The sequence below is a fragment of the Ptychodera flava genome, chromosome 22 (genome assembly GCF_041260155.1).
Source record: "Ptychodera flava strain L36383 chromosome 22, AS_Pfla_20210202, whole genome shotgun sequence".
Classification (NCBI taxonomy): domain Eukaryota; kingdom Metazoa; phylum Hemichordata; class Enteropneusta; family Ptychoderidae; genus Ptychodera; species Ptychodera flava.
In genome coordinates this window covers 9,954,735-10,098,913 of record NC_091949.1, presented here as the reverse complement: position 1 = coordinate 10,098,913, position 144,179 = coordinate 9,954,735, and the positions used below count along the sequence as shown (strand labels likewise).

The 144,179-nt window shown below is 37.5% G+C and overlaps 2 protein-coding genes across 7 annotated transcripts in view; one reads left to right on the top strand and one right to left on the bottom strand.

Annotated features, from left to right (window-relative positions):
• Positions 1 to 12,263, top strand: part of LOC139122640 (protein FAM241B-like) — a 22,688-nt gene extending 10,425 nt beyond the window's left edge. Inside the window, exons 2-3 of the mRNA XM_070688222.1 lie at positions 10,638 to 10,747; positions 11,687 to 12,263. Coding sequence (XP_070544323.1) covers positions 10,646 to 10,747; positions 11,687 to 11,947 — 363 coding nt within the window. The 5' untranslated portion in view covers positions 10,638 to 10,645 and the 3' untranslated portion in view covers positions 11,948 to 12,263. The remainder of the gene's footprint in view (positions 1 to 10,637; positions 10,748 to 11,686) is intronic.
• Positions 12,264 to 40,503: 28,240 nt separating this feature from the next.
• Positions 40,504 to 137,372, bottom strand: LOC139122639 (neuropeptide FF receptor 2-like). Of its 6 annotated transcripts, none has more exons than XM_070688220.1 (5): positions 136,443 to 137,372; positions 83,140 to 83,552; positions 76,213 to 76,314; positions 45,182 to 45,468; positions 40,504 to 44,290 (listed from the first exon to the last, which is right to left on the bottom strand). In XM_070688220.1, the coding sequence occupies exons 1-4, from the start codon at positions 136,768 to 136,770 to the stop codon at positions 45,223 to 45,225; spliced, it is 1,089 nt and encodes a 362-aa protein (XP_070544321.1). In that variant the 5' UTR covers positions 136,771 to 137,372; the 3' UTR covers positions 40,504 to 44,290; positions 45,182 to 45,222. The 6 variants fall into 6 exon arrangements, with proteins under 6 accessions (XP_070544321.1, XP_070544322.1, XP_070544320.1 ...); XM_070688221.1 differs by having other exon boundaries at positions 76,213 to 76,305; positions 136,443 to 137,022; XM_070688219.1 differs by having other exon boundaries at positions 45,286 to 45,468; positions 76,213 to 76,305; positions 136,443 to 137,022.
• Positions 137,373 to 144,179: the final 6,807 nt, after the last annotated feature.

The window sequence follows — 144,179 nt, the reverse complement described above, 5'->3', positions numbered from 1 at the left end:
TTGCACTTTTATATGATATCCGATATTTACGGCTACTAGACTCTACAATATCGAACTTAGATTGAACGATGGGGTGGTGAAATCTTTACTTGGCTAGAACGGTGAGGTTGTGAAATCTCCGATATATATCGGATATTTACTTGCGATTTGACAGACTCTAGTATCGTCTAGTATCGATGCTAGAGTCAGTCCCTGGAAGTCGGGTTTGGCCAGAACGGTAGGGTTGTGAAATCTCCGATATATATCGGATATTTACTTGCGATTTGACAGACTCTAGTATCGTCTATTATCGATGCTAGAGTCAGTCCCTGGAAGTCGGGCTTGGCCAGAACTCTGAGGTTGTGAAATCTCCGATATATATCGGATATTTACTTGCGATTTGACGGACTCTATAATCGTGTAGTATCGATGATAGAGTCAGTCCCTGGAAGTCGGGCTTGGCCAGAACGGTGAGGTTGTGAAATCTCCGATATATATCGGATATTTACTTGCGATTTGACGGACTCTAGTATCGTCTAGTATCGATGCCAAAGTCAGTCCTTGGAAGTCGGGCTTGGCCAGAACGGTGAGGTTGTGAAATCTCCGATATATATCGGATATTTACTTGCGATTTGACGGACTCTAGTATCGTCTAGTATCGATGCCAGAGTCAGTCCCTGGAAGTCAGGCTTGGCCAGAACGGTGAGGTTGTGAAATCTCCGATATATATCGGATATTTACTGCGATTTGACAGACTCTAGTATCGTCTAGTATCGATGCTAGAGTCAGTCCCTGGAAGTCGGGCTTGGCCAGAACGGTGAGGTTGTGAAATCTCCGATATATATCGGATATTTACTTGCGATTTGACAGACTCTAGTATCGTCTAGTATCGATGCTAGAGTCAGTCCCTGGAAGTCGGGCTTGGCCAGAACGGTGAGGTTGTGAAATCTCCGATATATATCGGATATTTACTTGCGATTTGACAGACTCTAGTATCGTCTAGTATCGATGCCAGAGTCAGTCCCTGGAAGTCGGGCTTGGCCAGAACGGTGAGGTTGTGAAATCTCCGATATATATCGGATATTTACTTGCGATTTGACAGACTCTAGTATCATCTAGTATCGATGCTAGAGTCAGTCCTGGAAGTCGGGCTTGGCCAGAACTCTGAGGTTGTGAAATCTCCGATATATATCGGATATTTACTTGCGATTTGACAGACTCTAGTATCGTCTAGTATCGATGCTAGAGTCAGTCCCTGGAAGTCGGGCTTGGCCAGAACGGTGAGGTTGTGAAATCTCCGATATATATCGGATATTTACTTGCCATTTGACGGACTCTAGTATCGTCTAGTATCGATGCCAAAGTCAGTCCTTGGAAGTCGGGCTTGGCCAGAACGGTGAGGTTGTGAAATCTCCGATATATATCGGATATTTACTTGCGATTTGACGGACTCTAGTATCGTCTAGTATCGATGCCAGAGTCAGTCCCTGGAAGTCAGGCTTGGCCAGAACGGTGAGGTTGTGAAATCTCCGATATATATCGGATATTTACTGCGATTTGACAGACTCTAGTATCGTCTAGTATCGATGCTAGAGTCAGTCCCTGGAAGTCGGGCTTGGCCAGAACGGTGAGGTTGTGAAATCTCCGATATATATCGGATATTTACTTGCGATTTGACAGACTCTAGTATCGTCTAGTATCGATGCTAGAGTCAGTCCCTGGAAGTCGGGCTTGGCCAGAACTCTGAGGTTGTGAAATCTCCGATATATATCGGATATTTACTTGCGATTTGACAGACTCTAGTATCGTCTAGTATCGATGCTAGAGTCAGTCCTGGAAGTCGGGCTTGGCCAGAACGGTGAGGTTGTGAAATCTCCGATATATATCGGATATTTACTTGCGATTTGACAGACTCTAGTATCGTCTAGTATCGATGCTAGAGTCAGTCCCTGGAAGTCGGGCTTGGCCAGAACTCTGAGGTTGTGAAATCTCCGATATATATCGGATATTTACTTGCGATTTGACAGACTCTAGTATCGTCTAGTATCGATGCTAGAGTCAGTCCCTGGAAGTCGGGCTTGGCCAGAACGGTGAGGTTGTGAAATCTCCGATATATATCGGATATTTACTTGCGATTTGACAGACTCTAGTATCGTCTAGTATCGATGCTAGAGTCAGTCCCTGGAAGTCGGGCTTGGCCAGAACTCTGAGTTTGTGAAATCTCCGATATATATCGGATATTTACTTGCGATTTGACAGACTCTAGTATCGTCTAGTATCGATGCTAGAGTCAGTCCCTGGAAGTCGGGCTTGGCCAGAACGGTGAGGTTGTGAAATCTCCGATATATATCGGATATTTACTTGCGATTTGACAGACTCTAGTATCGTCTAGTATCGATGCCAGAGTCAGTCCCTGGAAGTCGGGCTTGGCCAGAACGGTGAGGTTGTGAAATCTCCGATATATATCGGATATTTACTTGCGATTTGACAGACTCTAGTATCGTCTAGTATCGATGCCAGAGTCAGTCCCTGGAAGTCGGGCTTGGCCAGAACGGTGAGGTTGTGAAATCTCCGATATATATCGGATATTTACTTGCGATTTGACAGACTCTAGTATCGTCTAGTATCGATGCTAGAGTCAGTCCCTGGAAGTCGGGCTTGGCCAGAACTCTGAGGTTGTGAAACCTCCGATATATATCGGATATTTACTTGCCATTTGACAAACTCTAGTATCGTCTAGTATCGATGCTAGAGTCAGACCTCGGAAGTCGGGCTTGGCCAGAACGGTGAGGTTGTGAAATCTCCGATATATATCGGATATTTACTTGCGATTTTACAGACTCAAATATATTGATATATTGATATTAGAGTCTCCATATCGCCGATAAATATCGGGTAAATATCGGAGATTTCACAGATCTGGCGTGCCGAGGTACAAGGCAAGTATTCTAGTATCGTCTAGTATCGATATTAGAGTCCCCAAATCGCCGATAAATATCGGGTAAATATCGGAGATTTCACAGATCCGGCGTGCCGGGGCACGAGGCAAGTCATTCTAGTATCGTCTAGTATCGATATTAGAGTCCCCAAATCGCCGATAAATATCGGGTAAATATCGGAGATTTCACAGATCCGGTGTGCCGAGGTACAAGGCTAGTCATCATAGTATCGTCTAGTATCGTTATTAAAGTCCCCAACGGCTTCCCATGGAACGACGGCATTTCATTCTAGTATCGTCTAGTATCGATACTAGTCCCGAAAACGTCGATATGTCAAACTTCGATACTAGATTGTAAATATCCGATATTTAAAATTGTGCAAAGTCGCGCCTTCGTGAGATTGAAAAGACCAGACAACCCCTCTCTCCACACACACACACACACACACACACCAGCAATAAGAGGGTGTGAATTGCTTGGTTCGAATCGGGGCAGGGGTCGAAGTGACAGAAAGTAGGCGATTGGTCATTACTCCCACGCACACAGGGACTCAGGTTGTCCATTGTAGTATTACTGTACACTGAACTCCCCAAGGGTCTGTGCCCACACAAGGTAAATTACTGCTTTTGTGGGGGTTACCGTGGATTAAGACTATTCTATGCTATGAGGATAACAACTCAACTGCCACTAATATTTGTCCTGCAGTGCTGCGGATAACAGATTGACTGGTGCTGTTCATCCTACAGAAAAAACCCTAGCCTACCATGTGGGTCTCTTCTAACCCTAACTATAGTGTATGCATAAGGGGAGCAGGTCACTTCAAACCCTCTCCATTTTGACACAAGTACTTGAAGTAGTTCACACCATCTTGTCAGTCCCACTTATTACTGCCTGTTGCTGCTCCTCAGAATATTAACCTATCAGTCACTGTAATCAGTCGAAATTTAAATACCACATCGCTCCTTTTTATAACAAAAAAAATATGAGTCAAAGTCTCTAGATGTTCATGATTTGTGAATCAGTCAAGCTGATCAGATGTACCATCACTTCATGTATGCAGTAGTGCTATTATGATAGTGCCATATAGTTGTGATCATGCGCAGTCTCTCCATGCATGCAAAAGGGAAGTGCCTACTCAACTATGGAAACTATGTTCTATCAATTTGTCCTGTCAAATGGTGGAAGGTTGCGACAATGCTCAATGTGCATTTACATTTACCTTCATCCCAACTAACATACATATGGGAAGATAGTTTTGACTGAAAGGTTGAAAACTCTTTTGTTGTCACTGTATATGTATCAATTAATTAAATAATAACACATGAGAGCGAGGGCAAGATCAAGATTTATTGCCTGCCCAAGGGATGGTGGTCATGATCGAAATACTGATGATGCCCGAGCCGTAGGCGAGGGCATCATCAGTATTTCGATCATGACCACCAGCCCGAGGGCAGGCAAAAAATCGTGATCTTGCCCAAGCTCTCATGTGTTATTATTTTTATTACACCGAACAAGCAAACATGCAAAGAAACAAAAACACAAAGACTTCTTCGAGTACAGTTCGCCTTCTGAGTCCGAACCTCAGCGTAAAAGTTTGCCGATCTCCTCGGTGGCGTATCCAAATTTGTTGCTTGTATAGTCGCTGAACACAGAAATTGCATTCCTTGTTGCCATTTTCGTTCGTTTGCTGTTTACCTGCATCAAAATATCGTCTAACTGTGCCGGTGACAGCTCTGCATGACGTTTCGCAGCCATAAGTTGCCAACTGCAAAGTACAACAAGCGAACGACAATTTGTTTTGCGCAGAAAGGATGCGCAGTAAGTAAAATGACGTCATCCATGTAATATCAAATGCAGAGGGCATCATCAAGTTCGCAGAGGGCATCATCACATTCGCAGAGGGCATCATCACGTTCTTTTACATGTCACGTGAGTCGTGTTTAACCAATGGCAGTGCACGTTGAATGAGTGAGGTGTAATAACAAAAAATAAGGGCGTAGATACTTTTGGAATCTGAGATACCTTACAGTTATTTTTCATCAATTTTGTTGGAAAGGTTACACAGAAAAAAATCCTTGTTTGTAACTTGCAAACAGCAGTCAGTGAATTAGTTATCAAACCAAAACATTACTATCCAGGTATGTATTTTATGCACTTGTACAGTAAAGGGGTTGAGATGGCTCCAGTGCCATGCGTTGAAACCATTTTTGCATCAGGGGGTTCTTGTAGTACGGTAAATATTCATTTTGCATTGAATTGATCGTTGTCAAGAGTCAGGAAATATTTTGGGGAATAAGTTAGTGCATAGACCCTCGAGAAACGAGGTCTATGGTTAGTGTCGGTTCTATTATTGGTATTTATCAGAATGATAGGCTGCCCCTTGGCAGTCAATCACTGTCGTAGCCAAGACCACAATATTTGTAACATTGTAATGACATGACTTAAATCCTACATGTATTAGCAAAAAAATCTGGTTTCTATGCGATTTGACTTTTGTATAAGGACTCTTTTTCCCAGCTGTAAGATGCTAGCAGGGAGGGGGCTTTCTCTGAGTCAGAGCTTACATATATATCTGCTTTATCATGATGCTACTCAAAAATATTTTGGTACTCCTTTCCTTTCAGAGAATACAGTGGTTTTTCACAATGGGAGTTTATGTATACCGGTATGTACATGTAATCACACAAATAAAGTCAAATATCTAGTAGTGCTGTGGCATTTCAAATGCAGCGGAAGCGTTGTTTCTACGACAGATACTGCTTTTCACTCACAAGTTATAAGTATTGGGTCTTTTTGAAATACCATGGTTTAAACATCACAACGCACATGTAGGTGAAGAACAGCAGCTTTGTTGTGTATTTACATGTATTTGTTTACTTTCAAGTTTCAAATGTACATATAGTTCAGGAACACTCCAAAACTGATGACTTTTATAATGCATATCTCAACGTTTATAGCTGTATAGTGTATAAAATGGCTACTATTTTAGGGTAAACATCTGTAGGGTGGAGCGATATGAGCATGGGTACAGTATACATACATGATTTAGGAAACATATTTCTTCTTTCATATATGCAATATTTTCATTTGTCATAGTTGCAGCAAGTAGTGATGTACTCATGCATTTGCTTATGACTTTTTCAGTTTGTTAGAGTTATGAATATGCGATGATAATTGTTTCATTAAATTTTGACGATTATTAATTACAAAAATCAAACTTACTTTCTGTGAAAATCAAGCTAACCTGAAGGGGAAAACAAGTTTGTTTTGTGTAAGTTAGGCAAAAGTAATTGCTAGTAGGTAGGCAATACTGTAAATTTCCGAGGGGAGAAAGCAGTGATAGATTGTCAGTGTGATGAGTTTTGTCCCCATTCAAATTTGTAATTGTGGCCCTACATTCTTACCGTCAATGAAAAGTAGCAGTCAACTTAAACACTTTGACCAGGAGTGCTCTGTATACAAAATTTATACATGTACATGTGATACAAGTACATGTATGTGTGTGGCTACAGGAGCAATTAGAGTCATTTAGCCAGAATGGCTGTTCAGGATTTTAATATCTTAAAGTACTTTACACCTTTGTTGCCAGTGTGTTAGTTGTATTTAACACTGATAGTTTGTAAAATGTGTGAAACTAGCAATTAGCAGAAAGTAAAATGACCCCAGTTTCGGATTGTAGGCGAATAAAAAAATCTAGCCCTGCCACTAGGGGGCGCTGTTCTAGATCCTGGCTTTGATTGAAAGTAAAGACTAATTGAAACATTTAACGCTTGCTTTAATTCAGGGGAATTAACGAACAGCCAGAAACTTGGTTTAGTTTCTTTGCTCTATAAAAAGGGAGATAAGGCAGACTTAAACAATTGGAGACCGATAAGTCTCCTCAATGTAGACTATAAGATTCTTGCAAAAGTAATTGCTAATAGGGTGCGGAAGGTAATTGGCAAAATATGTAGCCCAGATCAATGTGGATACATCCCCGGGCGGGAGATAGGTGATAATATTGTCTTTACTAGAGATATTATTGAATACGCTAATTTTACTGATAAACCTCTATTGTCATAAGTCTTGACCAAACAAAAGCTTTTGACAGGTTAAACAGAGACTTCCTTTTTCAAGTCCTTGACAAATTCAACTTTGGCACTGACTTTATCAAGTGGATAAAAATTCTTTATAATAATACTACATGCAAAATTAAGTGTAATGGCTTTCTTTCTCGCAGTATTCAACTTCAGAAGGGTGTGAGACAAGGGTGCCCCTTATCACCGTTACTGTATATCATGGCAGCAGAAGTGCTAGCCGAAAATATTCGTAAAGATGACAGCATATCAGGATTCATACTACCAGACAAACAAGAGGAAAAAATTAAGAGTTTTGCAGATGATACGACTCTTTACTTGTGAAATTTGAAAAGCATTACTCAGTCATTGAAAATGTTTAACAAATATGAAAAAGCAACAGGTGCAAAGCTGAACAAAAAGAAATCCAAAGGTTTATGGGCTGGGAGTTTTAAAAACCGCACTGATTCAGTGGAAGGGATCGATTTCTCAAACAAGGTTTTACAGATCTTGGGAGTGGGTTTGGAAACAGTAACACATCTAGAGAAAACTGGAAAACAGTGATGGAAAAATTTACGAATTGCCTTAAGATCTGGAATACTAGAAATCTGTCGTTTAAAGGCAGAGCAATAGTAGCTAATATGCTGGCTGCATCAAAATTATGGTACCTGGCATCATTTGATCACGTACCTAAGGAAATTATTAATGAAGCAAATAGTAAATTATGGAAATTTATTTGGAGAGGTAAACGAGAAGTTATAAAAAGGGGTATTTTCATTCAAAGATATGATGACTGTGGCAAAAAAGTTGTCGACATTGAAGAAAAAATTAATGCACTCCAATTAAAGTGGCTTATGAAACTATTTGAGAAAAATCCAGATAAGGGGACCCCTAAATGGGCCAGCTTATCAAAATATTTCATAGCGAGTTATGACAATAAACTTAATAGTGATTATCACTACCTGCATCTCAATTTCAAAGTCAACAACAAACGAACCCCAATGGTGTATGGGGATATGTTAAATACCTGGAAGTCACTTAGACTTACAAGAGTGAATCTGCCAACATCAAAACAGAATCTTCTTAGAGAAGTTCTGTGGTATAACGACAATATTAAGAATGAAGGAAGTGTCCTCTTTTATGACAAATGGTCAAAGAGTGGAATTTTAAGGCTTAGGGACATCTGGAATGATGACAGAAATGACTGGCTTCAACAATGGGAAATAATTGCAAAAATTAGAGGAGGTACAAATAGACATGTGCAAGAGGAAATCAAAACAGAGTATGAAACACTCCTCAATGCTATTCCAGATTCCTGGAAACAAATCATTTCTTCAAACATCCAAATGAAGAAAACTATGATATCTTAGACTTAGAGAATTATGGTCTGACAAAAAGTGAGGTCAAAACCAAGTCACTTTATTGGAAATTAGTTGATAAGAAATGGCATGCAGTCAGAGGTCAGATTGGTCAAAAATGGGCTGAGAATCTAAGTCTTACTGACAGTTACAAAGCTACTCTATTCAGCCGTCTTAATTCAACAGAATTGTCAGCAATTCAGTAAATGATTTAAATTGGAAGATTTTCCATCGAGGCCTAGTCACAGGAAGCTTGGCCAAAACTTTCAATTTAAGTGATGGGAAATGCCATATTTGTGGCCAAGAAGAAACACTGGAACACATCTTATTTGAGTGTAAATATGTTAAAGAAATCTGGCAGAAATGTATTTCTTTCTTTGTCAGAAACCACAACTTTGATAATAATATCAATATCAAAAGATTAGCAATTGCAGGAATCGAAAATGATAATAATGCAACATCTGACATTATTTACTGTATTACTTCCTTTGTAAAATATACAGTTTGGAATATTCGAAATTCGGTTACTCTTGATGGGATTAAAGTTTCCCTTCAATCCTATGTCATGCAATTGAAATGTCATCTCTCCTCATGGATGAATACATTGTATTTCATTTATAAGATGATGAACAAAACTGAGGATTTATCACAAAGTTTTCAAGCCTTGTAAGACTGGAAGGAGAAGAATGCATCCTGATGCATTCATATGATGATCTTTGTAATCAAACAGCTAATTATTTTGTTTTTCACACAAGACGCATTGTAATTTTAACGCATTCACAGTTATGTAGATTTGTTTTATTTGTGACTATGTTGAAAAAATTTATCTTTTTCAAAAAAAAAAAAAAAGAAGTAAAGACTCTTGCTATACTGAAGAGAGAGTATGACAAGGTGCCACCATATGCAGCCATTGCCAATCATCCCTTTTGTTCACCTATTACCTATTAATTTATGTTCATCATTCTTAGAAAAATGCCAAATTTATCATCATTTGGTCACAAGTACCTAATTCAAAGTATTGTGAGAAAGCTTGAAAGCTTTGCCTTGGAACATGGATTTCTTTTATGCTTGAAATACATGTATATTGTCTAGCCATTATGTCTTGTCAAGAAGTAATACACATGTGATCAAATACCACTTGAGATTAATATTGTAATCTTCTCAGTCTTCTAGAGTTTGATCCAGTCACTTTGGTAATGGCACTACAGAACAGCTCATTTTATTCACTTTCAACAACTACATGTAATGACAAAAGCATGTGGTAAATTGATGAACTACATGTGTTACATTTTGAGTTTTGTCATTGCATTTCTGCCATGGTCAGTGTTATTCTCAGAAAGCTTCACTAATGCTACTTTTTTTTGTTTCAGAAGATTTTCCTCCCTCTCAATATGTTCTCAATCAATTTTCCTAATGGCTGCACATCAAGCACTTCCATTACCCATATGGGGAAAATCTAGTCCTCATTAATCTAGAGTTTATGTTGTCCAAGGCATTTTTTTTTTAAAACCAACACGAAATACTCCTTCCTCCACACATATTTTTCAAATTTCATTGACAGGGGTCTATGGAGTACTGCATTCAGATTTTCCAAGTGATGGTAACAGTAGCTTTATTTATACAGTACGTTATGATGTATGTATAATTTAGGACCCAGTTTAACATGATCAAATATTGGCAGTTTTCATTTTGCAATTTGATAAGGTCATTAAATACTTTTTAAAGTATACACATACAGTATATTTTATAACTCCATTCCTTATACATGTAACACTTCTTTTTTACAGCCAAAATTCAAAATTCTGAATAAATTGAATAATATGTGGAAATATTATGAAAACTGATTTTAGATACATGAGTAAAAGATTATAGAATCAGCTAGATTGCAAGCAGTCAATTTATCTTTTCCTGTGCTGTTTTCTATCTTGCATATTAATTATGTAACAATCTGATAGATACATGTACAGTGTTTGTATGTGTATTAGGACAATGTTATACCACGGACAGTGAACTGGAAAGTCTTTTGCTCCACTGGTGATGTTTACAGTATAGAGAGCAATCTGATTGATCTACATGTATAATGGTATTGTTACAATAGCAAGCTGATCGATTTCTACATGTGTGTATTAGGACAATGCTATATGATGCATTCATGTGCATTAGAGCCTGACACACCCTGCTCCACTGAATATCCACCATACATCTTCAAACAATTATGGCATACATGATAAATTTATCAGACTGTTTGGATCAGTAAAGGTTGCCATATTGCATAATGCTTTATGATGTATCTCTTTTGTACTCAGCTTAAACAATGGTGAAGATTCTGGCTAATGGAGAGATAGTGCCCGACGATGACCCGAGGGTGCGTCAATCATCCAGCAGACGGCCAGACACAGCTGGCAGACCACGCCAGGTAATCAGTAACATGCGTTCTATGTTAACACGTACATGTAGCTCCTGGACAATGAATATTTGGTCATGGAGTAGGCACTACACTAGGATTACCGGTAGTAGGGATTCATATAGTGAAACAATGAAATGTCTATAGTTTTATTTCTCTTATGTAAAGAGACAAGTAAACCCCCTCATTACTTTCTCTGTTGAATACAAACACATGGCAGCTGATGGTTTCGTACGGGTGGGTAAGGAAATCCACTGATTCACTCAGATGATTAAATTTTATTTGTTCAGCTTACATGTATGTATACAACAATTTGAGATTTCTGTCACTCATTGTGAATTCTGACATACATGCATAATAGAGCAACTGATGGGAAATTAAGATCATAGAAAGATAGCTATGTCTATTTGTTCTTTCCTCAAAGCTTTAGATTATAGGTTTACAATCACAAGTCTTCTTCAATACATCTGTGCATAACACAGCAGAAGCAAAAAAAGTAAAAAGGATTTGACGGGATGAATGCTTATTACTGTAACAAGGCAGAACTAATAACATTCTTCTTTTAGTATCCCTGCATGCATAGATTTTCAAGGTTTTCATAAAGAGCATGCGTATTTGAATAGAACTTCACCACATAGCCTTTCTGCCTTTAAATTGTGGTTTAGAAAAGTTGTAAAATGTACTGAAAATGCCTGCATGTTTGCGAAATACACATTGTTGAATGGGCACTCTCACATGTATGTACTACATGGAAAAATTCAAGTAAACAGAACTTGCTGTTCTTGTATAAAAATTTTGTGTGTGTTTTTTTTCTACTGCTAATGGGCTCATACCTTTCAAAATTCTGAGTGCACACAAAACGATAGCAGTATTATTAATTCTTTTCTCATATTTTAATGTGCCCCAGCGCTCATATTTGAGTCACCTCAGTCACCTCCATTCTCTCCGTAGGGATTTGTGCAGCACGAAAACTACAATCAGCAATATGCCGGAGGACAAATGCAACAAGTCTCCATATTTGACAATCTCAACCAAAGACTCTTAGACGCAGGTGTACCCAGATGGAATCTCGGGTCTTATGTTGTAGAGCCTATAGCAAGCGTTGGAATGCTTTTAGCTCTTTTGTTCTTTGGTCTGCAAGGATTGCTGTTTGCTGGACTGATATTCTTTGTTGTCAAATGGAGTCAACAAAACCAAGGACAGAGACAATGAAAACAGAGTAATTGGTTGAATAAATGTTCTGTATCGTGGTTAGAATACTACTATATGTACGATATTATGTCAATATGATAATATTTCTGAAGTCACACTCACAAAAATACAATTAAATTATACGTACATTCTAACTGATAATTCTTTTTCAACAAGCAGGAAACATACAACTGATATTTTCCTTTCAATACTTTTTCCTAAATTTTCCTACTACTACTAGTACAAGATAATGTAATTCATACAAAGGTAAACAATTTTCAGGATTCACCGTGGTCTGTGGCATTATGATAATTAAAAAAATATATATAAGACTTCATGTATGTGTGAATGAGGTTTATTTCACTTTCAAGATTTCTAGATTTCCATTACATTGAGACAAACAGATACTTTGATATTTGGTACAAGTATTTCCAGGTGTGCTTTAATTCAGATTTATGCAAATTTGCATAAAATTTGCATATAGTTTCTTCAAAACCATTCTTCTTGGAAATTCCTCCTTTATCTTCAAATTATCTTATTTAGTTTCGAATGATTGAAACATTTGCATATTTGCATTTCATACATCTTCTGTAAATTATTAGATAACAGAAATTTGGGTGATTTTCATTTTTTGCTTTTCTGTGACACATCACAGCAGAGCTATATTGATGGCCAGATTGCATTGTTTTAGCAATCATCATGAAGTGATTTGGTGCAAGGTCCATATGTCAGGTATTAGATCAAATAGATTATGAAACTTGCAAAACACATGCCCAGTGTAGGACATTTTAACAGATTGGGCCATTAACACACACGGCATAATTGTCATCGCTGAGACATGCATTAATCATGGACCCTGGAGCTCTTGGGTCTATGCATAAAACATCAGTGATTTTCACTGAAGTCACAGTATATGTGCCTCAGTGAACTCCGTTGCACCTTGATTTTGACCAGCCTTACCTGAAAGAAGGTTCAAATATATAGTATCAATTATTCCTATGTATCTTTTTTCTGTCTCTGGACATGTACCTGGCAAGCTGTAATCTACTGTCTTCGTAGAATTATGCCCTGTCAATCAATAACAGCTCATCCCTGATTCGAGGGCTTATGACAGCATTATCACACTGATACAACAATCTCTCTTCTCATTAAAATGGAAGGTTTTAACGAGTGATAATTCCTTGATAATATTGGCCATGCCAGTGACTAAATGTTATTTATTGCTGTATATGTCGGTAATATGTAGACAGTTGGCTACAGGTTGCAAAGTGCAGGCGCAAATTTATGCATCATCAGGTCTGAACAGCTTGGCTAGATCAGCATGTTATAGCCTCCCGGGAGAGTTCATGCCCAGAGGAACATCCCTTGGCTAGTCAGAACAATCTGTGTTTATCAATGAAATACATTTGGTCTGATTTTTCCTTTTTCAAAAGACAATACATTCAGTGGTGCGGAACATGAATTGAATGAATGCGTGACATTTCGTAGAGGTTTCAGGGCTTCACCATTGGCATAATCTGGAAACAGAAGCTGAAAGTGATTCCGTTTGTTTGCAACCTTTCACATGGCTCTATTGATATTAAAAATCAAATGTCGGAGAGTTTGCATGGTATGTCCTTCCATGAGTGACTGTCAATCATTTCAGGGAAATATTCTGCTCTGCCGTGCATTTGTTTGTATTAGAGAACGAGTGATGATTGAGATCGCTTATCTTGTGCGTGGTTTTCAAAGTTCTACATACTCCTATTACACATGTGACATATCGCCTTGCCAAGGCCACAGTCCCTCCATCAATACCTTATCCAAAGTGCTGATCTCTTCCCAGATAAAACCAAAAGAAATAGCTTGTTACTGTAGTGGATATTAAAGCGTTGAATTACTAGCTTGTAAGGAAACTTTGCCTTCCCCGGTGTGTTAAAACTTTCATAAGCTTGATTGTAAGCTTGACTGTGTTATCAGTAAGCAACGCGATGAGAGAGCACGATCACACCGTAACCTATAAAGACGCCACCAATGGTGGAACAGTGAAATGTTTCATAGTACAAGTACAGAACATCTGAAGTGCGGCATTTGTACAATACTCACAAGTTAAGCCGTCCCTTATTAACCGGAGGCATGTTTGGCGAAAGGACAACACTTTCGGTGTGTGTAATAATATTTCTTTTGAAAGAAGATTTGAAAATCAAATTTTACCCGCGATGCAATCCGTATGTCTACGCCTAACCTCTAGCTATTACAGTGAGCGCATAAATGTGAATTTGAGTTAAGTGGAGAGTCTGGGCTCCGTAGAGCCCTTTAATTGCCCTTCAAGACCCTGCCTGCAGCCAAATTTAGATTAGTATGATGAATATCGTTTGGGAACATTTTATCCGATGTGGTGCTATGTTTCTGTCCATGGAAATATGATGTTCTCCTGTGCACATGCGCGATGGTGGTCTTTCTGTGGCAAATAAATTGAATTTTCTTGGCTGCCAATATTTTCTTTGCTGCTAATATCACAATGTATAGCTTGCTTTGCCTCATATATCATGGCTTCTCATGAACCTTATAATACAAATGCTTTTGAGTTTTGGAAGGAATATTATAACGATTACCGCAGATATGTTTGTTTTCCGAATAACAGACGACATGTTTTAACGGCTGTGTTGAGAATGACATTTCTCTTTCATTGCTTTGAAAAAAAAAGAATGCAAATTCTTGTCACACTACTGTCACAGTGCCAGTTCGTTTCGGTATTCTTTCTTTCTCTCCTGTCGGTGTCATTTCGCTTAAAGTTGTCGTAACTTATATCTGGACGCTGTTTAAATTTGTGCGCCTGAAGCTGTTCTATCGGTCAGAAGAAAAGTACACCGTCCAATTCCCCATACCTCCGAAACAAACATGGCAGTGTTTGCACCGCCGATTCGATCCCACACAACGATTATTACTCAAACCGGTTACTATGGCACCTGACAATTGATGACGTCAAGTACCCTCTGCATCGTGAGTACAGCCAACTAATCTTTATTTATTATCCAGGTACCGGCTTAATGTCCAAACTTAGCCGTAATTCAATAATTGTTGAAGTACATTTCACTCGGCTGATTACCATGGCCTGGTGGAACGAACCAATAGGTCGTTAAATTTCATATTATTTAAAGCTATTTGTCCGCGTGGCATAATTTCCACGTGGCCTACCTTGTAAATAACATATCTTATTTTTTTGGAGTGTGCTAAAGGTTAGGGACCTTGCGACCAAGTTATCGAATACATTTTATCTACCTTCTGGGTTTTGCTAAAGACTGTACACGACACGAATAGTTCATTTCACAGTAAGGAGGCTGGGTAACTCATCAGAACTAGGCAAGCCCTGAGATTTTAACATGGAAGTCGTTTTAAAAGTATGATCCTATTTTATTGGTCGATGGCTTGCAGACATCACAGACAGACGTGAACTGCCTCCTTCTGTGGACTGAAAACCTATTTTGTGATAGTTTTATGTCCCAATACAAAGCAAATTCACACAGTTTTCTGGCGCATACATTTATTTTATAAAGATCATTTTTGAATCGCCGAAAGGTGTGCTATTCTCACGGTTTCATTTGATTTTTTTACAGATCAAGTATATGACTACATAGAGGCCCCATAAAGTACGGACTCGGACAAAATGTAACTTTAAAGGAACCAGTAGCTGTAATGTTGCTGATTTTCCCCCTATTTTTGTTTTGTATGCCAACAACAGTCTCTTGTTCTACTCCCTAAATATGTTGAGATAATACAGTATCTAGCTTTTCCACTCAACCTCTACACGTATAGTCTGCAGTGTTATTGTTTACAAGTGATTTCCAGTCCGGACTAAAATTCAAATGTGCACTTTACATGTATACTCGCTGTGTTGACAAGCTGACTAGTTGGCGTTTCAACATGCTTGTAGGAATAGAAAGAGAACTCGCTGATGACATAACAAAAATCGCCGGTGAAAAATTATCAAAAAGAAACTGTCCTTTTGAAATGTCAAGAAAACATATCATGTCCCGAAAGTCTTTCATAAAATGATATTATTGATAATAAAAACTTGCCAGACCAATTAGAGAAGGTTCCTTATAATATATCATTGGAAAAACACAGTTTGCTTCATGGCAGGCAATTTTGTCCATAGAATACAGCAACACTCTCTTAAACAGTCCTGTACCACATAAAATGTCTACCGTAATTTTGCTGTACATACACTGGTGATTGCTAGGTGAGCAAATCGAAAATGTCAACGAACTTGTGATTGTCAGACCTGTGGTGTGAACTGACCTTTCTTTTGCATGGTAATCATGGTAAAATTTGATAAAATAGATACCGCCAGATCCCCACTGCTATCATATATTTGCCATTTCATCAAGTGTAAAATATTCGTAAAACTACATGGCACCTCGTATAGTCCATTATTTTCATTCGCTTTCGCCGTAAAAGAAATTAAAAAAGGGTTCGGAATTACAGACGTCTGGGGTTATTTGCAGTCTTTCTTGGAGCGACGTTAATCGCACCTTCACGCACAGTTTGCCATTGTTATGGGAGAACATGTCGGGCGCTGTACAGACAGTTGAGTCATCTTAGCATGGCAATTTCTTGCGAGTTCTGAACAGCAGCTAAATATTCCAATAAATGTCGCGCCGTGAATGGGAAACGACAGTTGTGTGACAAAAACCAGCGATAAAGCTGCGTAAATTTGTCATGACACGAAGCGGTAATACGATCTGATCGCCCGCGAGAGGCTGCCCCATCAAATCTCCATAGCACTTTCAATGATCATTTCACACCACTTTCGATGTCACCCTAGCTCTGCATTGAACTTTACAAGTAATTCTATTGACAACATAACTGCTCCTATCAGACACGCGAGAAAATATAAACATTTAATGACGGGCGTGGACAAAGCCAGCCTCAGCAACTCTCACTGAAGGTATATCGGTAACGGTGTTTTTACCATCAATAACCTGAGCTGTCATTTCATTCACCCCACCGTGTGAGAGCCTGGTTGACAGTTTTAGTGAACGCTGACAGATACAAAGGTTTACTCGAGGATAAGACCGACCGCCCGGAAGGATAGCAAAACTATCCTCCCTGGGTTAGGACTGTCTGCTACGGATAGTAAGCACTCTTGTGTGGAAAAGAACTGGGCAACCTGGGGAGCCGAGAAGATCCAAGTAAGGCAAAATCAGTCACGAGAAAGAAAGAAATAAAAAGATACGGAGTTACCTGAAGCGACTCCACATGTAGCTGGTGGTATTTAGCAAGATTCTGAATAACAGTGCCTTAAATTGAATCTACTTTATAAAAAGCAGAGGTTGGAGCCTGAATTATTTACAAAAGAAATCGGCAGGCTTCTTTCACAGTCAATCATAACTTGCAACAGAGCAACGGAGCACTCTGACGTCAGGGATTCTGAAGACAGTGAAACTACACGTATACACTTAAAACACCCCTGAATGTTACCTTTCAACACTGGTTTCATATTCAAGTCAAAAAAGACCTATTGGCTCATGACTCACTCGATCTAGATACCCGACAAAATAATTTTACCGAGATTTGAGAGTTTCTCTATGCAGAGTGCTGAATTCATTGACAGAAATATCGAATTTCCTGAACGACTGGGACCTCATTTGAGAATCCTGGAATCTAATCACCCTCCTATCGCTTGAGACTATCTGAAGACAAATTAACGTCGACAGAAAGTGGAAAAGATGTTGACATGCACAAAACATATGCCATGGCTGTTCGTTTGATCTTTATCGGAGGAAGACCTTTATTCTGAACTCTTCCCTGCAGTGTTTCACATCAAATTCAAATGTCTGGAAAATTAGAATGGAAAAAAAGCAGGCTTTTAGGAGATTGGTTTTAATGGACCAGAGATGATTGTTTGTCTTTGCAACTCTGATTAAAATTTTCTACAATCAGGAATTTTCTTCAAAAAGCGAATCTTTTAACGTGAGAAATCTTAACCGCCGTACACCGTCACGACAAACCTAACTTTAGGGCGTGAGAAAGCATCAGCCTGAAGCAGCGCCACTGTCGGCTTTGCTTTGATACCCAAGATAGCGGTATCAGAGACAGAAGAATGGGCTTTTCTGTGGTCTCTCATCACCTCTTGCCAGATGGCAAGTCTTCATCCTATGTGCATATTCCGTAAAATTCTTGTTACCTCTAGGAATTGAGATATAATAACATAACAAGCCCCAGAGCGCTCTGTTTTGAGAAACCATTTCGTCGAAGACGGTTCTAATATCGATGCCTTTGAAACACTCCAAGCACCGATCGAGCTGTGGATATTTTGGAAACGTGGGCTGGAGTGATTATGTTTTCTTCGTGGTTGAAGAACGGTTATAATAAAAATCGACCGCCTCTTGCGGGTTAGCTGGAAACCAGGACACACCTGCCGTTCCTGAAAAGGAAGTGTAAATATTAAAGTGTTTAACCTCTAGTTTAACGAGTCATGCCTTTGAAAAATGAAAGTAGAAGTGGATGTATTGAAGTGTTTCCTGTCATAAGCACATCAATATCATCCAATGGTTTGAGAGTTTAATCTTGATCAGCTCTCAAGATAACCTTCAACATTCACGTTCAGTGAAGTGGATACATATGTCAGCACTAGAACTATTGTCGACGCGTAAAATGCTATTGATCTCACAATGTATTTAAAAGTTTAAACGAAAGAAAGAGATAAGCGACAAAAATGGACAAAAAGGGGGAGAGGAAAAGACGTACGAATGGTGGCGTCACTGTAAACAAACACACGTACTAAAAGAGTACACTTTGCGTATACATTGAAACTACTGTTTCTCAAAGATGTGGCTTTGCACAAAGAATATACTCGAATTCTTCGCATGTCTTAGTTTGCTAAAGGGACAAAAATTGTTTTACAGATTTATTAGCTGACGATGACTATTCTCATTGCTGATTGATACAAATTCAGGGGTAATTTCTGACAGAACATTGTCAAGATTTTGTTCAGTGCCATTAAGGTAAAACAAAATGATAGCAAGGAAAGACTCAATGAGACATGCATGAAATTGGGAGCCGACGGTGATAAATAACCCAAACAGTAATGTCAAGAAAAACCGGCACACAAGATTTTAGAGCGGATTTGTATGCTGTATCACGGTCATGAAATAAACTGAAGATCGCGAACTTGTAAATATCGAATGATTACTTTACCAGCCATTCATAATTTATCCCATTCACATTGTAAACGCTTGCTTTTAAATGATTCCCATCGGAATACACCATCCCACATCATAATGGCAATCTCGTAATAAAGTTTTACACGCAAATGCTGCTGACGTGTCCTTTGTGGTTTTTTGTGATGAATAATTAAAGAAATGTACCTTATCTGCATGATTTTAGTTCAAAAGACATTTCAATAGCAAAACACGGCAAATGCAAGAAGCTGTTGCTAACGTTAAGGTATAATTTATGTGGCAGAAGTGAAGTATCTTTACACAGCTTAGATGGTACAATATTTTCGTGGTTTACATTACAGCTGAGTTACTTAATTGTCGAGTGTGGCAAGCTGTATTGACATACAACTGCCAATAAAATTTAAGAGGTAACTTAACCTGCAGGTGTTATCCTACATTGCTCTCCATGATTAACTTTCAGTTAACAGTTCAATTGGATAGAGTCTGATACAGCGAGGGATTTTCATGTCGAAGACCAATTACCACTCGACGATATGAAAAGATTGGTAATTATATCGCGGTACGAGGCTGTCTAATTTTGGGTGTGTACGATGGCAAGATGTTCGCTTCGACAAAATGCCGCAAAAATTCAATGAAGTTATGCAGATAGCTCTTTCTCTTTGCGGAAAGGATAACCATTTCTTCTGAAACGCTGCAAGCACGTCATTAATACAGTGTATGCGTTAACATGAATTATTGAACACAGAGATGCTGGAATGAATGAAATATCGACAACCCTGTTATCTATATTTACCCTTAATGCTTGAAATTTCAATATTTACGAGGGCGGTAAACCTGCCTCGTTTTAAAGAAAAAACCGATGATTGTATCAGAATATGGATAGCCGTTGTTGAGATAAATTTAATGTAAAGAATCTTTCTAGAAATCTGTTATTTGACAGTTTGCAAGTTGAGACCAAAATGAGTCGTACCTGACACGAATATGTGGACATGAGAACGATGCTCACCATAGACCCACACTTTTCTTGAGATAAAATGTGTTTTGTTAATATGTCGATGTCATTTTAGGAAAGGGAGTTTTTTTTCTAAATTTATCAATGTAAGACAATTTCTCCCTCTCACAGAACGGCCATTCAGAAACTAATTTTGGAAAAGTTGGACATTCCACAAAACGGTGAGGAGGTGGCACAGACTGTACAAGACGCTATTTGGGATGTTAAAAGTCAGGACAAGACTGGATAGTGAGGAAACTGTGTCTTGGAAACCGTAAAGGCAAATGCTAAAGATAAGCATCTCTAGCAACCAGATTTTGCTTGAACTGTGTCCGTGCCCCTAACCGGGACTTCAACTTGAAGTATTCGTCGACCCTTGTACAACGTATTCATGACGCCAAGGATTAAAGAACCGGATTTATCCATAGCGACGTTCCTTGAGGGATGGATCAACGAAGCTATTCAAGGACAATGGCCTTGGGAAACTCTGTAGCCACAAGCGCACTGGTGTTTACGAAGTGTGTCAACGGAAAAGGTTGGTCTATAAGGGGCTATGTACCATCAGGACAGGACTAGATGTTATCAATACTTTGTCTTGAAAACTAAAGGCGATTGGTGAAGGATTCAGGGAATCGAATGTTCCTTGGCAAATGATGTTCATTCCAATCACTCTAAGGCCGCCAGGCTTGGGATGCCTATATCGCCCCACGCTTCTCGTGCTATTTTTGTGCCGACTAGCAGGCCGGCGAAGCACGCGATATGTTTAACATGGGAATAGTACGGTGTTCATGTCGTAGTGTAGTGGTACGGTATTGTAAACGTGATTTAGCTGTAGAGTATCAAATATACAGCTACGAAAACAAATGACTCACATTCAATATATCATGCAACCACATGTCCTTGTATATTAAAACTTCAGGATATCAATTTAAAATAGAAGTGATCTTCGTCTACTAAACGACGAAATGTAAATGTATGTACATGTGGTTGCCTTGAAACAATCGTGACATATATATATATATATATATATATATATATATATATATATATATAGAATGTATATATATAAATATATATGTATGTTTACACATGAAATAATTTCATGTTATATATATATATATATATATATATATATATATATATATATATATATATATATATATATATATATATATATATATATATATATATATATATATATATAAGTTTACAACATGAAATAATTTCAAGAAGAAATTCCGACTTTCGTGTCAGGCTAAAAAATAAATTGTGCTGTTCCGATAACATGGTTTCAAAAATATGGTAGGTAGGTCAGCACGAATTTTTTGTTCAAAATATTTTTAGTTTTAAATATACAATTTTCAGGGGTACAGGGCGGTCAATCACCGGCCACAACATTTCCAGAAAAAATGTATCGTACATATGAACGGAAAAAAACCCATAAAAGACATTTAAGCAAATGATGCAAACCATCGTTTTCGTTTTTTTTTGTTCGGCAATATATATATATATATATATATATATATATATATATATATATATATATATATATATATATATATATATATATATATATATATATATCTATATAACTATATATCTATATATCTATATATATCTATATAAACTATATATAACTATATATATATATATATATATATATATATATATATTCATTTATTCTTTAGTTTAATGCGACCTTCATATGGACCATCAGGTGAGTATCTGGTTTCCATAGTTACCGAGAAATCACCTTTGAAGTGAAAGTTGACAGGGTAGCTCGCGTGACATATTTGAAATCTCCGAGGTATAATCTTAATTCCCCACACCCCTCCCAAAATCTCACGGACGCTTTTTGATTGTGAAAAAAGTCCAAAGTTTAGAGTTTGTTGATAAAAGGTGCCAGGATGTGGTGTGTTGAGAGTCAGGAGTGGACTTAACATTGAGGGAACTCAGTGATCTTTGAAAACTATTAAGGCAAATGATAAAGGGACTGGATATATGACCAAAAGTCATATTGTCTCTATCATTCTCCCCGGGAGCAACATCCGTTCCGCGTATTAGACTTTAAGTGTTCTCCGAAACACACATCTGCTAAGGATTCAAGGAAACGGGGATTTAATCGTGACAATGTTCCGAGAGATTACTACCTGCTTTAGGGCCGCCGGCTTTGGAATTTCTGTGGCGTCCAACGCATTGTGCAAAGTGACAAATATATTCCAGTACCTTAGGTAATCTTACTGAACACGCGATGTATAACACTGGAATATAATTTTGCTTGTGGAAGTAGTGATGTTGTTAATGTGATTTAGATATAGCGTAGAATAGAAGAAAAAGGGACTACTGTTATTCAGTTTTTCATGCAATCTTGTACCCTCGTCTCTCCATGATCGTTTAGGCTATTCATTTAGAAGTAATCTTTGTCTACAAAAGGACGAAATACACAAACATGTACGCAGTTGCTATCTGCAAATCTGATATGCAATTATACAACATCAAGTAATTTCAGTGAGAAAGTGCGATTTTTGCACCTTTACATTCCTGCTAACTTCATAGTGATCATAGACTGATCATGTACTTTGACATTTTACCGAGGAGACTCTTTCGATATAGGCTGGACCCGTGTAGATTGCATGGCACCTTTGAAATCACACGTGAGCTTTGGTATTTTTCCAAATCTTACGGGATTTCCTTGTTAGCAATGGAAAGTACTTATCTATTGGTTTGATTCGAAATAAAACAGGTCGATCACATGTACTCGTTGGAGTGTCTACGGGTAGGTTTACTGCAAGTAATGCTTTTTTCTTCGGCTTTTGACAGTTGAAATATGGCCGAGTAGTTAGAGAATTAATTTATTTGCTTGGTGATTTCGTATCACACGTCTTGAGTTCTTACCATTCAATTTTAAAAATCTCAACAAGAGATACCGGGTTGCCGAGACAAGTCGACCATGCGTTCTCATAGTGCCATGGAATAATGGAACCAGTGGCATATTAATTAATACCGTTCATTGTTGTGGTACTCGTGGAATCAACTTATCATTAATAGCTGAAGATTTTGAATTCCCCATTGTTTTTACACCTTTCCCATAGAAATTCATAACGAATTCCAAGCAAAAGAATTTTGTGATTATCTAAATATACGCTGTCGTTTACAGCAAGGATTTACGAGTTCCCTAATCTGATTATTTTGCAAGCATTGAGAAAATGACGTAAAACCCATTACAGTATTCCTTGATTGGTCAGAAAAAAGAGCAGAACACGGTTGGAACTAATTCGGGATAACTGCATGGCCTTTTAAATCTGCAAATGTAAGCTCATCTGCTTTTCTTTTTACTTTACACACTTGTTTTTTATGAATAATTTGTAATATTGTGGCATTCAGCCATAGGGCACCTAACATTTTGAGAAATTTGAAAAATATGAAGATCCAATTATCCCACATTTGTTCCAATCGTGTTGCAGTGAATTTAAGAGCTGAAGCACGAAATAATCATGTGAGACAGTAAAGTCATTGTGACAGTAATTTGAAATGAACCTGTGTTTTAATTTCTAAGCATGCTTCATCCGAACCGGAGATTGCGAGTCCTTTCATGTTACATTGTCACTTAAATATGCTACATGCTCATTCTGTGCCACGATTCATCAAAAAGTCACGTGACAAAAAGATAAGTCTCATGCTAACCGGTTAGGAAAAAGATAATGTCAGAGGGTACAGTTCTAATTTTTCAAAGTCTATTTCCTTGGAGAAATAGTTCGCGGGACAATTATCTAGTCACGTGACCACACTCACAGTGTCGTCTGCTGCTTTTTTAAATATGACGGGGGTTAAGTCTTAAAGCGATATGAGCCAAGAGCGTATAACAAAAAAGACCGAATCAGATATTTTGTATTCCCACAGCACAAAAACTTGAAGAGCTCATTGACAACAAACATTTAAGTGGAAACAAGGACGCCTCTCGGAATACTAGGAACGTTTTCCTTTCTATTTTAGTGATCCAGCTGCATGGCACCACTATGGCTGGTAAACTCGCCCCGTAAATTTCAACAATGTACTGTTGCCTGCGTGTATTGCATCACGTCAAATCTATAATACGGGAAAGGGTGAGCATGTGGAGTGTTGCAAAACAACTATTACCTTGTCGGGCTATAAAGTCCATTTTATTACCCCTAGAGGCAGTGTATTAGCAGAAGCAAATTGCCATTTCTCTCGGCTCACGGCCGAAATAGCAATTTTGGTAACGTGCTGGCCCTCAGGTAATAAACAGGCGCTACAGCTGTCATGACCAGGTAATAGGTGTCCAATAGTGTTATGCCTCGGCAAGTATACACACCGTCCTGATTATAGTTTGAACACATCGATGCCCAGGCTGTAGATGCATAACCAATGCTCGAGCCGTCAGAATGTTAAGAAACTGATAAAATTATTTCTAAATCGCTAAATTCGATCTAAAGCACTGCCATAGTATCAATATTTATGGGCAAGTGTGTTTTGTGGGCAAACGGGTTTCGTCAATATATCGAGCGATAACAGGTGGTATTTTCAATGCCGAGGCCACTGAATCCATTTTTGCCGTTTCCATAGTTTACAATCTCTTGAATTAAATATTTTGACGGACATCAATATCGGTAATTGCTATTTTCAAGGTTTTTAAGAGTTTTTAAGTGGGACACAGTTCGGTTGCGATTATAGTCTGCTCACAAAAAGACATTTTGGCGATACCGTCGGGAAAGAGTGGGTCTGATAATACTAAGACACGGTCAATCAGCAATTGTGTATAGTAATAACAGTTGTATGTAACATGACCTCTCATCATATTCAACTCTTATTTATTTGCATAATCGATAAATTGACAAGGCGGTGCAGATGCCAGCGATGTCGTCACGACGGATGGGCAGACAGAAGCCAGCGCGCACACGACTGATGACAAATTGTGTGGAACCAAATCCCTCAAAACTCAATGAATCATTGTCATTGTTGCCAAGCAGCATCTAACAGGACCATACACCTTTTTGTCAGTGTCGTTTACTTTTGCTTGGCTTTAGGAAAGGCACTCTTGACAGTAAATTTTAGTTGTGGTTGTTCGTGTGTCAGCTCGCTCGTCAGAATTAAACCCTGACATCAACAACAACCACTGTCACGCAAAATTGATCCGTGCCACTCCAACCTTATACTCCAGACTCACTCTTGAATAATGGTCCCTTGTCATATATGTGACAATAAGAACAGCGGTCATGATAAATGTGTACATAGAGCATTAACCTGTTTGAAAATCAAGTAATTTGTTCAACAGGTGTCAGCATGACGCCACCAGTCTATGAGAGCACCAGCTCCAGAATTGTGATGTTGTGTACGTATATCATATTCGATTTCTGGAGTAAACCTAAGTTTGACACATGTAAATATCTAATCAGTTTTCGAAAAATTTTACGCCAGATTACTTGTACAGTCATCAATAAGTGATAATATGGAGACAGTTTCTCGATCTCCTTGAGGCAGAATCATCCTCGTGTAGTTGTTTCAGCCATGGTAAGCTTAACTTGGGTATCGCTTCTTATCGCGGTAACAGAACACCACTGTGCTGGCAACAGGATTTTCATGAATTATAAATTTCCTGATGCCATTAATATAATCCGGCAGTCTAGTCTTTGGATCTTAATACCATGTCTCAGTCAGTGGATTGAAGTGTGAGTTTAGTCAACTACGTCAAGGGCCACACCTTGTGGTACACGTATTGCATCATACTGTCTGAGTATCCGCATTACCCATCTTATGAAATTTTAACGAGGGGTGATTCCAAAGTCGAACGTATTTAAAAATATTATTTTAAGGGGAAATAAACGCCATTCATAGTTGCCTTTCAGGCACGATTTTAAAAAATTCCGGCCAATTAGTTTTCCCTTTTATAACTTAGAAAACACCCTTTGCCTATTAGACATGTTCCCGTTTTCATTTCTAGGTCAAATGCTGCCCCCTCTGTCAGCAAACTCCTAAAATGACCTACTAGTACTCCCTGTCCGTCCATGTAGCCCCTTCTTCAGGTTTTCCGTTGAGCAAGGGAATGAAATCTGCCGCTGAATAAAGAAAGTCACTCGCCTGAGGGTTTCCCCACCCAATGATGCGGAGAAAATTGCCCTCTCGCCCACAAAGAAGCTGCTTAGGGTCGGCCTTTAGATATCAATCTTGTTTGCAGCCTCTGAAGAATACAACGGCACGATTACTCGAATATTATATCATACCAGTATATTGATGGCGCAAATACAGCGATCTGATTGGTCGAGACGCGAAAAAGATTGTGGTATATTTGCGATATACCACGGCTGGCATACGCGCGATCTCTCAACTTGAGCAAAAATCGGTTTTTGACGTTCTACGCCAGAATTTCGATATACTGTTATGATATAATAGCAATAAATCATACCCAGCGACCGTATACCACTCGATTTTGACCAGTTCACTTCATATATGCACTCGCTATCGCTCGTGCATATATGTCGTGAACTGGTCAAAATCTCGTATTATACCGTCGCTGGGTGTGCCTTATTGCTTATACATATATATATATATATATATATATATATATATATATATATATATATATATATATATATATATATATATATATAATATATATATATATATATATATATATATATATATCCTCCTTAAAGACTGAGCTATGAAAACATATCATTTATACAACCGAGTTAGACTCGGAGTGAACACCAACTTTCACGTGGATAAGCTTAAAACCAAACTTTTACAGAATAATTTGACCTTCAGTAGAGGTTATCCTTTTAGATTGCACTTTTCCCATTCGACATCATACTAACATGTAAAATGTCTTTGAGACAGTTAGGCGCCTATAATGAAGTACCCAGTACAATGCCTGTTTTCGAGTTCTCGTGGACCAAGGCTGCATCTCACGATTTGAACAGAGATTACAACCTCGTTCAAATCGCTCGAAGGGTAACGATAAAATTTCAATCAGTCAGAAGTACAACGGCATGTTGAATTCCCCATTTAAATGTTGTCTCTTCCCTTCACCATTTGCTGAATTGAGTCCTTAAGCCCAAAGAATGTGGAAATGAACCAATATAGCTTACGGCCATATGCCATATCTGTCCAAGAGTTCCGTATACAATTGTATGTAGGCACTTTTTAATAGCATTCAAATGTAAGAGTTTTCGAGGAATATTTTTGAAACCTTACCTAATCGTTAAAGATTGTTTTTTCTGTATTCGTCTGTAAGATAGAGAATATGTGTAAAATCTTTTACAATATTATTTTACAACTGCTGACCAGTTTCTCTGTTCCCAGAAAGTACAGAGGGTATAAAACGACAGCGTCAAAAGAATTAAAACAAAGAGTAATGCAGAATACGACCAGGCTGTGACATCAGCACCATCATTTATGTTCAGATGAGCTGCATACAATGCTCTATAGTCTGTGATACACTTGCTGCTAAACACTACATGAGAAACTTGTCGGAGACAAATAACATTTTATTTGAATTTATTTGGATATTATGACCATTCGGATCGTCTGTGTGATCAACCAATCGAGCGCTTTAGCTACTTTCTACCTATCACTATGGACTAGAATCACTATAATGTTGTTTCTCGTTTGCGTTTTCTATTACGTTCGTTGCTAGCCCTTTTAAGGCGTGTTTTAATTTGAAGGAGTTGTTGTTCAATTTCTACTTTCTCACTGTTAGAGCTGCAATAAACTTTCTGAGTTCATAGCAAATACATGATTGCTGTAGCTTCTGTGTAAAGTCAAACTTAGGAACTATGGTCATCAAAACCCCATATCAGGACAAAACTCTCTTGCTCGTCATCCACAGATTAATGTTACTATATGTACAATGGATTCAAGCATCTACACACTCACGGTGCTCAACAGCCACAGTATACAAAGGTAACCTTAATATTTGGAAAGCATTTTGGAATAATGTGTTTGCAACATCATTGCATGGAAACATGTAGAGCTCCACAGCAAGTAAACAGGAAATTCTAGCACCATTAATGTATTTGGCGCCAATTAAAAGACGTAAACGTTTTCTCACACTTTCTTTCATGGAAACTTTAAGCCATTCCCTTTCGAAATCAAAAGTAAATATCAGAGGTCACTGTGCAAAATTTAGTACTAGAGGAACAAGTTTTCCTATATTTACTGACACTTGAAATTCAAAATGGTTGCCGTCCCTGAGTTAACTGTATTGGCAAGGAAATATTAAATTTTTAAATTTCTATAAATATAAGCAAGTAAAACTTTATATTACTCCCTGAGCTTCAAAATGAGCCCAAAAGAAGTATACAAAAGTTTTGAAAAGTGAGAATCCCAGTATTTGTCCTGAATCGCTTTTTGCCTTAGGTTACCAAATGGTTTCCATCATTGACAAGATGAAAATAAATCCTTTCTTTGTATTATGCGATTGAATAAGATGTCGCTGTTTTTAATCTGTCTACTTAATAATGTCTTGATAGAAATTCTTGTATATTTGTACGTGATATTATGCACAAGTGGCGACAAAAATAATACTTGCATCGAGCTTCGTCAGACTAATCTTGTTGCTATGGTGAAAGGAAAATTTCAAGTGATTGTAATGCTACATTTCCTGTGCTAAATTATAGCAAGATCGTCTTTATAATGTAGACGACGTTTCGCAGGTGGACAATTATACTTAAATTTTGCATGCACGGAATTATGATAGAAAAAAATCTTTCGCGCTGATGAGGGCTTAAGATACTGTCGAAACTTAATTCATAGGATTACTGCAACAACTGCAAGATCAAAATTGTGTTCTACCATGCACAGCTGAGCTCTGAATTGGTTCCACTATCTGTAAGAATCACTTGAAATAGTCGGAAGGCAGATGGCAATCTCGTCTTCAGCAATCTAAAGTATTGATTCGTCTCAGCATCGACTCGTTTCATCAATTCGAATGAGTCAATCTGATTTCAACGGATTTAAAACTGAACTCACAGCCATGATGGCTGATGAACTCTGATTTGTTCAACAAAGTGGAAAGATTTGACCACCTAAGTGCTTCATTAAATTGCCGATGGTCAGTTAAATCGCTCTTTCTGAAGGAAACTGGCAATTTCAGAAGATTGCATCGTTTGAATCTTGTAAGACCCTGAATGCACGCTTGTTCAGGCATTTGCGAAAACCATGTCGCTGCAATGTTGACAGGTAAAATTATATCATGATTAATGATAATCTGGAAAAAAACATTTAGCACCAATCATAGCTATTTCTTTGGCCGCAAACTATGCTCTGTAATGATTACTGATTTCGAAAGAGCTTTCATAAAGCTGCAAATATAATTCGTTTAGATATGGAACGGCATTTCACAATCACAAGCTATATTTATTGTTAAAAAACTACTTTTTAAATCAATTGACACTACATTCGCGATGTTTGTCGACACTGACTAATCATATCATTTTGGAGCATTGCAATACATCTCGACAACGGTGTTAAAATATGAATTAAGGTAGTTGGTTGTAGGGACAGAAATTCCAAAAAGATACTTCATGATTCGCCGTACTTGCATAAATTACCTTGAAAACAGGTCACTGAAATCTCAGCTATCTCCCCAATCCAAAGGGAAATTCATAGATTTTAACAGTACCATCTTTAAAAGGGCAACGTTGATGAACACGCAATCCAGATTTAAGTTTTGTTACTTGAACTTTTCAGGTAATTTCCCGGATATTTGATGGCAGTATCACATTATGCTCCCTCAGGCAAAATATTCGATTTTGTAACTTTATCTAGTCTAGTCTGCATTACTGCTTATACCATTATCTGGTATGCATGATAGCTATCTCAGCTATAAGTGTGCTGTTGGTGTGTCTATATATTGGACGTCTTGTTGAAAGATGTTAACGTTACATCATGCATACAGGGTGAAACTGACAACACGTTAATGACGGTCGATGTCTCATTTTATTACTCCCGGGATATGAGAGCTATAAACTGAAATGTGCTCCGGTCACACATTGTTAATTTTTTTCGCAATAAAATGTTGATCATTATCGTAACGTATAATCTGGAGACTGCACTTTAGCGCAAGAAGGTCTGACTGGTCTGACGAAAAACCTTGTTTGTTATTTTTATTGTGAAACTAAACTTTATCCTGGATGCTTTCGGAATCACTGACCTATTACGGCAGAGCGCCCGCAGGAGAAATTAAGAATCTTATCAACTATAAACGCGTGTTAGGAGAGATTTGAAGAAGTTTTAACGATTATTGGAAATGAAACGAGCTCTCCAGTCTTCGAGCAAGTTCATTACTCTAGAAAGACTTTGCTCAGATGACGATGATGTTGATAATAGTAAAAAATCATTTTCTGTACAAATCGGTGTTTCAAGCTGTGTATATAAATCGATGACTCAGAATTGGTAAATTCAAAGTTTACAAATCTGTCATGTGTCCATAGTACCTAGATATTGCAAGACTGGTAAAACATCGTCATATTCTAACAGCAACCGAGGTAAGGCTTAAAATGGATACCCATAATTGACAAGATGACAGTTTTTGTAAGGCAAAGGCTCAAAATTGCGGTGTTGCGTGAAACTTTCCTTACTTTGACGCCGTCGGATACTCGTAGTTTTCGTCCACTGTCGAATGACGTCGAGCCTGTTTTACATGTGAAAAGTTTCGTTGTTGGTAATCGCTGCCGATATTACATCTCAGACCGACCCGACTGATAAATTTAACGTTTTTAATTTATCAAACGTTCACATTTCAAACGGTGGGACAAACTAAAACGCCCTCTCACGCTTGAGGATTTCTCGTAGAATTTACAAAGGGAAACCCTAAAATAAAATGAAAAAGTGTACAGGTTACTGGCTGAGAAAGTTTCTGAATCATTGTCAAACTTTAAAGAAAATCTTTCTCAAAATTTTAGTCGATTTGTTGTAAGAAGTTAAAGCGTAAGTTAGTTTGCAACTGGCAAATCAAGCAGACAGACAGCCAGCCATATAGGCATAGATAGATAGATAGATAGATAGATAGATAGATAGATAGATAGATAGATAGATAGATAGATAGATAGATATACATATAAACATACATTCTGTTTTCTACTTTAACAATTTGGCATTATTTGAGTTAGTATCATAAATTCAGTACACTTCAGGTTCTATTGCCTGCTAAATTACAGTTTGTTGTACTCATGTGTATTATTATTGTTGTTATTCAATTAATCGTGCCGTTGTCTTCTTCAAAAGCTGTAAACAAGATTGATATCCAAAAAGCTGACCCTAAGCAGCTTCTTTGCGAGCGAGAGGGCAATTTTCCCCGCATCATGTGGGTGGGGGAACGTCAGGCGAGTGACTTTTCTTAATTAGTGGCAGATTTCATTCCCTTGCTAAACGGGCAACCTGAAGAAGGGGCTACATGGACGGACAGGGAGTACTAGTAGGTCATTTTAGGAGTTTGCTGATAGAGGGGGTCGCATTTGACATAGAAATGAAAACGGGGACTTGTGTAGTGGGCAAAGTGAGTTTTCTAAAGTTGTAAAAGGAGAAAACTAACTGCCAGGAAGTTTTTTAAATCGTATCTGAAAGGCAACTACGAACAGCGTTTAGTTTCCCCTTAAAACTATATTTTTAAATACGTTCGACTTTGGAAACACCCCTCGTTAAAATTTCATAAGGCAAGTAATGCGCAGTCAGAGAGCATGGTGCAACACGTGTACCACAAGGTGTGGCCCTTGTAGTTGACTAAACTCACACTTCAATTCACTGACTGAGACATGGTATTAAGATCCGCAGACTAGACTGCTGGGTTATATTAATGGCATAAGGAAATTTATAATTCATGACAATCCTGTTGCCAGCACTGTGGTGTTCTGTTACCGCGATAAGAAGCGATACCCAAGTTAAGCTTACCATAGCTGACACAACTCCACAGGGATAATTCTGCCTCCAGGAGATCGAGAAACTGTCTCCATATTATCAGATATTGATGACTGTACAGGTAATTGATAGATAGATAGATAGACAGATAGATAGATAGAAAGATAGATAGATAGAAAGATAGATAGAGAGAGATTTACAAATTGATAAAATCATGAACTTAATTTGTCAATGAAACTCTCTGTTGTTAGCATACCCTGGGGGGTTGATTCCTCTGTGATAATTTGTCTGGGAAATTATATTAAATGATAATATGACGTTAATATAGGGCTCAGCCCTTGGTGTCGCGCCAGGGGTTAAGATTGGCAATGTTATTTGTACTGATTCATGATAAACTGTAATTGTTACTTCATAAACGTTTATATGACAACTATGCCCAGTTTCCCTCTGATGAAAGCAGTTCACGTACTTACACGACGTTCAAACCCTGCAGCAGGGCAGGTATAGATTTTCTGTAGCGTGTAAAAATTTTGGACAAAAATTGGCAATTTTTACAATGATAACAGCCTATTGCGTTAAACAAGGGACGTATTATGCAATAATTATCATTGCAATGGTTACCGCACTGCCCACCTTCCACTTGCAAGCTGAAAACTATAGCGTTCCGTCTAAAAACTTGCAATTTTTGAATCTAATTATTGACACAGGGGGCGCTGTTCTATAATTCAATCCCAGCATTCTTTGCGTATGCCCCCGTTCTATGCACGACAGTTTTCTCCGTTTATCTATATCAACGATACTTTGTATCAGCGACAAGGTGCATAATAACATTTACTGGCTAATAAAAGAGGTATATTTTATAAAAGGCATGTTATATCATAGTAATTTGTTTCGTATTTGTTTATTTACGAGTACTCAAAAAAAAACAACAACATGGCGGCGCCCATGAAAGAAGGGTACACTTCCGGTTACTCGCATAGTATATTATGAATAAGCGCATGCGTAGTCAGTAAGCCGCTGGCGCGACTATGAGGTTATTACGAAAATACCGCAAAGGATGCATTCGGACATTGGTGCTTCGCGTCGGGCGATACACTGCGCCAATGTCCTCGTTCATCCTTTGCGGTATTTTCGTAACAACCTTATTATTACACATCTTACATTCGTGACTGCGTATCAAATTGTCAGAGTAATGACCGTTTTCGTGTAATGTCAACAACTTTTTTCCCGATTTATAGCACTGGTGTGGAACCGAACGCTGTCGTGGATGCGCTTCTGCAAGTTCTGGATAGTGTGTGTGCACTGCACACGTACGTACAGAGCGCGCGAGACATGTTCTGGCCTCTCGTCCAATGAGTCCCTTGAAACCGTTCAACAGTGAATGCGCAGATACAGCTGCAGGTGATGGGGCGCCTTGAAACCGTACGTGTTACAGAACAGGCGTTCCGTACGGCTTTTTCAGCACACGCAAAATTCTATTGTTCTCGATGGTAGATGTATAATAATTTCTGTTAAAACACATAAATCTGATATATATCTCCAAAGAATCGCCCTTTATAAAGCCTGTATGATACTTGAAACCTGTAATGCCTTTGGCTATTTTCTAATACAGCAACTTACTCAAGTTGAAGTCCAGTGACTGTGCTTTATCGAGCATTCGGTGACCTCGGCATTAGGGCATCAGGGGTACTGAAAAGAGACAGACAGCCAGCTATACTAACAGATAGGCAGCAAGCAAGTCATTCTGCCAAACAGATAGACAGTCAAGTAGATAATGGGAAACTGCCTGGATATCTTAATCAACCTAGTTAGAAATTTATTGACATATCGAAGTATTGGGCGCCAGTCAACCTAGTGCCGTAACTTGTCCATATAATGGGATGTCACGGACATGTGGGTTAAACATGTCAGTGGCTTTCTGAGTTGGCGATCTTGACAACTCTGTCAAAGATTTTCCTTGAACTGAATACCTCCTATTCAATTTGCATACCTTCTCATAATTAAAGCAGTTGCATTCTTCGATACGACTGAGGATAAATCCGCTATAACTTATTTCTGGATTTATCTTTAATATAGTGGCGATTAGAATACCTGCATGAAATTGGAGTAGTATCTCATTTATCAGCGAATACCCTCGACACTGTCCTTAAGACTATCGCATGTGAGGCCGACACAAGAGATTAATAAAGTAGTCTATAACTTCAGCTGAGGCCAGGTGTTAATTAAATCGAGGTCGATCCCGTTAACTTTCCTTGTTCTTCAAATCTCAAGCCACGTACATTAATCGTGCCCATGCATATCTGACTATCATAATGAGATACGGGAGTCGAAGCCATTAAAATCAATTGGATCTCTAGACGGAGCCAAGTACTTGTATCTATACAATACTGCACGATTCGACATTAAATATAAAATAGTGCACATTCTATCAACCCGTTACCCTTTTAAGGATGTCTCGTAAAAACAGAGTTTTCAGTGCTAATTATTTAGGGTGGTTTTGAAGCAGTTGGAAGGACTAGCATTCGTCAAAGCGTTCTGCTATTTCCTCCACTCGTTGCTACTTGCTGAATTAACTTACATCAGCAGCATCAGATCTAGAATATAGCGTTCATAAACATTTGTAGTTAAAAGATGAACGCAAGTCATAAAATTTTTATTTCATGAATTTCTAAAATAAAACTGACCATTTACGTGCAGTGCTAGATTTTACGAGATCGAGAACGGCTGTCTTGGCTATTAATATGATTAAGACATTGTCTTTCGAAAAGGACACGGACTTAGTGTTAAATACACTAAAATATGTAAGTTTAGTTGACCTAAACAGATACTACTCTATGACGCAAAACCTAGCTTTTCTCAAATGCTTGGCTTTGACTGCTTCTCAGGCTGTGAACACTTCAGAGACATCCCGTAATCAGAGAAATTTGCTGATAAAAGTTATCTCAATCACAAGATACATATGTTTCTGGCTGGAGGTATATTTCGAGACATGTATGTCTACAGACTTGAATTCAAAGTCACGAACAAAATGATTCTTTATAGTACATACTGATTTCTTAATCATTTACATTACGTGCATAGAGTTGTCCATCTGCTTTCGAACTTTTTTGTACAAATTAAGCTTTAGGAATAATATCAAATCGCAAATGATGCCCTAAACGTTTGCCCATGCTTTGCACCAGGAAATTTTGTACCAATTTCCTCGGAAATAGCAAAAGAGACACAAAAACTTGACAATAATGCCTTTTTCAGATTAGAGCACTACCTCGCTGAAACTTGACATGTATTTGATATTTGGCGAACTTTCAAAGTGCTGGAAAATTCAATCGCCGTCAGTTTGAACGAAAACGATAAAGTGACAACCCAATTTTCTTCTCAGCTTTCGCAATTACTTCATACGGATACCTAACGAATGGAAAGCTTTATGAGATTTTTGTGCATGTCCCCGAGGCGAGTTCCGCCTTAGTAGTTGCTTCTTAATTTGACCAGAGAATGTGGTTGAATGCGGCTGCGCTAAATGTTACACCAAATTTGATGTCCTGTCAACGTAATAGAAGTCCCTATTCACGTGGAGCACATTATCCCACGAGTGATGACGTCATGTCGATTCAGTGTCAGTTCGTTCTAACCTGTGTGATTCCTCATGTTGAACCTGTAGGTACGTCTGTTGATTTATCCTCACGTCAACTGTGTGCCTACCCTAAACATATATCTCATCAAGAGCAAATTGTATTCTGACAGTAGTTTTGCCTACAAAATCTGTACAGTAATCGGTTTTCGGCCATGACGGATTTGATATTAGGAGTGCATTGACTGCTTTGAGATAATTTCCATCAAAATATCGCGATTTGTACTTAAGAATCTACGATATTTTTTCGCGTAGTCGACCCTAGTGACTTTTAATTAAATATTCTACATTGTACCAAGATATTTTGATTTAAAGAAAATATTGTTGTCATTAAGGAAGGAAGTATGCAGCTCGAAAGTGTAAGACTTAAAGGCGGAGCCTCCCTTTAAAAGGACGCGAAGCTGAGGCGGCGTTCATTGTGTGAGTGGACACCAAACAGGCAACACGCGGGCACACGCTCAAGAAAATGCCACTTTTTAGTTTTCTCCGGCCGCAAAAACGCAGACAGACTGCCAAGCGGTCAGCGCAAAGCTGCTGCCGATCGAAATCTGCGGTTATATTCAAATTTTACGCGAGTGGAAGACGATTTTTTAGGAAATTTGAGTGTTGATGGTTTGAATCAACGACCGTTGGCGATTTGAGCCGACCGTCAATCAAACGCTTGTATAAACTCTGTTAGCAGGATTAGCAAAAGGTGTTTAAAGGTTGAGATCAGTTTGTGTAATAAATGTTATAGAAATCAAACATCGTACTGGCAAAGTGTTTGACTGGTAGGAGAACTCCTCTGATGCGAGAACCTGGGATTGAAAATTGCGGCTTTAAACATTTGCTCAAACTTTGCCCAGTGAATCCTTCAAGTAGTCTCTTAAGGAGTCGATCATAAAAATCAGGGGTCACCGCGCAAAGTTTGGAACTTGTGAAAAAATTACCTAACATTTACTGATATTTGAAATTCAAAATGGCCACAATTCCTGTGTTAACCTTCCGGGAAAAATGAAATTGCGCGAGGTACCGGGATCGATACCCGGATTCTCCACCGCTTATCACTACTAGTAATATATTCGTCTTACGGGCACGATACCAGAAATCAACCAGAGCAGTGGCTTGTGGATAACAAATAAAAATCTTGATTTTCTTGATGAAGATGCTTACAAATAAAAGATAAAAGCTGTTATACCAAACCTAACATCTAACTATATACATTCTTAACTTAATTACAAATGCAACAGATGGCAACTTTTTCAACTTGATTGTAAATGCATATTCTAACTCATTACAATAATTCAACAACAGATGTTATAAGCGGATGTCTACCCTGAACTTTCAACTTGGTTATGTTGACATCTGCTTATAAGTGCTAAGTTGAACATGTTGACATCAGGTCGATGACTGTGTGGATGTTTGTCACAGTTTCAAATTAACACATAACTGTCCAAATTCATGAAGTTGGCTAACGGAAATGTCTTGAACTTTGTTTTACCGAAAGTTTTCTGGGGAGCAAATTTCCTCCGTAACACCTCTGCAAGTGATAGATCAAAAAAAACTTGTAAAAAACTAAGAGTCCAAATGTCTGTCCCCGAGGCGCATTCTACCATAACATGGTTTGTTTGTATCTTGATTGCTATCATACGTAACCTCGAGCTGTAGCCGTAACTCAAACCCCAAGTCCGACCTAGCCACAACACTGACCTGATACCGAAATAGACCCATCAATTAATGTTATTTTGACTACTGCTTCCCACTCGGTTAACTATTCCTGTACTAGCCAGACATTCCTGTCCCGGGAGCACCACTGTGAAACTACTATAAAACAACAAATTAGGTTTTGGTACTTAGTATATGCCCGTATTGTATATATGTTTTAGCCAATTAAAAAGGAAATCAGCGCCAACGGTTATATTTTAGTGCAAATATCTGACCTTGTATAAACACAGAGCGTTATCAAAGTATTTGATCAACAGTGTGACTGTTTCGTCTTTCAAATAAATAAAACAGACTACACGTATAATATATCCTCTTTATTTCCGGAGAACACCATTCCTTCAGTCATAATTACAACCATACGTTACAATCTTTATATTTATGAGACATACTGATTGCATCCTTACCACGATGGCTGAGGGATATGTTTCACCAAAGTTTAGAGGTATTCAAGTAATTTCTATAATTGTTATATTAATTTAATGAAATGACGTGAACACCAGAGCATGCATCCTATTTACCGTCGATCGACCGATCGGCCGGCAGATTTAATGTCAGGCCAGGAAAAATGACTATATCTTTCTCTTACCAATGAAACTGTAGACACATGGAGTGCCTTAAACCGATGTGTTTCCCTGTGTGCTCGACAAATGCATAGCGCCACTAACGGCCACATCTACGTTAACGTTAATTATTTCAAGATGGCTTCCGTTGCATTGATGTTTCCTTGTCCTTGCCAGTCATTGAAAAGCGAATGAACAAGTGAGAAACGGAAGTGGAGTTATCAAGTTGCGAAAAGTCAGCCGTGAGTAAATATGCGAATTTCCCCAGTTAAATACGGACTCACTATAGTACGGCATGTATGTCGGCGTAGTTGATGCAAACATGGTCGACGGTCAAATAAATTGAATTCACAGTTTAAAGAGACACATCAATACATATCCGTAGCACGCTTGTAGTGGAAAATGTTATTAAAATGCCCATACATTAATTTATATGTATCACCGAAAAACAACATAAAGTCTCCGTTTGAAATCCAAACCAAGCGGCCTTTTGATAGGCCATAACTAAAAACCCCAATTTTATATAAAAAACAGTATCCACATCAAAACCAAATGCCGCAAAATAGTTCACCGAACGAAATGTATGAAGGGTAAAACCCAAGTAATAAAGACTGCAACAGAAAGACAAACAAACGAAAGACTAAACAAAAAGAGTGACAAAAGGAATCATTTTTAATTGAATCTGTTTTGAAACATACCGTGACAGAATCGAAATGCAAGCAAAACTATAGGCTAAGTTGAATTTATATAGTTCAAAAATGCCCAAACAAAAATATCGTGACACTACAGTATGTATGCTATACTATACTCTATGAGGCAATAACTAAGCAAGCATCCATAGTAAGTATGGCAATTGTGATACTACAAACACTGGAAGATAATTATTATTTATATCTTATAAAAGTAGACGTAATGTGTTAAGCTGAAGTTACCTAATGTGCGAAGGGTCTTCTTTATAATTGGGGCTTGAAATACTTTTTCGGCCAACATGTTAGGTTTAAAAAAATAAATGCGCCCTTCTCCCTGTGTGTGCACAGTGACCGGGTTATACCTATCAAATGCCATATTCCAAGAATTTCTCCTTAGCATCACTACAAGTCTCCGATCCTTTGCATGTTTAACCTAAGGGGCTTTATGGTCTGCTAAGTGTTTTATATATTTGCAAAAACGTGCAGCTGCAAGGCTAGAAGCAGCTTCCACGTCCAGATTTTGAGTGCGACTCACAGACTTCATCATGTAATTCTATTCTCATTTTATTTATAACAGAACATTTTAACATCGACAATTTCTCGGTCAAAGTGACCAAAACCAGAATGATTAAGCATATTCAGGTAAAGTCTAGAATATATGCTGTATTATTTTCAACTTGTAATGTGTGCACATTGATCAGGCAGTCTACCTGCTACAAGATAATGGACATACATATTGTAGTGTGCTACCATGCAGGTACAGTATTTAGAGCTCTGATATGACTTCTATACAGATGAGAAAAACAAGAACATGCTACACATATCCGAATGTAAAGACTGTATATGGATAATTAAAAAACGATCACCATGCTATAATTTATCTGGTACTGATAATATGCCATGACTTCGGATCAGAAGAAAAAAACACATTAAATACAACGGCACGTTACCACACACGTTCTTTGTAAAACAAATGATAGGACCTAAATCAAAGAAAAAGGGCTTAACTACTAAGGCGATCTACTGACACTTATTATTTCAGTAAAATTATTATTTGGCCTCAGCCGTCAAAGTTATCTTTTTTACAAAACCTCATTCTTCCGACATAAATAGACATAACCATATCCCGGCATATTTGGAGTCATCTTTATAATCCTGACCAGGTATAGATGAATACCATATGCTATACAAAGACTACTGTGTTATCCTGATCCAATATGAACACATATGTGCACTCTCCTGTCCTAACTGTGATATTATTAAACATTTTATTCCACCATCGAGATCCTAGCCATCTCGACCCAGGGGGCCTGTAGGTAATGAGCACATTACTATTCCAGACATGCTACGCAATTATTGACATCAAGCCTAAAACGAAGCATCGACACCCACTCTACCTCGACTCAACATAAACATTTACACTCACTATCCCGACGTAAGAATCAAACATTCTCTCTATCCTCACTGAACTTGAGCACTTACATTTGTAACACCAACTTATCATTTTTGCAAGAATACAAACATAATGTTGTTTTCTGGTCCCCGTTGAAGAAAATTAAATTCATCTGTGGTATCTAGATTATCTTGTTTTTTCCTAAGTAGTACCAGAACACGGTAGTATCCGTCCGTACTATCTACTTTGAAAGATGAAGCAAACGTTAAATTGCCAGTCTTTAATTACATAACTGCAAGCAGGTCCAATCTGTACAAATCACTGAGGAAAAAGCAACTGAATACATATGACAAAATGTGGAAAAGTGATTCTGACAATGTTCATTGATTTAAAAAATCAATGTGTTTTGTAACCTTTTTATCGCTCCCTGCCGAGTCAAGTGGGTTTCTCAAGGCCCTTTTGAACTTTAAAATTATCGAAGTATAAAGAGAAAGTTGAGTCCCATTCACTGCTTACGTACACCAGATATAAAAGAAATAACATTCAAATAAACGAGTCTCAGATAGGCTTAATTGTTAGCAGAAGTCAAAAACATTTATTTCAAAGCAATAAGACAAACCATTTCTTCCATTTCAGTCAGCTCAGAAAGAACCCTTGCTCAGTCAACTATAAAGATAGTTTTTACATTGCGCAATGATGTCTTCACAAACCTAAGTTTTTTAAAACCCTGAATATAAACTATACTGTATTACATAGCATAAAGTCCGAAGTTGAATATCATGTAAACATTTTTGGTAAACCCATTCTAAATATCAGTGATCAACATGACCCTCTTTATCATGCACTTCATTGTATACATTATTGTACCCTATGACTTTTATTTAACAAATTCATACACCACCTTATAACTTATACCAATCTATTGACAATACTACAAACGATCTCAGAACATTATAAAATTTAGTTTCGATGTGTAGCTGTGATTGTTTTTATCTCAACATTGGTTGTAATGTTTGACGACATCAAACTGAGAAATTTCCAACAGCCAATCCCGTATATCGAACAACAGAACATCGTGTTCTGGAAAGTACCTCATGGGGTTTAAAGTGGTCAGAAAGATCTAATACACAAACAAAACTATTGTACACTGTCTACAAATGCAGTTTAATGTATCACAATTCAGTAATCAGAGAATTAAGAGTATACCTAACAACTTCAGAAATATTTTCTGTTGAATGAATCTGCCATATTGGAGGGTGCTTTTCAGTGTCAAAGGTCACACGAAGAGACGCTTTGAGTATCAGCGTCATTTCCAAATTAGAAACAAATAACCAAGGACCAGTAACGCCGAAAGTAAAAACGTGTATTTCCTGTATCATTCCTCCGACGAAAACAGCAAGTAACTAGTGGTATTTATTTTAATTTTCTTATCTTCGCAAACACCGTTCGTAGTTGGTCTGTAATCCGTTTTGCTGATACAAAGGGAGCGTCCGGGAAGATATTTGTGTTTTTCGTATGGTTCTTCAAAGTCACCCGCTAAAGGGAAAGTCGCACTTTTTAGCTTTCACGATTTCATCGAAATCACTCTTTATTTTTTAATTTTGTGTTAAAATTTCCCAACATCGAAAATGTTTAAAAAAGTGTGAAGTGAGTGAAGGAAAATTGTTCCGGGTCAGTTAAATCAGCCTAATAGTAGGTCCAGTGACTGGAAATACACGTTTTTGTTTTCGGCAAGACAACGGTACAAATTACTATCATTTAAATCCACTGAATACAGGATAATGTGAACTAACGACTACGCTTATAACTATAGTATGAAATATGACAATTAGCACTACTGTAAATGTCATCTGCAATAAGCATTTTTTAATGTTCAAGGCATTTTAACAAATACACTTATAAGAGTAATTTATATGTGGGTATAAGTTTTACACTCATGATTTAATTTCTAGAAATAAGAAGAGACATACTATTACAACTGTGTCGAAAACTATCGGACAACTTTGATGCAAAGTCTTGGATGCAAAGACACTACTCTGCTTTTACTTTGAAACGTTAAGAAGGAAAACACTACGGCATATACGAGAAATTTAACGTCTCTGCATCGTTCCTGAACAATCGGAAGGTAATCATGGCAACGAGAACTGTGTCAGAGCGACTGGGTATCAAAGGTTTAAGATATCAAACATGGCGGGACAGCCTCTATTGTTCACTGCTCAAATATCCACATGTGAACATGCATAAAATGATGCAATTAAATTCTTTGTGTTGTTTGCAACCATTACTCCTGTCGAATTTAACAACGTGTCTGAGAAGCTGTCACATTCTATACGTATATAACATGGTTCTGACATACAAAAAGTCTATAACCACACACAAAGAACGAAGGTAAAGAAGTTTTACATTTATGGGTAAAATCCCAGGCATGGGAAAACCAGATCGACTTTCCAAGCGTAATGGGAAAGGAGTGTCAGCGTTTACGATTTCATTTGTTTTTCGAGTAAACTGTTCAGGCGACAGATTAATCACTCTCAGTTCTGACGGGAGTTGTTCATTTCAAAATCAAATGTGAGCGTTTTTAAACGGCAGATCAAACATATTTCCTAGTAAAAAAATCAGGGGTAATCGTAGAAAGTTCACGAGTTTCGCTGCCGGAAATCGTGCAAATCATAAGTCTTTCAGATTGCATCGATTATTCACTCGCTGGAAAACAACGTTATCATATCTTTTAACTCTTGAAAAGGAACTTTATGAAGAAACATTTTTACGGAGGTTTATGTAGTTTATTAAATCTAGACTATCGAATACGCCTGCTTAGAAAGAACAAAAAAAAAAACAAAACCAAAAAAACCCACGAGAAACAGAAAATTAAAAACTGCAGCCATGTGCTTTATGTTTGCAAATGCATTTGTGGTACAACAGTAACTGTTCCAACCTCTTAAGTCGTATTCCTATATAAGAACCCTTTTATCTTTCTTGAGGAAACATTGATATTAAATATAACTGTAACTAAGATAGATATCACTTATATGAAGATGATACATCTTGACTGTGTAACTGCAAAACGTTTGTTGATGTGACTACAACTAAACCAAAACACTTTCTTTATTTTTCGATCAGAAAAATGCGAAAAATGATCAAAGGATACCAAATATGCCTAAGTTGTTACGTCATACACCGGACGTTTATATGCAGTATGGTTGGGCTAATTTGAAGTAACTATTTCCTTAGTTCCACAAGAACAGTTTTAAAAAAATACTAAATTATCGTGACAGCCCATAAAACAGGAGCACTTGTGTGGCAATGAACTTCATGCAAGCTGGTTAACTTACCTAAGTTAGCATTATGTGATAGACACAGAATACACCAAGAGCTACAGGTCAAAACAGTCCCTTGAATCCAAAATTACTTAAGTCAATAGATTATATCTATTAAAGGATATGAAAATTACCGACTGTCCACTTAGACTACTTCAGTTAAATAAATACAGCGGAACCATCTATTTCATTTTAATTCTTGAAATGTTACCTTTGATTGGTTCATAAACTAACATTGATTTATTCAAAAAAACTATTTGTCAGATAGTTTTGAGGTAAACCTGAACATCTGAAGTTGTATGCATAAAATTGATGAACATACGGATTGATGATCTACTTTTCCGTAATATTGTTATGAAGTATAAATTCCTTACAGTTAATCGAAGATAAAGAATTGTAACGATGCTTGTGACAAGCAAATGCGGCAAATCGTACCCCTTAGTGCTTTAAAAAGAACCCAACCATAATTAATTCCAGGTCTCAAGCAAGAAAGGTTAGTAGAATAAATGATAATCACCCAAAGGGTATCATTGATCTCGTGAGAATAAGCGATCATTTCTACATATAGAACGATCTATTGTCAAAACATTCTGTTCTTTTATACTCTAAAATCAAACACCTAACCATAGAATTATAAACTGCGGTGAATATCACGGTAAATCATAGTGATATTAATGCGGAACGGCTATGGCTATATATGGTAAGGGTACCTGCAATAGCATACAGCAGATATGACAACAGCCAAAAATAGCGGTAACTTGTAGTTTAAATCCTTCTTCAAAATATAACTGCTAAAAAGTATGACAGACTCTTTACATTAGACTATAGATTCTGGAATTTCTTCATATAGATTCGTGTTGCGAGTTAACTCAGTTTCATTTTTTCTGTCCTTCTTGGTAGCATCTTCGGCAAGCAGTTTGTCCGCCTGCCCGAGTCGGATCTCCTCCAGGTTGTGTTCATTTACCGTAGACGCTTTGCTGCCATTTTTGGCCAGCATCTCCGTCTCTGTTTGTCTATTAGCTTCATTTGCCGACTTGGGTTTCTGTGGAGGAATAAGAAGGTACAGTCTGTCTAAAAGTAACTAACTAAAATACTCTTTAAATTAATTTGCTCCCTGACAGGAAATACATAGACGAAAACTCATTTGATCAAAAAATTATATTCTGGACGTGATAAGATTATGCTTGAAGTCATGCGAATTTATGCAGCCACTACATCTTTGGAGTCAGGTAAATTCTAAATGAAACTGAACAGGCGCAATTCAATTCGGCCGTAGCGTAACCTTTTATCATGCATTACAAAGGCCCTTCTGTGGAAAATCCTAAGGAATCTATATTCTAAAAGTTTCTAAGAAATTAACATCTGAGAAATTAATCCATTTCTAGGAAATTCTAAGAATCCTAAGGAATATAGGGGCAATAATTATGAAAATGATTGAATTGGTCAGTATTTTTATTAGAATGCCATCGGAAACACAAACAACTGTTTCTAAATACGCCTAAAATTGACTATCCTTACATCTCATTATACCTCAAGTGACAAGGGGTTTTTTGAGAGCGGGACGTTTGTTTGTATGCCTTCAGGTAGTGATGTTTGATTAACTGTGTGCTGAAGTTTACAAATAACTACTCAGGGAAATGAAACACTTCTATTATTAAAGGCTTTAAAAACTACGGTTTGACGAAACGTATCGTTTCTAGACACCCATTCTCAACGGGGTTTCCAAATCCGCCCTCACATGCTGCGACATTCTAGTGGACGCACACCACACACACAATCAGAAGGTAATAAGTGCAAAGCTGGGTGAAAGCGAGGATAGGTAAAACAAAGATTCACTAAAAGCAATGAAGCATTACTTTAAGCCATAACATATACTTTAACAAGATGCGCACACATCGAAGACGGTGAAAGAGTTTGGAAGCAAAGAACGTACGATAGCCAAAGAGAGGACAGTGCGTATTTGCCGTGGAACTTTCACAGTACCGTCCCCTTCGTAGACCCCGTCGGGTTGGCAAAAGAGGACGGACCTCTATGCACCTTGTCATTGGCGGCATTGTTACCGGTCAGCCATTTTGGACACCATGAAAACGTGAACATCTCGGCGAATCCCTTTCGGAAGTTGTCGTTAAACCCACAGTAGATGATAGGATTCATCGCGCTGTTGGCATAGCCGATCCACAAAGTGAAGAATGCGATGTGTTTCCGAATGCTCAGGTCAATCTAGAGAGAACAGAGAGAAAATGTGGTGTAAATATAACATTTCGTCACATACAATTCAAAGAGAAAGATTAATCATCATTATTTTTCCGACCAAAAGGTTTGGAAGTGAAAATTAAGCACTGAAAACTTAAAAGTTGATCGGCATCATCAATTTGATGGACAATAATGACGGTTAATATAACAGTAGTCAGTAAATTTGAACAATTTCATCCTTTTTGAAATACCCACGACCAAGAAAATTCTCTCGCGACATTAATGATCGCATACATGTATATCCTTTGTATGACAGACATGTCAGTATTACGTATTTTATGGTAGTACACGTACAAGTGTTCGCACTTCATTGACCGTCGAGGATTCTCACCAAGATGCCGTCCCACCACCCGCGTATTATTCCATTAGTTACGTCACTCAAGTGCCACTGTGACACATCACCGTACCTCTGTGATGTATCATACGCCACAGTCCCTCTAGAGGACTGTGTATATGCCATACGGCGGAAAACACTTGAACGGTCTTTCACGCTGAAGTTTAGTAGGAGAAAGTTTCAAAGCAAGCTCCCCGCAGACATTTTTTATGAGTAGCGTACTTGGAGAAAAACAAGAGTTTTTACGGAAAGTGTATTCTACATAGCTATAACTTAGCTCGGTTGTTGAACCACTTTTTCTTAAAGGTATACTGTCACCTGTTCCAATTTTGCCACAGTTACCATGGAAAGAGAAAATCTAACCAATTACAGATTTTACAACGCTTACAGGCAAGCCTTGCCACTTCGATGCCTGGTATGCATGTTTTTTTACACACACTAAACGTTTTCATATCATTAACAGGAAGGAACCTAATGACTGGATTGTTTGTACAGGATAAACAACAGAAAACCTGACACCGAAATATACATGTATCTGACATGTAAGCCTTGAGACAGAGTACTATCACCAGTCTGGGGTGCAAATTAATGTCTTTACGACCAGATGGCTATTGACTCACACACATCCAAATTAAAGTCAGGCACACTATTACGTAACAGAAACATGATATTTATTATTTCCTTGTACTTGGACAAGAATGTTAATGATATGTGTACTGCGGCATTTTGTAATACGACGCATTTTGTAATAACTTACGCAAAATGTAATAAGGGTATCAGCATTTTGTAATAAAATGGTCTACGCATTTTGTAATAAGGGTATCAGCATTTTGTAATAAAATATTGTTTACGCGATTTGTAATAAGGTATCAGCGTTTTGTTATAAAACGCGTTTTGTAACATAAGTTAACGCATTTTGTAATAATTATAAACATCCGCTGATATTGTATGTATTTCAAAATGCTTTGTGGTTTCTGAATACGCAAAAATGTAATAGCATATAATGATGTCGATATTATATCTCACTACCGAGGCTAGGTTATCATAATAACGCCACATTAGGGGGTCTGAGTTGATAGTCAAAATGCAATTGAAGACAGAATGAGATTCATTGTATGCGATTTATAATTGAGAAAACAAACCGAGGAAGTTTTAGTAGGTTTACATACAGTACTGTACTTTGAAAAGACAATATACTGCAAACCGTTCTGCATTTTTTTCTCTTCAATGTTACTGTTGGTGGATGGAAAGAGAAAGGCTTGGAGATGACATGCAGAGCTCAGAATATGATAAAAGACAGCGACATCATCAACATTGACAGTGTTGTGTTCTAAGACCTAATTTTATTATACTAATGATGTACATGCCACAAAACCCACCTTATCCAGAAATGGTTCCCTTGTGACATTTTGAGGGGTTTGGTCTGATTTTTAGGGCGTTGCTACATTATTTTTACTTTTATTTACTAAAGATAAACGATAAATATTGTTTTTTGGTTACAATAAAATTGTGTATTCTTATGTTTTTGCATGTATATTGGATGAAGTTTGCAAAACTCGAATAATCAAATTCTGAGTTTTGCAAAATGATCGTAATGTTAGTGTACACTGTGATTTGAACGAAGCTTTTATTGAGTTCATAAAAATGATGTTACAAACATTTTCCTGGAACCATCAGTTGTAGACAACAGAATCTAATATACATTTAGACATAATTGAGAAATGGGAAGTGATAAATTCTTTAGAATGCTCTCAGAAAGAGAAGCAATTTAGAATACTGGTGGCCATTCTGAATATTTAATGAGGTCGTGTGACCAGTATTTGCATATTTTGGGGGCAATTGTAATACTACAATTCAAAAAATATCTTGTAAATGTGGACAAAGTTTGATAAATTCAATAGTCAGAAGATATAAAATAGGATACCTTGACCTGTCTGACCCCTATTCAAGGGCGCTGTGTGTAATTCTTGACTTATGAGTGAAGACAAGAAAATCTGTGTAAGGTTTATCAAATCTGTGTAAAGTTTATCATAATGTATAAAGTTTACATCAAAGTCCATGGTAATGGGACTCTAAAATGTGATTATGCATTTGAATATGATAAAATATCGATTATCTTTTACTCGAAAATTGGAAAACATGTAAAAATAATGATACATTTATATTGTTGGCGGCCATTTTGAATACCTAATTAGGTCACATGACCAGTTTTAGCATATTTTGGGACAAGTGTGTCATTGTCATTCAAAATATACATACTTACTGTGGGAAATATTTCATAATATTAGGTGCTGGATGTTATGTTACATTATGCTTTGACTGACCTAACACTTATACAGAGCCTTTGTTTACATTACTCTTAGCAGGTCGAAATGATACAAAATATCTGTGTTTTTTCAAAATCTTTGTCACAATTTCATTGCAGTCCATGCTGACGTGATAGAAAACAGGTTTGGTGATGAAAAATGATGAATTAATGAGGAATTCCTATGAAAATAAAGAAATATGTGGAAAAAATACAATATTTTATATATTAGCCGCCATTTTGAATACTTAATGAGGTCATGTAACCATAATTTGCATACTTTTGGCACAAAGTATTGTGTGATGATTCCAAAATTATAATGGTATGGGGACAGTCTTTGTTAATTTAAGAAGTCAGACGTCATGCTAGATGGTACTTCCAAATGTCAACTCCACCCCAGGGCCTTGGTATGGGGTGCAAAGGGTTAAAGTGGAAAATAAACGTACAAAAGGTTGCAATATTCTAAGCAACTTCTACATGTATGATATGTGTTTCTCTAAAGTTGATTGTCGATAATTTATGGTAATAAGATGGGAGGAGCTCGTTAATATGTCAATGCTGACAGCCGATATTTATCAAAATACACTGAAATAAACACTGACGTGAAGCAGTCAATTAAAATACTGAATGATCATTTATTTTAATCATTCCATAGACAAGGACAAAATAAAGCTCTATCGACAGACCAGCCACTTTTCCTTGTATGTAAAAGGTGACAATTCATATCTACTGAGCCATGGTTTTGTTTTCTCAGATCTATTTCTTTCCCGTTGTGTTCCTCCTTTGAATTCACGCTATCGCCCAATGGTAAAATTTGTCTAGCCAACGACCTAGGATAAGCTGCCCTGCAATACTATGATTAAGCTACATTTGGTTCGCTATCCTACTGGTCATACCTGCCAAATATCTGCCATTATTATTAAATGATAACAGCCATAGAAAGATTGATAGACAGACAGACAGACAGACAGACAGACAGACAGACAGACAGACAGACAGATAGATATATAGATATGCATACTCAGGCACTCTTTCCTCCCTCCCTACCCACATAGATGCAGACATACATACATGCATGCATGCATACATACATACATACATACATACATACATACATACATACATACATACATACATACATACATACATACATACATACATACATACATACATACATGCATGCATGCATGCATGCATGCATACATACTCAACAGGTCATATATACTTCCGCTTTAATAGCTGAACAAGTCAAATCACTAAAACATCAGATTATTCTGACTATTTTAGTTTAGTTTAGTTTTAGTTTAGTTTACTTTACATTACTTCAGTATAGTTAAGGTTATTACGAAAATAACGCAAAGAATGTATAAAGACACATACATGTAGTCATTAGCGCGCGTTTAGCGCGTCGGGCGATGCGTTGCACAAATGTCTGAGTGCTTACTTTGCGGTATTTTCGTAGTAATTATTATCGTACATCTCCTTTTTTATCAAGAATATATGCACCCGTCGTTTCCGATGCATTATTCCATACACTTTAGAGGCATATTCTGCATCGCCCTCTTAACTGCGAGCGGGTTAAGGGTAAGCGTCATCTTTGTTTACATCGCGCGCTCATCCAACATTCGATGTACGAGCCGAGCAGCGATGCCGTGCCATATTTGTACTGTGCCGTCTTGGTGAACTTTCGTTATTACCTCATAATATTTTTCACCTCTCAACAATCGTTATACATTTACTTCTGTTTCTTTAACCAGATAGAAGTTATTTTCAAAGTACAGTATGGAGTTTCAATATAGAGCCATTCAATGACGCACTGTTTATCATCAAATATAAAGGGGTTATTGCATGCCCGTTACGTGCCCGTTTTTACCGAAGCTCGATTCTATTGTTTGCGAAGGCAGATGTATAATAATTTATTTTATGTTATTATATTTTATTACACCCCACTCATTCAGCGTGCACTGCCATTGGTTAAACACGACTCACGTGACATATAAAAGAACGTGATGATGCCCCCTGCGAATGTGATGCCCTCTGCATTTGATATTACATGGATGACGTCATTTTACTTACTGCGCATCCTTTCTGTGCAAAACAAATTGTCGTTCGCTTGTTGTACTTTGCAGTCGGCAACTTATGGCTGAAAAATGTCATGCAGAGCTGTCACCGGCACAGTTAGACGATATTCTGATGCAAGTAAACAGCAAACGAACGAAAATGGCAACAAGGAATGCAATTTCTGTATTCAACGACTATGCAAGCAACAAATTTGGATGCGCCACCGAGGAGATCGGCAAACTTTAGTGGCAACCCTAGACTCGGCACTGACAACATTTTACGCTGAGGTCCGGACTCAGAAGGCGAGCTGTACTCGAAGAAGTCTTTGTGTTTTTTGTTTCTTTGCATGTTTGCTTGTTATGTTTAAAAAAAAATAATAACACATGAGAGCCAGGGCAATATTACGATTTTTTTGCCTGAGTATACGATTTTTTTATCTGAGTATCTACCTGTTGATTGCTTGTTGTCTGCAATACATCAGAAAGAATGTCGTTATCCTATATTTAATAAATCAACTGACTGTGTACACCAATGATTCTCTCAAATCGTTACCTGCCTCAGATGATCAGTTGGTAAAAATACTGATTGACAGCTGTCTAAAATTAAGTCTGTCTAATTTCAAGTGGAAGTCAGGGAGCGATCAAATTTTGTACTTACTTAACGAGTAAACACACTCTTTGTAATACCATTCCAAAGTCAATAAAATATCTGTTAATGCTTTAAAACTGGGGAAAGTTTTTAAAATTATTACAAAATGCGTTAACAGTTATTACAAAGTGCGAATTATTACAAAATGCTGATACCCTTGTTACATTTTGCGTAGACAATTTTTTATTACAAAATGCTGATACCCTTGTTACAAAACGCGTAGACTGGTTTATTACAAAATACTGCAGACGTTATTACAAAATGCGTCAGTTATTACAAAATGCTGATACCCCTTATTACATTTTGCGTAAGTTATTACAAAACACGTCAGTATTACAAAATGCCGCAGCACAATATGAAAACGTTTAGTGTGTGTAAAAAAAACATGCATACCAGGCATTGAAGTGCCAAGGCTTGCCTGTGAGCGTTGTAAGCGGGTGGCCGCTTTTTAAAAACAGAGCCCCCACACGGGCATTTTGAATACGCCCCTTAGACCATATATGGGCATATTTAGATTACAGTTGATTGTATACCTTTAAGGGTGGGGATTGGCCGAGCAGTTTTGACTGTGATGTCTTCGCTAGGTGACTGGGTGCCGCACGTTGTGAGTTTGAATCCGATCGAAAATCTACTGAATAACATCTAGATATGCACAGAATGGAGCGAGGCCTCGAAGGACCTGCGCCTTCGTCTTTATAAAACTCTAGAAAACGTGAATGAAAGTTTTTTTTTTAAATGGACAGTAACTGTGATATTTGACAGTCACGATGTTTCGATATTTTTTGTTTTGCATGTCTACTACAGGTTCTTGCCCCTGTACACAGTAACTTGTGAATCGATACACGACGGCGGCCGTTGTATGGTATGTACTTCCTACTTTTTCAATGCATCCATCTTGTATCGATTCGCAAGTGACTGTGCGCTTGTACTACTCCCAAAAGAAAAGTACATGTAAGATACCAATGAATTAGCTAGTCAGCTCGGCCTGTACGCGTGAAGACTGCATTTCTATCGCTGACAAGTGAATTCTGGACCGCACAAGAATTCAAATGGGAACAATTACGGTGCATTCTTCACGTATAAACGCTGTATTGACAAGCTAAATAATAGATGTTTCAACATGACTTGGGGAGTAGAACAAGAACTTGCCATTGACATTCAAAAGAACAATCAAGAACAAGTCACCAAAAGTCACTACTGGCCCTCCAATCACAGGGGACTCGTACTTGTTGTTTATTTGTGTCTGTTTGTTTGTGTGTATGTATTTGTGTTTGTTTATTTGTTATTTTTAATAAAATAACAGCGAAAAGCTGTTTTGTTAATATTTGTCAATAAAGAGCAGTTTATTTATTTGTTTGTTTATTTATTTAGAGGGAGTGAATAAGTCTAACCCTAACCCTAACCCTAACTTAAGCCTAACCCTAACCCTAACCCTAACCCTAACCCTAACTTAAGCCTAACCCTAACCCAAACCATCGGAAATACGTATCAACATACAAACAAATAAATAAATAAATAAATAAATAAATAAACTGCTCTTTATTGACAAATATTAACAAACAGCTTTTCGCTGTAATTATATTACAATAACAAATAAACAAACACAAATACATACACACAAACAAACAGACACAAATAAACAACAAGTACGAGTCCCTGTGCTCCAATGGCAACGCAGCAAAAATATCACCACATACATAAAATACATTGAGATAGCGTGAAACCATGTGAAGCGGAAAATGCATAGGAAATACCAAGCCTTTCCAGTTTATCTTTTGAAGATTTACGATGTAATACATTGACAAGTCACATGATTGATAGACGCTAAGAATTATGTCCAGCTCCACAAATTTTTTCAACAACGGTTGCTTTGTAATTCCGAACAACAAACAATAGGAATAAAATATCCAACCGTCCAGATAAGACGAGCGACGTTTATCAAAAGAGGCGTACTTGTCACTGTGCAATGCAAGCAACTTCAGTTGTGCTCTTTTTTGTCTCTTTGTAACTGTGTTTTGTCAAATAACACGTTTCGTGTTAGCAGACAATCGCTTTTGATGATTAACAGTCACTGTTGAAGAGACATTCAATTGCTTGTTCATTTCTTATCGACGGAGCATGTAATCGATTTATCCTACAGGCGGCTTCCCAGTTTGAAAAGAGCTGTTTTAAATCACGCAATTCTTGCCCGGTTCAAATAGCGCTTCAAATCCGGTAATTGTACTACAATCCTAGCCTGACCTTTAAAATTCATATTCTCCATTCATATTTTTGAAGGGAAACTCAAAGCAGGATGAAATGTCAGTCGTGAAAACGGATATTCAAACTACATTTAATGTACGGCTTCTGTTGAGGAATATTTAATTTCATTCACAGATGCATGCGATGTTTAGTTATACTTGTGTCATAGAATGCCTTGGCTATTGAACCACTTCAATATGCAGTTCTCCATTGGAGTATACAGTTTTGTTGTCTTGGTGTAGCTGTATACAGAGATGTGCGTATGCCATACCATTCTAGTCGAGGGTGACTTCGTCTTTGGCCAAAGACGGAGTCTAGGCATGCATGTAAATGGTAACGACGAGTTGGACTGAATTCATTTCGCTTTGGGATACAAAATATATCATGTCCAGCTTGACACTGTCAGTATGTTTGGAATGCTTTATCAGCAAAGAATAAACTCCGAAAAGCCTCGGGAACAAAACGCGGTTTCAATAAAATAAACACGATGCCAATACAGAATCGAATGACTTCCGTTACAACCTATGGGCCAGTACCAGCATTATGAACAAGATTAGATTCCGTGTTCACATTTGTCCGCTATGGACATTTGTACTAATTTTCTGCTTTCGGCTACCAACCACTTGCCCAAAGGCCAATTCTTCGGTTCTCTTTTGAGACTACAGTCAAAACCTTCATGCCGCACCCGATAGAAGATCGGGTTACGTTTGATTTGTTTTTAATTAATTTGATATATGATACGGCCCAGGAGGTTAATCTCCCGCCGGATATGGATTCCGTTTTAATTAAAACTAATGGCAGGGGATATTTGTTTTGATTTAGAGTAGCCTGGGTATTACGTGATATTTCCCACGTGGAATTCGCTGTAATGAATGGACTGAGATCAATCGCAGAGCTGGCACTTCTAGGGCTTGTGGCAATACCGATAGAAAGTAGATGTACTTTGTCTTCTGTCGTGATTGACTGCTCGACGTTTGACGAACTAAACTTTCCTGGGTTGTCAAATCTTTTGTCAAGACCTTATTTGCTGGCAGTAGTGTAAAACCTTATCGAGTACAAAGACATACCTGATATTCTTCCGGGTTCTTAGCTGATGATGTCAGCCAGACCTGATACATATTTTACTTGAGCACATGTCCTTCAAAACACAGACACGACTAAGGACAAAAAATTGTCCCATTTTAATCTATATATGAGAGTAAAGTCGTAAGTGATGGCTTTCATGACACCCGCTACTCAGTTCTGAACGAGCGAAAACATACTTACACGATACATTTTCCCAACTAGCCCTTTTTACCGTTGTAGTTTACATAGCGGATCTTTATAACAAGCATGTCTCATACAGTTCACAGTACAAAGTAACATAGCGCCAAATTAAAAATTGTTGAGGAGTTTTAATTTGCAGTTTAAGTTGACTCCATCTGTTATGAAAAAGACACACATGGCAAACTCACATTTTTGACAGAAAAAAAATATTGAGTCGATTCCTTTATCAAGCAGGAATTTTATAACTTTCTTATTGATTTCATATTGAATCATAATCATCTATTACATTTTAGCGTATATTCGTACAGACGTGTTCGAGATACAACAAAGCAAAGAGATGTGGATCTCTTCAAAAGAATGGAGACAATACTAGAAAATGGATGACTTTTTAAAATCCCTACACATGCAGACAAATAAAAACAACATATATGTATACGCAAACGTTAATCCTGTCCCGATTAAGATGATTATAGACTCTATTTCGCCTCAGCGTTTGTTTGAGAACATCTGTCACATCGGAGCCCTTTGTTGGCAACTGGTATCTTTATCACATTCTGTCAAATATTGTGTCAGGTTGCACATTCCAAACCTGCTAATTCGTCTGCATTTATTTGGCGGGTCTTCGCCTATGACGTCATCGCTAATATGCGGATATATTGAAGGCTATTTATAGATATATTAACAAATAAGCATGACTGTCTGGGTGTGATTAGCAAGTGCCATGGTGATAATTTTGCCTTTTTTCACAATTGAACAAATAAAACACTTGATGGTGGCTCGAAAAGTGCCATATAATTAGCTTCATCATCACAAATAATTACACTTTGTCAAAGTAGTTGTCCAAATTTTAACCATTTTAAAAAACTATCTTGTAAAGGTAGAACGCGCCTCGGGGACAGAAATTTGGGATTTCAAATTTTATCATTTTTCTTCTGACCTACAACTTGTGGGGCTCAGTTTGATGAAAGAAAACTTTTCACCATCTCAGTTTTCAGAAAATCGAAAATTGTATTTTTTATAGAGTTAACACGGGGATGGAGGCCATTTTGAATTTCAGATATCGGGGAATTTGAGCTAATTTGTCTCGCTAGTACCAAAGTTTGCATGGTGACCCCTAATTTTTTACTCTTGCTTTGGTAAGAGAATGGTCGACAGTTTCTTTGAGGAAAGTTTGAGCAAAAGTTTCAGTCTTTCACTTTCGAGGTGCATATTGCCTTAAATAATAATTTGCGAATTTGATTCAAATTACTTTTGTGAAATATACATGTAAAAAGGCATACTGTAGATGAATCGTTGTAATTCCCTATAGGATTTTACGTGTCATAGTGACTGCTGATGGTATCTCTCTGATGCTCGGATATATTTCTGATGTACATAGTTTCCTTTCTCCATTAAGAATTTGCAAACCCCTGACTTCATGAGAATTTATGTTTTGGATGTACAAGCTTAGAGGAAACCAATTGTTAGTTTTGTCATAAAATTTACGAATGATTCGATGATATTTATGATTTAGTTGTGTTAATTTAATCAACGTAAAAATTTGGCAAAACCATGTTTATGGACGTAATTGAGTCTTGTTGGCAATTTTATAGAGACTAGTTAATTGATATAATAATTATTCATTTATAATTTTTTACAATTTAAACGGTCTGTTTTTCATTCATGTAGTTGTTTAGTAAAAATAAAAAATAATTCATGGGTAACTAATGTGTTAGAACAGTTCAGTTGCATCAACCTGGTGCTGTCGGTATTATTTATTGAAATCTGTGGCTTCATCGTGCACCTGTAGCAGAGGTTATTGACAATTTTATCCGAGGTCTAAATTAATAAGTAGATCTAACTGTTACACTGGGATGGCTACAGATTGAGAACAGCTGTGAAAGATGTTGGCAGTTTAAAGAAATGTCTCAACGCGTTTTCGGTTGACAAAATGGTGAACAGCATTCACAAATATATATATATATATATATATATATATATATATATATATATATATATATATATATATATATTAAAGTTTTCGATAATGTATATTTAGTGTGACTTAATCATCATCAGATGAGTTTGACAAAAATTCTTTTCACAAGGAATTGTCACGCAGTGTATAGAAACATTTTAGTGGCCTTATTCAACAGGTTTGCCTTTTCAATAAAAGGAAAGTCTAATTATGCACCCATATATTTAAATTTCAGTTAAATTAATGTCAATATCAATTTGATATTTACTGTACATCTACTACATCTATTGGGATCGCTTTATTTATGTGCACGCGTGATATAATTCATTCCAACGTTACAATTCGTAGTATAACTTTGAAAAACGTATGCAATGTCATCAGCAAAACACAAGACGCCAATTAGTGATCATAATTCTTCCTACATCCTTTAGTAATCCCCAACTTGCTGATCATTATTTAACATTGTTAACCCGCAGTGGTTTCATTGTTGATGAATGTGTTGCTACAGCGCCATGAGTGACAAGAATTTTCGCTTTAACCCTTTGAGCGCCAAAGTCAATTTATTGCCGCCTTCATAAAATGGTCAAAAATTGTATGAAAACAATTGCCGAAAAATTCACAAATATTGGTTACAAGTTGCACAAATTTTGGTGGGAAAAATTACAGCACTCAAAGGGTTAAAGGCGCAAATATGCGAGTTAAATATACAGTGGTTTCAATTGGTATATGTGTCTTCAAAGTCTAAATATTTTATGTTACCAAGACTTCCCAATCACAAGCAATTAACCTTTTCGTTTCTTCTTCAGACTCTCATCTCAACGTACTTTGATTTATCTTTCGTAAAATGGCAATGTTATACACCCACTTTACAAATATTTGTGTAGGGATGCCGAAAAATGAAAATTCAGACAAAACGGATTAATAAGGCTTACAGTGGCTTGCTTTGAACCGTTGGCAATACTACTAGGCGGCAGTATCAGTCAATAACAAAGAAATTAACGCTTTGAAAGTTTAAACATCGTCTGGAAGGAGGTCACGTATAGTCGAAACAACACATCCACACACATCCCGTCAACTGTCCAGAACGCATCATTTGCAAACGCTGTTTGTGCGTCAGTGGTGTTGTTTTGACTACGTCTGACCTCCTTCCAGACGATGTTTGAATTTTCAGAGAGTTGATTTCTTTGTGATTACCGCGATAGTTCTACCTGGCAGTGTTGGTGACTCCTCACTTTTGACAGTACATCTAGTTTCCGCATTGCGGACGGTTCAACGCAAACTACTGTAGGTCAATCTAATCTTGCATGAGACGTGACAACATTCACAAAGACTTGTTATGAAACCAAGTTTTACAGTGACAGGCAATGGTGATAAAAAATTGCTAACGGAACGAATCCAATGACAGAGCATATAAGGTTTACCATATCACTGAAGGTTGAACGTTTCTACGAAACAATCTTTGCTTCCTTCCGGAGAGCCAACCCAGAAACATCTTCACGGCCAACTGCCTTGTCAATCATTATGGCGAAAGGAAGTGTTCTACCTTCAAGTTGTTAGATCAGCAAATAAGAGTAATAATAGAAATCTTCTCATTTTGTACGTTCGATATTTGAACATTAGAAGGTAACCAATGGCATTCTCAAGACTCATTGAAAATAAAAAAAGAACAGCAAATAATCATTTCACTGAGGGTCATATACTTCCCAGTGGGACGGGCATCCTTTTCTATTCTTCCTGTCTATATATTTGTCTGGTAAGAGATAAGATTAAGAAAAACGTGCTCTTTCCTCTTCAAATGTCACGCATAAGGGCGTACAAAATGTGTCGCCACGAAGCAACGATCGACGGTAGCGCTCAGAAACCTTCATTCCTAGGGCTTCAAAAAGAAAGAGTAATAAATATGAGGGAGAGAAGACTTTGTCGCTCGGAAATTACAATGCCGAGATGACTACGGATGAATTGGGATGAAATCGAATCAGCATAGAACAAGTTAATAAATGATATCCGGTTCGGAAATGGACGATTGTTTGACGACCTGTTGTGTTTTACTGTGAGTGATTGGTAATAAATGTAAGCACTAAGCAACGGTGTGAATCAAGCAATTCAACAAACCCAATAAACGGATTCGAAAGTGTGTCTCTCTCTCACCGAAACTTCGGATTTAATTTTCGGTTTCTTGCCTGGTCGCCAAAAGGTAAAATTCTCAGTAATCAATCAAATTCGGTATTAATTGCTTGCCAGCATGCAGTATAATCACAATGAGTTCTCATTAAGCTGCAAGGGCAGTTCCATCCCACGTTACCGGGTAACAAACCTAAATGGAGGTCAGAGATGACGCAGACATCCCCGCTGGTCGATTTCCAGACATCATTGACACATATAAACTGTGAAATATTGAGTGGGTCGTACGAATGTGTACAGACACCTTTGAAACGTCAATTTCATACCCACATTTTGAACGATTTACAGTTGCTCTGAGGTGTTTGTTAAGAACATATTCTTGTTTATTTGATAACATTCTGTATTTTGCAGTGAATGTGAGATTGGCACCACTACAGTATGTTCTACACTGCTGTTATTTAAGTAGACCAAAGCCAGTAGACAAAGCTGGTAGAGTTTCCGTGTTTGATATGATAAATTATACCATGCGTATGTACTTGAATGTCTGTATCAAGATAAACTAACTAAAATCTGTTAACAAATTGCTTGCCTACTATCTCTACAGAAAAAAATATTCATGATACTTGCTACTTCCATAAAAATATTGTATTACATTCTTCAAGTTAATTTTTTAAGCTACAACAGATTGAACGCTTAATCAGCTAATTGTGTCCGTAATGATGAGATAGATACAGGTTGCTTTTCATGCTAACATATAATAAGCATTCAGGGTTTGTGCTATCAATGTTACTAAAATGGAACTGTACCAGCATTCACCTTTATTGTGAAGCGAAAACAGATAATTAGCGAGGCATGGTGGTCTAGCAAGTCACCTCACATGCAGGTGTCACTTTTGGCATCTGGTCATAAGAATATTTTTAATTTAACTATATCGATTCGAACTTTCAAAACTCTCCGTTCTTTACTTTGAATAGGTCTGCTCTAGTTACTATTGTGAACAAGTTACTGACTTAAGGGATATAGTCGTCAGTACTGCGCTCAAAGGTCGTATGGGACCCATACGACCAATGTATACACTGTATCCAAGGTACAATAGTGATTGATGAAAGTTAAAACATTTCTGTCTTAATCTACATCGTGTGATTTAAATGTTGCAGCTATGATGATGAGGTACATCTAGATATCGTGAACGAAATACATTGTTTGTAAACAAGAAACTCGCACCGGCGCAGTTCAGACGACTGTTTCCCTTTAAGAGAAATTCTCACGCAATTAACAAACAAAGTACCCAATTGCTTGAGGTGAAAGTCAGACAGGTACATAGACCTTGCTAAATGTAATGGCAGCAAAAAAAGTCGTTTAGTAAAACTGAAAACGCGATTTCGATTTTTTCAAAACAGGTGTCTTACTCGTATTCATTTCCTCAATAGTTTTGATGAAAAGTAATCGAAAACTTAATATGCAACAGAAAATCTATACTTACAATTGGAATCTATTGGTGATGTTCCAATCGGAACAAGTTTGAAGATTTTTGATATAAAGAACACCTATTCTGAATTATTGTTCTGAGGTATAGGGTCTTATTCAAGCACCTGATATTGAAAGAATTAACGTTGAATTTAGTAAATCTGTATTGCGCCAATACTGTTCAGTCATTAAGTCGCATCGAGAGGTGAGCTTGGAAGATTCAGCATGAGATATGGGAATCCTGACGATTTCCGAAGATAGTTAAATTCTGGCTGCGTTTGATCAAAACTGACACAAACAGATATATTTTACATGCCTACCAGAAACAATGTACAGCTAAGAGGAACCATGGGTGTTTAGTAAAAGCTTTAAGATAGTTACTGTTTCACTATGGGTTTGCAGAGTCATTGTTTAACCAGGGCGTAGGTAATGACACAAAATTTCTTTCTGAGTTTAAGCAGCGGTGTATCGATATTGATTTTCAAGATTGGAATGCCGATATAAGTATTTGCAAGAGACTGGAATCCAACAGACATTTTAAATCAACTTCAACAATAGAAACATTCTTAGCAGTTTGAAACCAACTTTTATAATAGATTATGTATTTGTAGCCATGGGAGTATCGAAAATGAATGTCTTGACACTTTTACAATGTAAATTCTATGAATCTGTCCGGGAGAAGTACTTATATCTGTTCAATATTTTACCAATCCATCAACATGTCAACACAAAATACAAATGTTCTAAGAAGGATAAGCTTTTACTTGTTGTTTAATGCATTTAAGGAAAGAAATAAGCTGATTAAGTAATTCTTTTGGTTTTCCAATATATACTGAAAATTAAATTCCTTTTTATCCTTTTTAATATGGAAAGGTCACTTCTCCTTTGGCATTATAAAATCTATTCGAAAAGACACCCTATGGTAGTACTTCAATCAAGATTTTTATAGCCACTATGAACAGTATTTCACGTACTGGGAAGTCATTTCAACGATGGCCACGCCTAATTGCATAGCAGCTACTAAAAGTATGGCAAATCCAAAAGGAAGTCGTGGTGGGAGTTTGAGGACATTATAAATGTACAACGGTAGCCTCTCTAATTAAACCGTTATAGGTACTCAGCTTTTAATAGGTACAGACGTACTAACAATTGATAAGTCTTCAATGTAGATCATAAATATACTTAGCAACCATCACCATACCAACGACAATGTCACAAAATATTATTGACGTCAAAGGTCGCTCACTTCGACAGGTTTCGATACAGACACATAGGCTTTCACTGATAAAAACCCTAAATATGGTATTACTTGTACTCTCGTCACATTTTATATAATTTCTTATTCAGTGCTGTTCACCAGTCTGACCCGACAGAATGAATCATTCATATTCAGTTGATGGGTCAGTCAGCGTGTCAAAACAAAAATATGACAATCATTTAAAGGCATTAGAGGTAAATATCATAAACAACAAAATAAATTGGCCCAACAATTGAAAAACAACCCAGACTAAAAATAGAAGAACAAGCAGATAATTAGGAAAAATCATACTGCACTGTACTTCAACGGCTAGTGGCTGAATTAACTAATGGGACATTAGATTTGTTTTACGAATACTATTAAAATTAATTATAGATACTTTAATGCAAAAATAAAACAATAAAAAACAAAAGAAACACAAACTGTAGAGTGACTTTCTTGCCGTATTCTGCAATTTTATATGCTAAATGTAGTATTACCATGATTGTTCAAACGTAGCTAATTGGTTTGAGTGGATCGACCTTTCATGAAACCTTACTCAGGCATTCTGTGGAATCTTTCAAAACATTGGAAACCATTGGGCCTGGGTTCGTTTCACTTATACAAACATATAGTAAACAGGAAACTAGACTTTGATTTATACCTATCTCCTTGTCTTTTAGTGAAATTCATTTCACCTATAAAGTCAATAGCAACGGTGTCTGATAAAACCTATCATAAACTTGTTATGTTGTTTTGAGTTCGAGAAATGGAGATTACTGACGTACAGGAAGAAACGGTACTTACTGTAAGAAGTTAGTGAGTCCGATAGTATGCTCAGCTGTATTTTAGACTTGTTGTTACATATCTATGATATCGATGGACTATAGATACTGATACTAAAAATAGACGGTATCCGTGTATCAAAACAGAACAATGTTTTTAAATTTCAAAGTTCGTCTTTTCATCGTGGAAGCAGATTTTTTACGATGAGACGGCACTTTATGGTCATTGTAGGTAAAACATATTAAACTATTAAGCAAACTAGGAATAACTTATTATCTCACTGAAGTCAACCCAGCGCTGTTTTATACATAGAATATGTGACCTCACAAAAGGCAACACAGCGCAAGAACCTTATGTTATGAAATTGAAGCCGTACTGGTCTTGCCTGAAATGTCCCGGATTCTTGTTTTGTCTCCGATTAGTATTATTATTTTAATAAAAAAATGATCTGATCGCATTCTAAAGCTATGTTCTGAAAAATATAGCCAAATGGTCCTAGCAATTCTAAATGGCACACGCTTGACAATCAATACTTGCCAGACCTCAGAATCAGAGCACAAGATGGAAGAGGTCTTCAAAAGCTTAATCGTATCAAAGAACTACGGATTCATTTAATTTGCCATATAATTACTTCTGAAATGTCAGCCATCTCTACTTTCATGACCGTTTCTTAAGACCTGACCACTTGATCCTTCAAGGGAAAATATCCCATCAATAGTTCTGATAGCATGCGTAATGGACACTTTAATGTCTTATCCGTTTAGTACATCTTGTATGCATGGCAATGTTTACAGAGCACGCAAAACCAGTCCTTTGCACCGAGGAACAGACAGACTTCAATTACGTTTCAATAGCCTGTCTGCGGTTATGTGAAGAGCAAGAATCGACATGGAACGAAAAGGTGAACACCTGCTTGATAGCACACGTTATTAAATCACAAAGCACTTTGGCAGGTGTGTGTACTTTCTCGGAAAAAGTAGTACGTGGTACACGGCTGAAAGTTCTTGAGTTTTTTACTGTACCATACACAATTGGTCTCATAAATGAGTGATTGGATCTTTCATGGTCGGAGAAGTAGATGTACACATTCATAGAACCATAAAGCGAACGCTTTTCTGTTTCATGAGAATGATTTATCAACTTTAGGGTCGACAGCAAACTCTGTATTTATATCTTTGTCAATATCGAAAAATTATCTTAAAAGAAAATATGGACAACATGCTCAATAACTGCTCATATAAATAAAGTCAGTAAGGTTCACTAAAGGCTTCATCTGTCTAAAGTGACATCATTAATTGTCACTATCAGTCAAACTTTCACATAAGAAGCTTTCTCTTGCTTACTGTTTGCGATGGTAAAAAATGGATACTCAGTATTTTGCGATCAATTAGTATGTTTATCAATCGTCCTCCCTTCGTCCAGCAAGTCTGCTTTCCTGTCGTCTCTTTGTCTGTCTGTCTGTCTGTCTGTCTTTCTCTCTGTCTGTCTGTATCTAGTACGAAATGATATATATATATATATATATATATATATATATATATATATATATATATATATATATATATATATATATATAATATATATATATATATATATTACGAATGTATGTTCACATGTGTTTACGATAGAGCAGACGGTGCATAGGTGCAGCAGATAAAGTGGCGACGTAATTGTGATACCAAGCAGAAATATGCTAGTGAGTTACCGACTAATCAGCTGAACTTAAAACCTCGACATGCAGTGCAGTAAGGATACATTTGTCACCCATGATACTGCATGTCGACAGTATTTGAATTGGCTTAACTTAATCATGTATCTTAAATCTTTCTTGACACAACAACCTGCAAAATGAGAATAGGGTTGTAGGTCCATATGGTTAATTAATAACACTAACTCGGCGCTAACAGCTCCACTTTGCTCTGAATGCCTGTTATGATCGGTGGCCAGATAACGTATTTAAGGTAGTATGCGCCTCGAAAGTGAAAGACTTAAACTTTTGCTCAAACTTTCTACAACGAATCTGTCAACCATTCTCTTACCAACTCGACAATAAAAATCGGGGTTACCGTGCAAAGTTTTGAACCAGCGAATCAAATTGCTCAAAATTTTGCGATATTTAAAATTCAAAATGGCCACCATTCTTATGTTAACTCTATGGGAAAAAATTAAACTTTAGATTTTCGAAAAACTAAGCTGCTGAAAGTTTTTCTTTATCAAAGAGCTTTAAAATGAGCCCCCACAAGTGGTAGATCAGAAAAGAATTGTGGAAATTTGAGAGTCCGACTCTCAGTCCCCGAGGCTCGTTCTACCTTAAACCCATAACTTCCCATGTTGGTTTACACGTAACTCAATTGTTTGTTTCTTCAATATCATAAGGCAACTTGAAGATGGATGCATCATAATGTGGTATTGCAATTAACACGGCTATCGTGTTGCTGGTTGGTTTAAATTTCTTTTTCTTCAATTCGTAAGACCTCATAGTTGGCTATCGAATAACATGGAGACTACAGCAATTAACGCTTTTAAATGATGATATCAAGATTGAGCAACACATATTATGCCCCTTAGATATTGTAAATATCTCGCAGGTACATATAATCATTTGCCCGACTTCTTTTGACCATCGAGTTTCCCCACTTAAACGTCTGTTGTACACGAGAGAAATTGTCTATGAACAATTTTTATAAGAGGTTTTTATCTCAGCCAATTTACTCTCGTGTTGTGCAGACAATTTTTCGTGAGTTTTCTTCCTTTTAGCAAAAAAATCAACGTGTATAATATTGTTCCTCACCAGCAAAGTTTCTCTCCATGTACGCCGGAAAAAGCAATTTTTTCTCACTTATTATATGGGAACTTTATTCTAATTTTCCTGCGTTACATGACGCAAGATCTCCAGACTTCAAGAACATGGACAAAAAAGATCATGCACTTGGAGAAATTGGAAGGGAACTTGGAAAAACTGGCAAAATCTAGGTTCATGACAAACCTGGTGTTGTGCCACCTACCTTGCCGTCCATCTATCGTCAAACTACTCATTTGCAAACAAACATACGTTTTTCGGTAACGTGCATGTTTTATTATGTCAAAAGAAGATATGGAATAGCTACATATTGCGCAGGATAATTGGACCAAAGTTCCCCTAATTTATCCTGAAGACTGCATCATTTAATATATTACCACCACTTTCACTGAGGGCAGCCATTTTGTACTGTCAGGTCATTTCCACGCATGCGGTTTAGTAAAAATACATGAAGAAAATTGCTTTCGCCGGCGCACGCGATGTGGGAATTTGCAAGCGAGGAAAAATGTTTAAAAAGGCACGTTGAATATTTTGGTCAATGGCACAAAAGGAAGAAGATTCACGAAAAATTGCCCCAACTCGAGAGTTAATTGGCTTAGCAAACATTCCCGAATGAAATTTTGCTCAGCTAATTTACCTCGTGTGCGGTGGGCTACGGCCTTTCAAAATATCCCATTGGTGTCACATTTACTGGTAATTGACGGAAAATTCGTTCCTATACCGAGGCTATGGGCTTTCAAAATATCCCATTGGGTGTAACATTCACTGGTAATTGACAAACATTTCGTTCCTATATACCGAGGCTGCTTGTATTTCAAATCCTTTTGGCTATTTTGACATAATAACTGTCTCTGAGCAGCGGTACGAAGGCTGTTTTATGAACGATGTCTAAAGGAAAGAGCATTACCGTTTACTTATTTCAACAATTTGTCATCTCCCATTGGAAATATTTCTCCCATTTGTGTAGTCATATAAAACTCGTAAATCCCAGCATTGATTAATGCGAGAATAGTTCAGTTTTGCGCTAAATACTGTTCACTCGCGGGGTCTAGTTTGCTGTATTTTATTTTGCAGGGAAGATGAATAGCTATTGGCTGATGAAGTTGGCAATCACCTTACATCTTTCAATCACTGTCAAGAACTCATAGTAGTTTGCTTTGCTTGCAGGGTTTGTTTGATAAACATGGAAGTTTATGTCTTATTTTCCTTCGTGTAGTATAGGGAGAGCTTCTCTATCATTGAAGCAATTTTCATTGTCTTTGATACTGTATCTCATTTCAAGACAAATCCAGGCCAGGTTGCTGTTTCTTTTCCTGGAGCAAAAGTTTGGAACGACACTTTTGTTCATATTAAGTCCACAAACTCTTTTGATAACTTCAAACAAACTTTAAGACAACATTTGGTCAATCAGTAATGGGTGATTTAGTATATGATATATATATATTTATATACATATATAATTTCACTTTTGCTATGTAGTCATTTAGTGATTTTCGTCGTTATTGTGATTAATTCAGCGCCTTTTTTTCTGTAAAGAACTATTTGTTATTGTTATTATAAGCCCTCTTTGCTAACTTTGAGTTTCAGACAAGCTATCATGGCGGAGTTTTGGCTAGACTAACTGTTAGCTATTTCACTACTCCCCATTTACCCTCTATTTTGTTACCTTTCTTTCGATCACATGTGTATGTAACTGCCTTTTTATATCGGGTAAATAAACCAATTATAATTATTATGATTTCAAGTTTTCACTTTGCAACTTCGCATTCTCTCGGACGGGCAGGGCATGGTGATATATTATATTACCATGCCCTGCCCGTCGCATTTTGATTGGTCGAGCTGAACCACGTGACTGACCACAAATACACAGTAATGGTTTGTTTACATGCCCGTGAATATGAATAATACGATTAACAACTCAAAGTATCGTAACTTTACAGCTCAAACGTAAATCATAATCAATCACAAAATAAAATGGAGCACTTGTAGGTCAAGTTGAGATACTTTTTTCTGAAAACATATCCGGATTTGCCAATTTTTACAGCGCGCGTGACAGTGCGTCGCGTATTGCTCAGTTTCTGGGGCCCAGTTGTCGTTCGCTCCGGAAATTTTGACGGTTTTCTTGGGTTCGCTGATAATATAATGGAAATAACAGACTCCGCTCTGACCATTAACGTTTATTTGTGGGCGCGGGCTCGAGGAAAGCCAAATTAACGGGCTCGGCAAGCCTCGCCCGTTAATGTTTGGCTTTCCTCTCGCCCTTGCCCACAAATAAACGTTAATGGTCAGCGCGTTGCCCGTTATTTCTATAATGACTGTTTTAGCATACAAGAAGGCGCCAACACCGTCCTTTGAATCTCTGGCGACTTTCGTTTGATAGTACCGAACTTAACTGAGAAAAGTTTCTATCTGTTCATAAATTGGCGGAGCTCCCAATCTTAGACACGTTATAAGGGTATCGTATGCGTGTTAGACTTCCGTGATGTCACGAATTACCTATCGACTTAAACTGATTTCGCGTGCGAGTTAACGGCAAATCAAAAACGTAATGGCGTAAAGAGAATGTAATTGCTGCTTATCGTTAGTAGGATTACAGTTGACGTTTGACTGTGCTGACCTAGTTGTGAAAATCCATTGCAGGATTTCGGAGTTTGTCACCTGCTGCGTCGAAGCTTTTCTACTCACGATCGCTTCTCGACGACTACTCGACGTGACAGCGTCTTCGTTGATCATCAGTCTTTGTTTTGTTCCACAGAATTAAACCAGCCGCCGTGTCACACAAAGTAGCGGTATGGTGTAATAGAAATCAGGCGAGAACAGCACTCTTTTTCGACGATGATCTGAAAACTAAGGGACCTCAGAAATTTTATAATGGCAACATTTGAATCCGTATGATTACCTATGCCTATCAAGTGTTGAAATAGACACCATGTCTCGTTCAAACGAGATTAGAAATAGCTGCCAAGCCCTATACAGTTAGAGATTTACACAGAACCAGTCGATGAGGATTTGAAGAACAGGGACTTCTCATTTCAGCATATTGCTCTGCCATACTGGATTCTTTTTTACATGTATGTTTCAGACCTATTTCTCTTAATATATGATGCGCTGTTATTTCCACTTTTTGTCGTCCGCGCATGCTTTGCAACTCTCTCACGGCAAATGGCCGAGGGTACACGGCTAACTGTCGACCGCATTGGGGAAATATTATGTGCGAAACGACATGTAAAATTGTTGAAGCAAATGCCGGTAAGACGAATTCTCTGTGTCCGAAGACTGCTGAAATGAAAAAGACAGTTTATGGAGCCGGAGTCTGACTGAGAGAAATGAGTATAAAAATATGCGTTCGTCATATGTACAATATAAAGATGCCAATCGGTATTCCGTTGAGTATCTCCTCCAGTGCAATACGCTAGATCTCCTAATGACGTAAATAAATGTATATTTCTATGGACTTAACAGATAACAGTGCGTTGTAGATTTCCTTCTCCAATCTGAAAACGTGAGATGCGCGCTTTTGTCTACAGCAATCGCCTGCAGCTTCCTACTCGTACTTTAGAGCCATGTCTGCATCGGGAACCATTTCTCTGATCTCGTGTGTATATACCCGCCCATAGCGATATTCACTATCATCGATTCTCGCTATGACGTTTCCAACTGATTTGTAGACAAAGGAAACAGTGTGTACAGTTACATGTACATCCCGTCTGAAGAACTTACCCTACACTTAGGTGAACTGGAGCTGTGGAGACTGTGCGCAAATGGAGACCATTTCAGTTATCCCAGTGGACATATTCACAGTCATGCTGCACTGAGCCTCTTCTGAACCGATGACGAAGAAACCAAAGGCATTATTTACCTTGCTAGAGCGTGCATCGTGTATGCTTAGTGTTTGAAATGACTGAATTTTTTTACTTTCACACTTTTTGAAAACTAGGGTAATCCAGATAACAACCGTCTTCAGCTTCGAAGTGTTTATCGCATTTAGATACGCACGCAAAACATGATATTGTTGTTTAACTGTTAATGATGGTATTTAATTCCTATCCGAGAGGCGAAGCCGCTATTTTTAAATTGAGCACGCATATTCGAGGACCATATTTCAAAATGCATAACATTGGTTGAGCAATCAGAGGCAGAGCGCAGTGAAAGCGTCTTCTCCATAATTGGCTTCTACGTTCGTTGAAATGTTAGTGATTCGGTGACGGGTTAGTCGTGGTATAATGTCTATTCGCCTGTCACGCTTTCCTAAAGCTAAACAATTATTAAACTTATTACGATTGTACGCTTTACTTTAGCAAAACATTCTTTTTTATGAAGAATAAAATGCTGCTCATCTGTATATAGATAGGGGTTGATTTAATAATTATTCGTTGCTGATGTTGCTCGACATCTTGATGAAAATGAAATCTGCAGGATACGGATTATTTTCTTTCCTCTCTTCTATTAGATTTAGACGAGTCAGGCTGATATTTGAATGTGAAAACATTCTGTAATAGTCATATTTGACTGAGTACGGGCAACAGTTGTATCCGATAAGCACACGTGAGGAGTATAGTGCATTTCATGACAACGTCACACACCATTAGTCTGTCAGTCTCACCGCTTTTGAAAAACCTGTCAGCTTTGCTCTAAAAGGACATCTTTGCAGGTAGCAACTCAGATCGTATTTTATCATTCATGCCCGGAGAGACAATTAGGTGTAAGGAAAGAATGCGGGGATTGGAAACAGCATGTGTTTATGGTGACAAGTAATTTTAAGTTAAATCTCGAGGGAATCTTGTCACGGCATACTTCTATGCAGTAGAGATGCTCCTTTAGAAATAACCTAATCGAAATTTGTAATTGCCTAATAGAGTGCCAGGAAAACTGTGTGAAATCTATCTACTCTTATTTTATGGTGGATGAAGACAGAACCCCGGATGTCGATAAGACAACAATGCAACTTCGATGGCGATTGCACGGCAGTATTTTGTCCGATCGTTACGTCAATTTTTCTATCCATCATATCGAAATCAAGAGCCATACGATTATAGTGTTTAAATTGATAACTCTTCAAGTGAATATTCCAGCCGGATTTTGCAATCTAAGTAAGTAACAGATTTGCGGACACAAATTCAGTTCTCGTACAGTTGACAATTAATCGTTACATGAAAATGTATTGTTGTACGGATACTAATTAATTTACACAGAAGAAAACAATTATTGTTTTCTATTATTGTTTATAGCGCTGATCTGTCATGCCATTAAAATATATTCAAATGACGATATGAAAGAAAAAAGATCAGAAAGAGACATGCTCATACTTATTTGTTTTGAAGACTCTCAAGTTTCGATGATAAATGATTGCTGGGGAGACAAAACTTGAGAACGATATTCAAGATGGCTTTTAATGAGAGAGATGTGTGAATTTTTAGGACTTTGATCCTTTTAAAATGGATTCTAGTACTTTTGACAAATCTTAACAATGTGAAAGCCTTATCATAATATAGTTCATGCATATTTGATTAAAGTTTATTTTGTGTTAAAAACAAACTGATATTCTTCACAAAATATATACCATTGATGGCTGTGATCTTACCAAATATTTACGTAAAAGTGATAATTTTGCGTCTCGTAGTAAATGAGATAAAAAAAAACATTAAAAATCAGTGACAAATTCCCTTTCCCTATCCACTTAATAACTCAGACGATTCCATGTTGCAAATAAAAATAATTCGATTTAAAGTTCACGGTCAAGCAAACTATGCAGTGACAAATTTTGGCATGGATTACTTCTACACATAAAGGTTCGTCACACAATGTCGTCTCTGTTAGACAGTGCACGATAATGTCAGAGTTTACAGCGCCCTACAAAATTCCAATGTACAGAAGCATATTTGAATATTTTCCTTCCAAAAAAGGTCATTCGTCAAGCCTTCTTACTGTCATTGAGATATACAATTATTTTTTCCAGGGTGAGGAAGATTCGCATATCTATTTCAATGTATTCATATAACGTCTAGTTAATACCCTAGGAGTCGTTTATTGACAAAAAAGCTTAATATGAATAGGAACTGCTACGCCGACAGATTTCTTGATTCTCCAAATAGTGTCATTAATTCAGAAAAACAGAAGCCCGAGGTTTCGTTGAATATCGCCATGGAAACTACGAACAAACAACGGATACCTTTTGAAAAGAGAGCTGGTACATCTATCACAGTCAGGTGAACCTCACAAGGCAGTTCCGATGGCAAAGATAGAAACGGTTGACAACGCTTGTATGTATGAGAGTGAGCTATAGAGATGTTAACAGGACTGCCTTTATATTTTGCAAATGTCAGACTTAAAAAGATGTGCAACTCATTCAGCTATCTCACTGTGCTATCTCCAGATCCAGTCCATGCGAAATGGCGCAAGATAATTTACTTAGCTGGCAAACGTAATGACAGATATATTTTGCCATTAGCTGTTATGAATCTGGGGGAAGAAAATTACCAACCAATGTGAATGCATGCATGCAGCATTGCTATTATTATTGTGTTGAATTTCAGTCGGAACTTGGATTCATTTTGGCTGCATAGTAATAGGTGTTTCTGGGCTCTGACACGAAGAGTACAGAACGATCGAACTCTTGGGGAAGTCATGCGCAGGCGGGTTGAATGACATCGCATCGTTCACGTGCTTAACCATGTTCACAAACATTTGGAGAATATCTAAATTATCGACATAACCACCTTGTCCATGATGTAAAACTACCCGACATGCTATTGGTTCATCAATTATACAAACACAAATAATATAACATCGAATAATTTAGTAACATTATCTTATCTATCCACCGGCTCGTGGAAAAGTGATAAAAAACTAACAGTGCTCAAGGTTCACCTTGATCCATTGTAAGAATATGTTTGAAACGTATGATAGCAAGTATTCCAAAGATAAGATAAAAACTTACGTAGAAGTGATGTAGACTTTATGCTGCCTCGGTGAATCTGAACTCTCCACTAACATCATAATGCCATATGGTGATATTTCATTGTAATGCTCAACATGCAGGTATTTAAAGACATTTAGTGTAGTGAATACTCGTCTGTGCAAATACTTTCATTCGAGGCGAACATAGGAACTGATTCAGTCTGCTCATTCCTACTTTAATGCTTCTTTTAACCATAAGTTTATTCAGCACGCGTCTTGTCTTTGGGAATGTGAAGGAACAACATGTCTACATGGAGATTGCCATTGAACTAAGGAGCTCTTAAAGTTACGCTCTGTTGCTTGGTGTGTTCTCCCTAATCTAGACAATCATTATTTGCATCCTGCTTTAGCGTAGGCATCTTTCTGCATGAGTTATCCACAATGTCACTTGTGAAAAATATTACCAAGGGGCCAAGTAATTTACATGGAGCACTTTGAGTGTGGACAAGCATTGGCTGCTAATGTGTTTTTATTTCTCTATTTATCGGAAGTAAATTGTGTTTGTCTTAATTAGTGTTGGTGTACCCGGCACACAGACTAAAACATTTTCCAAGATCAACACCCAACAAAATGCAGGTGTGCGTACAATGTTCTCACATATAAGATGGCGCTGCACATTACACAGTGTAGTTTGCTCAAATCACTTTTTTGCGAAGATTCATATTCAATTTTCATTCATTTGTTCAGCAAAGATTGGCATACTGGCATACCAGCAGGACAAGCAGTCATAAGTAGGATGAAAAAGAAGACAGTGTAAATTTATGCACATCAATGCAAATTACTAGATTTCCCGGCATCTATTTTCTCCCGTTCGCAACGTTTTTTTCAAAAAAATAAGCTCCACTCTGGCTGGCTTAAATTTTGTGAAATGTTCACACCGTCTTGTTTACATGATATGTAACAAAATGGCAGTTTTGTTTGGCAATGAATTTCTTACAGGTCGAATAGAAATAATTTAAATTTTGCCCATGATGATTTTGGTTTTTCTTTTGAATGCCAGTCTTTCAATCCCTACCATTTAAGAATATGAATAAATAATTCAATGCATCCTTCAGGCAGACGTTTGCTACCACATTGAATCTTAGATTTTTTGCTTTTGAAAACATGCACTATGAGGAGATGTCATCTTTGATAAAAAATATATTTCTTCGAATAAATTGTGTTGGTTAAGTGCAACTCTTCCTTAAAATGAAATGCTATTTTCAGAAGTGTAGTTTCTAGATGCTTTGCTGAAAATAGTGTCTTAACGTTTCTGTCTGTATTTCTCCCAGTCCGATGCCTTTTCTTCTCCCTTTCTGCTTTTCTATGACTTCATCACTTGTTTCATTGTCAGTCTGTCGCTCCCTCCTCTCCCAATCCTCTCCTCTTTCGTTCACCATCCTCTTGCTCTCTCCCATCCAACTTCCTTCTCCTGCCTCTTCTCTCTCTTCCTGTCGTAGTCTGTTTATCTGTCACTTTCCTTCATCGCCTTCCTAATTCCTTCCAAACATCTCTCTCTCTCTCTCTCTCTCTCTCTCTCTCTCTCTCTCTCTCTCTCTCTCTCTCTCTCTCTCTCTCTCTCTCTCTGAAACCACGGGGGAAAGTGATTGTTGATATCACGATATCTAATAAAGACATGCAGTATGCTTCAGGCTTGTTACGTGAGACCATGAAGAGATAAGCAAGAAGCCGATTTGAAGAGCCACCAGTGAATTAAAAAGGTCTGAACATGTTATCTACGAGACAACCCTTGAATATTTTCAAGACACCGGTTTTGCATAACGATACTTCATGGTATTGTTTCGTAACAGCTTTCCAAAATCCTTTACATTAATTGACCTAAGTTACGGTACATGGTGTATCTAATTTCAGATTGCTTTTTTAGTTAAAATTGCCTTTTACTTTAAAATTACGGCAATGGTGTGCACAACTTCAGCTGTCATATCCCGCAGTCTTTCATCCGACGAGTCCGATATGAATTAATATTAATTGCATGATGTCTATTTAGATATTCTTCCACGGCCTTCGTACCTGTCGTCGGTCATATGGATCGTTGCACAATCCGATAGATTCTGCTATTACGTGGCAACACTTGCGTTGCTTTTCACGGTGTGGTGAGCAAATCATTTGTCAGCATCCCGCTCAGGGAACATTCGTGTTTAACACCTACATAAAATGAGTTTCAAAAATGGCAGAGACTGAAAGAATGTGGAAAACACAGTTTCAAAAAGTTGAAATTTAGTCGATGCTGTTATGAACAATTAAATCACTCTGTGATCACGTGATGATACGCAGTTGAACATTGGTATATTTGATACATTTACAATATTTGGAATAGGCAATCATCTGACCTTGTTTAAATTTGGAACAACCCTGACCGAACTATCACATCGAACGAGAATCTCGAGGAGCTTGTCATAGCTTTGAGTAGATCATCGCAGAGTCTTGCAATTGCGATGTTACAGTGCAGTCTTTTCACATCTAAGTTAGGCCTTCGACTAGTCGACCACTATAGTTTGATCACAAATCGAAGAGTGCGTGTTGTATTGATTGGCCACACCCCGGGGTTGGTGTACCCAGTGAACTGCAGGCGTCGTTCGAATACCACGAATGAATCTGTCAGGTTTCTGTTCCACGGGGACCACGTATCGGTTCTTTCCCCCTGAACACCCACGTCAATGACCTTCCGCTTCACTAGTTGGTCGAAAATCTTTGAGTCTGCTGACGAGTATGTGATACAGAAATGCGATCACTTGGCTGGAAATACATGTGCCCATACGAAAGTGATTAAACTAATCTTTAAAAAACCGTCTTCTCACAAGAGACATTATCTTGTAACATTAGATTTCACGTTAACGGCGAATTTTTCGGTAAACTCCGATCCCCCGCCTGTCACCGGGCGGCAGAGAGACACGAATTTTTTACGGCAGAAGGTTTTGGTGAATAGTTTGTGTTAATAAGTTACTCTGAATAACACATCGTGATATCACTTCGACGTCCCGTCGGGAAAGACTTTCTCGAAAAAGTATTCAATGTGGAGGAGATGCACAATTTTCATCATAACAAAGCACCATCTTGACAATGAATAAGATATCTTCTGATACCCATTCCTCGTGCTATTTATTTCCCCGGAGGAATAATTCGTTTTTTTTTGTCTAACATTCTATCTTTTCACGGTGACCACGTCTTTTAAGTTTGACACAATTAACAAAAAAGCAGAAACTACATTTAAAATGAATGACTGCGGTAGATGCCTCTTGTCAAGACTGGCTTTAAGTAATCGGCTTTTAAGATAGCAGGAGCGTAGGTAATAGACTAAATAAATTAAGAACTTCGTCTTTGCAGTGGGTGATATCGCACGAACAGATTGGCAACGTCATACTTCCACTGAGACAGAATGGTTAAAGACTGTGCTCTCTACCACGGAACGACCCCCCAGTTCCCCCTTTGAATTGCAAGTATCCCATCTTGTTGTGACAATGGATTCTGTGTTTCGCTGCGTAATGAGCAAGTCCTCACGCCGCACTCAACTGACGAGTGCTCACTGAATATCATGTCTAACGATGCAGATGAATGGAAACCACTCTGCAAGTAGTCACATTTCACCGTGTCATTTTCTTCCCGTTCGACAGTCGCCTGGCAATTCTTCGATTGTACGCCATGGAGCTATCGAGGTCATAACTATTGTCGCCTTTCATCAGATCTGACTCTCCACGCATCATCTAATAGCGCGATACTCAAAGATACCCCTAGTCGCATTTCCATGGCAACCTATTTTGATTATGACTCTTCCTACGCTCTTGCGATGAAGTTTTTAATTGAAGTCAGACTAATGCTCTTTGCCGTTCACATCTCCGACTGGTTGACACATATCATTCTGTCACATGAACTCATATCACTAACTTTCATCTACGACCATCTGCCACGCATATGTTCTTGAAATGTCGATACGATTCTTGCCATCTAATTTGTTTCTATCTGAATTTAAAATTAAACGAAAGCGTTCCCTGTAACCATAAAACATATTTGTGTGTTTTACACCAAACTTCGAACCGATATCCTGTATCTTATTGAACGGCTGTCCAAGGAATATATAGTTTTTTTCCCCCGACTCCTACTTTCATAACTGACTTTTGTGACTGAAACATCATCTTTCGATATTTGGTCCTCTCTTTCAGCTTTTTTGCGTTTTCAGCTGTTGTATTTATGGCATTTCAAAGTTGAGTGCTAAACTAGGATAAACACAATTCTTTCCGTATATCGGGCCGGACGGCAATGAAAAAACATGGCTTTTGTTGCGTTTGACAGTATTATTGCAAAATTGCACGATACATTCAAGTGACGTTATCATATTACTTCCCTGGGCTGGTGTAGGATTACCGATTACTATCGAGTTCCATATGTCTCAATTAAGAAATGCGTCGAACCGAATCCCGTTTTAGTATTCTGTCGTTAAATGTTGTTTACATTACGTGGTGCAAAGGTCAGGATATTCATCATAACATAGCAACATGTAGTATGTACCGACAGTGTCTATTGAAAATTAACTTACCTTTTGTTCTTGGGTCAACAATTCATTCACTACCATGTAGACTTGATACGGCAACCAACAGAAAGCAAAAGCTGAAACCACCGCTACCAACATCTTAATGACCTCGAAGGAACATAGGAACAAAGGAAAAATATGTTTGCGAATTAGTTCATAGCTAAATACTGCCTGTCAAGTGGACAATTCTTAGTTTGCTGTTGCCTTTTCCATTGCTACCTTCAAACAAAGTGTACGAGTCAAGATAATACTTTGTAGCTCGTCCTATGCCATACATATGCCCGTCAATCGGTTTCACGAAACGATCCAATATGGCTGCCTGATGGACATTTTGTTAAGATTTTTTGCATGTCCGTAGCCATAACTCGGACACGTCTCAACCGTCGTTTTACCTTGTAGAAAACCAAATTTACCTTCGACTGTAAAGATATGTTCAAAGTCGCGACAAATTTAGAAGACTATTCTGTCATCATACTTTTATTCTAAGGAAATTAAACACCAGTCTGTCATATTGAACCAGTACACGATGACATGTTGCTTTGAAAATAATATTGATCATTTTAATAACAGCGAGGAAATTAATATATCTTATTGTAACCTTGATAACTATGAAAATATACATTGTATCTTATTGCCAGGCTGTTAATGTACTTATTAATCAGCCTTGAAAATGCAATTTATTATAATTTCTTCGAAATGCGAGGTATTTCCTAATGAATTAAAAATTACATCGTTTGTGGATTTCTTTCATTCATAGTACGCTATGTTGAAACAAGAATTCTTGTAGCTTTCGGAACATAAAATCCGATTCGCCGCAATTCTTACAATAATCTTAATGATGATGGTGTGGTGCTCTTCGTTATCGTCATTGCGATAAGATCATCATCATCATCATCATCATCGTCGTCGTCGTCGTCGTCGTCGTCATTGTCGTCGCCGTCATCATGATCATGATCATAATCGCCATAATTTTCGGTAGTTATCAATTAACATCCATTCACGTTTGCTCTGTATCATTACTTTAAAGGAATTAAATGTCTAGTAGTCTTATAGCTTCATTGCTCGCAAATCTTGCTCAAAGTAAAAGCAACTGAAGCTTGGCTGTGACGCAATCACAAGAATCATGGGATTTCAACGGCAGCGACCATGCCGTGAAAGTGTTCATGCTTATCGTACTGCATCGACGCATTGACGCATATGTCTGTGAGCCGCTCGCGGCCACCTTCGGCGGTCTACTGCATGAGTTATAAAATGAACCATGGTACGGGTCATCATAAAAAGTAACTATGGCCTAAAATGGGTTTATTTTGTCGAATACGTGCGAAGGGGAATTTTGTTTGCTGTAAATGTTTATATGGAAACAAATCCGAAACACTTCGAAAGCAATCGACGCATTAATGTTGTGAGTACATGCTTTGCACAGCGGTAAAAAATATGGTTACCTCATACATGTATATTGCCCTAACCCATATTCACCAAGATGGAATTATGAATAAAAATGGTGCCCTCTAAGTACATAGACTGTCACTCATTTCTGATAAACTTAAAAAATATAAGTTTCTCTATAAACTGTGAAAGAGACGTAAAATGCAGAAGTATGTCAGTTTCTTTGGGTAACTTCGGGGTATAGCATCCCCGAAAATATGACAAACCCTCATTTGGTGCACACAAGGAGATGACATATTTCTCACAAATTTCACCAAAAACACACTTATAGCAAGTGTAGCTCACGTAAACTATATTCAAACAACACTCGAACGGTAAATACACCAGACATATAAATTTCTCAGCCACTTAATACCCAGAGTGAATCTCATGTTTTGCAGGATTTTGACATTTTTTCGTGATATTCTGGTATTTGATGCGCTCAATAATCACATCGAGGGAAACATTACTACGGCATCTATTAGAAAGGTTAGGGGGTCTTACTTATTCAAAGGTAAAATAAAACTCTGATATAATAAATTACTCTCCCTCGCAGCACTTCAGTCCAATCATATCAAGAGTGTAGCAATTTACTCTATTTTCGACCCTCGATGGGAGGTAATAGCAAAGCAATTTTCAGGCAGCTTGCCATTAACTGCACGGCCCTCTAGGCATTCTTTGATGTTGGCATGTTATATCTTAGGAACCTCGATACAGATGTCTTTCAATTTTTTTTTTTTGCGAACAACAAAATTCCTATCGCCAGTTGTACCTAAACACCAGTCTCCATAGCCAGCAGAGTATTTTAATTCTAATTTGGAACATTCTGATGATTTCATCTGTGTCGTGCCTTGTACTTCTTACGAATAGAATTATAAAAATATACAAGTAGGATCCGGACGTGTATTTCAAAACGTTACTGCATGACTGAAGGAGCTGCAACGTCTGTAAACTTTTAAAATGGCTTAGGAAGACATTTGTTGTTGAAAGTTACCAGGTGTTTCGGCCAGAGTTTATTAGATATTTCCCAAAATGTTAGAGTACGGTCGCAAATGATCGCTACGGTGCAAGAATCGTTTCAACGCCGGTCGGCGTAACTGTAACATTTTACGAGAACATATCCGGAACGAGTCGATCACCAAATTGTATATATTTCTTCATTAATCTATTGCTTAGCGTTACTTCACCAAGAACATTTTTCAGGGTACTGATATTCGCAGATAAAAAACGACGTCATAATTTTGCTCCTTTCGCTCTCATCGAATGCTTGGATAGTAACGATATTCGTAATTATTCCTAGCTCTTTGGTTTATTTAAGCTAACGTTTTATCAGGCTGAGCATATCAAAAGAAATGACCGATTACATAAATGTACATGTTCTTGAATTTTACGATAACATCGACTTCTCAGTGAAGTCAGGCATTAACAGACGTGATTGAAGAGAAAAGTCTACTGGTCAGGGACATCACAGAAATTATTGAAGGGGGCGTGTTTCTAGAAACCTGTTGATCATCTCAAAGTGCCTCAAGTCCGTGGTCATCAGAACCCCTCATTTATCAAATAACGTTAACCCTTTGAGTGTTGTAATGTTTCTAACCAAAATTTTAGTGCAGCAACATTTTACCGATTTTTATTAATTATTCGGTAATTTTTGACCATTTTGGACCAAAAGGATATCACAAGCTCTTATCATACTTTTGGCAAAAATCCGAAAAAAAATGACTATGGTATGTTTTATAAAGGTGACAAAAATTGACTTTGGCGCGCAAAGGGTTAATTATTGCTCCTTCTACATTACTGATAAAACATTAGCAACTCAAAAGGGATAACATACGATGTGTAAGTGGTGCAAAAAACTGATAAATTCAACGTTCGATCGGACTAACAATAATCACACGGTTATCAGTCTGTATTTGTTGTCCCGCATTGAACCAAGCCGACATTCGACGTTGACGAACATTTTATAAATCTGCCACATGTTTAAGTGGTTCTAATTGAAGAGTGATACTTTTCAATATCAATAATAGGCAGTAAAACAAACCATAGAAAATCATTTAGTTACAATATGGTGATACCAGATTGATCTGAGCCGCTCACAATTGTACCGTTAACTACTGTCTCCGCATAATCATAAGGGGACTGGGAAACTTCTGCATAGTCGCTGGCGACCTGGTTAATTAGATTATATAATGCTTGAGGTACCATGTAAATGAATATCAAAGACTGCAGCAAGGCGTTATGACGGCATAGATTAAGTCATTTATAGACATTCTCCTCTTGTTCAGGTACTGGATTTTACTGGCAAGCTTCAACAAGATTTCAGCAGTACTTGTGAAGAGCCCAACTTTAATGCAACAGTTAAATTCATACACGTGTTTCTGTTTCATGTGTTTTAATGGAACCTAACATGACATTCGTTTTATTATCATGTGGTAGCTTTACGCCCATAGTTTAATATATTAATGGGCGGTGATCGTCGGAATGGCGCTCAAAGGTCGCTAGGGACCCCTACGACCGATATAAACACTGTATCCAAGCTACATTGGCGATTGATGAAAGTTAAAACATGTTGGTTTTAATGTTCATCGTAAAATTTAAATGTTGCGGCTATTTTGAAATGATGCATCAATATATAGTGCATGAAATACATTTCTTGTAAACAAGAAAGTTGCACATGCGCAGTTCCGACGACCACTTCCTTTTAACTAAATCAAGTGTTTCAAAACTTATGACACTTGTAATCTGAGTCCATCCAAACCGGCGTAAAAAGGGGCAATCATCGTCAGGCGAAGGGAAAACCAAGCATATTTGTATGCTGTGGTTAACGGCGCTGTCCTGAAATAGGCGTTGAGTACAACTGTGCGCTCAGAAGTAACGATTCCAGCCGTCGGCAAGACTTCTGGACATATGCACTACACTAGCTTGACTAACGTCTTCCAAAACATGTCATCAATCACTGGCTAGGGCCAAACAGGAGCCAGACTGAGAGATTAGCGGTGGAAATATGATATGGTTTACTCCCGCTCATTAAATTGGCAATTTATAACATTTTGTTGCCGTAAAGGAGTAAGCTCACACAGGACCGTTCAGGAGCACGCCACTAGCTGGTCGGCATCATTCGATGTCATTGAATCATCGAGTTGGCAATTTGTATGTGTGCCATGTGTTGGAATGGTGACAGCCTGACAGAAAAATAAGATGGCTCAACAGACAAGCTTCGGTATAATACTAGCGCGATCATCCTCTTTACAATAAAAATACCGCCAGAGCATAACACGTGGACGATAATGAAAAGCACTGTATACAGTCAACATTAGAAACCGTATCCAAATCATGGCCTGTTAGAGTGTACATTACTACTGTTCAACTGAAATGCATGTTGCACTGGTAAATATGGGTTGACAAAAATATGTATATGAGACACATAACTGTGGATATAAGTAATCAATTTTGAATGATTAATAAAATGAGAATTGTATCATTGTGTTTTGAATGTAAGCTTACTATGCAGGAAAAATGGTGACACTGACCAAAATGCACGAACAAAATTTTATTAACCTCCGAACAACACTTATAAGAAAATACTGATTGAGTACAGAGGAACACTGACCCCTTGTCCCAGTAAGTTTTGATCGGTCCCTCAAGGATTTTTTATCCCTGTCTTAAGGGACCCTACTGTCCATTAAATGACTCCGGGTACCATGCGACATATTGGCATATTCATCATTAATTTATCTATAATATCGAGATTAGTATCGACGTCAACTGCGCAGAAGGTGATTCGTTAACGTCGCGTAATCTTTGTCATTTTACAGTCTGCGTTCCTTAAAATGCGAATTCAAATTGGACCGCAGCGGTCCTATCTGATTGACTACGAAGAACGTATTACGGGTGAACCGTGATTAACGGACATTTTTTCCAACCTGTTTTCTTCCTGTCTTACTATTGCCACAGTAAAAATGGCTGCATAAATACCAAACCACATTTCACAGATTCATTTTACATTTAAAGGACGATAGCATACGCTTAGTAGTTATATTTTCCTCCAATTTCTTATTTCTTTCAATTTATCCAAAAACCACTAGGTAGAATAAAGCTGTTTATAACATCCGTATCTAGCAGTCGGTTACTTGATGTAGTCTATTTTACGTAAAATATTTTATTTTTGTAAAATAAATCGCTTAACTTGTTTATGCTTAGTTCATCTAAACAAGCATTTGCTTAATCTAGTCCTCAATTTGCCACTGTGTGTGATTAATATCAGAGAAACGATTCATTTAAAAAGAATATTCACTTTTCTTCAATAACGCCAATATCCTCAATTACATGTTGACCCCAGCTTCTTCAGAAGTCAGCCAACCTCGCTGCCGTGGGCCATGTTGTGCTATTTTTTGACTCATATTAAGTTTCTTTCAGACGTAATCCTATATTTTCATCCAAGTAGTAAGTCATACTTCTTTCACTAAGTTCAGCGAAGACGCGAGTAAGGAAACCGAAGAATGCAAAACCTTTCCCCACGTTGTTTTATCTTGGTACCGCACTTATCTTTGTGTTGACAAGGCAATTTTTCACATTTTCAAATCATTGCATGCGGCAGGGAATACGTCGCTTTGTCGATATTTTGTATCGGCGTACCGTTAATTTTTGCACGCACATCTTCACAATAATTTGCAGAAAATGGAAACTTGATTTTGCTCTGGAAAATGTGGTCGTCGCTCCTAACTCGTTTCTCTCTCGCTAATTCAAGCGGCCGACTTATTCATTAATCGAGTGAAAGGAATGTTTACGGTAGAATGCGCCCCGGGGACAGATATTTGGACCCTTAAACTTTTCCAATTCTTCTCTGATGTACCACTTGTAGGGGTTCATTTTAAATCTCTTGGTGTAAGAAAACTTCCTATCGTCTTAGTTTATCAAAAATCGGAAATTTTATTTTTCTCAATAGAGTTAACACAGGGATGGCGGCCATTTTGAATTTAAAATATCGATGAATCTTGGGTAATTTGTTTCTCAGTACCAAAATTTGCACGGTGACCCCCGAATTTTATGCTGATTTTGGAAGAAAATGGCTGAAATATTCTTTGAGGAAGTCTTTCATTTTCGAGGCGCATACTACCGTTCAAACGTTCAACCACAGGAAAGTCAAAGGCTCAAAACTGTTGAGTCATACTCAACGATAATCATCAGATAGAATGTCTGAAACAATGTGTGAAAGAAGTAGGCCCTAATTTCTACAGGGTCAAGTATACAATCTAGACCGTGACCAGCGTAACCCTGGCATCATGGATATGCAGAGGAAGCCATTTGCAATTTAATCTTTTAAATGTATATATTTACTTTGTTATCGTATTTTAAAAAGGTATATATGACATTGAGAGTGTGATGGACACTTCGATATTATCGTTTGTACGGATCCATTACATGCGAACGTCGCTTGCCAATTGCTCCCTGATACACAGACAATCTATTAAAGGCATATAATATTATGGATAAATATTTCACCAATACCTTTCTCTTTGCCCTGTCCTTTGAATTAGCACCGGAGTCTTTTCGTTTAGCCGAGGGCCCTTTCTTGGTCCACAGCCTGCGTCCAATGGATCCATACGCGAATAGCATGATCAAGAACGGCAGGATATAAGTGAATACAAATAAGGCGATCGTATACTTATTCTTGGCTTCTTCAGATGGCCAGTGTTCCCAGCAGATGATCTGATAGATCCCATCGTCCCAGGTATACTCTTCGTAATCGATGACGATAATCAAGGGGATGTTGATGGAGATACTTACTGCCCAGACGATGAGGATGGCTATAACACAGGTTCTGGCCTTCGTCTCACGCCACATCAAGGGGAAAATGATGGCGAAAAAACGATCACCGGCGATCACAGTCAATGTCAGAATGCTGCAAATCACCGTTAAACCTTGCAAGAAAAAAGAAAGAAAACGAACAAAATTAGAGGATGTTTTGAAAACGATAAGTAATCCAATATTAACTTGCACATACTTTATAGCAAACATTGACGACAAAATCTATTGTTAAGGTAGTATGCGCCTCGAAAGTCAAAGACTTCAGCTTTTGCTGAAACTTTTCTAAATGAAACTTTCAACCATTCTCTTACCAAATCAACAAAAATCGGGGGGGGGGGGGTCATCGTGCAAAGTTTGGAACAAGCCAACAAATTGCCCAACATTTTGCAATACTTATAATTCAAAATGGCCACCATCCCTGTGTTAATTTTATGGAGGAAAAATTAAATTTAGGATTTTCGAAAAACTAAGACGGTGAAAGTTTTTCTTTCTTCAAGAGCTTTAAAATGAGCCCCATAGGTGGTAGATCAGAAAAGCATTGTAAAAATTTGAAACTCCGAATAACTGTCCCCTAGGCGCGTTCTACCTTAAGTTTTATTCTTTTCTGTACTCCAAACGGAAACAAACAAAGTAACAACAGCTGTTGGATTTTTCAAGCATCGGATCATACAGGTCCAACAGATTACACACAGATCAGAAGACAAGTAAAATGGTATTGTCAGAGCACAACTGTATTTTGTGCATGCTAGTACTAAAGACAGGAAATCGGTAGTCATGAACAATTAAGTCATTACAAACCAACAGACAAACCGTTAAGGTATCTGTACAAAAAATGTAATTACTCGTCTGATGTAAAATATGACTGAGCAAATTGCTTGCAGCATCAGAGCGTTACAAAGGTAGCTACGCGGAAATTATATTGCATCAGTAGGCTTTACCGAAGGGCGCCCTGTACATCAATAATAACCCGACCTTTTCCATTTAATCTGCTCGGAAACCGGACAAAGCCAAACAAGAGGCACCGTTACGAAGCCTTTCCTAATATTTCATTCTGGAATATTTTTCGCTTGGTTTCAACGACATATCCTTCCTTTCATAGATAAGACTCGGCCTATCAAAGGGTTCCTGAATATAGATATTACACAATTAAACACATGGAGAATAATAGTTGATGACTGGTGCCCTTAATCCTACTGCTGCTTTTCAACATATTTTACATAAAATCCTTTTCCAATAGGCTAAATCGAAAATTCAAAAATTAAGTTCTGGGGGGCTACTGTATTACACTTTGACAAATTCGCATGAAATATTTCATAGCCTTTTTAAACAGTTTTGTTAGTAATCACCGGAATTTCTAAACATTGCAAGTTTAAGTACCTTGATTGCTACAGGCAAAATCGATGCCATTGTGATGGGTATTTGATGGTTAAACGCACCTGATGGTTTAACTGTGACGTCATTTGTTTGCTGAATAAATTGCTTGCCGTTCTGACGACTATATGGCTTTTTATTAACTAGATCGATCATTTTTAGACGTAAACTGGATAGACAGTGAGAGAAGTATCATAATTGAATAATTCAATGGCACGGGACCTGTGGTATTGAACCTGATGATCTATCTCAGCTGATCGATGAGAAATTCTAGACGCCAGTAAATAAAATAGTGTATGCACGGGGTGAAATAGATACTGTAAGTCGAGAAATTGAATTTGATATGAGGACAACAACCAGACGAACAAAACTGATACATCGACAGCGGCAACGCTGCCTTGTTACACACTAAAATGTCACCTGTAACTCACGTCCTGGAAAGTGTTTCCGTTTATGTCTACCCGGCAAAGTTGGATTATGCTCCTTTTGGTGTTGTGGTGACATGTCAGGACGCTCTCAGTCGCGCGTCTTAAATTAGGGGCGTTTTGGTGCAGAAACGGAGACTAATTTTGCACACCGACTTCATTTTGGGAACAATGTCGTTCTGTCCAAGGATGGAAACAGCTGTATTGGTGGTGTAGTTAGCACAACAATATCTTATTTAGAAATGCGGCAGAAATACATCCGACTTTTCTATGAACTATAAATTAAAAGCATATACCAGCAAAATATACCCAGTACCCTTGGTAAATTTTCAGGATTCTCAAAGTATACTTATGTCCTCGTAGAAAGTTACAGTGCTTAATGCTAAAAGGAGAGAGTTATAAATAATAACACAAATTATTTCAAGCACAAAGTAATAATACCTGCTACTTAAGTTTCATGCATTCTGCAATCTTCAGACAGGATGCATGAAACTTAAGTAACAGATATTATTGCTTTGTACTTGTAGTAATTTGTGTTTTACATACATGCATATATATATGTATATATATATATATATATATATATATATATATATATATATATATATATATATATATATATATATATATTGAAAATATCATTCTTCGAAATCTCGATCGAATTAAATATTCACAGTGAACCAACAGTTCGATGTACCACTGTACCCGTGACAGATAACCAGCTATGCTAAAACAATTTCGATTAAACTGCCTTGCAATTAGTCAACTGAAGTCAAACGTTAGAATACGTGTGCATACATCTTTGACCCTTGTCCACAGAAATAACTCAGAATGCAGCGATAGAAATTCTTCTTCGTGGTCTGATACTCTACGTGTATCGAATTCTACAATCGTCAAGAAATTGAAATTGTGATCCTCAGCTCAAAACGATGAAAGTCAGGATATTGTCCGGTAGCATATACAAGTAAAATCTATTTAAATGATTTTTATGGGATTCATTTTAAGCTTATAAAATGTGCGTCAGATATTAACATTAATCCTACTTTGTGAACGTAAATGGGATAGCTAAATCGTAGATTTAAGGTAATGCAAGCCTCGAAACAGACTTTTTCAAACTTGTGTGCAAACCTTTCCCAAGAAAACATCAAGACATTCTTTCTTATAATCAACATCAAAAAATGGGGTAACATCGTGAAAAGTCAGGATTAGAGAAACAGATTACTCAAAGTCCATTGATTTTTGAACTTCAAGATGGCCGCCATACCCTGTGTCACATTTATTGTAAACCAAATTAAATCTTCTTTTATTACGAGAAAAATGACGGCAAAAACTTCATTCACTTCATAATTGTTAAATTGATCCAAACAAGCAACACTAGAAAAGTATGTTAAAAGTCTTAAAGTGGCACTCCCACTTGGTAACATTTTTAAAACACATATTTTTAATGCCAACGGTCGATATTTGACGTGGCGACTGCACGCGGATCGCGAGATATCGATAAAAACATGTCATTTCCCGAGCGTATTTTTCACATCCGAAGTTTTACGATCGTTTCTGATTATGACCCGAAATCCCCGAAGGTTTGTTGTTGTGCTAATTGACGATATTATAGGGAGTCCATAATAAGTTCGAACGACGCTATTAATTTACCTCCCACTGCGAAGACTTTATATACAGCATTATGCCTTTACCTCAGATAAGTTTTTTTAAAACTTCTCCTTAGTTTTTGTCGTTTGTATAATTCTCAATCAGTTGTATTTATTATATTTTAACCAATAACATATAGATATCAGTTTTTACGTGTAAAATATTAGCCACCTCTGATGACCACATTTTGTGGTCTGCCACACGGTTACGCGTGGTTCGATACATAGCGGCGGCCGCGTGGTGTGCGTCTATGCATACCACGCTGCCGCCGCTATGTATCAAACGCACGTAACTGTGCTAGTCACCTATGCGAATTCTGGTGGAATCAGCAAAAAATGTTTTTCGTTTATTCGCCAAGTCAGTAAGACTCAGCTTTCTCTCCCCCCCCTCCCGGGCATGACCGATCACCGACTCGAGTTGTATCGTGGCGTACAGCTGAGCGTCAGCGTAGACTCGTACTCCATAGCTTAGTTGACAATGGCAAAAGTGCCGAACGTTCTATGTTCGGAAGCTGAATTTAGGTGGGCCACCGGAATTCAAACTTTTACTTTTTTTGAGGACATGTTTTTATCGATATCTCGCGATCCGCGCGCAGTCGCCACGTCAAATATCGACCGTTGGCATTAAAAAATGTGTTTTAAAAATGTTACCAAGTGGGAGTGCCTCTTTAATGTTCAGAAAATTGTCCCTATTGAGCATTTGCCCTTACACCGACACAAATAACAATTCCGCAGATACTCGTATTCGTAGAGATGTTTCTGGATGCGAGACACGTTTACTTGTAAATTTCCGACTGTTCGTTCTGCCAATGTCGTACTTTAACCCCAAGTTCTATGGTAAACGCATTCAACGGGCAAGGGTCTGACATGTTTATTCAAGGAACCCTCTTTTGTTGTTGGCCCGGTGCCATAGAACAAGTTTGCCATGCTTTTCGTACACTTCGCGTTCGAATCTTCTAATCGAATGGAATGGCGAGACACTGCATGGATTTTTTTTTCAAACTTTCACCAAGAATGGACGTTATTTGTTCCCACGCTCGGCATACATGATGTGACCACTGAATGATTCTGCAATTTGAAAGCGAATAATCGCGTCAAAACCCTACAGTTGCAAACATTGTACGAAGGACGATTGGTTCCTATTCTCCGTGAATGAAGGCGTAATAAAAAAATTCTAAAAAACTTTTAAAGAGCATTGCACACAACAATTACACATCAATTACATCCTAATGTGAATGGGTTGTATTTAATTATATATCCGGCGACGATGTCAATTTTTATTTCTGAACACCTTTACATGTTCACTTTGTGTGATAGCTCTGTGCAAAACCCGGATGTCTTCTTCATGCCTGCTTTGTTTGAAGTTACTGAAATGCTATTTTATCCACTGGGATGTAAATGTAATTGCATTTATTCAAGTAAAGAGAGTAAAAAGAAGGAGTATAAAGAGGCAACATCTTAAGAAAATTACATGATTTTATTAAAATCGGTTTATCCATGTACTGTGTTAATAACGCCGACATTCATTTCTGTACCAGTCACAAAGCTAGCAATCTAGCCGTCTTGATAATTGATTGAATGAAATACAGAAAACCTTTTAGGGAAGAGGGATGTTGTGTTGCAATCAACATCTCTCGGGAGGTAGGACGAGTTCTGATAACAAGTATTTTTCTGTAACTTTCGATTCTGATACTCAGTTCTGATACTGCAATTTGCGTATCAGGAGTTTTGAAAGTTCTCGAAAATCAGACAAAAGTAAGTGTACATTTGTCTCGTTCAGCAACACTCATATGATACTGAAGTACATTCCGATTCGAACTCGATGTAGTCTCTGGTGGAGAAATCCCTCGCATAGTAATTGTAATGGGGCAATGCCGATAACCACCAACCTACTCACGGTTTCTACTTATTTCCAAACTAGTGATTGGAATTTCAAACTTAATTTCAAACCACTTCTTTCAATAGTTTCAAACACTCACAATTTTCCACGAGAGAACTTTTATGTAGCCGACGGCCTCAGATGACGTATCCTATTTCTTGGCGATGAAGACGGTTGTCGTGGCAACATCGTACGACCACAACAATAATCATATAACGTTGTTAACGATAATTATGATTATTAACATCGAGTAGCTCTTTCTCGAATAGGGCACTCTTATGTGTAAGAGTATGCTACACAAATTGACGTAGGCGTAGTTTGTCAATGAAAAGGCGTGTATTGACGTAATGACTGTGAAAAGAAAGCATGACATTTTTGTCATCAGTGTTTCAATAGTTTTAAAGTCGCAGAAATACTTGTAAGTCAACCGAACAAACAATAATATCAACTTTCAGTGTGACTGCTTTCTTAAGATAATACACGGTAGCTACGAGGTTTTCTTCATAACGCCATTCAGTCTCCTTGTTGTGTTTTGATGCGAGCCGCCCAGGGTGATAGTCATGATTCTGAGTAAAGGGGCCCGCGGAATGCCTAACGCCAAGAGGTGCGACCTAGTATCAGATTTCATTCTCTAGACACATTAAGACTGTCAGGATTACGCACAGAAAAGAGGGACAATTACTCAGCGAATCTTGTGAGGAATGGACCGCCATGTAGCTATGACAGGAGCGGGTAACGTTTGATAGTAAGATAAAAATCGGAATTGACTGAACGAATAAAACCCAGTGTTGTAAAGGGCAACGTGGCAGGTGAAGTGTTGGTTTTGATTTTCCTCTATGACACAAACATACTGGAGTCAATTTCGTCGGGTTCCAACGATAGTGAACATCTTTATTAAAGCAATCAATCAATCTTTATTCGGCGAAAGCAAGTTCAGTGAAGTCACGAATAATCTGCATGTGCCTTTGTTTCTGCACGCCGTTGATACTGCAAGGGTGTACTATTACGAAATGATATTTCACTTCGTTTATGGTCTTATTGATTCCAAAAGGGCTTATGCCTTGACATCGATGAGATGTAGAAGTATCCTGGAAAAGTTGAAGGCAACCATGCTGGACGCTGCGTCACCAATCAGTTCAAATGATCAAAATCGGATGACAGACTTTGAATAAATTCCAATCATTTCTAGACGGAATGAGGTTCAATCAAGGCAGGGATTCTAATTCTGAGGTCTAGGTCTCTGGATTATTCCTTTGACAAAGTGATATGTCTCTCGTGTCGAAATTAAATTCTTCATTGACATGACCTCTTAGGCGGCAAGCGGTCCGTGCATCCAAGGAGCTTGTTATAGGCCAATCCTAATGGCGTATCCGTTATGGCAGTCTCCCTGGTAGTTTTACAATGTATAAATACTTTTCATCGGCAAATTACGAGAACATTTGAACATGCAAGATACCCAATATAATCTTTAATTATTCAACATTTTAGAGTGTGCTGCAGGTCTTCTTGTTGAGTTATTTTTATTAGCAAACGTTGTTAACGAGTGCAGTTTCTCTCTGGCTTTCTCATCTAATGACTCAGTGGGTTTCACGTAACACGCCGAACATCTGATTTCTGACCAAACTCGAAGTCATAACAACCTTTCAAACATATTGCTATATATATCCCATGTTAACATGCGGAAACCTGTGTTGTACTGCTGCCCGCCCGTCTTCATCTCAAGCAATATGCCCGTCTGTCAACTCGTTTGAATGTATGTGAGGCAGATTTCTTAAATGTCGCCCGTTTTATTCAACTGACTTTTGTGTGCAGATGTGAATTAAAGGAAGTTTTGCTTAAGTTTTGTTGTGGGCGTGGCTTGTATAATGGATTCTTATTTGTTTAATTTCTGGTGTCTGAAATTTGAGAATGCAGCTGTGGTAGCTTCACTTGATTCGATATAATTTAGTCGAAATATTTATCATACAAATTCACAATTTTCCTTCGGATCTTAACTTTATTAAATTTATTAGTTTAAAACTGACGACTTTGTGGTTTGTTCTTATAACAAGCTTCTGCGATGACAGACATATATTATATATGTCCTACATCTTAGCACAGAACATCTTGAAAGAGTCTTGCTGGTAATGGCATATAAATTACTCAATAATAATTTTTCTCCCTTTAGGCAAACATGTGTTAAAATGATTCACAAATATTATATTATTAATAAAAAGAATCTTAAAGGATAAATTTGGCCAAAAAATATTTGATCAGTTGTTGAGTGTATGAATAAGTCAATGATGTACACATATTTTGGAACATCAATTCATTATGTAAATAAGTGTACACGTCAGGGAAGGTGTTCCTTTAAAGGTATACAGTCACCTGCAATCTAAATATGCCCATATATGTTCAAAGGGGCAGTTTTTGTATTCAAAATGCGCATGTGAGGGCGCTGTTTTTAAAAGTGGCCACCCGCTTAAAATCTGTGATTGATTAGATTTTCTCTTTCCATGGTAACTGTGGCAAAATTTGAACAGGTGACAGTATACCTTTAACATTATATGAAGAATCTTCACGTTGGAGTTTGGTAAGCACGATACAATGTCCGTTAAAATGTAGCCACTTTTAACGCTTTAAAAGGCTATCCAGTAAAATATCCTGTATCTAAACGTATGCCACCCGAACATTTGCACATGTAAAACACACTCTGCATGTTGTGGTGTTCTCTTAGTTTTAGGTATTTACGAACAAAGACGTGTTGACAAGAATATCGTGATACTCCTGTGGCATATATGGGACTGAACTCCAAAATGCTATATATGGGCTGAATTCATCCATATACCCCTATCGAATAAATGGGTCTAAATTCATCCATATACACATGTCATATACGGATTCAACTCATCCCCAACTTCAGTGTTATATATGAGTCTAAATTCATCCATACTATCCCAATGTCATACATGTGGTTGAATTCATCCAAAATACCCCGAGCCACTAAGGTACTATATTTATCCAAAATATCCCAATGCCATGTATGGGCTTAATTCATCCTCAACACCCAATACCATATATGAGGCTAAATTCATCAACAATAACCAAGTGCCACAAATGGAACAATACCCCATGCCATATGTATATATATATATATATATATATATATATATATATATATATATATATATATATATATATATATATATATATATATATATATATATATATATATATATATATATATATATATATATATATATATACATGCTGAATTCATCTACAATGATATGTGTACGTACTCCCTTTGCTTCATAGATTCTATAAAATGAACGTATCCCAGTAGATGATGTTTTGCGACTGAACTGGTGAAAGATATTTATCCTAATCGATGACTATTTTGTAATCGCCTGACATTTTCCTATTTTGTGACTAACGATGCATTACAGAACATCTAAAAATAACATACGTATAAGGAATAGGACGACAATTCCATACTCGCTGAAATAAAAATGTTCGAAAATTGTAGCCTAGCATTACAAAAGAGAACCGCAGCGAGGTGTGATAATTGGTTCAGTTCTGTACGGAAATGGCAAATAAGCCAAACAAAAAATGACATTTTCGGAAAAAATTGCACGGTCGTGATTTACTGCACGTTTACATGGAAAGTAGATTTGCCAATAAAAATCAGAACACTTAAATTTGATCCAAAAAAGTTCGGAATAGTCTTTGTAGTGTTCAGATTTTTTTCTCGTGAAGCAAAATAGTAGTTAATGGGTTTTCACCGATTCCATGTGGAGGTGTTCGTGTTCTTTGACAAAACGTACAGAATTTCTTAATATCAAAAGAACGCGCTAAGTGTAAGTGATGTTGTTAGGGACACATTTCAAACACGATACTGATTACGGACAGGCATGGATCTAAGAATTCCCGTGAAACCTATATTAGGTTACTTATAAAGTAAGCTGATTGTGACCAATGTTGCAATGACGTTGATGCTATAATGATGATACGCGTGGGTGACTTGAATTCATACCATAGCGTCTGTTCAAAGTCAACTCAATTACTTGGCAGGGTATAGTCTCAACTTCTATATGCCTTATCTGTTTCGGGGAAATATTCTCATACGAATACAAAGTCTCTAAAGAAGCTCTGAAGCTTTCTTCCTTTGGTATCAAAATGAATTCAGCGCAAAGCGATTTTATTTTCTGATATTTTTATTCACACTAGAGAGTTTGGGTCGGCCCCCGAGGCAGTCCTGGGTGAAGAAAAGAATGTGAACGCGCTGGGTTGACTCTGGGTCGGACGTGAGGGTGGGTACCAAGATGACCCAAATTTTACACTAGGCCCCAATTGTGTGTGTGAACGATTCAGGTCCGGCCATTGGCCCAGATGACGACCCAATAGCTGGCCCAGAGCGAGATCGATAAGTGACTCAGGCAGGACTTCGAGATTCAAATATAGTGTGAACGTTGACCAATTGTTATCTCAACTTGAATCTTGGGCTTGGTCCAGAGCCAGCCCTTGAACCTACTGTGAAGGTATTATGTGAACCCCAAATTTAATTTCAAAAGTTATATTAAGAACAACAAAAATACTACTAGTGCATGGTTATGCAAGCGTCACTTGAAGTTTATCTCTATAATTTCAGGTCAGGTTATACACTTCTGACATTTATACTCGACTGACCAGTTCGTCTCAATTTCTACATAATACTACTAAAACTAAAAGTTTGTCAGATTATATAGAACTGTTTAAAATACCAACACATACAAATGGCATGCATATAGTTAGATAGCATATGTCAACATTAACTATGAAATAACTACACTTTCAAAACGCTGATAAGCTTTTCTGGTGTAGATTTTATCGGCATTAACTTTATCAACTTAAGAATGTCGGAGTATCTGATATTTGCCGTACAATTGTTTTCCGAACGGAAAGGTCGGATGACCAAAATTCTTGTTAATCGTGAGTTAGTGCGTCAGGTAAACCAGTCATGTTTCTTCCGATCACGCACGCTTTGAAGCGCATCGCATCCAAATCAAAGAAAGCTATCAAGCCTGTAATTGCTGTTATACGACGCTACTCATGCTGTGCCTTGATTGGTTTGTCAACTTGACACAAATATATCACCATAGGAACCTTAACTTTGCCTTGCGTCGACAGGTGAACTCTGCCCAAAACAGCCTATAAGAGCATACGGTCAGATGACAGCGCACAGGGAGTCTCGCTGCCATCTGTCAGATAATGATATTACTGTAGAGTGTATCTGCATGAGCGGTCAGTGAGTAAATTTTGGACATACATGCTCGATTTTGTTTTAAAACCAACCGCACGCGCGAAGAACGGATCTCCATCATGGACCTTTTTAAAATCAATAACATCAACAACGTTACTTGGAATGCAATATGTTTATTGCAACCTTGACCGATGTCGATAAGGAACAGTCCGTGACTTTTGCACTTCTGATTAAATCAGTCTGGAATGATTGACTTTATCCAAAGAAATCACATATCGTGACTCACAAAATGCATTTTGAGTGGCTTTTGTTCAAGCTCTACATCAGTGCATGCTACTTGCTAGTGGTGAAAAAACTCCACTTTCCTTTACATTTAGCCTCGGGAAATTAATAATACAATGTTTTCTTCGTTATACACTTGTGATTTTCGCCGAAGACAAGGTCGCGGATTCTCCTCGCGGATGTGTCACGGACTCATTCTTCGGGTGACCATTAATTCTGATTTCTGCACGATAGATCCAGCGGAGCTCCCGAGGTATCGCAATGGATTCTCTGGTCTTTGAGCCGTTGATTTGGCACGTCATTTCCCGAAGAGCTGCGGCTTCCCTAGCTCTAAAGCCATTGATTCTGCCATAGATTCTTTCTCAATAATTGATTCGGTGATGTTGAAGCTCAAAGTTGAAATCAAAGCCGCACATAACCTTTAGTAACTTTTGCAGCGTACTCAATTAAGTGAAAGGGGAAACTATCGACATTTTTTCTATTCATTTCCAATAATTCTACAACTTAGTGTTATTATTCCAAGCTCGAGTATAGGGATCGTTTTGACGATTACTCACAGGTAAATACAGCGAATTTAGTGGATACGAAAGTATTTCAGCATTTTGATCAACTCTTTTGTTACAAAGGAATTATCAAGTGTCTATGACAATAATCCTGGAGAAACGATATATTTGATTCCAATGAACTTTAAATTGTATTTCGTTACGTTATCTCGTGCACAGCTTCTGAACGGAGCTAAGGTTTCATCATTCAACCGCGTGGGAACAGTCAGCTGTTCTGCCTCTAGTAGATCCTTATGTAGATGATAGAGCCAAGTGGGCGAGCATTCTCTCCTGGCTGCAGCCCACCTAACACAAAACACTATAAACACGACACACTTCCAGTGTTCTATCGGCATGTAGTGACGTAGATCAGCCTTCCTTAAAGACCCTTGGCAAACACTTAAATATTGTGACAATAACCACACCTTGAAACAGACACCTCACTAACACGCCTGCAAATAAAGCGCTCAGTACTCAAGTGTCCAAAACCGATGAGATTAGTGAGCGAGGTCGAAGGGTATAGGACGGTATTTGGAAATGTAGCTGAATAAGTGAATTGGTCAGAAAAGGCCTACCACAGAACGAAATGACATCATGGAGACTTTGCAATTATTGTGCAATCCGTATACACACTGCCTCATTTGATTAAATATGCATTTATTTACAGACTTTTACCCGCAAGCAAGTTGCCGCTCTTTATTATTACAAAAATAAACAGACCGAAAACAATTCAGCCACAGTAATTCATTATGATGTTATTAATCATGTTGACAGGTAAAACATTTACAAAACAATTAGCATTGAAAATCGATATCGGTTTCATTTTTTGTTTACTTTGCTGATAAGGCATTCTTTGTTTTAGAAATAAGAAGAGTGATCAATCATTTTCATTTCTAACAATAATTGACATATACACATATTTATCTTATATTTCCTACCTCAAATTGGGGATTAAGTTGGCCGTTTACTAGAATTAATTCTCACGTCTCGTTGTGACCTCTACCTCAGCTTCTCGTACGTTTATGCTTTTATCGTCTTTCATTTTTGTTGGTCAGAAATTCATTCTAAATCTCTCTGTGAATTGATAGTCACTTGTTCTCTGAGTATTTGATCATATGATCTGTGATAATTATCCAGCCATGCAGTGCATGTATATCCCACTGTAGATTCACTATTTGCACAGAAAAAACAAAGTAAACGAGGCCATTTGCGGTCCATCATCTCAAAATTAAGTGCAGCGGCAACATATATTGAGAAAAGAAAATGATTAAAAACTGAAAATGATTAAAAACACACATGTCACTATATATGAGGCCAAGTGTAAAGAAAAGTGGACACACTAGCGTTTCGCATTAATCATCATTTACCTAGGGAGTTAGGGTCGGGGATAGAGTACATTGCCAAAGGCCCTTAGGAAAATCCCTTTAGTTCGTACTCAAAGGTTTGTGTCAACTAATCCTCGCCCGTGTCTTCGTGACATATTTAGAGTACGACAGTCTGACGACTTTTTGACACCTAGGTATTTTTCAGTATCATATAACTTCTTTTTATACTTCTTACTGTGCCAAAGAGAAAATCGCACGAGATGGCTTCAATGTTGTCTGCCTGCCTCAATAATCCAAAGCAACTTGGTCTTATGTACTGATCAAAAGGAAAAGCGCGCCTTTCTGGTTTCATGTCATTTATGTCTGCTATTCCTGAACAAGTTGTACCGATGATTTGAGAGTGAAATACGTGGCTTTTGTCAAATTGAATGGGAACTTGTCATTTATGTTCTGCTGAAGAGGGGACTGGATACAAAAAGAGTTGGTCGTTTTTCGATTTTTGAAGAACAATATGAATGACTTTTTCCAAAAACATTTCGTGTCAGGGGGCGATCATTCAAATTTACCTCCAGGCATAATATTTGTAAACCAGCGATGTAACTTGGATATGCTATTTCCTTTATTATTCTTTTCAGGGCGATTGCCCTTGATATTACGCTTGCATCTTTTCAGGGTTAGAGAATTAGTTGCAAAGATGATGCTCCATTAGAAAGATTTCCGATTTTTCAGAAAATAGCTTCAAATTTCATAGTGTTATACCATCAATTTAAGATTAAAAAAAATCTTTTTGGATTATTCTCATTTCGCTTGGCTACCCACTGAAATACGTAGCTCACTTTGTTGCACTGTAAATTAGTGATGGCGGGAAATAACTTTGTCAATTATGCAAAATTTCTATATGTTTCATGGAAAGGCGTCTCGTCAACATGTAAAGGTACAAGTCGTAATGATGGTGGTAGACTCTGACAAGGAAAAAGTCAGTTACAATGTCTGTCATTTAAAATTTTTATCTCCTTAGCAAATTATACGACGATTTAAGATATTTAAGCTGTCTATAACACATGCCCCTCATCCTTGCTATATCACGGTTTTCTCATTTCTGGATTCGTTTGTAAGATGGTTTTCAATGGACGCTAACAATTGAGAAAATTTGCGCAGATATACTAAGAGGAAGAATAATTGAAACCCATTATACCTTCCAATCAATGGCTTTTGAATACGCTTCCTTGCTGTAATGAGGGCATGGAAATGGCGTGTGCACTAACGAAATGGAGAGTTGGCACTTTCCTTAGTTCACCAGTGCTACAATTTGTATAAAGTACCGCTGGATATGGGATTGAGCGCTCAATTACGTCAAGCCCTGACTCTGAAGCCTCGACAAGGACAGACTAACAGAGGACTCGGCCAACTTGGCGCAATCCTGTTTCTAGTTCCTTGAAAGGCAAATAAAAGATAAGGAGATGAGTCTGTGATGAAGTGACACACGCAATCAAACTAAAACACCTCTGTGGTAAAACCAATTTTACAGATGGCTAGTTCCACACACTTTACCTCAAAGTTTGCAATACGAAGTGTTTTATATATTTTCAGTCATTCGTTCCGTTGTGTTAAATTTATCAATTTCGGGCATGCCCTTGCGATCTCATTCCAATGCTTCTGTAATTACAGACGCTGCCGACACGTAAAATCTGTCGTACATCGCCGCTGGACGAAAGTAGATCGTAAACGCGGTCATTTGATCGAAATTGGCTGACACTTTCGGCAGCTAAACCACGACTTTGTGACAACGCCGCGTTGTAAACTCCTGCAAACTGTTGCCGAGAAGAACATGGCTTACACATTCATATTGTTGCACACGGCGACTGCGTAATTTGGAAGAAAAACGCATTAAATTTTCAAAAAAGCTATTCATAAAGATACCCAAACAATCATTCCACTAGGAGCTAGGTGTTAGGAGCATGGACTGCGCCAAAGAGAAACTCAAAATGTATCGGTTATTTATCTTGAAAGGTAGATGTTTTCATGGAACAGTAAATCTTATATATCCCTTTCCAACCTTACGCTTATAGGATCATTTTAAATGTAAGAGAAACTTGCTGTTATAGAGAGCTATTTTTGTCCAAAAATTATGTAATTATACATTGCCCAACACTTTGTGGGCCCAACACAACATCAAATCCCAGACACTACTTCTATGGAAGTAAGCCGGGGCTTAAAAGAGCAATACGGGCAAAATGGGCTATCACGATTTAATCAGCGACTGGATTCGCTCCATTCATAACGATCAGTAAATAAGCACTGTAACGTTCTTTGTCTTCGCGAGTCTAATTATACAAAAGCCTTTAAAATGTTGAGGTTTCATTGAAAATACCTTGATTTTTCCATCATCATCTATACAGGCTTCAGCAATGGACATTTCACGTCATTCACTGATGACGTACGTGTTCTCGTTGTGCGAATGTGAAACATCATTTGTGCATCGACCTATATGATTGCAATACTTTTCAAGTAAAACCTGTCAAATTACGTTCTCATTGAAAAACATTTCGCTGCTAAGTCATAGGCCGGACGAGATTTCCCCCTGTATCACTGCTTACATGAACTGTAGTCGTACCGCTATGACTCGAAGCCTTTCATAGGACCCAGAAAAGTAAGGCCGGACATTTCCGGTTCCGGTGTACATATTTCGGAAAAGGGTCAATGAGGCTATTTTTTTGCTATCTCAGTGCATATCAAAAGTGTTAAAATGACTGAACGTGTGCCTCATCTTTCTGTGAGGCATTTGGATTGAAACTGTTTAGCCATGAAATTCGACTGTTTATCTAATGTACAGTTAGTTTCGAAGCAGTGTTTTCTGTTGAAATGTCGTTTTACACGACGTCCATTGAACACAATAAAATCATGACTGTTTTTTATGTGTTTGACACAAGCTGTGCTTTGACAGAGAAAGGTATGAATTAAAAGTATCAAACAACCTTGAAAGACAATGTCTTTGACATGTTTGAGGGTTAGCGTTTATTAAGCAATATAATTCCTCAATTTGTTAATCTAGGTATTTGTTCTCAGAACGATTAATGCCACGGATACTTCAAGGATGTATTGAAAAAGCTTTCGATAAGTGCCCCATAGTTCAGAGGAGATTGACCAACGAAATCAATAATATTTATTAATGTTCGGATACTAGAGGCACGTGGATGCAGCGCCGCTCACACTGTAAAGAACTCAAAAACTGAACGGGCAGCCTGTCTATCAAATAATGAAGATACAAGCTCCGCTCGCATCTGCTCCAATATGATGTAGTTTGTACCCACGGTTTACATGATTATCAAATTTTGTACTCGCTGTAATTCTCATTAGATTTACGCTTTCACATGTTTTAGTGTTTAAAATTCCTGTACGTCAGTCTGAACATCTGCTAAGCAAATGATAATTCCTGTTTTAACCTTGCTTCGCCGGCAAAGGTTTCTTTGAAATCTACCGTGTAAGAAACTATGTTTTAAATTTCTCCTCCGTTTTGTTGTCTGTGAAACTAATGTCCCGACAAAAATGCCAAAAACTCTCTCAAGAAACAAAACAGAAAACCAGAAGCGTGAACGTACTCTCGGTACACTGATAATGAATAACGCCTGACACCAAACGATGGTTTGGTTTTCAGGCCATTTTAACAGCAAACGTTAGCAACACATGCTACCCGACATTGCTACCGGTCGCTGCTGATTATCTTTACCTCATCGAGAAACCAGAAACTCCGTTTTTTCAAACTACCTGACCAGAATAACAAAACATAAGATAATGTTTCTCATTTGCAGAGAATTCACAGCTCAACTGTCTCATTAGCGAGCATTTTATTGATTTCTCCGGCTGGCGTACTGTGAGAACTAATCGATTTGATTCGTGATTATTAATCTGCGTTGTTCCTGCAGGGCATTCGTTCTACACAAGTTCTTAACTGGCAAAGCACACATATTCTGTCCCAGTGAAAATATGTCTGTGATGCATTCGCCGTCATCTTTGAACGAATTTCAGAAAATTCCTCTGCTGAACAAGTGTTGCTGTCTTACAAACTTGATGCTTGAAATAATTGATTTTCGGAATCACCATTCTAACGGTGGAGTTTTTTATCATTAGTAACAAGTCGTTGGTACTTTCTTTAGAATAATTATGAAGGGGTCAAAATGGGTCAAAAAGGGGTCAAAAAGGGTCAAAAAAGGGGTGAAAAGGTTGCCATGACCTTAATACTCGATGAATCAGCCACTGCGAAAGCATTGTTCGAAATGCATCAGTGGATCAGTGGAATCATGGCGTGTTTTATTGACGTCAGATGACGTATTCTGCATGCGTGACGTCATCGACTTTTTCACGCTCCTGCTAAGCTTATACATGCAAATTTATATTATTTGACAAGCGATGAGAAAATGTTCTTTTATCATAAGGAGCCGTGTCGGAAGAATCGCTCTGAACTAAGTACAGTGATTCACATGTTGCAAAAAAGTAATTTTCACCGTTCCATGCCGCTTGTTTTAATTTGTCCACAATCCTCAAATACAGTCTATGACCGATCTTGCACCAATGGCATTTACAGAATGTTGCCATACGTATAAGATTTTTGAAACACATAAGTAGAAAGCATATATTTATTCAAATAAACCCCAGTATTACGCAGGAAAGCACGGTGATTAGCCAAACATGAATAGGAAACAATCACATCGGTTTTATTTGATCTGCGATAAATTACTCAGAATTTGCCAAAGTTTGGGTGGTAAACATCCCGAAAAGTCTTGAATGTCACGTATTTTTTGATGAATGGACAGCGTCTCGTACGCTTTGACCGTTAAACTTTGGTTAAGTGTTGGCTTTTAGGAAAGCGAGGCGACATTCGGTTTGTTGGAAAAGGTTGTATTTAAATGCTCACATTTGAAGTAATTCATCTTCCTTTGAGTGTCCAAGTAAGCCATCTTTTGCAGTGCAATAAATTTCTGACAAACTATCTTCTACATATTCCGAATACATTATGTGATTATGTTCAATGTATAGTAGGTGGAACTGGAAGAGCGTATCGGTTCTCCATTTAACTTAAACCTATTTACTACATATTCCGAATACATTTGTGAGTGTCTTCGACGTATAATAGGTTGAACTGGCAGAATGTGGCGGTTTTCCGTTACACGCTACTGTATTTAATGTCCTCAGCATGCTGCCAATTAGTTTGGTCTCCCCATCCCCTAGGATAACAAGGGATATCTTCAACAACATCTAAAAGTTCACCGTACGTGTTCTACCTAAATGACAAACTTAATTACAAGTAATGCATGCCTAGACGTGTAAGCATGACAGATGACAGACTTAGGATACAACACATGATGTATGGTAAGCCAAGAAATACTTCCAATCTTCGCTTCAAAGATAAATCTCATCGTCGTGTGGGTGATAATTTAACTGACATATAGCCAGGTCTTGCTGGCGCCAACTGTTATATCGCCCCGCTACTGTTAGCCTAAGCACGCAGAAAGTTTACTTCTTGAGGCGCAGTCTTTTCAGACGTCCTCCTAGACGGCTCGATTTAGTGGACGTGTAGCAGCTACAGGGTGTATTGACCGATTTTTGCATTCTGTTAATACCAAAAGTACCTTGCAATTAAATCCAACTTGACAGAATGTGCAAACATCATTCATCTGTTGAATGTTTTCGGCTTAGATAAATCTACCGTCGCCGATGGATCACTCCATTAAGGTCGACAGCCGAATACGTATATATTAACGTACTCCGCTCTGAGATCAATAACATTCAATGTTGCCCCTGGGACATGACTTTTGGAAAGGAGTTCTGCAAAAGGTCTTTGGGTATTACAGGAGCAAAGATAGTATGAATGCTATTCACATAGCCTGAAACGTTTTCTTAGAGTGAAATGAGAGGTATCAACGCGTACTTGAGAAGACTATAGAGATGTAGCTATGGAATGTCATCAGAAGAATAATGTGCCAGTTTACCACACTGTGCTGATTAACGTCATTGCTGTTCTTGCGTCATGTTCTGCCATCGTTTGCACGAATAACTGGACTGATGGTTGTCATGCTGAATGCGCCTTAACTTTGACGTTCCCTTGTTCGAACATAAGTCAGATCAACGTATTATTTAATATTTATTAGTATCGGCTATCATTTGGGGATCTGACGACGCAGATTCAGTTTATCTTGGATTCGGAATTCCAAAGTAAGTGACAGGAGTGCGCGATAACTTTGAAAAGGTACTCAGAATGAGTTTTTTGGTTTAATTGATAAATTTATAATCTCTCATGTGGAATCAAGATTGATTTTGTCCCTTTTTATCATGCTACTGAAGGAGCGTCACCATGTAATAACGACTCAGTGGCTATTGCGTCAAGATCTTTGTAAATTATTGTCATTCACCATAAATGTTACCTCAACCCCCACCCCCACCTAAAAACCTACAGAATCAACTTTTGTACAAAGTAATACTGTCTTGTAACCTAAGGCGTGATAAACACCATTAAGTTTGTGGTATATCGTTTCCAGTTCTCTTAAAGTTAAAACTGGGGTTCGAAAATCTGAAAGTCAGCAAAAGATGCCGAGACGGTATTTCAATGTCTGTAAACCAAAACACACATGAGCTTTAGATTCAAACAACGTGTTTCCTATTCCTGTAAAGGATATTTAACCTCCTGAGTGTATTTTTTGTAATGGAGTGCACGAAAGATTTCTACAAATGCGCCTTCCTGGTACACGATCTTCAAGAGTTCTAGACATTATATGACCAGCGCTCATGACACGGTTATATGGAACCCACTTCCGGAAACGTCTGCACTCTCGAATATCAAACGTAAAGTAACGCCACCGAGACCACCGAACGTGATCTGAAATTTTTACTGTATTTGTCAAAGTCAGTACGGTTTGTTTTATGTCGAATGGTTAGAAAATAGAGACGCATGACCAATAAGCTGCAGTCAGTATATCTCGACTTTATCAAGTTTGGCAATTTAGAATGCATTCCTCGTTTACAATATCTTGAATACTTTTTTAGTGTTAACATCTTTTCGCTTCAGAGTTTCCAATGATTAAATGAACATTAGAGAATTTATTATTCTCAAGAGAAACATCAACAAATTCATCAATATAAATCGCCTTTAGTGAATAGCAATTACTTTCAACCTGTATCCCCATTACGAATGTGTGAAAATGGCATTACGAGTCCGAAAGATACAGATTTCACTTTCTTGTATAGGTGAGTTTACGGATAAAAATGTATTGCTCTCAATGCATATCAGATTGTTTAACACATTTCTAAAAAAAATTGAAATAGAAAGATTTTCGTTTACTGAACACTGTTCAGTTTTTTTTTGAATTTTGCCTTACGATAAGATATGCAACAATCGAAAATGCTTATCATACTTTCAATTAAGAACACTCCTTCCAACGGTCAATGTATTACTTTACTGCTGAATAGAGATGGCCTGTAATGGACAGTACAAATATGTCAATGTCTTTTCACAGATGTAGAACTTAAAAATCAACAAGAGTTTGCATTTGTGGTTACACTGTAGGACGTTAAAATCGAAGAACAAAAAGCTTAGTAGTATGATGTAAGATAATGTAATGACAGGTGATGTATTTAGCCCTGTATTAATGCATTTTAAGAACATGGGAAAGGGTTTAGCCGAGAGATGTTGTTAAAATGTAAAGCCCGGGGATGCACAACAGGGATAGGGACTGGAGATGCTGATATAACCCAGTGATACTAACACAACATGCAGCTTTAAACACGAAAAAAAAACGCGTCACCGAGACATGGCACAGAGAACTATATTCTTGTTGCGAGACCTAGCCTTAACGACATACTTTTTGGAGACAATTATGTGTAATCATAAACTGTGCTCATTGACTAATTATTTTTAATCATATACCTTTAGCAAAACGGTTTATCTATGCGATGAAGGTCAATAATAGGAAACCATAATTTTCCGTGTCTTTACTACCAAAATTTAAACACAACTTACACGTATAATAATAATTAATTGCAAGGGATAGATTTAAACTACAGACACATTGTTATAATGGATTAAAATTTTACAAATAGCTGATAATTGAAAAATGTACTGTTACACCTGTACGACGAAACAATACCTTTCATTACTGTCACCAATAAAACCTCCATAAATACAAAAAATAACCGAAGTTAGTCAAAGATTTCGCACTTTGCCCAATACACATGCGTGGCATGTCCAGGCACAGCCGTGTAGTCTCTTGATATAGCCGCCTAATGATGTATGGTGTGTATTCACCGTATCGGTTCGTGGCATAATTGTCGTGCTTTTCTGTACCCCGTCGATACACTTCCGGGATACGAGCCGTTGTGAGCTTTCCCGGGGACAGCCGTCGAATTAAGACTTGTGATAAATCCACTGAATTAGTCCGTTCAATATGACCTTGAGTTGTATAATTTGACAGTAAGCTGAACTTTAGTTTTCAGTACTAGTCATTAGCCACAAGGCTAAGTTTCTTGAACCACTCTTCACTAAGGATGGGGATTTAGCCATGCGGTTTTGACAGTCATGTCTTCGCTAGGTGACTTGGTGCCGCACGTTTTGACTTGGAATTCTATGGAGAAATTGCCGAATCTGACACGGCCTCATTAAGCAAGGCCTTGGAAAGTGTTCATCGGATATTAGACATAGTACACATGTGATCAAAGAATGTTATTGTATACATATATGTTATATATGTATACATATACTCTCTAGTTTGAATCCCTTTAAATGGATTAGGAAGATGGCCTTAAAATGTGACCATGGCATACATTTACAGATGCTTTCTTGAAATACTAACCCATCTTGTCCCAGTTATCCTCTGATCTGTAACCTTTAGCTAAAGTCTGCCTCCAGAAGCCATATCGGAGATATGGCAGATTGGAATCTAGAATATGACGAGGGTGTAAAACCCCCTGAGATAAAAGAAAGGCCAGGAATCAATATGACCTCCAATGCAACCAAAAGCATAATTGACGCGGCAATATTAGAGTAGCTTGAAGAACGTAAGACAAATTTTCAATGCCATAGGTCATATGTGCAAACCCAGTATTCACTTAAAATGATACACATAATGAAGTCTTGACACCGTTACCACGATTTATTTCAAAAAACGCTTCAGACACTTTCTCACAAAAATTTGCAAAATCACTGCTTCATACTTGCAAAAAAAGGCAAAAACGTGTGTCTCAAATAATAACAATGGCGAAGCATACTGTATTTGTACTTCGCATCATGTTCCAAATCAGAGACATCTATACCTTGTTACTAAATATATGAACCAATTGACACGAGTCAATTTTCAATCCCCAAATGAGTAACACACGATTGTAAATATATTTCGTATCGAGATAGTGTTTTTTCAAAGCTGAGATGCAGTATTGAACACATTTATCACAGCGTTAAAGGTATACAGACACCTGTAATCTGAATATGCCCATATATGGTCAAAGGGGCTTCCTTGGTATTCAAAATGTCCATGTGAGGGCGCTGTTCTTAAAAAGCGGCCACCCGCGTAAAGTCTGTGATTGGTTAGATTTTCTCTTTCCATGGTAACTCTGGCATAATCGGAACAGGTGACAGTATGGCTTTAATATCCCCCGTACAGATTAATCATTTGACAATGTCTAATAACAGAAGTAAACATAACTTCTGATCATCAATTCTAGTGCTCTCGACACATACACGCGAAATAACCTCCACAGACAAAACACTCGACAGAGTCCAACTATATATAACACTCATTCGATACATTGACAGATACACGCACACCGTGGCATATCACAAGGAAGTTATGCAAGCTTTTTCTTTGTAAGTCGTGAAAGAAGTTGCTTTATGCAAAAACAAGTGCCATTGTTGTCATCAAGCATTTGCATGCGAGATAATCTACACAACCCGACCATCACGTTTACAATAATACAAGTCAAGACTATCCACTTCAAAGATAAATGCTTATTGAAATATTTTCAAAGGGGATTGGTCGGTCTCGAGTCATAAAACATTCAGCGTCTTTCTATTTATAAATTCTGGCTAGCGAGCGTGAGTGTTGAAATGCTATCGGCGGTGAGAACATAGGAGTAGGATGATGGCGTCGAAAATTTGTAAAGATAAAGTTACTAAATTTTCTTTTGTCGTATAGCTTTGAAATTCTCTGAATCGTATTCAAGATAAAATTGCTAGGTAACAATCATAGAGAGCTGATGGTTTTGTTTCTTTGTTGTCCAAAAATCAGGTGGGAAAACCATTGTGAGGTATTCGCTTAATATAATAAACAGACATATCGATGAATCTAGACGAGAGATGGTAGGACAAGCTGTCGCCACAGGCAATGTCTCGCGTTTTACCCCATTAATGCAAATCCTTATCATTCAGGTGTGGAAAGAAATGGCAGAAAAGATGCATAAATACTCTTTATTTTGAAATTGGCGGAAAAATCACAGACGTTAATGTTACGAATCATTTTGTTCAATCAGTAATTCAAGTATGGCGATTAGGTTTTCTTATCATAGAACAAATTGACTACAAGCAGGTATTTCATAAATTGAGAGAGTTACAAAGCCCAAAACGGTACCCCTGTGAAGAGTAGAATATGTTACATTAGTCTCTCGCTAATGCCATTGTGAAACTTAGGTTTTAAAACAGCGGTCTTACAGCAGAAACCTTTAATACTTTAGCAGATGTAACTGAATTAAATTATTCATCAGATAATAGAAAATAGTGCCACAAGGATTGTCACGCACAGTCGCTTCTAGTTCCTGGTTTTTAAAACGAAAACATGACGTTAGTTCATCTCCGCTGTTAATGGCATCTCACTCATGATAATGAACCATTAAAGTTGAACAGAATTCTACATTAGAGAAGCGAGTGACTATCATTTATTGGGTTTGAGGACACAAAATATGTCTGAATATTATTGGAGTTTAAATATCATTCATCTATTAAGCTAATCTTAATCAATTTGGAAACGTCTATGTTGAACATCTCAGTATACATGCGGACGGTCTAAGATTGCCTAATTGTTGTGGTATTATTAAAATAGGCAAAATATATTTCCCTTTTTTGGGCAAAAAAAAAGACTTGTGCGTATACCATGTATGTATGTTTTAAGAAATATATACATTTTAAGAAATATATATACTCTAAATGTCCTCCTTAACTCAGCCGTGGAAGAAAACCTTAACAGAAATAGGATGAAATTCTATACTATGCAGAAATGGGTTAAAAACAAGTTAAAATAAAAAAAAAAGTCGCGACGACGTTCATTAAATTATACTATCCTAAGAGTATGCTATTCCAATGTCTTGCAGGCAAAGTTATTCGATACAGGAGACGCATCCGCACGCACATTCAGGTCACAGCCAGGTCATGTTTGTTTGCATGAGCACTAATCTTTCTAACTAAAGGTCTCAGACTTGTAGGATGTTGCACCCCAGATATTTGTACTTCAACTTTCTACAAGATTTTTCTGTCTACGATTTACATGTTTGCATGGTTAATTATTATTACTCTACTTGTCATAACGTGGAGGAATATGATATGAATTGCAAAAGACGGCTACTTTGGGGTTGGAGAGAAAGTCTGTGTGATTGGCTAATATCTGTATGCACTCCAATTTGTTTTCATAATTCAGGTTGATATACCCCATTGGGGATTGCGATTAGACTTCAGCGTAAAATATAGAAACATTCTAAGGTATCGACCTAGAAAAGAATAGTTCTTTCCTAAAATTAGAAAAATACTTTTCAACACTATAATCCTAGGTCATTATAAGTATTCCTTCGAATGTGCGAGTCAATTTAAAGAGTTCTGTTTTTTTCATTAAAAGATCATGTTTCCTTTTCCAAAGACTATCCTTAATCCCCTTTTGGCAAGGCTTCAAGTCAAAGGGGAAATGTTTGGCGGCAAATCTGCTCTCGACCAATAACTTTTCATAATACGAGAGTAAAATATTCACGATGACAGCCATTTTACAAAAAATAATACTGTAACATGGAAAACTCTGACCCTTCGGGCACATAGTAAATTAATTTCCGCCAGGACGGAGTCACAATATCACGCGATCAATATCCACAAAACTTGATCAAGACATTCATTTCCGCACGCAGGAGGGTATAGAAGGCGACCGATGGCAGAGACTAGTCTGAAAATCGCATGTCTCTATATTGCATTTAAGAGTTCATTAGAGTCTCGCCATGGTAAAGCCAAATGAAGAATAAGATATTTATTTTAGTGGTTTATCCCTTCTAAATACTTCAGTTTTAAATACGCTGGTAATGTCTTCTCTCATTCGAGGCCATTTCAGTCTCAATTCATCACATATGATCAGATATTCAGCTAACAACCGTTCATAATTTTAATGGATCGGACAAGTATGTCTTGACCTCGGCAGGCTCGGTGAAACTGTCATGAATAAAAATCAGACTCATACATATTAATTTGACAGACAGCTTAGCTATTAGGATTGATCGCGAAAATTACAAATACAAGCTGTAAGGGAGTTGAAAGGGTGGTTTCTCTGTGGAAGATAAATGAACGTAATGCATTTGGAAGAGTAGCCAAATATTTCAAAACAGTTTAAGGAACAGCTGCGTACACCTGAAGTTATCAAACTGCAACGATGAAGGCGCGAGGTACTACCAAAATTTCACGGGGTTACGTCTACTTTATGTTTAGGTGCCATAGTGGTTGCCAATCGTTCTGTTCATAAGCTTAATATAGGAGCGATACCGAACAAGACCGCATTGAAAAAAAAATTCAAGCTTGGTATTTCTTAAGCACTGTTTTAATAGCAATCATCATGATACATAAGGTTCTATTCCCTTTTCATCGACTCATAGACACATTATATGTTTGAGGTCCTAAAATTGACAATTCAAATCATCTCTGATGTTGTGCCAAGGTCATTACCGTTCTGCTAGTAGCTGTTATTGTTATAAGTGCAACTATACCATTTTTAGAGATTTCGTATACTTTTATGGTATGAAAAAGTTAGATGATAAAATAAGAGTAGTTTCATTGAGTCAAATATTTAATGCTTTGGAACAAATATATCAGTGTAAATGTCACATGACTGCTCATGTGAACATGGTCCTGTACTCTTGGACAGAAATTCGTAAAAAAAAATGTATTTGTAAATAAGTTCATGAAAATTCAAGAATGTTTTCGAAACTGTTGGGATCCCCTAGTATAAACACAGAATAAACAACATCCGTACCCTAAGTCTGGGACTACGCATATCTATAACGTGGAAAGTTTGTTTGCCTTTACTGTATTTGTTCAATTTGATTAATTGTATTAAATGCCAAGTATTGTTGGTTTTTCACTGTTGGTATATCTAGGATGTATCAGAGCACCACCGCTCAGACTTGAATCTTGTAAACTTGTGGATTGTAAAAGTGAAATGTGTAATGTATATTTTCTAATAGTAGCTACAACTCATTCTTTGTTAACCCCGTAACTCTCTTCTTATTAAATTCTCAGCCTTTGGCAAAGGGTTAATATCCATCATGGTACATGTAAACGTATTTCTTTGAAAATCTGACTTTCGCCGCAGGGAATCCACAATGCATCACAATCATGGCGAAAGTAGAGTATTTTATATGTATGGGAGATCTACATTCATAGCAGAGACAACTAAATCATCGCTTACATTCAAAGTTGTAGGATTGGAACAGTTACTTAGAAATCTTATGGCTCTGAATGCCAGCAGCCTTCCAATTCTTTCCGACGTTCACATACAATGAATATAACTCTATAATTTAGAAAACCTTGGTCTGGGTATATTTTTTACAATTTCAGGCTCCATTTTCCTTGAATTCCCTTTCCATAAATGACTAGAACCTTTGCACGTTCTACTTGCAAATATTTCTGTTCACATCCGCAAGCCAAGAATCATTTAAAATATGTTTTAGCTGACAGTCTCCATTTTCATGGTTTATACATTAATTCTTACGGTAAAGGAGTTTTCAAATCAAAATATTATGGTGATCGCTAATGTGATGTTTTTCTGTGACCTGTGGTCACTCTAGATGGTACCGATCACCAGAGTACAAAGAGTACGTGGTCTGAGCAATAGACCTGACTTTAACATTGCAAGTCCTAAGCGTCAGACCAGAGGACTGAACAGACAGATCTCGTGTACTTTACACCAGACAATCATAAAAAATCAGCAAATCATTATGCTACTAAATTGAAAACACGGAGATTTGTTTGTCGATGTCCATGGTTACCTAGCAATTGAATAATCACCATAACTCGTTGTCTAGTAATACTATTTCCTTTGACCTTTCCAGATGTCGACAGTTTACCATTGTTTGATGGTATAAATATCCTCTTAACTCTGTCCATACAAAGACATTTAAGCAATGAATCTTTAGAGAGCCGGAGAAGCCGGAGTCTTCAGGCAATATCTCATTTAAAAATATTGAAAGGAAGTGCAGTACGAGGATATATCATTGATTGAAACAATGTTAACCACTTTCATTAACCCCTTGGGCACAATGTTCTTAATACGTAGGCATTTATCCCTGCTCTCGGAAAACATGACCCTGAGACATAACTGCATTGTGGGTAAAGAAATGGTGAAACATGTAATTTGTAGAAGATTTTTTGTTCACTGTTATTTACAGCCGAATAGCTACAAAATTACACTGTTGTACAGAAGAAAACATTATTTCCGGAAAGTTGGACCAGTTTTTAAAATGACATTATCGAACACGTTACACAATTCATGACCGAAAATTATAGGGCTTGGTAACGAATTGTGTCAGCTGTTTAAAACGTCAGCAGGCATAATAAAAGTTAATGTCGTTTCATAAACAAGTCTGTATGTCTGCGCTCGAAAGACTAAATTTGTTCTAACTTGTTAGATTTGCGAAACTACAAAATTTGTTGGTATCCTCTTGTCATACTTAGTGTCAATCATTTCAAAAAGGCACTGTATTGTAGAAATGCATACTTTCCAATGACATAAATTAGTAAGGTGATGATATTGTAAACATTAGTTTGAGTCAGATTTAGACCTCTGAGTATGTTTATGGAATGTTTGCAGAATAATATTGACACTAAAACGATTTAACAAATTTACAATTTCCATGGTTTATATTTGATCTGAAAGTACAGGAGTTGGACGTTTCAATATAGTGAAATGGATTGGATTTACATTGACAGAAGTCATTACCTATACAAGTACTAATGGCAAAAAAGTGCAGTTTGTGTTGCCTATATTTAAGTCTTTTCATAGTAAATTTTGTCAAGATTTTGTAGCCTAATAACATATATGTAGGTAGCGTACAGGTTGCTGTTCCGAGGACCTTGTTTCACAATGGACTTTCACGCCCCACTTCCTAAGCTGTTTTTTAACCGATATACTATGTTGCCTAAAGTAAGTTTAATAAAAAAGTTCATATGGAGCACACCGAGAATATTAAATACGTATGCCATAATTCTCCATTAATCCCCTTTAAAATTCATGAAATGTTGCTTTGCGTGTTTGTATTGGAACTGTCAATAAGATATTGCTGACGAGAAGTATCCGTGTACAATCTATAATTCCTTGAAAAACATGCCATATTAGAGGTATTGGCTTAATAGTGATACCATGGTGAAAACTGTTGGAAGTAATATGCTTTTTTTCTGAGATGACATGCATTCCAGTCGATGTTGAATATCTAATCAAATAACATCAAAATACACTGCCACGATATTGGGTGTTATTTTAAGCCACTGTATTCCCCTGCACGTACAGCTGCTGAAATATAAACTCCAGGATTCACAATGCTATCATTGCAACATGATTTACGAGGCGCCTTCAGAATATGATCAATAATTGACTGTCTGAGCCAACATCGCTGAGAATGTCAGATGCTCGCTTTTAGATAAACACAGAGTGTCTCACGTCACACTATTGCAAAATGTTGACATTATTGATCGTAGACGTTTCGCACAGGCCTTTTTCAGACACAGATCTTAGTTGATTTGGAAAGAGGTCGTGAAACACATGCCAGGATTTGTGACATTAATACGCGTTAGTCTGATTAAAATCAGTGGATGACGATGTACCAAAGAACCATTATCAAAGTCAATGATCAATATGGCAAAAGGCGATTCAAACCACACATGTATGCGTCATGTTGACTGCTGCCATTGACAACGATTTAATTGCTCTTCATGCTAGTAAATGTAAACGTTGAGCAGCAATAACCTTGTACACTTGAACATCTTGTCAATCTTATCACACGGTAGATTCTGAATATTTGTGCAGGGTTAATGTGAAAACAGTCAATTCAAAGAGTTGGGAAGAAAAAGGTTAAAATAATACACCTACATTTTTCAAGACAACAATTTCATCACTGTCATTTTAGTCATGGAGCATTACTCTGTTTTTTTTCTTCCATTCTTGTTATCATTTCTTATGAAAATTTGGTAGGGATATTCTCATTACCGCTCGCAGCAAGCAGCTTTAAAATTCGGTGTGTTTGTATTTATATGACGAAGACTATTAACGTCTTCGTTAACAGTCAATAATAACAACTTCGTTCTAGTTGTAATAATATTGCAATTTCTTTAATGGCTCTGCTTGGCAAATATTTGCTTACTAACAGATCCAATACATGACATTAAACAAATGTTTTGTATGTGTCGATATTGCAGATGAAAAGCGAGCCATTACTCTAATTATACTTATTAATTTAGTCCGACTATATTTATAAGGAGCCTTGATAACTTCCCAGGTTGTTTTGTTCTTCGCCAATTGGCTTCTCGATATCTCCGTCGGCATAGCTACGTGACCAAATGTCGTACGTCTACTTCGGGTAACATGGAAAGTTGATACGATAATCCAAAGCAGGCCAATCGGAGCAGTATAGTATTTACCTTTTTGACCTTATCCGGTGCTATTCTAAGCGAAAACAAGACATCGGTCAAAACGAATGAAGTGATGATGAGTTTTTACTGATGATTTTGAACTCTTTCCAGCTTCTGCAAAGTTTAAACGGGATTCAGTTAAGTAAAGATTAGATACATCATGTGTGAACTGTGTGACTATATTTAGCACGAGTAAAACTATATATCGGGTCAGTATTCTTTTGAAACCATTCAACCGAATACGGATGAAGAGTTAAAAGACGGGGTCGATATATGTAAGCTGTATGTGATGACATGCCGCCTTTTTACCTGACTAAAATTTTAAAAAAATAATCTGATCGCACACTGCCGCTTTCGCATGAACATTTTCTAGTATTCAAAGTCTGGTTTAGCTCAAAGTGTGCTTACATGATAACGTTTTTGCTCAAAAATGCATCGCAGAACAAGAAAAAAAAGCTTGCTGCGAAAGTAAGCAGTGATGAGTTGAAATCTTGCGACCTGAAATACCTGGGCACCACCACATAATTCAAAATAGATAGTTACTCACCACAACACGATTAGTGTAGGTTAGTCAGAAATGCGTTGCCATGGTAAACATGTTTTGCAAAGCCTATGTGATGTTTCCATGGTGATTGTATTAGCTGTTTTGTTGTATGGTCCAGCTACATCATTGATTAGCCATGCATAAGCGCTTTAATTATCCAAGACAGCTGAACCGATACGCCTGTCAATAAGGTATTCGGCGGCCATGATGTTGCCAATTAAAAAAAACGGTACCTGGATATGTCTGGCCTGTACTCATCGCACAAAACAACTAAAAATTAGGACTTTTAAGTTCACTACTTTTCTTTTGAGAATGCACGAAAGGTCAGGATGTCTTTTGAGCAAGGTTAAGATTTCAATAACGAGTTGCACGTTGAACTGTATAAACACCGACGTTGCAGTAACTGCATATCTAATATGAATCTGATTGCGACGAGCTAGGAATCTCATAACGATATTCGTTTGCAGAGGAATTCTACAGTGTATCAGTTATTGAATGTGACATCATGATGGATATTACTCAGAAGAATTCAGCGGGAGGTTGATTGAGAAACAGAGGACAGCCAAAAGTATACGTTTTCACAGTTTGCATGGATTGGCGTAAAAAAGGTTCAAAGCACTCTGTCTGTTATTATCTTTATTCAGTCAACATAAATATAATACATAACCCTAGTGAAAGTTCATTTGATCAATTATAAATGTATTTATATATATAAGCAAAACGTGTTTGAAATGAATTTAGTAAATAGCAACAAATTCCAGAAATAAATGTTTTAAGAAGGCAGTTTGCGATGTTTTATGAGAGATGCCCTACTGAAACATTGATGAGTCACAAGAAATGTAATTATAAGACAAAGACCGACGCAGTTCTTTCACGACAACATGATTTCAATTGTGTACGAAGGGAGATAGTTTTTTGAAAGATGCAGAAATGGAACATGGAGTAATCTATCTCTGTGTAAAGCCATTCTTCTGTGTTAAGATGCAAGCGGTCCAGATAAAGTAACGACCATCCATCTTACTGTCAAATGGGAGCACTATGAAATGCAAATAGAAAATTGATGTCGATAAGAACGGCACTACAAACTGAAAATTCCTCGCAATGATTCTACATACTTGTATCACAAAACCCATCAGGAATGCCTACATGACACCGAAAGGGGAATCATATCAGTTGTTTTCTTCTCATTTGATTTAGAGCATGGGATGGCATACATGCCAACAAGTATGACAAGATGTCTTAAGAATATCTTGAGTTCCTCAAACGCATTAAACTGTGTTATGAATGTAACCAAAGCTGAGTAGCGCCTGCTGTGTTTTGATTGGTTCACACTGTATCTTTCATTTGTTAAAAGTCGTCTTTAGTATTATCACTGTCATCACATGACTTTATCTATTAGAGGAACACGTGTGAGGTCCCTTTACTTGTCAGGCGTCATCACACCGAACCAGAAACTACTGTACACACACGTGCGTTTTTACAATAACTTGGCTGGTTATAATACAATCTGGTATTGATATCAAGCCGGCAGTCCTGTGTAATTAGATCGTGTTCAGTATCTTGCCGACGTGAGATTTTGTATCATAACTAAATGGAAGACTCTTTAGGTCTAAAAAAGTCGGCTAAATCTATTTGAATTTTAAAATTTGCTGATTACAATTGTACGTGCCGACAATGCGAGAAAGCTACTCTCATTTTCTGAGATACAAAGACAAACCGCTGTTGTTAGCTTCTGTGTGTGATGACCTTCATCTCTAAAACTTTGATCGTAAGTCGAAAATTTGATAATGTAAGAGTAGTGGCGCCTTTTAATTATAGAACCTTAAAATTGCGTTTACCGCATCAGTATCTGAATTATATCTACTCGTTTTATCATCTATCTAGTTTACACACATTAGCATGTGTAGTTTTGGAATTTGTTCCGTATTCAAAACTATACCGAGAATAATTAATATATATATATATATATATATATATATATATATATATATATATATATATATATATATATATATATATATATATATATATATATATAGTATTACAATTTACTTCAAGTACAAAGAAATGATATCTGTTACTTAAGTTCAACGTATACTGAAGAAGTTAAAGGATTCTTAGCGCTACATTCTGTACATTCGCAAAGAAATGAGAGTGTAGAGCAACGAATATATATATATATATATATATATATATATATATATATATATATATATATATATATATATATAAATTGCAAATGAGACTCCGGAAAAGTAGTCCTCAAACAAAACTTGACTATAGATAACGTTGAAATATAGATTACAGACAGGCAACGATATTGTTAGGTCGTAACCATAAAGAAGTACATATACTATAGAAGGTTGCAAAAAGGTAAAAAATATACGCAATGTTGCTTCTCGGGAAACAACTGTCTTCTATGATATCGTCAACATTTGTTTAAAATGTTTTATCATCTTCAGCCAATCTTCCAATTATCAACAATATAGACACTGGAGAATTAGTATTGGATACATTCTGACGCCTTTCATTCCAAATTCTACCAGGTTGACCCTTGCTTCTCGCTGTCAAGTGTTAAGAAGTCTTTCAGGAAATTTTTATTTATGCTTTGTGCCATGACATCCCAGCACACCTACAAATCAAGTGGAACATTCCGTTGACTTCAACAACCTTAGAATATGTTGCGTGTATTTCCACGACAAATTGAGAAGTCGACCTGTAAGTCTCTAAGTCTGAAACATTTCATCGCTTTATGCAATCCATGCATGAGCAAGTACTCTTGGCCGAGATTACAAGGCAGTGAATTACACAATTGAAGTATTCAGATGGAAGTTAGTGATTTTACCGAGTTTAAAATGGTCAACTCTTGATTTCGATGATTTAAACAGTAAAACCATACTACATCGGAGCCTTGTAAGGCGCTTATAGAGAATTTCATGCATCCTTTAGCCAAGTCTTTGAAAGTTGCCAGCAATGTAGTCCACTCTTCTCCCCAGTACGAAAACTTATATTGATTCGAAATTATTTTTTTGCGAATTTTAATCGCTTATTTTCCCCTGGTAAGTCGAGTGATGTAATTGTTGTTACAGCAAAGCAGTGCATATACAGCAAGCAAAGCTCCACAACAAACTGACCGTAAAAATCAAAGTATCAATGATAAAAAATTACAGACCCAAGGCCATATTTAGTTATATAAAATATCTATTATAAGAGACACAAAAGATGGATATACAACAACTAAAATTGATTCATTAATCACATACACGCCAGTTGCCGATAGGTATCTTGAAGTATACTGTGTGAATTGAACTTTTGGGGACGGTTCACAGATGTCTGCTTTACAGCTTTTGGGCATGAGGAATTTCAAATGTGAAAGGATATATAATATTATGTCATGACACAAACCGGTTATCATGTACATAACATGTCATCATGCTTTGCTGCGTTAGGTTGCGAGCCTATTGGCCTGTGTCATAAAACAAATCGAAACACACATGCCTACCATAATGCATAGTACTCGACCAAGTTTTAACAAAAGTTGGTTTGTTGAGGCATTAGGTTAGGCTAATGACATGTGAAAATTAAAATCTGCCAGCCATTATTATTTGCACCATAAATACAGATGAATTTGCATATGAATGCCATAGTTGGTCGTACATATGACACGTTTGAAGAAAATAAGGTCAGGCATGTGTGACAAATTACTCTGGACATGCGAAAAAAGCGGAAAAATAACTTTTTAGGAGATTGTCTTACATATGAATCATCGCGAGGAAGCTTGACATATATACACATGCCATGGCAAATTTTCCGTCTAAAAAGTTTCATTCGGTAGAGGCTCTTCTGGGTGGTGACTGGGACATTGCAAACTTGTAACAAAAGCGTTACTTTGCGACCGCATATGTTTATAAATACGTAAAACAAATTGGCAAGCACACATATGGAAGCAACGGTAAACATTATTCGTGTAAACGTTAAATGGGATCAAGTTAATATGTCAATAATGACATGAATGAGTGTTCTAGATTTTCAACCATATTGGATCGCTTTATGAAACAAATTGCGTGCCATATATATGCCGGGGACAGTAATACTTTTCGTGGTAGGTGTTATCGAAAACAGTTCATGCTTGTGGCGTGTGTATAAGCAAGGTCTCCGGGCTCAAGTATGTCAACACGCGGGCTCGGGGAACAATCAAAGAGACGGCCGGACTAGGCCGGTCCAAGTGGACGAATGAAGTATTTTTCTGCGTGTCCATATTGTGTTCTTGACTGTGCTAATTGTACGTTGTTGAAGATCAGACGTTATGCGGTAACCGATTTGAAGTGCTACCCTATGATACTGGTGTCATGTACTTTTTTAATGCTAGGCTTGCGTCATAGCTTAATTAACCATCCATTGGAGAGGCACAAACCAAAGCAAATTACTATGTGTTTTACATCAATCATAATTGTAGCCCCCTAAGACAGCTGGAATTGACATTAGTCAATTCCCACGCATAGTCGCCATGACTGAATGCTCGCTGCAAACATTCGCTTTACGCCAGATTTGTGATGAAAAAAAATTCGTTCCGCACAGCCCCTAGATCGGCACATATGAGCTACATAGCTATTCCGTTGCTCATGGGAGTTTAGGTGTTCGTATTGGCTTCCCACCGTGTGAGATCTAAATTAGAATTCTCGTTAACGAAAAAGAGGTAGTGCAGAAAGCACAATTTGGTCATTTCTGTGTCGTTTGTTGCTTTCCGCGTTTTTGTCAGTAAATGTCAAATAACATGTAAATGACAGTCACTGCATAACTGCTTTCCGACAAACTGCAGGGAAAGTTAGAAATATAGATGTTTATACGAGTTGTACCCTATCACTGAATGCAAACCATTTTTTCGCGACAGCATGTCCATCATATAGCGAGATTAAACTGTACAAGGCAAAATGTCGGCTTTGAAAACGAGCAGTTCTTGTAATTTGCTGCGTTTTAATCAAGCACCAGTCAAGCGTTATTACTATTTTCCAAACATGTTAAAGTACTGCATTAAATATTAGTATATTTATGTCTGACATATCGGTCTTGCGTAAACAGCTGGTGTTAAATACAGTACGAAAGATTGACAGTGGTAATCTCCTTCCTGTCGCTATGGATTAGTGTATCACTTCTATTTCTTACAATTTTTCTGTAAATCCTTTTTGAGAGATTGCGACTTGATACGCCGCTTGTCGCAGTGAAAACTGCGCGATAAAAAGTCTTTTTCCCAAAGCCTGTCGTTCAATATCGAATATGGTCATACCTCAACTAGCATCCAACCCGTTCCTTCAACGAACTTTTACAATTGAAGAGAATTAGTTACTATGGAAACACATGCCATGTGTTATCGTGCAGCGGGAAACAATAATACAAGTATACATCGGCAAGCTGGTGCACTGTGAACAGAAATCTCTAATACAGCTATGAATAATTTGAAGTAGACAATGTTACGGGAACGAAATATCTCTTTGGTCTCTAGGCTTCTAAAATGACAATAATAGCTTACCGATTGTATAGACAGTGCCATTTTACATAGATTATGTATTTTCCGTTTACCTTCACGTCCTATTGTTAAAAAAATTCCGGGTGTTTTAAACCGATCGCAGGCATATTGATCTGCCTTTGGTCTATAGCTCTTGAGGTTTCACAGACTGATGGGCACGGTATGTATCACATGTCGGAAACCTGAGCGAGACTTTCATTGATTTCTAAAACTAATCTGCAACATAAGTAAAGCAACAATCAACTTTTACTCAGCTAAGTTCAAAACATGCCAGGACATTCACTCACGCATGAATTCCACACAGTTAATACCTGTATCAGACTGTCGTTTTTTGTCTCCATGACACATATACTTCGTCGTTTTGTATCTTCCGCATCGTCCCGGTTTCTCACTGCACAACATAATAGAATTGCTTCAAAACATTGTGCAGTTAGCTGTATCTAACAACTGATGTTTCCATGGACACGAGCACAGGGGAAAAATAGGGTTACAATTACCCTTTTTCAGATTTAGTGATACAAATGAAATGTGTAATGCAGTCTAATAGGTAAAATGCATTAGAGTAAGCGACAGATATTTGCCCTGTAAGTATTGTTGGAGAATACAGATTTCACAAAATCGGTATCCATTGTTCGCTGAAATGATTGCATTGATAGTATGCTTGATTTAACATAAACATTTCCATGTGTTCGTGGCATACGGCTGTAATCTAAAAAAACGTGATAATTTGTTTGAACGCCAATGTACACCGCGAAGTGTCACAGCCATGCTTTAGAAAATATTAATTAAGTTACACGAATAAACTACGCACGTTCTGAACACAAGATTTCACCTCCGGATTGAATACACTTCAAAGTAAGAATGTATAAAATATGGCTGTTTTATCGTGATATAGGCACATTTCTTTAGCAGTATGCCAGAAAGTATCAGCAATCTAGGGTCCGCTTGTTATTATCGAAAATGAGAGCATATGCTATGGCAAAGACATGGTAAACAATACACGGCTATGCGTATACTTTTTCCAATACATCTTCTGGTTGCTATACATCGAAACTTGCCACATCTGTGGCACACTGTGAACCGTACACCTTGTATTTATTGTATCACCTGTTTTTTCGTGACCCCCGTCCATGACTAGTACTCTCGCTGTCATTGATCTATACATGGCCTGTTTGTCAGAATTTAGTCCTGAATTATTTTCATTGTATTTTCGTTCATTAAATTCATTTCTGTAGTGGGAAATACTATCATAGGATAAAATTATCGCTCTTTCTTGACGGTTTTGTTCTTCCTTCAATTCTCGAGTCGTCTTACTTAGACAAATTGAAATACCGGTGTACGTTTTTTAATCGTTTTATACCTCATAATCTTCAATTTACAACTTTTACCTAAATGCCATTAAGGTTGACATTTTCTATAGCGTATAAGTTCTCCTATGTTTTCTGATCAGTCGATTTATTGTACGCTTTCATGTCTGCACTTAAATTGAATTTTGAGAAAAACTGTACAAATATAATAAACAATATGATAAAGTCAGGAGTGGAACGGATGGTACCGTTCAAACCTCTCTTGAAACACTGGTATTTTCGTAGAATAAGCTGCATGATTTTAAGCTTCAATAAACTACACGTCTTCGATTATTCTTCTGATTGTAAAGGTGAAATAGTTGAAAGTTACCAACTATCATAAATGAACATGCTATGTTGACAGAAAATTCTGTTCTAACCATATGGTGCCTGATAATACGCATCAAATATTGCAATGTGCTTTTATAGTCTTTATTGCCAGTATATGTTTGTGATATGCTATCGTACATTGGCACAGAACGTTTACGTCTTTCCTTCTTCAATTTTTTTATAACCAGAGTGCTGTCATTACTGGCAGGGTGTCATTACTCAAATACTTAATATACTCGCTAAAATTCTACATCACATAAATGTGCCATGCTAAGTTATACAAATAAAATGCTTAGATGGCTCCATAGTTTCCAAGCTTGAGAGAGTAATAATTCGTCCGTGCCTTCAATCAAGTTTTACTTTATACGAGCATTTGGTTCTAACCGATCAATGTAGCAAAAGAAGTCTTATTTTAGGCTCAGTGTGACTTCATAGAGAGTTAGCCGATGGAACAGTTCCTCAAAGCAAAACATTTTGACCAATAAACCTATACGATTATATAAAAGTTAAATAACAATAGAAAATGCTTGACAATCATCTGTCTTTTCAATATTTTAGTTATCATAAATGACAGAAAAGTGTATATCTTAGATAGAATTACCATCGTTTTGCTACGTCACTTATATGGAACTTTGTGGGAATAATAGAATCTCACATACCAAGGACCTGGGATCAGATTTCTCGTGTAGATTCTTTTTCTCACATGACCACAAAATGCATTAAATTCACACTGGAAACATTGAATGTTTAACTGTATCAGCGACTATCCTACTTCGTGGCCCTCCAGTGTTCCGTGCCCCTAACGCGAAGTCCGTGGCGAGTTCCTCTGCCGATACTTCAACTTCTGCTACGGACAAGATGTCCTACAGAAAGAAATGGCCATATGTTCCAAGTTGCTTATGTTCACCAATTATTTGGAAAATTCGGTCGTCTTTTGTGAGTCTGTCAACAACGACGTACAACATTATCAAAAATCGTGACAACGCTGTCGTCCGCCACTGCACTATGACCTGCTTACGCTGTAGTTATCAGTCCGTGTGTTACTCATCGTGCCATTGGATAATAATATTTTGTGCGTGGAATGAAAGGCTGTTTCTCATCCAATCAGAACTCGCGTAATATATACTGCTGAGTGTGGGACGATTTCTAAGACTGTAGGATCTATTTTTCCCACACCGTCGATCCCACACTCCCAGTGGCCAGGAATGTGAGAATAATAGAATCTCACACCCCCAAGGACCTGGGATCAGATTTCTCACACGAGTTGGGGATATTTTGTCTCACACGAGCCGCAGGCGAGTGTGAGACAAAATATCCCCAACGAGTGTGAGAAATCTGATCCCAGGTCCTTGGTGTGTGAGATTCTTTTTCTCACATGACCACAAAATGCGCTAAATTCATATTGGACAGGTACAATATTATCAAAAATTGTGACAACTCTGTCGTCTGGCCACTGTACTTTGACCTGCTTACTTGTAGTTCTAGTCCGTGTGTTACTCGTCGTGCCATTGGATAACATTTTGCGCGTGGAACAAAACAGACTACTTGTCATCCAATCAGAGGTCGTGTAATATTTACTGCAGAGTGTGGGACGGTTTCTGAGCGTGTGGGATCGATTTATCCCACACTCTCGATCCCGCACTCCCAGTAGCCAGGAATGTGAGAAATGGAAGCGACATAATGGACATGAAGGTAGTATTTCTTCACAAAAGTTGAAGCTATATAAAGCAACATGACATTTAGAAGCTTATATTTTCATGATAAATAGACCAATAACGAATCAACTGCTCATAAAAATACAATGTCACTCACGCTTTTTACAGTGCGTAGAAGTGCCATAACTGCAGCAAGTTTAACGCAATATTTTGAATACACTCATTAATGAATTTACATATTGTCTTTAAAAGCTTTTGCGACTTGCCAACTGTGGTAACGTGATTTTGGAGCCCTTTAGTCGTCTCCTTTTTCTCCGGACTCCGATAGAGCCCATGCAGACATAGCAATGAAAATTAATTTCGAAATTTGGAAGAGAAAATTCAGGTTGCATTCGATATTATTTCGGTAAAACTTCGCAAACACACTAGGAAAATATGCCGTGATATTCAGTTACAGTGTGACATGCGCAGATTAATTGTGACGGCTGGACCTCGGACATGGTAGACACAGCAACCGTCACTATGCTGATGCCTGACATGTTGCTCCCCGGCGCAGAGCTTCTCATGTTTTCTGCAGTATTAGGTACGCATTTGAAAAAACAACTTTATTTTGGCTGATAAAATACTTGGTGCCAACTATTATAAAAGGAGCAAAGAATGAATATACGGCCGAAAATATAATGTGCTTTGCTTTTGCGATATGCCAATCACGTCTTTCATATCCAGTTTCGACATCATTTACCCCTTATCAAACACTTTTACCACATTTATCATCGTACAGGGTGGCCTCCGTGCCAATACCGTGTATCAGCTGTGTTCCCAACGGGTGTCCGACATCCTACTTAAAGTGTTCAGGACGTCGAGTGCGCCTGCACAGATTTCTTTTCACAAACAATCATTTTGCCTACAAGCGATTTCCTGATATAGCCTTGATTTGTCTCTCTGTCATGGAACGAAACCTCGGGAACGAAGGACGTGCCCTTGTGTCCCTAATGCAGGCAGATATCGCAGTTATCGGTTACGTTATCGCATTGCCTACTGGGTAAGCTTGTGTACAATTGCTCGTCGAATGAATATTGCTAAAAACCGGGGTATCGCGCATGCGTAAGTGAGGATGTAGGAGCTTCAAATGCATCTGTTAGAAAAAAGGAAACTATTTTAATATACATGTGCCATTCGCAATATCATATGAAACACATGATTGTGTTTGTGCACTTTGCTTTATATATATATATATATATATATATATATATATATATATATCGAAAACAAATATCACAGACTTTGCAGCGGCTAAGTCTATTATTATAATTCGTAAGTTGAAAGGCTTTTTGAGAAAAAAGTAAAAGAAAAACCTAAGAACATTTCATCATCTTTGATAGTTGTCCAAGACCAGATACCTCTTTTTTAACAGTAGAAGCAAATCATATGAACGTTTATTTAAAATATTGCGTTCGAACATCTTTGAAAATAAACGTTGTAATCTTCCTCTCTGTTACATCGATCTCGATCCGGTCTATTAAACCGTACCCAAAATTCAAGCTACCACGACCCTTTCATCTGTCGTCATTATTTAGCCTTTCTCGCAACATTCTGAGGTTTATCGATTGTAATCAGCCAGTCGTTGCTCAAACAAGGTGGCGTCACCTAGGTTGCACTGATGTCCATCAGTGATGTGATATCAACTTAAAAATATGCTCAGCTTGTCATTTTACCTTAATGGTCAGTAGCAATTACGACGAATGCGAAGGTAGGATAATACGGGACATATGGCATCTAAATGCATTTCCATCAGGCATCTTTTGTGATATTTAAAAAGTGAATAACTTTTATAAAGCATTATGTCATGTACAAATGACATAAAATGTGGCACTAGCAAATCTAACCCCAGGAGGACCAGCAAAATTTTTATGCTTCTGCTGAACGCGAAATAGTTTGTCGCCCTACATGATGTCGTCCATTGCCGATTCGTTGCTAGGAAACGTGTTTGCCCACACTGACCCTCTAGAACAGTAAATGCCTTCTCGTGTGATTTTAATATCGGAAATGTTGACAACAAGCCAACCATTACCGTTCATAAATTGATGAGCAAAGTGAAGCTGAGTCCATTAATCTGTCTATTCTACAAGTCTCGGTAAGTTAGAATTAATGGTCAGCTGCGAGTCTGGCATTTCCCCAATGTAATGCCCGCCAGACAAATTAAATGCAGACTATGTCGAAACAGACAACCACACGACACAAAATTAGTCCGCAATAAAGAAAGTTATGGACTTTAGGAGTCCAGGTAGCCGGCAATTTTAACACTCTGTCATATTCTACACTCCACTTTTCTGTAATACAGGAAATATCGGAGCGAATGTTTCTTTTCCCAGAGATGCTTACAACGGGTGAACTCCAAAGCGTTGTAGCCTGATTAGATATCCATTGAGTTGTTTTTTCGATGTGGTACAGAACTAATTCCTGGAAAAATGATAATCCCCCTTTAATTACGAAAAAGGTATTAGGTAGTTATTTGACAAACTCGCACGTGCAGAGGTTTTCATTCAGGTATTAGTGGGGCTTATGTCCCAATTAAATCGATTATGACATATACTGCATGATGACGATTCAAGGTTGTGTTCTAGTGAATTGTCAGTCGCATCGTAAAGATACACGACTGTAAAGACTTCAATCAGATCTATACACGCCATAGGTCAGGATAACAAGCAGCTCGATCGGAAAGGGTTAAATTGTCTCCTGCCGCGGGTTCAAAAAGTTCTACATTTTTACTGCGTTTCTTGTGCTCTTTACGCTGGCGTGACGGCTATGCTGCAATGAAGCTTTCTTTACAAATTTGCATAGCCTATTAAATGTATGTGATTGGATGGTTTCAAATTGTTGGGACCTGGTTATTCTTCCATCCCTATAATAAAACCGATGGTGTGAGTTTTATTCTTTTGTTATCGTACAAGTTCACAAATTATTGTAAACATTGTTATTGTTTTGAGACAAACTTATTTCAACTGTAAAAATTACCAAACTATTTTAACACAATATACAGTATGTAGAAGAGAAGTATTGGAGAGAAAAATTGAGATAAATTGTAATGAAGTCAATCCAAAGACTAAATTTCGAGGATTTACAACATTAATTATTTAATATCCTTGAGTATATATATACTATGGTATTTTTTCAACAATAAATGTTACGTATAGCGGTATGTTTATGTTACCAGAGGGTTTATCAATTCCCTGTTGTGCTTCTCTGTTGGAGTTTAATAGATAAATGTTTTGACACAACTCTAGAAAATTTGTATTCAAAGTAGCATATTACCTGATTGATATCATCACACATAATCCTACTCTAAGACCGTTTTTAACAGATTTCTACATTTACTTCATCTACAAACAATTTATTGAAAAGATTAGGACTCATCATGCAAGGCACATGTCAGAAGGATGCATGTCAGCTCAGTTATAGAATAAAGATGTCATCCAGTGAATTCGAATATCCATTATTCTTGTACGGGTGCACTTTGCTGATAGTGTACCTGTAATAATATAATCACTTCATATTCCGAAATATCAGAAGCTAATTTGAAATGGATATGAAAATCTGCCATATGCCAAGACATTGCTAACCATCGATTTGAGTAAATGTACTCTGAAGGTCGTTCATAAACATTTCCTGTTTTGTATCCTGGATCATTCACGCGTACAAATGTCACGGTACAACATTTGTCTTTCAAACTATATACAAGCCATTTGGGTACGACACGCGGCATGTGACATGAGAGACATACGTAATATCTGACCCTCATATATATATATATATATATATATATATATATATATATATATATATATATATATATATATATATATATATATATATATATATATATATATATATATAGTATACAGATTCCCTCGTGAGAAATTACTGTGCTCGATGCTAAAGCAGAGCGTTATAGATAATAATAACACTAAATTACTTCAAGTACAAAGTAATAATATCTGTTACTTAAAGTTCATGCATCCTTCAATCTTCAGACAGAAGTGAAAGGGTTTTTAGCTTTGCACTCTCATTTACATAGTTAGGGCGTACCATTCTGAGATACAAATGGTTTCATTTCCCGACAAAATTTCATCCTGAATGTTCGGCTACCGAGGACAGAATGAACCATTACAGTCAAGTTCAAAGTGTATATAGATGGTTCCTTGTTATTGTCATGATTCTTATAGGCAAAGGAAAGTAATCAGCTGACCGAGTGCGCTTTGAATGCATTGTTCGTATGGCCAATGCGTCGCATCTGTTAATCTCGTCTTTTGCTAAGAATTACACATATAAAGCGATATTTCATACAGATCGATTTTTCCAGTCAAACGAAAAGTCATGTAATGGAAAATTTCTGTCCAGTATATCTATCGAAAAATGTATCAGCGTGTTAGACTCTTGTCAATCAAGACTTATTAGCATGTTCTTTTACGCCACATTAGACTCATGTTGTATTAATATGCTGTGTTGGCGGTATATCCCATCCATTCTAATATTCTTCTTCTGTGCTCGTTCATGCGTCGTTGAGAGCCCGTAGGTTTTTGACATATATTAACATGAGTAAATTAAAGTTAAATCCTTGCATTGCCATATCTTGCTAATCCTGTCGTATCATTTTTATTAAATTCCCTCCAATTTTATCTGGGGTAGAGCTCGTTAAATTTTCAATTACCACTAAGTCTTGGATAGAAAATCTGCTGGATATTCATAGTGACTTCAAACACTGTACATACAAGCACACGAGATCACTGTTCTCGGTACGTGATGAAGACGGCCACATTCTTGAAGGAGAGATTTCGACAACTGAAACAAGTTTCAGATAATTCACCGTAGTTAATAAACAAACAAAATGTTGAATAAACGACATAAATTTTGCATCTATTCTCATCATTTTAACCCAGCCCAGTACTTCCAGACTGACTCAGGCAAAAATTCTAAGCGAGTCAGTCCTCAAGAAGGAATCAATCAATAAGCCAACCAACCAGCCAGCCAACCAACCTCTCCTATGTTCCTACTGCAAATTCTGTACACTGATAAACATATATAACGTGATAAACATCTTCAGTACCTGAAATACGAAAATATCTTATTTCTAATCGCGTCAAATTGACATCTTGCTCAAAGCCAAAGTCTGAACCTTGATCTACCTTCAAGGAATACCTGACTTCTCCTTCTTGACACGTGACATGATGTCCATGGATACTCGTGTTGATATGACTGTAGTTTGTGTTCCAGATGTCTGTTTAAATACTGCTACGCAAGCAGCAGGGGATAAAATAACATTGAAAACTCTTCTCTCTCTCTCTCTCCTCTCTCTCTCTCTCTCTCTCTCTCTCTCCTCTCTCTCTCTCTCTCTCTCTCTCTCTCTCCATATCGAATCGATATATCATTGTCATCTGTACTACAGGAATCCAAGTTCTGCCCCGGGAAATGCAGAATATAAATGAACAATACATTTTACTCACTGCAGAACCTAACTGATTTCGGGTATAAATCTCGAAATCCTGAATCAAAATCGAGCACCATAATGATGCCATCAATACCAAATGCCATTAAATTCAGCGAATAGTCTAATTTGCGAAGGCCCAAGGTTAAATTTGTAGAAGAAGTGACCGGACTCCATTCTACTGGAATTCATCAAAATGACGTTGGAAAGTAAACAAGAAGAGAATGCGAACCCCTAACATGAGACGTAATGTGTCCCTGGCGTATACTTGCTTGCTGTCGGGGCATTGGTAAATGAGATCACTAAGAAAGCATTTTAAGCCCCAGATTTAAAAGTAGGGGGGCGCTAGAATATTGTAAAGTATCTTGGCTTTCTGCTAGTTCAAAATATTAAAATATGCGTAGAGTTAAGAGAATATCTTCAAGTTTGAACACATAGACAAGTTTAGCCTGGCTAAAACTTAAGGTGTCTTTTCTTAATCTGTTCAGTGTTGATGTCAATTCCTTGCTGTCATCAGATAACTTTAAAGTACTTTGTGGTAGTTTACAGATACTTCAACCTACAATCGGACAATATACGACGTAAATATTGTTTTAGTCTGCACTCCAGACCGTGTCTTGCACTTTTCCCGGTGATGATTTAGCTACGTACAGTTACTGACAAAAGATTCAGGGTTCAGAGACCCGGTGAGACGGTCGTATTTTGTACTAGTCTTCCATGTAATCGTGAGTTGCACGGGTTTATGTTGACGAGTTAAGTGTTTTCCTTCACGGGGTTAAATATGTTGCGTACATGAAGAAGTGTTAATCGTCAATAGAATTGCAATTTTCATCATTCTATGCATGACTGATGTGAACTTTTGGCGAGCTCGCATTGTAGAAGGCCCTGTGATACTTGTACGACGTGCGTATAAAATTGATGCATGTAAACGGGAGGAGAATTTCATGATCCGGGTTGTTGATAAGTGGCTTAAGATACATGTACGTCGATTTACTGTAGAAGAGCCAATCTAAACTGACAGAGAAGCATACACAAGCATACACAGAGTAATATCAACAGGACATAAGATCAACTGAGTGAACCGGTAGGCTCGAAGTAAAACACTACTTTGCTTCGAATGTGGCTGTCTAAGCGAGAAATCCGAAAATTCTCAGTATATTTCACTGCCAGCTGAACGCTTAGTCCTTAATGTAAATCAGGCGTTCCATGCCTAAACCAAGAAAGATCAAGTAAACAATACGAGAAAATATGAGAAGGGTTCAGATTTCCCTGCGTACAGTCGGGGTAGGGAAAAACAGCCGGTAGAGCTTACGCTTTTCGCCCCTTTGCCATCGGATACCTTAGAATGTTAGGAAAATCCCAAACGTGTGACCAAGAAGGTTGAGGATCCTTGCGTTTTATGATTAGCCTGTAGCTAAATGCTTTCATTTAATAAGGGTCAAAAATTACATGAAAACAAGTGGCAACCTAACCGAAGCGCGTTGAAATTTTAAATTAGACGGTATCATTAAACCAACGAAATGTGTCCTTACGTTAATTCAGCAAACATATTGAGAGCCAAGGAGCATGCCTTATTGATGAGGCTTTCATGGTTTCCATACGCACTGAGTAAACATGCCGCTTGCACATGAAATGCTGCAGGCATTCGTTCATTTACATCACCTGTTATTCGTATATTTTAAAAATATGCCTGGTGATGATCATCTCTAAGCGCTATCCGTCCCGGCCCTCCCTGTAACCAAAGTGCCTCTGTCCTCTCTTCACCCCCTTTCATGGCATTCCTTACAATGCGATTCACTTCAGACATCGCTTTCACAAACGGGTAATTTCACATAAAAGTTTTACCTGGAGTTGACAGTCCAACCACTACAGTTGTGATCATGTTAATTGTGGAAAATTGTATTTTAATGCCATCATCACCGTCGACTTGCCCGACTTCAACTGTAGGGAAGTTCTGTGTTAAGGTAGAATGCGCCTCGGGGACAGATATTCGGACTCTCAAACTTTTACAATTCTTTTCTGATCTACCACTTGTGGGGGTTCATTTTAAAGCTGTTGGTGAAAGAAAACTTTTTACTGGTTTAGTTTTTGAAATCCAAAAACTTTATATTTCTCAATAGAGTTAACACAGGGATGGTAGCCATTTTGAATTTTAGATCTCGGTAAATCGTGGGTTATTTGTTTCTCTAGTACTAAAATTTGCACGGTGACCCCCGATTTGTATTCGCAGTTTTTGAAGATGATAGTTGAAAGATTCATTAAGGAAGGTTTGAGCAAAAGTTTAAGTCTTTCATTTTCGAGGCGCATACTACCTTAAGACAACAGTATTCCGCCTTTTGCCTTTCCACCGTCACTGACAAAAACAAAATTCCGCGTCTTGTTGATGGGATGATAACTTACCGGCCATCCACAGTGTTCCATCATGCACAACAACACAACTTTTTCGGTTGCATCTAATCAAGTGTTTTTGTTCATACTGATTAAGGTCATACAAACTTCGAGATTGAAAGACTCAAACTTTTGCTCAAACTTCTCTCAATGAAACTTTCATTTATGCTGTTGCCAAGTAACGAATATTAATCACGGGTCACAAATTACCAGACATTTCTCCACATTTGAAATTCAAAATGGCCGCCATCCCTGTGTTAACTCTATTGGGAAAATATAATTTTCGATTTTCGAAAAGCTAAGATGGTGAAAGGTTTTCTTACTCCAAGAACTGTAAAATAAGCTCCCTACAAGTGTCTCAGAGGAGCATTTTACCTTTAAAATATGCTGAGTCGAGCTTTGTATATTTTATCCATCTTCTCATTGGTGCATTTTTATCTCTTATTTCCTCAAAGTGTCGAAATTAGCCATCATAAGAAATGATATATTCTTGGTTAGTTGGCTTTTTTGTTTGCCAGTTCACGTTGGAAGTCTTGCACTGCAATTCAAAACATTGATGTCTGTTTCCCCTAAAACTCCGTGGCAAACAAACGACAATATTGGTTAACGGCTAGGGATTTACTGTGACACGTCTAAGGTAATTGGGTAGCGATCGACTTTGATCGATCACCTGCTATACTGGCCGCTGGAATGGTTTGCCAACAGTTGTAAATAATGCGTAGAGAGTGGATGTGAACAAACATACCGCGACTGTCAGCCCATTTCTTAGTTGCTTTCCCTCAAGTTTTACAGTAGTTGCGCATCCTTCGTCACTGAGGATAAAGGTCATAAGTTCAGGGGAGGGGGTGTAAATATTAAGTGTATACGTCTTGGCACATTCATGCTACCCCAACTCCTTATAAACGTCGATTTCTTCAACATCGACTGGATCATCGTGAAGAATATCAATACAAATTCGTCATAAATAGTCAATAGCAAGACAGGAAATTGCTTATATTGTGACTTCAGCAGGAAAAGTCTAAAATACGCGGGTCAAATCTAACCATCATGCATACAGACGTCACTGTTTACACATCTGAACCGTAAGATGCGCGAAAATCATTGAATTAAGATGTGGAACCGTTGCTCATTATCAGCCCAAGAAATTTTGCAAGAAGTCTTTCGGAGTACCGTTTACGCACGCGCACTGAAAAGTAAAAGATAATTTATTCGTGAAATTTGTGACTTGCGAAGAAATAAATCAGCCCGCACCTTGAAATAACAGAGAGATGTGTTGAGGGACATACATTAATTGACCATGTATGGAAATTAGCATGCATTTAGTCCTCGCGGTGTGAATCACGCCTGATTAGAGTTTTGGGGAATGAATCATGTCCCAGAGGAAGAGAAACTTACGATTGGTCAACGTGAGTACAATATTTTCAGTAAATGGCGAGACTAAACTGTAGATATCACACCTTTATTAGAGCGATTTATTGCAGACGCCAAAAAGTTCACACGAACTCCGAATGATTGTGTTACATAGTGAGAAATTTAGTCGGAACAAGAAATCAAAAGATTACAGAGAACGAAGACGGATATAAGATTGTGATAATATCTTTTTCAAAGTGATATTCTTCCAAATTTGGCGCCAGTGCGTTAACAGACAACTCTGATAATGGCTTCATCGTCGTTTTTTCGCAAAAATCACTCTGTGCTGTGAAATTATAGAAAACCTGCACGCTACGGCATCGCGACCCGTAACGAAACAATCATTTGAAGTCTGGCTATGACGAAAGCCAGGTCACGATATACCATACCACGGCACATCACTTCATTCCGCAGCAAGCCATATCGCAACTTGCTATTATCGGAAGCCGTGACAATGGAACACGCCAATACATATCACAGCTTACTATCGTAAGCCATATCACAACAGACCGTGACAAGCAATATCAGAGAACATCACACCGAAGTCGACGTATGCAAAAAATCAATGGAGGGAGGACAGCCTTCATGTAATGTATGTTGGAAATAATTATAGCGTTACTGTGCTCACCCCTGAAATTAAACCTTGGGGATTTTCATCTTCGTTTTAAAATATCTGTCAAACTCAGAGCTAAGCAATCCAACTGTTACTCGATACGGCAACTCGTAAGCCCACCAATGAAAAACCAATCTGACTAAACTAATACCAGTTCAGTTTTTCATATATTTTGCACAGGCGGCAGACTACCCTTTCGAGCGTGTTGAAACTTATTTCACTCTAAGTTCGTTTTGCTCATTAACTCATACTGCACGGACAGAAACCGTCACATATGCATGTATAAAAAAAATCATTAAACTCGGAGATGGAAGAGGCGATAACTAGTTCAGAATTTATTCGCGATCAGATCCATGGGAAACATCATACGATATATTAAAGGGTGAGAATTGAATCTTTAAGTTTTTAACTCTAATCAGTGTCTGCGTCTCCTCATTTCAGTAGCTGTTTGTTATTCTGAGATGTTATTCATCGCTGCCTCGAGGCATTTTCTTCATCTACTATAGGGCTTTGATGGGATATTCAAGACAGCAAATGCCTCGGGCAACACATACCATGCATGAAACTGTCTGTTGTAGCGGACCACTTGACCCGGTCCTACGACATTTGATTCCCTATGATGTTGTTTCATTTATCCAATTTCCAAGCACGTCGAAACTTTACGTAATAAATCGGCACAAATGCTGCAAACAAGGCTATCGTGAGTGAGCTGTGTACATTCCGTTCGATTGAATACAGGTAAACGACTCGTGTCGAAGCACCAAGTCGACGTCGTTTGAATCGCAATTTCGAATCTCCTGCAAAAAAACACCCATTGCATTACATGTGAATAACATGCACCCATTGCATTTCACAGAGGCTGGGAATTCACATCTGATATCAAACATCGAGCAGCCAATATGCTGAAGTATTCGCGGCGCTTTTTTACATTTCACGGCCGCTGAACACGATATAAAGCACCGATATTGTTTGTAAAAGTCAGTCCTGACGAAAGTCTCTCAGACTAAAATATCTGAATGTTCCGTCCATAATTCATCGAACACAAAGTGAAAATATTTCTAAAATCATTATGTAAAAAATAAAATAAATGCATTCTCCGTCCTTGCATTATAGATTGCTGTCGTAATAAATCGTTCGATAGTACACTGGTATTACCTATAGAATGTGGCATCATGTTAACGTTGTCTGGCTTGAGGCTTAGAAATTTTAAGTGCCTAAAAAAGTAAACTTAGGTTATCTGATGCGACAAGCGCAAGGTAGGGAAGACGTGAACTTGTCATTCTATTTCAGCATAGATAGTGACGCGGCAGCTGCATGCTTCTCGGTTTAGGGATAGAAGTGTCAGTCCGTTGACTAATTACCCTTATTCAATTATAGTGGACGCAGATTGAGAAGCGACTAACCTTCCTAACCTCAGCTTCATTTGAACTTCACGTTTATATCACAGAACTGTAGTCATACGTAACCGACACCAGGGCCGTAGCCTGACAAGATTGCCAGGGAGGGCAGAGCCTTGTTTAGGTAGGATTTGGGTAATTTACATTAATTTACATATTGCCAGTGAGGTAAATTCGGGGGGGCGGGCACGTATCCCTTCCTCACCCCCAGCTACGGCCCTGGACACATTCAATCTCTCTGCCTCTTTCTGTCAGTCACATAAACACTCCCCCTACCCCTCTCTGTATTCTCTGTCTCCGCCTCTCTGTCTCTGTCTGTCTCTGTCTGTCTCTATCTCTCTCTTTCTCTGTCTTTCTCTGTCTGTCTCTCTGTCTCTGTCTGTCTCTCTCTCTCTCTCTCTCTCTCTCTCTCTCTCTCTCTCTCTCTCTCTCTCTCTCTCATTAATATGATTTCCACTTGGTCCTGTAGTTACCATATCACTCTATCACCAATCTACGCCGGCAATTTTAATACTTGGAGGAAATTGCGTTTATTCAGTGAGACAGTCAAGATAGAACAAACAAGTTTCACTTACACGATGCCGTGTTGCCCTGGATTTCCGACACGTGATACACGTTTGTGCGTTTCAAATCAAGGATGCATGGACACTGATCATGGATGCTGTAAACTTTTCACACTGAAAGGGAGTTCTCGTCAAGGTTTCAAACAAATTGCACATATTACGCTCTGTGAAATACAAATCGCCAGTAGGATGTCTTAGTGTTAAGCGTATGCATTTTTGCTGGAACCCTGGAACCTGAAATCTGCTGGCATGTGATAATGTTAAAGCTAAGTTCAGAAGGCTGCTTCTCCAAACGACGTGACGTCAAAATTTGCCAACTTTTACCTAACTGACTGTCTCTTAATATCCCGTGCATGTCTTTTAAAATTACTTCAAATTCTCCGTAAGTATCTTGGGTAGTGCCGTCGTGGCGAGTACCACCCTGGACCATCTCCTCAAGTATTTTAAAATTAATGTTGTAATATCGATCAATCAATCTTGCTTGTTTAACTTGTCTTTCAATGTACTTGAACCATTTTTTTGTCCTCCTCACATAAAAGGTTGATGCTCTTTGGCATTTAGGCAACCCTGTTGTAAATAATGGTGTAACCCAATATCAGCCTTCAGTTTTAAAATATGTCCTGGACTTTGATAATGAACAATACCAATTACTTGCAATCATTGTTTTTGATTTGATTGAGAGCGCTCACAGAGACTTCACGGCAATCGGGCGCCCTCCTTAGACTTCAGAGTAGCGCACATTATGTCCATATATATATATATTGGCATGTACATGCGCTGTCGACGTCGCTCTATGTTTTTGATAATTCTGCTTGTTGTTTGCAGAAGTCGTGTGACAGCCATCATCATCATTTACACTGCAAACCAAATATTTGACCATTCGCACGCCTCACGTTGAAATACTCGATACTGAAACGGTTATAATTGAAATTCTAAATCTCGGGTATCGACCCTCAACGGCTTGATGAGACCACTGGTTGCGAATTTTCATTGATGAATGAGGATGTTAAAACACTTTCAACCAGTACATAGAGATGTTTATGAAGACGGTTCATTTGACTTGCTCTATACGCTGATTTACATGGCTAGCTGACAAAATGTCACATAAAACAGCAAAAAAACCCGCCAAAACTTCAGGTAGAAAACACCACTATCTGGAAGGAGAAGCCGTAAAAATAATATATTCTTGATTTTTATCATGCGTTTGTTCTGTGTCGGCTATGAATCGAGTCAAGATATCTACTGACGTATATAAAAACCCAATTAGAAACGCATTGGAGTCGAGGTATCATTTGGTGGTTATATGCACAAAAGTCTGCGTCGTTACCCGGGACATGAAAACATCGCTTCAGATGAGGCAGTGGGATTTTGAAGTGAGGGAGATTATCATCGTCAACGATTTGTCACAGATTGCAGCACAGACGTCTATCGCCGTTTTCATCGTTTGTTATCTTTTTCATAAATACGCGACAAATGCGCGACTAGGTCAGAAAAATGACGTCGCGCCTAACGAGATTTCCTAAATATAAACTGACCGTTCACATTTTTAAAGGGGCGCTATCACTCTGATTACAATAACTTAAAGGCGTTCATTCGCAGTGTCATGTCACATACCAAACGGTTCAAATTTAAATATCATAGCTGCAGTTCGTTAGGATCAAGTAATGAGTCAATAGTCTTGCACGGAGAAAATACTGCGCCAGTCCTTTAAATAGACTTGAAACTCTGAAATCACAGTACATCTTTAATTACATACGCGAGAATGCCCGTAACATCAATCAAGAGAAATTCGTTACTGCACGATGTGTTTGTTTCAAACAAATAGAACCTATAGGCGAAGCTGAGTGAGCCAAAGACTTTGTCGCCGAGGTGTGCGCAAAATATCAAGACTTATTGTTCGAATTGAGAAAGTTAATCGACGCAGAGTTTGAATCGCCGTCCGAATATCCAAAATTATTGTTTGCATCTTTTTATGAATTGTTTTAATACATTTGAATGACACTGAAAATGGTTGATATCGCATGTACGACAAAGTTAGCGGGCGCATAAACCGGCAGAGCACTACTACAGGTACAATCATACATATGCAGACACATGAACACAGATAAACTGCCTCTGTATTTAACTACATGTACTTTGATAGGAAGAGAAACTTACCTTGTAATGTTGAACAGAACGTGCAGAGAAAGCGACCGAAGGGCCAACTGTCTACCAGATGGCTGACCAGATATGTCCATTCCACAAATAAGGCCACGAACAGGTCTGATATAGCCAGATTGACTATGTAGTAGTTGGTAGAATTCCACATCTTTTTGTTTCTTGCGACAATTAACACTATGATGACGTTCCCTATCACTGTTACGATACTTGACAGAGCTATCAGAATAATTTTGGTGATCACCAACGCTGCTGGGCCGTTGTTTGCCCCTGGATAGGGATGGTAGCTCTCGTTTGACGAGTTCGGAAAAGCTGATAAATTGGACATGGTTGTAGATGTACGACCGAAACGCAAGACTGTATACCTGTCGACTTTCTGCTTCAGAAATAGTTCTCACTGAGACAGGCTGCAGAGCATACTACACGCATCTGTGATAGAAATCGTAGCATGGCAGCTGTTGCTGAGATGCCGGGCGTGGACTTTGGTTCTTGTGATGCTGTACGTTGTGATACTGAGTCTAGCTTCTTGCCTCCGTCACTGCAGCGCTCTGCACGGTTCTACTCGCCGTGGCTGTATGACAGTAGATAAAGCGGGCGGTGGCTTATGTACGTATTGGCTGGCTGGTTGCCTGGAGGCGCTAACTACTGAGCAACGCATTTGCGTTGATGGACGTGGTATTCAAGGACTCATTCATTTCCAGCGATTTCAGCAAGCTTAGCGCCAGAGAGCGTCGGAGGGAAGAAGGCATCTGACAAAGCGTTCGATTCGGCGAAAAAAGGAAAGAATAGAACGGATAATGATTTACAAGTCTAACCCACTGAACGATACAAATTCGCAAAATTTGAAGCCCCTCACAGCTGCAGATTTCGAATTGATATTAGAGCGCAGACTGATCCGTGAGGCTTTCTCATAGCGTGGTTTTGCCGACTAACAGCTCATTACTTGAGTTTGATCTTTTCTTCAGTGTTGGGCTTATGAATATTCCCATTATGATAAGATCGTTAATATTCATTATTCTAATCTAGTCCGAAACTTTTAATATTTTTCTCATTACGGTTGGCAGCCTGCGCTACTCTTGTAATGTGAAATCCATGATAGATGTTAGACCTCAACGTCGAAAATAGTATTTTATGGCTCATATCATGAAACGAAACATAAACATGATTGATATTTCATGGATCCAAAATGTGTCATTCTTACCTTGGATTTGTCTTTGTCATTATTATATCGCAAGGATTATCGCAAAGATTTAAAGACAGCCTGCCAAAACTGAAGAATATTTAATGTTACAAACGATTCTTCTTGTACACAGTATTTTATCGTCATTTCGCTTACGTCAGCTTTTTGAACCCTGGAAAAATCCTGTACGACAGTAATTGGACGAGTTGCACATTATAAAGAAACAAACAAAACACCATAAAACGGCCTAAACAGTGCGTGAGTGCGAATTAAAAGAGAAAACCAAGTTGATTTTTGACGATTAAGACCGGAAAATCAGGATCAAAACGGGATCAAAACATTAGAATAGGAGCGATTCACGTACAGACGTTTAGGGTAGACGTGTTTGGCTCGCTGACGAAGGGTTGTACCCGAAACGTCAGTGTTTTTATCGCTCTATCTAGTGGTTTTTACCGTTTCTATGCCGATTTTCAGCTATTAATAGTGAAAGTCAGGTTGGGTTTTCCTACACAATAGAAAGGACAGCTGGCCACCTTGCTGTAAATGGAAGTCGGGAATAAAAGTGAGAAAGGTAACGACGATCATGTTCAAATATAATAGAGAATGAAAACGATATAATATATGGTTAAGCTCCAACAGAGGGTGTTTTGGTCACATGAGCAAACGAAATCATATGATCGAGTTTCGCTCAAGCGTATATGAGTTCGAAATTGTAGAACGAAGTTCATACTCCACTCACGAGTATTTTGTCTTCAACTGTACAGACGAAGGCTCCGGTAAGATGTTGTTACGATGTCTTTGAAATTTTCATTTGACTAATGTTATTACTTCCATCTGATAGTACACTTCATGAATATGCTGCCGGTGACCAGAAACATAGCCAAAGATAATTTAGCTAAACAGATCACCTGGTATGTTTGCGCTCATAATGTAACGGCAAATCCTTTTCTCTGATGTTAAAGAGCCGCATTGTGAAAGTAATGTAGTCGTTTTGATCTGTAACCTGGGCTAGGGCTGAGACAACAAAATCGATATCAGTCGACAGATAGGAAATAAAATTCCTTGAATGGCACATCAATACGGTTAATCTTACTGTGAAAAACGTTCACAATTTTACACTGACTCTGCACTGACCTAATCAAACCAGGCTGGCTTTCTCCGCATTTTGAACAATTGAAGATTAGATTTACGTTAACTTTAGATTATCAGTTATGCAACCTGCATCACTTGTGCAACAGTACCAGACCAGATATGAACTGAATATGCTCACGTGTTTTACAACAGGTTCATTAATAGTAGTACGCTTCACAGAACAATGAGATATATGTTATCACTATATGTAGCAGGGTTTTTTTAAACTTTGCACAGTACTCTCAGAGTTTAATCACTAATTACAAAACTTTATTTAATATGCGAATGAGCTGTCAATTAACTTGACACTGCTCAATGCTTTATGGGACAATTAGATATCCATCAGATAAACATTTGTAGCACGTTTTATTTAATTTAATGCTGTAATTTTAGAGTAATGTCACTTATTACAAACTTCATTAAATATGCAAATAAACCCTACATTAACTTGACACTGTTCAATGATTCATAGCACAATTAAATATTTATCAAGTCAATATCTGTAGCACGTTTCACCAAATTTTAGTGCCGAAATTTCAGAGTTATTACCTAATTACAAAGTTTATTAAATATGCAAATGAACCCTTAATTAACTTTATACCACTAAATGCTTTACAACACAGTTAGATATCTGTCGTATCAGTATGTGCAGCATTGTTCATCACATTTGATGCAGTTATTTCGGAGTTATATGACTAATTATAAGACTTCATGGAATATGCAAATAAGCTAATCATTAACTTGACACTGCTTAATGCTTCTCAGTACAATTGGATATTTATCAGATCAACATCTGTCGCAAGTTTCATCAAATTTAATGCTTTAATTATTGAGTAAAATCACTAATTACAAAGTTCATTAAATATGCAAATGAACCCTTAATTAACTTCACACAACTAAATGCTCAACACCACAATTAGATATCTGTCGGATCAGTATCTGCAGCAGATTTCATCACATTTGGTGCAGTTATTTTGGAGTTATATCACTAATTACTAAACTTCATAAAATATGCAAATGACCTATTTGTTAACTTGACACTGCCAAATGCTTCTCAGTACAATTAGATATTTATCAAAACATTATATGTACCCAATTTCACTGACTTGGGTGCTGTAATTTCAGAGTTATATACCTAATTACAAAGTTCATTAAATATGCAAATGAACCCTTAATTAATTTCACACTACTAAATGCTTTACACTACAGTTAGATATCAGTCGGATCAGTATCTGCAGCAGATTTCATCACATTTGGTGAAGTTATATCGGAGTTATATACCTAATTACAAAGTTCATTAAATATGCAAATGAACCCTTAATTAATTTCACACTACTAAATGCTTTACACTACAGTTAGATATCAGTCGGATCAGTATCTGCAGCAGATTTCATCACATTTGGTGAAGTTATATCGGAGTTATATGACTAATTACAAACCTTCATAAAATATGCAAATGAGCTATTTATTAACTTGACACTGCCTAATGCTTCTAACTATAATTAGATATATATTAGATCAATATTTGTTGCAAGTATCATCAAGTTTGGTGCAGGAATTTCAGAGTTATCTCACTAATAACAAAAGTTCATTAAATATGCAAATGAGAAGATAATTGACATGACACTCACACTATCATCATTATGTTCTTAGATTGTCATCTGTGAAAAGTTTCATGAAATTTTGTGCAGTATTTCTTGATATATGTCTACACTGTCATTACCGTCTCCATAGGGAAACCATTGTATGGAAAAAAACGATATTGCATAACTTCATTAATATGCAAGCTACACTAACCAAAATCTAATCAGTTCTTGCAAGTAGCACATGGTACCTGTGTACCAAATCTTACTTGAATCCGTTCAGGCATTTTTGAGTTATCGTGTAAACAGACAGACACACACACACACACACACACTAACACACACACACACACACACGGACAGACAGACAGACATCGCTATGACAATAGCCCACGTGTTTACACACGTGAGCTAAAAATAATACATATAATTCAATTTCGAGGCGGCTGAGTTGTTCTTAATGTATTTCAAAAATATCAAGAGCATTATTTTTGCAAAGCAGACAAGCCTATGTGAGCTTGGCCTTTCAGAGGCAATGTTCCACTTAACGCAATTAATGACATTCTTTTTCCCCTTAATTTTCGAACAAAGCTTTTCCTACTTCGATATGGTTTGTTAATAGGCAATTAGCATTAAATTTTAATGTACCCAGGACACCTGCAAGAAAAGAATATCATCCACTGGGCATATTCAAGGTCAATGCGAGAATCTGAATGAATTGCTTAATTTGGTATCTAAAAATGAAAACATGTTCTTGAGGCTAATCATGTGACTTGTTGCGTCACCACTAATAATAGAACTAGAAAATGATAGAACACGCAGTGTACAACTAGCCTCTATGTAAAGATGAAACTAATGATTTATAATACAACATTATCAAAACTGTGGATTAAAATAGGTTTTTAGAGTCGAAAAGAAAATTTTTCTCCTCTCTGTGAATCATTGTTTTCATGTTTGCGTGTCGGTATAATTTATGATTTAAGGACTGAAATAATTCGAATAGCGCTAGATTTTCGCCTAATTCAAAATTTGACTATTTCTGAACTATGAGTGAATTTGTGTCGAAGGATACCGCTTTGTAAACAGGTTGGTAACACGGTATTTTCATTATATATATATGTAAATATAATCACCTTTGCCAAATTAAATCGTCAATGTCGTTAAATAGCGGATAAAATGACATTGGTGATACCGATGCTCATTATTTGTAAAAAAATAGGATAATTTAATAGGGAATTTAAATGAATTGACAAAAAAAGATAAATGTATATTTCGGGTAGCAACTATATTTACTGTAGGCGCAAAGTTAATGATACCATTGTTCAATTCTTTAAGGAAAACAATCGGTAACCAAGTAATCTTTGAGTTAGTATTCTCTCTGGCGTGAGAACATCTATAACGCTTTGAGAAAATGTTTACTATAGATATATTTGTAGTAGATATATTTACAATAGAGATGTTTACAATAGATATATTTACAGGAGATATGTTTACAATAGATATATTTACAGGAGATATAGATATGTTTACAATAGATATATTTACAGTAGATATCTTTAGAGTAAATATATTTACAATGTATACTTGCAGAAGATATACTTAGAGTATCTTTGTTTAGAGTACATATTTTTAGAGTAGATATATTTACAGTACATATGTATACAATAGATATACTTGCAGTAGATATATTTACAGTAGATATATTTACATCAGATATGTTTACAATAGATATATTTACAGTAGATACGTTTACATTAGATATGTTTACAATAGATATACTTGCAGAAGATATATTTACAGTAGAACAATATTTACTGTAGATATACTTGCAGAAGATATATTTACAGTAGAACAATATTTACTGTAGATATATTTACAGTAGATTTACAGTAGATATACTTACGGTAACAATATGCAAGGGAGCTTTACCTACGTTAAGCTTTGGAAGGGAAGGAGGAATTATATTACTTATCCTTCTTGGAAATTAATATTTTTCTAATGACATTGGATTCTTGTCCTTATTTTAATCTCAAATATGCATCTTGAAGTCAGAAAGAAAGAATATTGATGGTACCAAATAAGTGACGCTATCGTCCTTCAAATTATTTCATGGTGTTGGCTTTACGGCCAGAATGTAATAAGGTGCCGTGGCGTATATTGACCCATTCCTTATGTTGTAAATTTGCTAAACGTGAATAGAAGACAAGGCCATAGCTATATCGTCTTTATAGATGACAATATTCTAATAAATAAATACTTAAACGTCATCTGTGACATACGTATATTTGATTTCGCTACAATAGTAAACAGACAGAGCGAGAGTGTGTATAATATAATTAATATTTCAGATATGTCTGGACTCTGTTATGATATGTACTGTCGACATACTTTAATATTGCTACTCGAAGTACGTTATGTTTTTATTATGAGATAGACAGGGAAACAGAAAGAGAGAGAGAGAGAGAGAGAGAGAGAGAGAGAGAGAGAGAGAGAGAGAGAGAGAGAGAGAGAGAGAGAGAGAGAGAGAGAGAGAGAGAGAGAGAGAGAGAGAGAGATCACATTTGTTGGCAGTTGACACTAATCTTATACCTGTCCATATCTGCAGATGACGACGGAATTATTCTAATTTCATTTTAGAAAATTACAACAAGTCTTTCAACGTCTCTATAGCAAATATTATTCTAGGACTAAGTTGGAATGGAAATAACTTGACTGTTGGAGTGTGCAAAGATACCAGAGGCCCTTGCGCAAATATCGAGAAATGAGCGATATGATTTGTTAACGAGAGTTATACTTACAAAATACTTGTAATACTGACAAATCTGCGTTTAATAAACTAACTGAAAAATACATATAACAAGAAAAAAGGGCACGACATATTATATATTTACTTTTCTAAAAACGTTGAATTATATGCTTATACAAAAATGTTTAACTTTACTTCAACGTTGGTTTCCCCAGATAGTGCATCTTATAAGTTTTCTAAACTTCAAACTCTTGATTTCACGAGTTCACTTTTGCAACTCCCATTTGTACTTTCATTAACCTACTCCGATGGCCTATTTCGGTGCACTTTTGAAAGGGGCGTCCTTGAGCCAGGTGATTTCCTAGAAAGCGGTCCTAAGAAATTTGCCAATATTACTGTCTCGCCATAGAAACAATGAAAAGGCACGATTCTTGAAATTTAGAATCCTGCAATTCCTTAAGTTATGATTTAGTGAATTTCCTACAGTACAAAAAGTAATTTCAAAAGTAGAGAATTTAATATCTGAGTCACTGAGGGACAAACAGGAAGTTTGAAAAACACACTTTCAATAAATCATCTTCATCAGCCATTTCCTTTAGGCGTACAGGGCTTTACACATAAACAAATATGTCCCGTATCCAAGGAAATAATTGCGTCGACCCATTTATGTGCGAAAACTCTCATTTGAAATCACGATATAGTTGATAGCCTCTGCAGCCACACCTGTTGAAATGATTATAAATAAAAAGTCTAGACCAAATGTTTTCAGGGATATACTAATTACATCGAAACTGGCAGACATGCTGTACTGAAAACGTTATGGACAGTATTCATTTCAATTAGTTTGAAAGAATGAAAGAGAGTGGACGATCCGTCAGTCTGTTTTTTTTACTCTCTCTCTCTCTCTCTCTCTCTCTCTCTCTCTCTCTCTCTCTCTCTCTCGTGTAACTGACAAATGTATTTCTTTTCTTTTTTGCCATGGGACATTATTAATAAATCATGAATATGCGATGGGGATAAACTCTGAAAATCTTCCATCACTCAAAACTGAGATACATGGCGCCTGGTCAGTGAGCTTCCTAATATTTTATTGACTC

Bases quoted from the DNA above. Each gene is read 5' to 3' on its own strand.
- LOC139122639 (XM_070688215.1), bottom strand. From the start codon at position 136,770: ATGTCCAATTTATCAGCTTTTCCGAACTCGTCAAACGAGAGCTACCAT. The intron at 76,315-83,139 runs GTATTGGTGAAA...TGTTCCTTCGAG, and splicing joins AGGACAGGGCAAAGAGAAAG to GTCATTAAGATGTTGGTAGC. The intron at 45,469-76,212 runs GTAAGTTAATTT...TGTTCTCTCTAG, and splicing joins TGTTGACCCAAGAACAAAAG to ATTGACCTGAGCATTCGGAA.